The sequence below is a fragment of the Aythya marila genome, assembly GCF_965140915.1.
Source record: "Aythya marila genome assembly, chromosome: 5".
Lineage (NCBI taxonomy): Eukaryota > Metazoa > Chordata > Aves > Anseriformes > Anatidae > Aythya > Aythya marila.
Window position 1 is genome coordinate 2,504,201 of NC_139046.1, and position 122,523 is coordinate 2,626,723.

The window sequence follows — 122,523 nt, forward strand, 5'->3', positions numbered from 1 at the left end:
CAGCCCCAACACTTTTAACATTCTACCCTCACCAATCATTACGTATGAACCTTAAGTAAGGGATAATAAGTTTTTAAGCACAATCAGTAGTATTTGCATGACTAAAGTTCAGCACTCCACCTCCAAATTAGCTAGACAGGGGAAATGTTAGGATTCATATTACATGTAAGAGGACAAACGTACCAGCCCAGACCAGTGGTGCACTACCTAAAAAGCCCATAGATTTAGGAGTAAAATGGCAGAGGGAGTCACTAAGCAGCTAAGAGCAGGCAGGCTGCTGCCTCAGGGCTCAGAGGCAGGAGCATCAGCACTCTTGAGACCGCATGGCTTTGTGGGGGTAAAGTCGGGACACCAGCGCAGGTTCATACAGGCCTGTCCCCATTACAGTACCCACTCCTCCAGAAGAGACCCGGTAACAGAACACGAGGCATAAGAACTGTCACAAAAAGCAGCTACACACACATCAGATTGGCGGGGAAACCATTTATTGAGCAAAGCCACGCTGAGATGCTGCAGGTGGATCAGGGAGGCCCGGGTAAGGCCGCAGGAGCATCCGTCGACAGCCTCATCCTCCCAGCGCTCAATCCAGCTGCGAGAGGACGAGAAAGACGTGAGGCATAAGCAAAAAAAAAAAAAGAAAAAACACATTCCCCTGTCCACCCAGCCCCAGCGCTCACCTTGATGAAGCCGATGTCCTTGGCGTACTGTCGGAAGCACTGCCGGCACATGTTCAGCCCGTACTTACGGATCAGGCCGTGGCGGTTGGAGCACACGCGGCTGTGAGGAGAAAACAGAGAGGGGGGGGAAGCGGTCAGGGCGCGTAATGGCGGCGGAGAGGGGGGGTATAAAGGGATGAAGGGGGGCGGATAGATGAGCCTGAAGCCCCCAACCCCCCATGGAAGCGCTCTAACCAGGACCGCGAGCCCTGCCCGAACTTCCTGGGGTGGCTCCAGTAGAGCTGCTGGTGCCCCATGCTGCCCGCCGCGCCGCCGCCTGACCGAGAGGAAGATGGCGGCGGGCGCCTGCCTTAATCAACCCCGCGCCGCCTCCCGGCGTGCACCTCTCCCCTCCCCTCCCCTCAGCTCCCGCCCTCACGAAATGGCGGCGGCCGTGACGTCAGCGGCAGGAGGAGTGGAGTAGCGCTGGCGCGGGGCAGCGGTGGCCGGGCGCGGTGGCGCACGCCTGTAGTCCCAGCTGCTTGGGAGGCTGAGCCCGTCGAATCGCTTGAGCCCAGGAGTTCTGGGCTGCAGTGCGCTATGCCGAGCGGGCGTCCGCGCTAAGGCCGGCATCAATATGGTGAGCCCCGGGGAGCCGGGGCACACCAGGTTGCCTAAGGAGGGGTGAACCGGCCCAGGTCGGAAACGGAGCAGGTCAAAACTCCCGTGCCGGTCAGTAGCGGGATCGCGCCTGTGAATAGCCACTGCAGCGTAGCCTGGGCAACACAGAGAGACGCGGGCTCCTTTTGCTGCCTCCCCCTAGCACTATTTTGCCCCAGGAGCCCCCAAAAAGCTGCCGGGAGCCCCCCGAGCCGCGGTGCCCACACCGCCTCCTGCTGGCGGGGCGCGGATGTGGCAGCGCCGCCGCCCGCTCCGCAGCGCCTCCTGCGGGTGCCGGGTTGTGGAAATCTGAGGGAAAAAAATTCTTCATCGCGAGTCTCCTGTTGTTTAGGGAGCCGGAGCCGCCACCAGAGTGAAGGTGGCAGGCGGTTGAGTGATTTTTGTGGGCACACGAGTCCCTCCGCACACCCCCAGACCCTAGTTTGGGGGAGGAAGCCCGGAGGTAGTTATCTGTCCCTTCGCTTTGTCACTGGGTGATGTCTCTGCTGTCACTGCAGGGCAGAAATCTATGGGGCATGGCACCCACACCCATGTCCTCAGCTCCTTAATGTCCCCTCGCACCTAATGTCCCCATCTGCCCTTACACCCAGCATGTCCTCAGTTCCCTCCATGTCCCCTCACACCATGCCCCCAGCTCCCTCTGTGTCCCCTCACACTTGCCATGTCCCCAGCCCCATCAAAGTCCCCTCACACCCGCTATGAACCCACCTCATACTTGTCCCCTCACACCTGCCATGTCCCCTGTTCCATCCGTGTCCCTTCACACACACTATGAACCCAGCTCCCCCACATCCCCTGACATCCCCAGTTCCCACCATGTCCCCTGCACCACCCAAGTCCCCTCACACCCTCCATGCCCCCAGCTCACCCGTGTCCTCTCACACCGCCCAGCTCCCCCATGTGCCCTCACACCTGCCATGTTTAGTCCCCTGTATCCCTTCACACCTGCTATGTCCCCTGCTCTATCCACGTCCCATCACACTCACCATGCCCCCAGCTCACCCCTGTCCCCTCACACCCGTTTGCTCCATGTCCCCTCAATGTCCCCTCACACCTACCATGTCCCCAGCTCCCCCCACACCCCCTCACACCCACCATGTCCTCTGTTCCCATCTCCCCTCACATGTCCCAGGTCCCCAGTTCCCTCCATGTCCCCTCACACCCCCTGTGTCCCTGCCCCTCTGCATCCCCTCACACCTGCCATGTCCTCAGTTCCCCATCTCCCCTTACACCCACCACATCCCCTGCTCCATCCACGTCCCACCACAGTCACTGTGAACCCAGCTCCCCCATGTCCCCTCACACCCCTCAGTTCTCTCCATGTCCCCTCACACTCACCATGCCCCCAGCTCCCCCCTACCTCTTCATACCCCTCAGCTCCCTGTGTCCCCTCACACCCACCACGTCCCCAGCTCCGTCCAAGTCCCCTCACACCCTCTATGCACCCAGCTCCCCCATGTCCCCTCACACCCCCTGTCCCCTCAACTCCTCCACACCTCCTCATACCTGCCATATTCTCAGTCCCGTCTCCCCTCACACCCACCTCATCCCCTGCTCCATCCATGACCCCTCACACCCCCAATTCCTCCCATGTCCCCTCACACCCTCCATACCCCCAGCTCCCCCATATCCCCTCACACCCTCAATTCCCCCCATATCCCCTCACACCCCCAATTCCCCCCATATCCCCTCACACCCCCACATCCCCTCACACCCCCAACTCACCCCACATCCCCTCACCCCCCTCCATCTCCCCCCTCTCCCCCCTGCCTCTCCGGCCGCCACCCGCAGGCGGCGCCCGCTCCCGCCGCCTCCATCACCTCCCTCCCTCCCTCCCCCGTCCCTCCTCGTCCCTCCCTTTCCTCCCTTTTCCCTTCCCGCCCTCGAGCCCTTTCCGCCCGCCGTGCCGGGGCTGGGCAGCGATGCGGCTGCAGTGCGATGTGGAGGTGCTCAGCCGCCTCCTGCCCTCCTGCGGGCTGCGGGGCCGGGGCCGTGCCACCAGGGCGCTGCTGTCGCTGGGTCGCCCGCCCGGCGGGGCTGGGGGCGGCTCCGTTTACCTCATGGTGTGCACGGCCAGGGACCGGGCCGGCGCTCGCTACAAGGTGCGGGGCTCGGGGACGGCTCCCCTCGGTCCCTTTCCCTTCCCTCGATCCCCTCGCCCTTCAGATTTTCTAATTTTCGTCCTCCCCCCTGCAGGTGCAGGAGAACGTCGAGCGGTGCTTCACCCGCTTCGTGGAGGAGGGCAAAGCCACCCTGCGGCTCCGGGAGCCTGCTGTGGATATCTGCCTCAGCAAGGTGGGTGCGGGACGGGCACGGACCCTGCTGGGGAAAAAGGGGCAGCACCGGGTCCCCAGCCCCGAGAAGCTGTGCCCTGAGCCTCCTTCCTTCTGCCCCTGTGGGAGAAATGCCCCCTCTCCCTGTCAGGTCTCGTCCCTTTACTCTGAGAGAAGCCTTTCACCTGCCTCATCCCACTTCTTGGGCTGTAGGTCCTATGAAGCAGGGCATTGCCAAACTCTTTCTGATTAAAAACTGATTAAAACTGATTAAAAAACGTGCTCATGTTGGGGGCACACAGTGTGCCCGCTGCTGTCCCCAAGCTGGGACACATTCGGCAGGTCACCGCCAGGCCTCAGTGCCAAGCTGAAACCAGAACTCAGGGATGTGTCCAGGGCCAGTTCAAGGGGCACCTGGAAGATGTAAACATGTTTTTATTGATGCTGAACCCACCCTCCAAAAACACCACGTTAGCATTTAGTATCTGTGCTGTTATTTTTTTTATGTGGCTGTTCCTCTAATCTTTGGTACCCTCATAGAAAAGGAAAGCGGGACAGATCTTCAAAACCTTGGAGTTAGGCTGTGTAAATAAAAGCAAAACGTATTGATTTATTACTTGGAAAATCATTCTTTCTGTTTCAGCTGTGGTCTTTTGACCTGAAGGAGATCAGTCAATAACTTCATGGTGTTGTACTGAGCAGCAATAATCATCACTGGTTAAGCTTCTTTCTCCCAAGTAGAATATTTTCTCAGAGAGGCTGAGGTGAGAGGCATGGGGTCTGTCCAAACTGCAGCTCCAGCAGGCACGGCCCCCAATCTTACCAGAGTTGAGCAGAGCTCAGGGCAGGCTGCAGGGTCTGCCTGAGAAGCCAGGTAAATGAGTCCACACTTGGGACTGTGGCTTCCTGGAAAGAAAAAGCACTTGTTTTACTGCGATTGTGACCAACGAGTGAATATAAGTCTGAGTATAGTTGTGGTAGCCTGAGATTTTTCAGCAAGAGGCATGGTGGTACAATGATCTGGAAATACTTTGTGTGGGAGTGAAGGCCATGGTGGTACAGAAAGCAGCCTCAGTCTGATAAGGAGAGTGGTTCACATTGCAGGGTCAAATATAAGCAGTACTTACCTAAATTCAATAATATTAAGTTTTCTTTGTCGAAAGCAAATGTGTGCAGCAAAAAAAGTCATGCACGTTGCATTAGATCTAAAACATTCTTGTTTTACATCCTCTGAGCATTTCTACTGCAGTGTGAAAAGTCGGAAAGTTTCTCAGAACGAAGGTACAACAGCAGGCCTGGTGGAAGATCTACTAGTGGTATAAAACCAGCAAGGAGAAGTCCAGTGTCTTAGTGCTGCAAGACCTAATTTAGAGCATTTATAGGGCCTGTAAGAAAACTGCATGCCAGTGCAGGGAATAATTTCACTAAGAACTAAATCTGTTGTTTTCTTTATGATAATGATGTTGTTTGGCTGAAAAGAATGTCTCCACAGAATCTAATGAAGCAGGAGTTGGAATTTTGACCTTGTACAAAGCTGATCACAGTTGCTCCAAGGAAGTTAGATCCTTGCTTCTCGTGTTGTACACAAGGCTCACCTTCATACTGTCAAGCTCCAGGAAAAAATACACTAAATTCTTCCAAAGCCAGTGATTCTGTATGTCCCTCCTTAAATGCGCTGAATCTGGAAACCCAGTTTAAGATGATTGGTTATTTTTCTGTTTCTATTCTTTTCTATTTCTGTTAGTCATTTATAATTTTATTACAGAAAGGCTTCTGAACTCTCACGACAGACAAAAGCTTTGTAGAACAAGAAATTTCCAGGTACGACTGTGCTGACTGCATACAACTACAGCGTAACCCGCACTCTTTGTGCTCTGCCAGGTGCTGTGATTTGCTGTGTTCAGCCCCAGCAAAAACTAAGTTGAGAAACATCAGTCTGGAGCATTTAACCCGGGAGCAAAAGCACTAAAGTCACTGTGCTTTGTTGGTTTGTTTGTTTGTTTATTTTTCCCTTCAGCAGGCCTGTGCCTGCTGCTCTGCATGCAAGGTCTGAAATCTGTGTAATCTCAGATTGCCTCGTCATCTTTCGTTTAACTCTGGACCTTTAAGGCAGAGCAAATTAATTTAGTTTTCCAACGTCTTTTCTGTGGTCAAGAGTTCAGACTTGTGGCAGAAAATTGCTTCCTGAGCGCTTCCAGCTAATTCTTCGCTTTTTTTCCACGTTTGTCTTAGAATTTTTCTCAACATATTCTTACAGGTTTACAGATACATTGCTTTTATGTAGGTATTAGAGTGGAAATGCATTTTAAGGATCCGGAACACAAAGTACTCTTATTTTCAAGTCACATTAATGGTGTAAACTTATCCTAGACATCCTAGAGAATTTGGCTACAAAAATCAGGTATCTGTCGTGTCTCACACTTCAAGAGCAAAGAGTTACTGCCTGCAACTTCATTCTAAGATGTAATTATAATTTAACTTGGGTCTCTAAGAAGAAGTCCTCCAGACCCAGACTTTTGAATGTATTTAGCTACTTGGAAATGTGACAAATGCCCCTGTAATTAGGGGGAGTCACACAGCTAAATGTTTTAGATTGGCTAAAGAGATAACGGGTGTGGGCAGTCCTGGATAACAAAGGCTTTTGCTGTGCAATTTCCCCATCTCTGGAGGATTTCACACCGGGAGTTAAGAGAACAGATGTGCATGGGATAATTAAGAAGACCAATAATTAGGTTAGCAATGCAGTCAAATGCGTTTGACCTTTTTTGCCTTTATTTGTATCACGTGAACATCCAGAAGTCTCTGGGATCATCATTCTGTTGTGCTGCACGGGAGACTTCAGGTGCACAAGTGGGGTCTCAAGGCACGAGCAGGTTGCAGCTGGGATGTTTCTAAGACATTTTCCAAGAACAAACTCACACGTTTGTTCTTTCCTGCAGTGAATGAGATGAATCGGGGCTGTACACGTGCATCATTTTTTAACTTTAGAATTTCCTGGGTAGCTTATTTGCAAAAAGGGCTGCGAATAATTATCCTCTCGTTTGATGCTGGCACAGCCAAGCAGTGCTGCCTGTGGCCAGAAGCACTCACTTAACCTGCCGTGAAGCTTTCCACCTTGCTTTACATCAAATTCAACCTCAGCTTCCACCCTTAGCAGCTTTCAGAAGTAAATGCTTCAGCCTTTAGGTCTCTGCTTTGCCTCTTTGTGTTTTCATTGACTGCCCTTTTGTCATGTTGCAGGTTAGGAACATCCCGGCGCGTCGGGCTCTTTTTCTGTACGTTGCATTCAGCTGTGAGGCCTGTGCTTTGTTCCTTTTCTGAGTAACACCACGGTTTGTTCGATCTGGATTGTTCAGGGAGGTCGTAACTGCTCGTTCAGACTGCCTGCCGTTTGTTCTTAAACCCTGCAAACAGCACATGAACCAAACAAGCCTGAATTGTTTCCCTTCCCAGTTCTACTCCCTGCTGAGTTAGTGTCTCCTGATACGTGCACAAAATAGTTCAGAAAGTTGTGGCACAGATAAGTGCAAGAATAATAAACTTGTGATTCCACGCTTGTGTTTTTCTGCAGGCAAATGCCAGCAATTTAAAGAATTTCCTTTCAGCCGTGAGACTGGCTCACCAAGGGACCAACATCAGCGCTCTCCCGCTCTCAGCTCTGGTACCAGCGAAGACTTCAGAAGTGGAGAAGCCTAAAACAAAAATGATCATAACTTCCAAAAGGGACTACCCGCTCACCAAGAACTTCCCTTATTCCCTCGAGCATCTCCAGGCCTCGTACTGCAAACTCGCTCGGATCGACACGCGCGTGCTCTGCTTGAAGAAGCTCCGAAAACTCGACCTGAGCCATAACCACATTAAGCAGCTGCCGGCCACCATCGGTGACCTGGTCTTCCTTCAGGAGCTCAACCTGCACGACAATCACCTGGAGACCTTCAGCAGTGCCCTGTGCACCTCCACCCTTCAGAAGTCTCTCCAGTGCTTGGACCTCAGCCAAAACAAAATTAAAGCACTGCCCATTCAGTTCTGCCAGCTGCGAGAACTTGTTAATTTGAAGCTGGATGACAACGAGCTGATTAGGTTGCCATTCAAGATCGGCCAGTTAGATCATCTGCGCTTTCTGTCGGCAGCTCGAAACAAACTTCCTTTCTTGCCCAGTGATTTTAGGAAACTCTGTCTTGAGAGCCTGGATCTCTTTGGGAACCCTTTTGAGCAGCCTAACCCTCTTGTTCCCAACATACAGCTGAAAATACCATTGACTTTATTAGAGTGTGCCGCGAGAGCTACCGTAAATTACAGGTAAGAGCAGCACGGTGGGCACGCAGTTCGCCTACTCTGTCTCAAAGCTGTCAAGCCTAAATTTCCCTGATTTGTTTTTTCCTGTTAGTGGCAGCTGCTCTTCACGAAGTTGGAGCTGCTTTGAATCCCACTTGCAGTTTAATCCCGTTATTATACAGGGTAACGCAGGTCCCTGTAGCAAAGCGGTGACTGGGAAGCATTTGGGGAAAGCTGTAGATGAAATGTTTTTTATCCACAAAGTGGGGGCACCGTAAGGGAATATTCTTGCCCAACCACGGGGAAGGAGAATCAGCCCTGTAGGCCTGGACCAGCTCTTTAGAGTTAGGAGCTTACAGCACAGTGGGTTTTGTGCCACAGATCATGTTTTGTGTTGGGCTCTGGCTTGGAAAGTGCTCTCAAACAGTTACCCTTCACCTTGTGCTGACACCGAAGTGCATTGGAGCCCTGTGGGAGGTCCGTGAGCCCTTGTGAGATCAGTGCTGGCAAGAGCTGCCCTCCACACACACCATGGAGCTACAGAGGTGGATCAGACTGCTTCAAACAGCACCCAGCACGAGCCGAGAGGTGTTAGCAAGGTGCTGCAGGACGGCTGGGCCCCATTAGGCAGAGAAGCCCAGTTCAGGGGTAGCTTTAAAACCATTTAACACCAGGTCAACGTCACCCTCGTCAGGCTGCTGCTGGTGACAGGGTTTGCTCCTCTCCGCTCGCCCACGTGCCTCTGCCTGTGATTTTTCCGGTGCCATCTGGTGCTGCTCCCACCTCGTTTTTCTGGGTGGAAAAAGGAGCAAGAAGATGGAAGAGAGTCACGGGTACGGGAAGGGGGTGAGAGACAGCCGGGAAGGCCTCGTAATTGCGTTCCTTGCCAATTCCTGCCTTGGGGACGGGGAGTGCCCCACAGTCCCGGGTTAATTGCTCACAGGTCAGTGCTAAAGGTGTCCACAGGCATGCAGGGCACGCCCTGGAAATGAGCTGAGCAACCGAGCGCTCAGGTGCAAATCGCAGGCACTCCTGACCTTGGAGATGTTAACAGGGTGCAAACTCCACGCTTCCTTACATAAACTGCCGGGGTTCTGCAATTTCTGCTTTCTGCTCCGGGAGTCTGGGTAAGATGAGGGGCTCCCCTCACCCACACACACACAAATGCCCCAGACCTTGTCTGCCATTAACACAGAGCAAGAAATGGGAGCGATGATAAGCTGTAAAAACCTTGTGAAGGGAGGAAAACGGAGAGAAGGCACAAAAGCAAACGCTTGGAAATCAATCCTCACGGTGGCATTCTCAGCAAGCACCAGAGCTGGGATTGTGAGCGCCCTGATCAGAGCAAAGGAAGTCCTGAAATTGAGACGGTGACAAAAACAGAACCACAGGAGCCTCAGCTATGTGAGTGATGGCAGGGAGAAGGCACGGGGGGTGTGTAGGTGTAGCCTGGCTGTGAGTCACTCCTGTGCTGCGGGTCTCCAGTGACAGCAGGGCACGGTGCTGTCCGCAGCTGGCAGGTAACAAAGCACTGCGGGGAAATTCCTCGTGCTCTACCCCAAACACTGCCGCTCGGCTGCGGATTTAAGCAGCAGCAGTTCTTGTTCTCGTCATCGAATGTCAGTGATGCGATGGAGGAAAAGAGCAGCAGCACACTCACCCGTTTCCTCCCGAATCCTCTTTTTAATTCTCTCTCTGTCCAGTTCCCTGGCACTGCCACGCAGGCTGCTGTGACCTCTGGGAATTCCCTGCTCTTCTTGGAGCATTTTCCGGAGGTCAGATCCGTGGTACTCAGGGACGTGGTTGCACATTTTAGATCTGGGAAGGGTGTTTCTGTTGGAGGTGGCTGATGGATCGTGCACTGAACTCGCGCTCGCTCCTCTCGCCCCACAGACTCCCTTACGGTTGCCACCTCCTCCCCTCTCACCTCTGCGAAGACCTGGAGGTGGCCAAGACGTGCCAGTGCGGCGGCGCCTGCCTGAGCAGCTTCATCCAGATCACGGTGACCATGAACCTGCACCACGTCGCTCACACCGTGGTCCTGGTGGACAACATGGGAGGCACCGAAGCGCCCATCGTCTGCTACTTCTGCTCTCTGGACTGCTACTCCGAGTTCCTGGACGACACCTACCTGCAGGGCAGCTGCGACTACTGACGGGGCAGGGGCTCACCCGGGGGGCTCCGTCCCGTGCCGGGGCGCTCGCTGCTCACCTCCCACCCGGTTCCGAGCTCGCCTCCCGCCCGCTTGGGTGCCGCAGGGGTCAGCCTGGCGGGGAGGGAGCAGCTGCGGCTGCACCCCGGGATTTCTGTGCTGGGAATAAAAAGGTGCTGAGCATCAACCCTCAGGGTGGCCGTGTGCTTGTGCTGGAGCCAGGGCTCCCTGGAGGAACTTTGGGGTGTCCAGGACCAGGGTATCCCGGGTCCAGGGTGACCGGGACCAGGGGTGACCGGGATGGGGGTGTCCCGGGTCCGGGGTGTCCAGGACCAGGGTGTCCGGGACCAGGGGTGGCTGGGATGGGGGTGACCTGGACCGGGGTGTCTCAGGTCTGGGATGTCCGAGATTGGGGTGACCGGGATGGGGGTGTCCCAGGACTGGGATGTCCAGGACCAGGGTGTCTGGTACCGGGGTGACTGGGATGGGGGTGTCCAGGACCGGGGGTGTCTTAGGTCCGGGGTGTCCTGGGACTGGGGGTGTCCAGGACCAGAGGTGTCCCGGGTCCAGGGTGACTGGGATGGGGGTGACCGGGACCGCAGGTGTCCCGGGTTTGGGGTGTCCAGGTCCGGGATGTCCAGGACCAGGGTGTCCGGGACCAGGGGTGTCCCGGGTCCGGGGTGACCGGGGTGGGGGTGTCCAGGACCGGAGGTGTCCCGAGTCTGGGATGTCCAGGACCGGGGTGACCGGGACGGGGCTGTCCAGTACCGGGGACTGCCCCGTGGCTGCTCCTCACCCCCCCCCAACCCCAACCCCAACCCCAACCCCAACCCCAACCCCAAGCTCCCCACGGGGCTCCGGGCACCGCGTCCCCCTCTCCCCGCGCGCTCTGTGCCCTCCGCTCCCGGTGCCGCTCCCGGTGCCTCCCCCCGGCGGAAGCGGCTCAGCAAATGGCGCCGGCGGCGGCCAATGAGGAGGCTCCGGCGGCGGGCCCGGCCGGGCGCCCTATGGCGGGCGGCGACGTGGGCGCGGGGGGCGGCGGCGGCGGCGCGCGCGGCCGGCGGGAGCAGCGGCGGCGGCGGCGGCGGCGGCCGCCGGCGGCGGGAGGCGTTGGAGGATGAGGCTGCGGATCTACAAGCGCAAGGTGCTGCTGCTGGCGCTGGCGCTGGCGGCCTGCGCGCTGGTGCTGTGGAGCGGAGGGCGGCGGAGGCAGCAGCGGGGCGGCACCGGGGAACCGCCGCGGGCGAGCGAGCAGCCGCCGCCGCCGCCTCCCCCGCCGCCGCCTCGCCGCCCCGCCGCCAACGCCTCGGCCTCGGCCGCTCCCCAGCTCGTCCCGGTGCTGGCCGAGAACGGGACGCGGAGCTACCGCTCGCTCGTTTACCGGCTGAACTTCGACCAGCCGCTGAGCAACGCGGGGCGCTTCCCCGTGCGGGCTCCCGGTGGTGCCGGTGCCGGTGTCGGTGCCGCCGACGTGGTGCTGGTGGTGCAGGTGCACGATCGCGCCGAGCACCTGCGGCTGCTGCTGGAGTCGCTGCGGAGGGCGGCGGGCGTGGAGAACGTGCTGCTGGTGCTGAGCCACGACCTGTGGGCCGAGGAGCTGAACCGGCTGGCGGCCGGCGTGGACTTCTGCCCGGTGCTGCAGGTCTTCTTCCCCTTCAGCATCCAGCTCTACCCCCGCGAGTTCCCCGGCCACGACCCCCGCGACTGCCCCCGCGACGTGGGCAAGGCGGCGGCCCTGCGGCTGGGCTGCATCAACGCCGAGTACCCCGACTCCTTCGGGCACTACCGCGAGGCCCGCTTCTCGCAGACCAAGCACCACTGGTGGTGGAAGCTGCACTTCGTCTGGGAGCGGGTGCGGGCGCTGCGCGAGCACGCCGGGCCCGTGGTCTTCCTGGAGGAGGACCACTACCTGGCGCCCGACTTCTACCACGTCCTCAAGAAGCTGTGGGCGCTGCGCGAGAGGGAGTGCCCCGAGTGCCAGATCGTCTCGCTGGGCACCTACAGCCCCGTGCGCGGCAGCTTCGCCGGGCGCGCCGACAAGGTGGAGATGAAGACGTGGAAGTCCACCGAGCACAACATGGGCATGGCCTTCGGCAGAGACACCTACCAGAAGCTCATCGAGTGCACGGACGCCTTCTGCACCTACGACGACTACAACTGGGACTGGACCCTGCAGCACTTGACTGTCTCCTGTCTTCCAAAGTTCTGGAAAGTGCTGGTCCCCGAAATCCCCAGGATTTTCCACACGGGGGACTGTGGCATGCACCACAAGAAATCCTGCAGACCGTCCACCCAGAGTGCCAAAATCGACTCTCTCTTGAACAGCAACCGACAGTACCTGTTCCCCGAAGCCATGAGTATCAGTAAAAGGTACTCCATGGCACCCCTGTCCCCCCACGTGAAAAACGGAGGCTGGGGGGACATCCGGGACCACGAACTCTGTAAGAGTTACCGCAGACTTCAGTGAGGATCGCGCTCGCAGCCTTTTTTCTTTCTGAGTTGCTCCATACTGTCTTTTACAGGCACACACATGTATAAAAGCATTTATGGGTTGGTTTCTGCTTTAATATGAATAAACGTTCTTGTCAAAGGCGTCCCACGATGGTCATCTTTCATGTCCGGCCACCAGCCTTTGGAGACGGGCGGCGTGCTGCCGCTGGGCCGCTCGGAGCAGCCTCGACACCCGTGCGCAGGAGGCGGCCGTCGCCGTCTTACCGGGAGGAGGAGGAGAAAACTCGTATTTAAGTGCATCTCTCCGGGTGCTCACAGCGTGTGGTTTTCGTTCCTTTTCCCTCCGACGTGCCCTCGGTGCAGCGTGGAAGGGGCAGCGCGTGGTGAGGAGCGAGCGGACTGAGCCTCCCCGCGGCCCTCGGTACCTGCGTCCCGGTTGGTTTGCGATGTGTTGATGAATATATGAAGGAAAAACAAGGAAAAAAAATCATTGTTTTTACTACAATGTAGATAAATATATACGATTTTTTTAGTTCTGCCAAAATAAAATTCAGTTGTTTTGTAATACCTGAGAAGTTCTTGATTATCCCAAACTGATCACGTCACCTTGCGTTGCTAGAAAGCCAGGACTGGGGCGGGTGGGTGCAGGAGGGTGGGCGTCTGTAGTCTGGAGAGCTGAACAGATGCCATCAGCCATTCCAGGAGGGTGCATTTAACTTTATTAAATTTTTAATGATGCTTACTAATTGAGTTAGACGAGAGAAACAAGCGTGTGATACCCGCACACTCTTGTTTGGAACAAAAAAAAAGGTGCGCTCCCAGATTAGCGAGCCAGGTAAGGTGACCGGTGACAATTCTGCTGCGTGCTGGAAACGCACCAAAGTGGGGCTGGCAGCCACGGGCAACAGAGATCAGCGCCGTTCCTCAACACCGAGCACTTATTAGCCTGCTCTAAGTGTAACGGTACAGCTGCTCTGATGGCACCTCACTGTAAGGCACAACTGGCAGCAGCAGCAGCACAGAAGGAGCTTTTTGTGGAACAGGAGGGTGTCAGCAAAAGCAACCGTTCAGCTGAGGTGACAGAGAAACAGGTAGATTTTATGCTGAGAGATTTGGAGGGAGGAAGAAAAAACAAAAAACTTCCTTTTTTAATTAGCTAACAGGGGTTGGCGTCCTTATGACTCCAGCAATCACAGTTACTGATTGAATGGAAGGACTTGCAGCAAGGCTTCCCTTTTACCAGCATTTGTCACCTACTTTATGGGTTGTGAATGTATCAGTTAAATGTTCGTTTGGGAGAGCGCCAGGGTTTGTGAAATACTTTAAATAGCATGCAGATGTTTATGTTGAATGTGCCATGATAAAACATTTTTTGATGATTTTTTTTTTTTTTTCAGCGGTAATTTTACTGCCAAGATTTTGTACGAGCTTTGGTAACTGCCACATTTTCAGAGTTTCACAAAGTCAGGGCTGATGCCGAAAAGAGCCGTGCCAGTTGTGTCAGCCCCTTGGTACCTCCCACGAGGAGTTGCACAACTGGGTGACAGAATTGATCTGGGTTAAACTTAACCCAGCGAAACACCCACCCTCGCTCAGCCGGAGCCGTGCTGCGCTGGCACAAATGCTTTTGGCTTCCACTGAACTCGTAGAAGTATCGCATACGCTGCATACCCCCGTCCCTGCCAGCACTTGCCTGTAACAGAGCAATGTAGGAGAGATTCCAGAGCAGCTGTGAAACAAGTCAAAAAAATTTATTCCAAGGTACATTTTTGTCTCGTACAACTCAAAACAAAAAACCAGAAGTTATGTCAGAAGGAGTGAGAAAGGGAACCGAAAGTTTATTATAGATCTGTTCTTTTTGGTTATCGCACTTCAGAGACACGAACTAGTAAACAGTGCGCTGAAGCTGACAGAGAGCTGAAAAGTGAATCTAATCTGGATGAAATTAATCCATTTTACAAATTGTAAATACGTAGTAGCAGATGCAACAAGACAGGGTGTTTCTATTGTACAATCGAATTTGTTCGCTGACAGACTGGGGTATGTTTGGATGCTGCATAACTGAAGTAATATACCAGGGTGGAATACATAGTATAAATGATGATTATTTCTAGGAGACTAATTAGAACTTCTCCGTGTAATTAGAAATTTCATTTGATTGCTAAAAATCAGTGGCAGTCTAATCCTCCGATTATCACAAAATGAAGGGTTTGGAAAAAAAAATGATGAACACCGCTCATTTCTAGGTGGACTAAATACAGCAGTTCCTGTGGGAGCCGTTAGAAGGAGGATATGTACAAATAACCTGCGTAATTTAGTAAGAGATTAAGAAAGTTAAATAAGTAATGAGGATGCATTGTCTTCCAGGAGCTTAAGATTCACCTTCAGCTGCATCATTCTTGTCAGTAAAACTATTTCAGCTCATACATATAATTAAAGAGAACTCAGACCTACTAACTTGAAAAATTATTAACAGCTCAAGTATTCTAAGTTGAGGTGTAAGCAGAACGGTTTCAGTAGGAGCCTGCTTTCTGCTTTCAGCCCTGGAGCCCTCAAGCAGCGCATGGAAGTCCCAGTAAGCAACAAACAACAGGAGGAAATCCTGGAACAATCACACTAGTCCAGTTCATACAGCAAAGCATTCTGAAACGTGATGGCGCAGCGCGTGGTGTGATCCCTGGTGATCTGCACGCTCCCGTCCTGCGTGCTCACCTCTCGGAGGAGCGGGGAGGCCGCTCTGCTGCCCGAGCTGCACGGCGCCCCGCGGGCTGGCTCTGCGTCCGCAGCTGCTTCCTCCCCTTCCATTTTCGCCTGCCCTCCCAGCAGAAGGCCCCCCTGTTTGTCAGATGCTGAGGACGCAGCCGTTTCGCCGACTGCGAGAGCAGAGTCTAAATCTGGTTCGTTGCTCCCAGATTTGCCAGGAACTGCTGAACCGGTGTCAGAGGGTTCATGCTGCAAACAATGGTGTGAACTACAGTCTGCTTTTCCTATTGTTTCAGCTGGTACAGAAGATGTAGAAGTTGTGTTGGCTTCTGCAGCACGTTCTTCCACTGTGCCAGCTGCAGGACAGTTTGTCTCTGTCTTGGTTTGGAAGGGGTCTTCGTTCGTCTTTTCAGCGGGATCTCCTTCTGAGCTGTTTGCTGTTTGTTCCTTTTCACCACGTTCACTACGGGCTGCTTCCTGCGGCTGTTGAGGAAATAAATTGTTTTAAATTCAAAACCAACCATGCACACAAAACTGCTGTAACAACAGGCCGGGACACTTGTTCCTCCAACGCCTGCCACCACAAAGCAGCCGGTACGGTGCCGAGGGTTTCCTGATCCTGTAAATGCGCGTGGGAACGAGTGGCAGGGAGCCTGCTCGCCTCCCAGAGGTTTCCTCTGCAGTAGGAAATGCTGCGGGGCAGCTGCCACTGTCCCAGCATGTATCGCAAAGAACCGGGGGCAGGGGTGAAAAAGGCCACTCACCACACCCAGGCCCTTGTTTTCTGGAACTCAGGGGATAAAAATCGGTCAAAGGCTCTAAACCTTCACTGCAAGAAGCGTGTGTTAACCTTACAGGTAAGGAAATTGCTGTCCTGTTGTATGAGACAGCAGTATCTGGTGCGCGAGCTGTCCCTCTCAGTCGGGCTAAGTGAGTTAATCGAGGAATTGTTCCTGTTTGCCTCAGGAGAGCACGAATTGTGAGACCTGCTGCTGCCTAGGTAGCAGTTACCCAATTCCACTGCTGGAGCAGTCGCTAGCTAACAAAACGTGGCAGGTAGGCCGCACAGCCCCAGCAGGAGCAGCTGAATTCAGGGATTCGCAGCCCTGCGTTGCTCTCCCTTCCCCAGCCCCTCCTGACCCCAAAGCCACTGCAGGAACGTACCAGGAAGCCCTCAGCGCTGCGTGGTTCTCCCACAGGGAAGCGGGAATCATTTGAGCTATCTCACTTTCCCCTCCTTAGGTACCAAAATATCCTCCTTAGCCCTCCAACAATCCCAATTTTGAATTTTTATGCAGTCCACACTAACTCCAAAAGTCAAGTCCGCCAAGTACTGCTGGAGACAGCATTTTCTAATACTGGTGCAAATTTTCCAAACGATTTTTGGCAAGTTCTTTAAGCTTCACCTTTCAGTTTCCTACCTCGGGGAGGTCACTTCAATCCTGGGACAGACCTCAGAAACAGACCCCCCTGTATCCTTTACACACAGAGGTGACTGAGGAAGAAGGGCAGCCTGAGTGATGCCTTAAACATTACAAGCTGTGATTTTGAGACCAGAGTTTAAGAAGAATAGTCGCGTGTTTAACTATCTACACAACAGGAAACCACCAAGTATTCAAACACTTGGACTGCACAGAGATAATGAGACCCCATTCTTCACAGACAAAATCCTCAAGGTTTTCTCTATCTTTGTGATAAGGCAGAGACGGTGAAACACTGGCAACAACTGAGCACCCTCTGTCCATCTTCATGAGCCCCTTCTGTCTCCTGCTGTGCAAGCAGCTTCTTGGCCTCTCCTTCCTGCCCCTGCCCATGGCAGGGGGGTGGAATTAGAGGATCTTTAAGGTCCCTTCCAACCCAAACCTTTCTGCTCTATGATTCCATGACTCCAGGCCCCTGCAGGTACGCTCAGCTCTAGTCACCAGGCTCTACCCTAAAGGTGTCTGTGCAAAAGGTGGCGTGCTTTAACCATGGGCTCCGGTACCTGGACCCAAATTTTTGTATGCATGAAGGACATGGGGTATTCACTCATTTAGTTCCATTTTAAGAAAATTCTGGTTCTGTTCTAACGATATGTGCCATGATTTGTTTGCAGTGCGTTGTCATCAGCTCTGACCTGGGAGAACTTACTGTCCCTTTGCATGAGGGACACTATAACTAACCACTTGGTCATTTTTTTCTTTCAATACCAGTGAGAGATTTAGTGTGTGGATGCCACTGTATACTTCTGCCAGGAGAAAGCACTGTTTTCAAAGATTTTGTCATGGCTTTCTGTCTTTCCAATGAAATACTGGACATTTTGATCCCTCGGTCACATTAAATGGCAGAAGCATGAACCCGTTTCTACAAGCTGGCGTTTATACTTACAGATACACCGTACTCTCTGGTTTTCCCTGCTATATCAAGACAAAACAGGAACAAAGCTGCTCCAGTCAGATCTGGTATTATCTGGCTGAAGGACACACATCCATCAGTGATGCATACGACTGCCAGCGATCCTTACCTTCAGCCTGATTTGACTTCTGTCCTCTGAAACTTCAAGCACTTCAATTAATGGTTGACTTCCCAGTTCTGCCTCTGTGCAAACAGAAGGGCATAGAACAGTGTCTAGGAACCCATTGATGTTTTCTTCGCTGACAAACAATCTCTCCTAAAGAAAAGAAAGAAGAGGTTATGTTCTTGTTGTACTACACTTGAGTGCCACTGGAGCAAGAAACCCTCTCAGAGCAACGCGAGGACCCCGATTCACGAAGCGGTTTTCACAGCACGCTCACTTCTAGATAGACCCAACGTTGGACACTGAGAAGTGATGAGGTGAAACGAATTTGGACAGCAGTGCTTAGCTCCTTTTGATTACAAGTACGGATCCTCGTTATACACAGAGATAAAAAACTTTTATTTTCTCTCTTTGATACATGATTAATATATAGATCTAGGTTCCCTTTGAGGAACGATTTGCACCAGCACTGTTCTGCTGTCCTCACCCACCTTAACACCAGGAAGGCCTCAAGCATTTATGGATTTGTTTCAGTGCCTTCCTTTAGGAAAATGTAAACACTTCAGACGTTCCTCAGGCTTCAAGATCAGACCTTCTAAAGCAAAAGCTATGAAACATGCATGACAATATCTGTTTCACATTCATCTGAGAAGGTTTCTCAGATCTCCACTTAGGCAAGAGTAAACACCGGTAGGAGAAAGCAGAGAGGCAGCACAATTACAGACAGTCTGGGGCACGGTTTGAGGCCCTTAATGTGCCGTACAGAAGCAGGGCGAGACATGTCGCTACAGGTTTTAAGATTTAAATCAGTTACGGGTAATTAATGGTCCTAAAATATATCCTGGAGGAGCGTTTCATAAGAATGACAGCGCTCGCCCTGTCCTTATATTCTCCTGAAAACATCTGCTCTAGGCTGTGGGTACGGACGGACTTCAGCACAGTAAAAATCCTCTGACTTGGGACTATTCTTATGCTCTGAGAATTACCTTTCCCATTTAACAATTGTTTCATTGGAAACAGTAGGAAAAAAGTTGCAAGCCATCTATTTTAAGTCGTATCTTTAAATTTCTCCTTCCAGTTCTACCCTCTTGTCAACCCAACTCAGGTTTAATTCAATTACCGCTGCCATCTTGCAGGCTGAGAAGCAAAAAGGCAATTCTGCACATTTTTGGCCCCCTACGGATGCAGCCTTATGCACAGTCAGATGCTGCACAGTTCCTGCGGTACAAAACCTAACTGTCATCTTTAGAAAAAAAATCTGCATGGGAAAAATAAAACAGCTTCCTTTTTTTTCCCACTATTTAAATTAGAAATCACAGTATGGGAAGTCCTAACGTATCTAGTGCTGGTTTTCAAAAGAAAATAAAATACATTTTCTATCCAGAAAGATTCAGTCCAGGCAAACATCCAGCAGTGGGTGCAGGCAGCCTGTGAGCAGGCTGAACTATGGCCCTGTTCCCTGACAGAAAACCCTCCTGTCACCGAGATGCATCTCACGTTGTTATGTATGGAGCCTGAAGTATTTATTCCCTCCAGTTCCTTCCTTCCTCGCCTGCCAGAGCGGGACCCTGCTGGCGCGTTAGGGTCACAGCAGCACTCTGCAGGGTTCAGAAGGTGGCAGGGTAAAGGATCGAGGCGTGCAGCACCACGGCTGCGATCCTCTGCTTCTCCCCAGCCTGCTGTGACTGTGCACAAGTCTGTTTGCCTTTGTTTTTCTGTATAAAATGGGGAAAACGTGTTTGTTTGGTTTGTGTGTTTTTTTTTTTTCTCCCTCTGAACCTGTATTTGTTTTGTCTAGCGAGAGCATCAGCCTTTTATAAAAGGATTCTTCCTGCGCATTTGTGCTCCTAACAGCGGCGGTACCGATCCTGCTGATGTCTGTAAGCCAGGCAGCAACAAAACCAAATCCCAGGTGCAGGAATGCAGAGAGGAGAAGCTTTAAATGACAACAGTTCTGCTATGTCTGAACACACCAAACCACGTCCTCAGGTCGCGTTGCCTGAGCTGACTTCCACCGGCCGGTCCCTCGCGGGAGCTGTGGAGCCACTGCCCAGTACAGCCCAGTACAGCCCAGTACAGCACAGGGGGCTGAAACAGCATCACGGGGGCACTGGGGAAAGGGCAGGAGATGCGAGCAGACCCAAAAGGACCCCTCTGAGTGGCCGTGAGGGTCGGGAAGCTGCAGCTGGAGCCGCCTCTGCTTCAGGGGCCAGGAGTGCCAACAGCAGAGAGAGCACCAGGCACAGCGTCGCCCCTGGGCCACAAGACCTACCATTTATTTCTTCTGATTCAAAGCAAAATAGCAGTGTTTCCTGTGAAGAAAACCAGTTGACACCACAGAACGGAAGGCCTGCTGATTGTTACTCTAGACAAGGACAGCAGGGAGCTGCCTGAGCTGATGCCCGCACCCCTTTAACGACCACGAGCCCGTTCCTGCAGGTTCAGTCCCAGCTCGGCGATGTATTCCCCGAGCCACATGCTCACATTTCAAGGAAGCATTTAAAATTTTGCCACCAGTGGCCTGTCATCAATCAAAGCACCGTGTGCTGGACACGCAAGCAGTGCCGTTTGTTACCAATGACTGTCGTTAGCATGTTCAGACAACCAGCAACTCGAACTCCAACTTTGCATTCACACCGAGCATACGCCGAGGCATTTATTAGCACTGCAGATGTTATCGAAGCACAGAGTTTGGCAAAAAGTGATTCGGGGATTTATTTAAAGCCTGTTTGCTCTGGCTTGCAGGAGCAGCAGAGGACAGGCCTCCGCAGCTGATTTCAGTGACCCTGTGAAATAATGATTTGGTTTCAGTTTGCTCTGTGATATTTATGACAGGCCGGTAGCAACTTCGAATCACACATGGCTTTCCCCAAACACAGTCTTCTGTCGTGTGCAACAGCTCAAAAGATGCTTTCATGAGCTTAATCAATAGGTTAATAGCCCTTCCTGACACAACTGTTCTGTGTAAGGACATCGTTCCCATAACGTGCCTACCAATTAAAGGCTAGAAATTAGAAATTCAGAAATTAGATTGTTTTATAGCAGAAGAAAACTATGATTTTTAAGTTAGAGAGGTTACATTGGAAAAAAAAATCGAATAAGCCTGTTCTGTTCTCCTTTTCCAACCTCCTCTGGCCTCCCAAAAAACTTGCCAAGAGTCCTGAAACACTGAGCGCACAATTAAATGAACCAAAAATAAACTTCTGTCAGATTAGGCAGAACAGTCTCGGTTTCTAGCATCACCTTCTAAGAAGTGACCCCTAACCGAAGGATATTAACTCCTCACGGGCGTTCAGAAACTGAAAACTGTAGCACGGATTGAAGAACTGAAAGGAAGCACGGAACAGCTCAGAATGGCTTGGAAACGAGGGCAAAAGCAGAGCGAGCAGGAGCACACCTGATCTCGCAGCCAGCTGGGGTCCAGCACCTCTGCCAGGATCTCCAAGTGCCCTTCAGGGCAGCATCTGCGCTGTTCTCCAGTACAGATTTCTTCCTGAAGGTCAGGGGCTTAAAATGGAGAGGTATCTTACACTTCCCAGCACAACTCCATAGGCTGCATGCTCGGTTGCCTCTGGAACCAAGACGGTTCCTCCACAAGAGCCTCAACCCCGGGACCACCGGGCTCGAGGAGGGCCCCAGCACGGGTCCAGGGGGGCACCCACGGGGGCACCCCCAGCCCACGCTGCCAGCAGCGAGCTCTGGAGGCCGCCCCTCACCTTTTCTCCCACGTCTAATGAGCTAACAAGAGGGATTAGTTAGAAAGAGTTCAGACTTGGGTCCCTCGGTTACAAAGACAGCTACAAAAAAATCCTCTTCTGGTGTTTTTTTCTTGCACAGGGTCCCAGCAGGTGTTTGCCGTGGAGGAGCTGCCCCACAGCATTGCTGCTGTCGAAGCAGGAGACCCGAGTCCAGGGGTCAGACACGTGGCACTGGGCGTGCAGCTCGCTTACCTGGGGTTACAGCACTTCTACAGTACTTACCAGCTCCTTTCAAAAGGGAAAAGGGTATCTGTGTTCAGTAATCCCCACAAACAGCACTGCTCGTGCTTATAGCTCAAACCATGAGCTAATTGGGAATGTTTCGGATAACGTTTCTCATTCCGTACCCATTAAAAATAAATAAATCTCAGTCAGAAGGAACAAGGCTCCCCCCTGTTCTCTGGAGCCCTGCCGGGGTTTGCTTCCTCAGCAGTCACCTCACCACGACTTCAATCTTAATATTCTCCATCACGTTATGTGGGATTTTATTACAAGAGGTTCGTTGGTTTGGGTTCACGTGAAAACGGGCACACGTGACTCTTTTGGGGTCATGCGCAATTAATTATCTACCAAACATGTTCCACGTGCCAAGAACGGAGACTCCAAGCCTCAGAAGCTGCGATGCACCCACCAGAAACTGGCTTTTATTCCTGTTCAGGATGAAGCGTTTAGCCCCAGGAGACCAAACACAAGATGATGCTTCTCGAAGGCACAATTTCAGCTATTTCCCAACTCCAGCTCCGCCGTAAACCAGGACGTTCTGGGACACGCTGTTCTCAGAAACCTTGCCTGGCAGGCTCACAGGTTTTATTAATGGTTATTTAATTCTCAGCCATTCTTTTTCACAACATATTCCTCAGGCTCTGTTTCTTAAAATGAAGGGGAATTCTCTGATGCAGGAGTTTCCTTGGCCTGAGCTCCCAGGATTTAAAGAAGCGGAAGCAAAAGGTGTGGAAAAAGTGCAAAGAAAAAGTCCAAAGTTATGAAATTTCTACCTTTATAGGATTTCTGCTCACCGTGAAGAGCATGAAGAGACAGCACGGCCTGGCCAAGGGGCAAAACTACTCAGAAAGAAAAAGCAGCAAAGGCTGCAAGCGCTGACTACAAAGTTACGGCGCGGAGTCGGCAGAGCGCCGTGCGTTGTACGGGGAAGTGGTAAAAGCCAGAGGACATTAACAGCTACCAAACGAAGGCAGGCTGGCAATGACACACTTAAGGTCTGGGGGGTGGAGGGCTGCTGCACTGTAAAGATTAGCTGAAAATAAGCACTTGCTTTAGCTGGGGTGAGGATCCAGGCTGCTCAGCATCTATGGAAACTGCGCTCTAAATATATCGTCTTTCAGCACAGGGATTCAAACGCATCTGACTTCACAAAAGGAAAGCCAGTCCTTGAAATTGCGTTTCAAGAACGTTGTCCTAAGCACAAGCCCGACTCGTTCTCCTACCATTATCTGTATCAGTCCAATTTCTGAGGAGAAAAGAGGGCAGCGCGATAACAGGACCCTGATGATCGCACAAGGCAGGGCCGTGCAATTAGCGGCCCCGTTATCACTCACGTTGATCTGGCAGAGGCACACAGGCAATAAAAGCAAGCAACAGAGGCTGCACAACATCAGAGTCCAGGGACAGGGCTCCAAGGAGACGCATCCTGCTCATGCAGAGAACAATTATCCTATCCTGGTCATTTGGCACGTTAACAGGAGACACGGGGCAGCCACACGGGGTTTGCAGCAGCCCCTGTGGCAGGTTTCTGCCACAACCAGCAAGGAGCCCGCTCCTTGCAGCCTGGAAAACAGAAATTCTTGGTCTCCAATACGAAGCAGCTTCCCAGGAGACAGCAGAACAGGCATTTCCTACCCATAAAAATCGCTGGTCTCTTCAGGAGCTATCCTCTGGCCACGCTGCTGCGGGGAAGCGACTACAAAGAGGCAGGCAGAAGCACAACTGGGAGGTAAAGGACAAAATTCCTGCTCACCTAGGCCACCAAAAGCTGCCTAAAGCGATTAAACAGGGCGCTGCTGCTGGGCATGTACCAGAAATACTCTCTTCTGTGACTGATGCAACTCCTCGCGGATCTCAATGCAGAGAACGTAGCTCTGATTTATAGGAATAGGTTCAAAGGAAGAAACACCAGCGATCACGGCAGACAAATTGGAGAAATCAACGTAAGTAGAAGAGAAACGACCACAAGCAAATTGTTAATGGACAGAAGACGGCAAATAATAGCAGCTCTAATTAAATATTAATTTTTCTCACTTCACGCTGACTGGATGCGGCTATCTGTGCTGGCACAGGCACTTCTGGGAAACAGCACGGTTAAAAAAAAAAAAAAAGCAAACAGAACAAATGACTTCAGATTATTTCAACTGCTTCCATTTGCAGGCTTGTATCCAAAAGGACTGCACCCCAGAAGCAATCAATCTTTTTTACTCTGCTGCATGAATGAATGGCTGGGAGGCCTATGACTAATTCCAAGTCTCCTCCTCCTACTCCATCCAAAACATTTGGCAATATATAATAAATTCAGGCCACTGAAAGATTATTTTTTTTTTTGTCACAAAGAGGTAATATTGCCTAAAATCCCATTACTGGCTAGCCTTATAACACCTTTCAATAGCACGATGTTCCCCCAGTCATAATAATGAATACACACACCAAGCAGTGTAACAATTAGACTGAGATCAAAGCGTGCAAACATGCCAATCAACCACGGCACTACAGACACACTTCAAGCAGAATCTCCTGTTCCCAAACTGAGTTTTCAGCAATAACTTCACAGTGGCATAAAGCTGCTTTTTCACTAAAATAAGTAGATCTTTGCTACAACCATTTAAAATGACAACTGCTAACAAAAGAGAGTATCACAGCAGCGTGTCCAAGCCTCTGTAAGCTCACCGCCTTCCTGGTTCTGCCAAACTCCCTGAAAAACTAAGCAGGCTGTGAGATGCTCCGGTGGCAGACTGCATTTAGGCCTGTTTGCCATAAAACAATGAGCAAGCAGACTGACGTGCACCATGGCACACGATGAAAGAGATGGAAATCCAGACAACGTGAAAAAGCAGGTAAAATGCCTGTAGTGCCCATCCCTCCCTTCTACACCTATACAGGGCCAGCAGTCTGCAGGACGGCTTGCCTGATGCAATTTGACATTGTGTCAGCACCCAGCACCTGGTCACAACGATTAACGTGAGTGCCAAATGTTTTGTGGTCCCACCTGCACAGACTTGCAAGCTCCTGCCTTGGTAAAAGTCAAGGCCACGCACTGCAAACAGTTCCGTGTGGGTGGCTCTCGATAAATCCATCATCTTTGATACGCACCCGAACCGACGAGCTCCTTCAGAGGAGCTCACAGAAAAGGTGTGCAGCCTGCTAAATGGGAAATAAATTATGAAGATTCAGCTGTAGGTATGCTAGCTGGACAATTACATCTCCTCCAGAATCATGCAGTATTTTCTAATTGTAGGGACAGAGCAATTAAGACACCCCAAGCCATCATCCCACTGGATATACTTTGTCTGCTAGTTTTGTGGAGTTGTGAACCAAGCTGCACAGGGTTTTGTTGTTCTAAAACAAAGATCAACTGACAATCACTGGGCCAAAAAGTTGCATAAGAATTACGCAGCCTTAATCCCTGTGCATGATACATTCTTTGAAGCACTCAGCTTCCAGAATAACGCAGCTCTCCACAAAACTTGTGTCAGTGCTTCTTCACAGCAGGAGTGCCACAACGTGAGCATCTTTTTGGGGAGATTGCCAGCTCTTTTAGCACTGTCAGCCAGATGCAGCAGACACGGCACACTCCCCCCATCACACGGAGCATCCTCTGCCTAACAACCCATAAAACAATAAGACACCTAAACCAGAATCATATTGGGATTTGTAAGGAGAGGGGATGAGGAACTAGGCCAGCAAAATGGCAATCAGCAGCTGCCTGTTCACAGCTGCTGGTTGCAGCATCGCCCTGGTTGAACCAGCAGGTGTTCCTGCTGTGTAAATAGAAATTCTGCCCTGAAAGGCAAATAGGTATACGCACACACCTGCATTTCAAGAAATAGTATGCATGTACCTCTGATGTGTTATAAACACCTCCTCTCTTCATGCACACAGGTGGGCATGAACCAGATGGTCGCTTACACGGCCTTAAAGACTAAAGCTAAGGACACAGCACAGGCTGTTTTTACTCATTATCAGTGTTTCCCTTGGAAAAAAAAAAAAAACACCAGCTCAGGAGGCAAAAGCCATTTCAAGCTCCAAGGACACAGTTATCAGCTCCGGGACGTGACCGCTGCTAACCGTGTCGTTGCACTGACGCCTGGTCACAGCTCTCGGAGGGCAGATAACCTAACAGCTCCCGGAGATAGCATTTATAAACAGCTCCAAAAGCAGGAGCTGCACGCTGCAGAGCGAGGCTGTGACGTGGCTGGGACCAGGCTGAGCAACCTGCCCGGAGGGCTGTTACCTGCAGAGCGGAGGCGTCGAGGCCGAAGCTGAACTTCTCCCAGTGCCCGTCGCTCCCGGGGGCTTTGGCCAGCCCGATGGCAGCGTTGTGGGGGCTCACGCTCACGCTGGTCTCGGGGGCTGCCAGCCTGTTTGCTGGGGGAAACCTCAGGAAGAGGGAGTAGGAGGTGGTGGCACTGGAGAAGCGGAGGCTGTAGTGGTTGGTGCCCACATCCCCCTGCAAGCTGTGGGGCTGGATGCAGGGCACGGGCAGCAGCAGGGTGAGGGAGGCCTCGTCCTGGCGGCAGCGGAAGGGAGGGCACAGGGCAAGGGGAAGGCTGGGGGCCATGGCAGCCGGGTTGGCCTCAGCCTCAGCCTCCAGCGGGGCTGGGCACGGGGGGGAGCCCTCAGGGAGGCCGCTGTGCTCGGGGGAAGCAGCCCCGGAGCGGGGGGGATCTTTGGGGGGAGTGTGGGGGTCCCCGGTGCTGCTCCACGTGCTGTAGGAGGAAGGAGGAGGGGAAGAAGGAGGAGAAAGAGGAGGAGAAGGAGGAGGAGGAGAAGGAGGAGGGGAGGAAGGAGGAGGAGCAGCCCCGCTGCCTCCCCCCTCATCCACCGGCTCCCCGCCGGGGCCGGGCTCCTCCAGCCGCCCCCCGTCGTCCCCCTGCGGCTGCTGGGGAGCGGGAGGGGGGTCGTGCAGGACGGGCAGGGTGACGAGCAGCCTCCTCTCGGCCTTGTGGAAGGCGGCCCGGCCTCGGCTCTCGTCCACGGCGTAGGGCAGGCGGAGGCGGAGGCGGTAGGCGGGTCGCCGAGAGTCGAGGCGCAGCTCCCGGGGCAGGACCTGGAGCACGGCCCCGGCGGCGGAGCGGAGCAGAGGCAGCTCCACCGTCACCACCAGCTCCCGGGGCACCGGGCTGGGCACGGAGTCCCGGCAGCAGCGGTAGTCCTGCAGCTCCACGTAGGAGCGCTGCAGGAGGCTCCAGCGAGGCGTGGTGGGGCCGGGGGGGGGATCAGGAGGAGCGGGGACGGGGACAGAGGGGATGGGGGGCGCAGCAGGGGCAGGGGGGACGGGGAAAGGTGGCAAAGGGCTGGCGGAGGCGGAGGGGGGCGGCGTGGGGCCGCCGGGCAGCGGGGTGCGGATGACGGGAGCCTGCGGGACGCCCTTGTAGGCGGCCCCGCGGAGGACGGCGGCGTTGGTGCGGTCGAGGCGCAGGGCGAAGCGGCGCTCCACCGCCTCCATGGCCGTGTCGCTGAGCAGGCGGCGAAAGCGGGAGCTGCGGGCGGCCAGGCTGAGGGCTGAGGGATGGAAAACCACGTCGTACACCAGGCAGCGGCGGTGGCCGCCCCGCATCAGCTCCTCGCGGCCCGGCGCCAGGCTGTAAGGCAGAGCCCAGCGGTGGCCGCCGGGCTCCCGGCGAGCCTGCGGGCGGTCGATGTGCGGGTTGCTGCAGATGTTGAGGTAGCAGCGGCGGGAGCCGGCCTGGCTGGTGCGCAGCACGTAGCCGGGGGTCGGGTGGATGAAGCGCACTTCCACGCCGCGCTCCCGCTCCAGCGCCGTCACCTCCTCCTCGTACAGCCGCCGCTGCTCGGGGTCGGCCAGCTCGGCCGCGTACTCGGCGAACAGCTCGCGGAAACGGGGGTCGCGGAAGGCTTCCCGCAGCCGCTCCGCTTCCTCGGCGCTGAGCTCCAGCTCCTCCGGGCGCCCCGCGGCCGCCATCGCCTCGGGGTCCGGCTCGGGTCGCCGTGGAGACGCCAAACAAGATGGCGGCCCCCGCCCGTTGCTATGGTGATGGCAAACAAGATGGCGGCAGGGCCCCGCGGCGGGTCGCTGTGAGGGCGCCAAGGTGGTTGGTGGCTCCGTGCATTCCCTTCGTGGTTTTCCTCAGTGCCCCGGCCGCCCGGGGTGGAAAAGGTGGCAGCTCTCCGTTGTAAGGCAAACCGTGTGGATATATGTAATATATATGTAGATATTGATAAGATATATAGAGATGTAAGCACTGCCTGGCCCTCAGTTCTCCGCCTTTCTGATTGCTCCTGCGGTGGGATTTCCAAAAAGCACCCACCAGCCTCCCCAGAAATGTCAAAGGACCATGTCCTTGTTCCCCTTACACCCCTCCTCACCATAGCTGCCTATGTTATTCACTAATTATATTGCCCACAGTAATCAGTGCCTCAACTTTTCCGTAGACCTTTCCTGTCCAAAGAAAAATCCCAGCCTGTATTTCCTGTATTTGCTGCAAATAACTAGCTATCAGTTAAGAACAGCACGGCAAAAACCAAAGTTCTCCTTATCTTCAACTTCCTTTTTAAAAGATGCCTATTTTCTATCTGTTATACATGTGTTGCTTCCTCCAGTTGCCTTCATTTATTACATTGTGGCAATCTTCATTGTGACTACGTTTTATCTATGCCAACACCAGAATATTTTTCTGTAAAAATTTATTGACGTACAAAATAAGCCATTTTTGGCTTTGACATTCATTATGAACAGTCTGTAAATACATTATAAAATCAGTCCATCTAAAATGAGTGCTACAGTCGACTTTACAAAGACTCCATCCCTTTTTTGCCATCTTGTAGGAAATCACAGCCCCTGAAGCTTGCTGAAAATACCAAACAAAAACAATATTTAGTTAAAAAATTCACCATAACTGACATATTATTCTATTTCTTGATCTGTGAAAAATTTCATAATGTTTTAAACTATTTAAAGACCTGAAGCATCTCATGATATTTTCTATATTCAAATAAAGGCTATATGAGGTTTATCTTAGCAATTCCCTTACGTGGAGAATTATACGATTCTATTTGAGAAAAAGCTTCTGCAACAAGATGTGAAATTGAATCAGAGAGACAGACAAGGCAAATTTCAAGTTCCCGTTGGGTTATTTCAAACATGCACATTTTCCTTGCTGCTGTAAGCCCTTTGATACTTTTTCGGTGTTGAAGTTGGCCTTTTTTCCAGTTGTTGCAAGATCACAATTGGAATGAATAAGCACAGACGTAAAATACATGAAATCAAAGCATGAGAAGTGGCTTCTGAGTTTGATTATGATCATAAAATGAACGAAGAATTGTTCCTAAGTGCAATTAACCTATGCAATAAGCATCATCTCCAGAAACAGATTAAATCTGTTTCCCAACTGGGTCTCAGTTATTAAAAATGATATAGTACAATCCATCTTTCTATTCTGGATCATGCTTCTCATCACTGTTACTTGACTGTAATTTCTGAATTTATTATTTTAGTTCTAGGCATTCTTACACTAAGTACAAAGCACAAGTCTACGTTAACTGCTAGAACATTCACTGTTTTTACAGTTGATTTTCTGTATTCTTCCTGATAATTGGAAAGTCAGCAAATAAAGAGATGCTTTCTGTTAAATGAGAAACTGAATATATTTACCTGTCTTCAACTGTCTTGTTGGAGGGGTAGAATACCTTGAATGAAAACCCACTTCTTGGAAATGAACCCTGTAAAGAAAAATACACCATGCTTGTGTAAGTATACCACTGTACAGATGGTAAGAGACACACTTAAACGTAACTGCATCCCCTTTGGCAGCTGACCAGTCATTTTCATGGTATTTAAATTCATCCATTCAGTAAATTAAAGGTTGTTTATACAGGTCCAGTACATTCTTATTTTGGTAAAGCATAAGGAAGTCTTACAGGATTTATACAAAGACAGTCGGTGTTGGTGACAGTGAATGGGTCGTATTTATCCGCAATGACAAGCATGTCTGGCAGAGGATACACCCTTAGGGAGTAGTCGTAGGCCCAGTACACGGGGCTAACGTACAGCGGAAGCGGTGTCAGGTGTCCTTGTGATAATATAGTCTTTACAAACTGCAAGACAAGCAGACAGATAGTTTGAACCATTTTCTACAAGTCAAATGTATTTCTGCAGATGCTGATGCTCTGTTAATAAAAAGGTTTTTAACACAGAAATATTTTTTATGCATCTCACTCCCTCTCATTATTATGATTTCTATAGTAAAGCAGTGACTCCACTACAGCAACTAGCTCAAAAGATCTCAAGATCAAGATCTCAAAACTATTACATCAATCAGACTCTCCAAAACAAAACAAAACAAAAAACGCACAATCTGCTTACTTGTTTCTCCAGCCCAAGAAATACCAGCACTGCCATAATTTTGGGGTACAATTTTTTCATTCCTCCAGACTTTCCTTGCAATTCCAGTTAACCAGAAGACCCACACTTAAACAGTCTTTACTGTGAACTCATGCCTTTGATTCCCAAATAGTATCTTTTCCCTTGACCATTCTTATGGTAGTTGCCCTGCTCTAGACACCACTTGACTAGCTGCCTCCTTTGTAGTTCCCATTTTCATCTGGCAGAATTTGGCCAGGGCATTTGGGTTCCTGAAGCCCTCCACTCAAGCCCCTTGAAAGCTTTTATTATGTTTCCTCAACCATGTAGCTGCAGCTAGGATCTGTTTTCCCCAAAGGCCTAAAATCACTACAGCAACTAGGTGAGAGGGGCTGCTGTTAAAAGAAAATGACGTACACAGCAGAGGCCCAGCTATTCCAGTGGTACTGTATGAGGCCTAAAGACACTGCTAATTCAATCTGATTTTAGTTACACAATTTCCCACTCATTCACGGATGGCATAATTAAGATATTAATGACAGGCAGAAAAGGCAGAGAAGAAACAAAGGATGCAAATGCAAACCAATACTCCTATTTGCAGAAGTTATTACAAGACATAAATTGATGTTTCCTTCATGACTCCTCTACCAAGCAGAAGAAAGCCCTGTATGAGTGCAGGGAAGTGAAGGTGCACAGCGTACACAAACATATGCAAAAAAGCACACAAAAAACAGGTGCATCAGTGTCCACAGTGGGATTCTTTGTGCTTACAAAGAATCTGAGCACTGTTCTGATGGAGAGAAGGAAGAATTAACAGGAAGTTTCCAAGTCAAACAAGAAAAAAAAAAAAAAAGTAAAATAAATAGAAGCAAACTCCATCCATCACTGCAATGAGCCAGTATTGTCTGGATCATTCTCATTCAATTATATCAGTAAGTCCCATCAACTCCTGCTGTGCATTCATTAACTAGAATCATAACTCAGAGCGCTGTGTCGATGTATCAAAAGGAGGATTAAGACTTCAAGTAAAAAGGCAGGGGAAGCAGGTGACCTTTCGGAAAAAGTGACATGCTGCTTTCCTGCAAATGTCACTGGTTAATTGATCAAATCTTAAAAAGGTAATTTGTATTAAGCTTTGCATTTAGGAATCAATGTTTTGTGGTACAACATTCGTGGCTGGTGCATAAGCACCAACAGTCAGCTGCAAGGAAGTTCTGAGTTCAAGGGCACCTGCAAAGGGAGAGCCAGAATGACTCAGTGTCATCAGTCAGTATCCTGGTTTCGGTTATTTTGCTGTCAAGATGTAAATGAAATTACTAATAATAAGTGTATAGATCCCTCTTCACAATGCTTTTAGCAAACTTAGTTACTCTTTCAAAACATCAGGAGTATGCAGATCAGAGTACACTAACTGCAAATCTGCTGATCAAAAGATAAAGAGTAAAGCTCTTAGCAGAAAGTGTTGAACAAAACTCACTCACGTGGTTGGGAATATCCATGTTGCTGTTAGGGAAGCGGACACAGTTTCTGCACATCTTGTTTACCAAATCTTCACGAAAGATAATTATTTCTTGGGTGCAATATTGAATCCTAAATGGAAAACATTAACGAAATTAAATTATGACGAAACACCAAAAGATGGAAAGTTGTATTATGAAGTCAATCTTACTCTGATACAGCAAAATTAAAAAGTACATTTCAATTAAAATAATAACTTCCCATCTTCCCTTCATTACACCTCCAGATTCAGAAAAAAAACATGATGCTTTTGAGCAGGTCATTACACTCTGTCATTAAACTTCTGGCAGTACGTCAAAACCATCTTGTTCAGGATGGTTTTAGAAGTAATTTATTTATTCATCATTGTATGTAAAACTAGTTACAATTAATGCAAGTAAGGAATTCTCGTAATCTAAAAATGTTAAGGCCATTACATCTGCACATGAACTAGTCATTCAGTATAAATAAATAAATAAACAAATAAATAAAACAGCAGCAAGTTAGACTGTTACCTGCAAGGATTTGTGGTGAAAACTGAAAATGGCACTAGCTGCCTGAATTCCTCAGTAATATTTTCAGCCAGAGGAGGTCTAAAATAAACAGCAACAGGTGTTATCAGCCAAGATTCTGACCGTCCCTAACTATTCAATTCAAAGTTTCAAAAACTGAAAAACAAGCAAACTGACCGTGGCAAAATAGAACCAGGACCAGGATCTTCAGGGCCAGGAATAAACACAAATCGACTACTGCAAAAAGATCAGCATAGTGCTTTTATATAAAATAACCCCACGTGTATCTAAACATTGGTTCCATGCTTCTATACGTGCACTACTTCACAGATACATGCAAATAACCTATTCTGGGACAGACTTGACAGTTCCCCCTGTTGAAGACTTCCTCTCGTTCCTTATAAAGAACATAAATCACCGCAGAGACAGAAGATGCATATCCACCCCTCCCTAGTGGAACAACTCTTAAAAAATGCTCACCATTACAGAAAGGACAAGCCCGGCTGCCTCCCTGTTTAATTTCTTTCATGTGTTCTAATCTCTGTAGAAAGAGTTAGTTCTCCCAGGCCTGGAATGCAGCTTCCACTGAGCAGGCACACAAGAAGAGATAAAAAAAGGATCTCGTTCCAGGCCTGTGTTTCAGTTAGCTCTCAAACTAGCAGCCACGGAGAACCGTGTAGGCAAGAACAGGAAAGCAAAAAGCAGATACTGCTGGTAGCAGCACTGAGACCTAAACAGCAGTTTATAAAACAGCACTGCATGGGCAGAACCCTGCTCATTTCAAGGGAATTCCAGAGGAAAAGAGGCTTGCCCACGCAGTGCTTTTCAGGAACCGTGGGCCTTGCTTAATGATGTGGAAAATGTTCCAGAGAGAGGCAGTTTCACCTTTGCTCATTCAACAGCAGATTCCACGACCAAGCTATTCTAGATAGAATCAGAGCTTTACGCTGCTCCCAAAACAACCTGACAGGCCTGTTACCTGATCGCAGCAGGCTCACAGTAACTGGAGAACAGGTTATCTGTCAGTTTCTTAAAGTAATTAAAGCAAAGCTCTTCACAAAATAAGCACATTTCCCTTTTTCATAGCACTTTGCTGGGTACCTTTTATGAATGCTGGGATATTCACAAATTATATCTGCAAGAGCCTTCAAAGAACCTAGAGTCAGAAGAAAAATATCTATGATACAGCACCTGGTTAGGCAACAAACACACAGTATATGAATCACCTGCACACTTCCGTGCACCAAAAATGTGTCACTTAGAAAATATGTGATTCTTTTCCGCTCCCCTGAATTGTTTTGCCATCATAATTTTAATTTAACACACACGTCTGACTGCAAAGAATTCCTTACCTTTCAGAGACTGAATTTGATTTTTTCCATATGGTGCAGATGAAAAATTTCCACAAAAGAAAAAGCAGGTTGGAGGTGCAGAGGAATAACCTGGGAAAACAGAGCATCTGTGAGTCTAACATCCACCCCCTCCACTACCTTTCATCAGTCAGCCTGCAGAGCGTTTCATGAAAGGCAGAAACCAAAGCAATATTTGAAGCTCTGCTGCTATTAATACCCCAAACTATTTTCTCAACACAGGCTTTCATTATTTACAGACCCAGTTCCAACAACATTGGTTGTGTGTATGCAACTAACTGCTGACCCAGCCATATAATTACGCAAAGTACAACTGTAATAAATAATACAGTTTAAGAACACACTCTTCCCTTCAAGAGAAAAATAGCATGTAAGTAAGTAGCAATGGATTACCATTAACCTCCATGCGCCATTCCAATTCAAGGGCTCTGCTAATATTTAATTCCCTCTTTAGCATTACGAAGCAACAGTGACTGCAATTGCCTGAGCGTTTTAAGAACCTAATGAATTCTCACCGGATCACGAATCACACAGAAACACAGGCTTTACAGCAAAGGCTATGATTCTATGACTGAAAAAAAATAATAAAAAAAGCCTTTTGCAAACTCTGTAACAAAAATAAAACCTCTACTCAGGCATTTGCCTCATGTTCCAGGTTACACTCCAGCTCCCTGGCCTTCAGAACCAGACTTGCCTTTCCCTCGCTGCTTTACAACCCAGCAGATAAATACAACGGAATTCCTTATACCAGAGAAATGGCTCATCACGATTTTTTCCTTGCTATTCCTCTCAGCTATTATTTTTAGTTCGTAATTATGAAGCTCACTACTTGTCTATTACCAAAAAAAAATCTGAAAATAGTAAATGCAATACACACATCTTTGCCAGTTTGATTTATTAAACTGACCAAAATCCCTTTGTTACTTCAGCATCTGAAGCCTTAGATCAGGTTCAATTTGGTTCAAGGATTTTGCCAACTTTCATCCAGATACAGAACTGATTTCCTAACTTCAAAGTTAACTTCCTACCTTCCCACTAGATATTGTGATAACGTGTCCAATTTTCTTTAAGTGACTAGCAGCGTGCCACCCTTCATTTTACATTGCTTGTTTTTTAAAGCAGACAGCCTCTCACATTTCCATTCTACCTAAGGCAGACAGGACAAGCTGTTCCACAAGTGTTCTGGATTACAAAGAAGCAATTCACAGATCTCACAGATGCTCGCTATCCAAATGTTGTCATCATTACCAATGTAATGATGCGTGCAAGAAACAGTTCATATTTTGAGACTAACAGACATTTTCTCCTTGGTAAAAAACAGAAAGCATTCAAGTGAGAGTGCTGATCTCTGATGAAGGAAAATGTTTTCCTTAAACTAAGGCTCGAAGAGTTCTCATGAACACTCTGGTCACAGCACATAAAATGGCTACTGCCCAAAACAATATTGGTCCTGAGTGATTTATGAAAAGGGAGTGACAGCTTGCAAAAATACAATACAATCCAATTTTTAAATCTGTTAGAAAAAGATCCAAAAGAAACAGAATAGTAACCATGAAATGCAAACAGCTATCACTAAAATTGCAGGGAGACTTCACTGGCTTTAGGCTTGGGTTCAAAAGAGAATGAATGAAAAAAGAAAAAAAAATAGTTGGGCTTATTCTGGCTTTCTCAGAAATTAAGTTCCCCAAAACCACACGACATGGTAGTAACAGAAAATTGTTACTCAACTTTGAAAATCGTTGCTCAACTTTTTCCTTTAAAAGAATCCTTTTGACCAAAGGTACCAAACCCACTGTTTCACAGAAGAGCACCTTTAGATCACAGTTTGTCAGTAAAGCTGGCCTAACACTTGGCAGCTCCTACCCAGAGCAGCCTTTCTGTCAGTAACAGCCTGTCCAGCTTCCCCTGCATGGGCTTCACACCCAGCAATGCTGCTCAGCTCTAAGGGAAATGGTAAAAACGCTCTAAAACCAGGCTCTGAACCAAAGCAGCCACCACCTACCTGAAAACATCATATGCAGCTTTTCTAGTACTTCTGCTTGGTCCAGCCACACATCGGACAGAAATACAAACATGGCATCTTCGTTTTCATCCTCCAGCTGCTTTAGTTTCGCAGAGGCCTTTACTGAAGTTGAGGAAGGCCCTCCAAAGAAGTTTATATTTCCATAGAAGGCTCTACAATGTTAAAATACTCAAGTCAATTCTGTTTTCTTCCCAAGTCATTACTAGTTTTGAATATGGCTCACTTGAGCCATCTTAATTATTATTATTATGAGAGGTAGCTCAGATGGTATCAACGATCATTTTGTTTTTCAGAAAGAAACCAAGGAAGAGAAATGGCAGTCACCTAAATCTAAAGCACGGGTGCTGCCCTGCCATATTATACAGATCATCTCCAGGTAATATTTATCCTGGCTTCTCTCCCACAATCATTCCTTGAGTAATAAGGAGTTTCTTATTCGCGTGTATTAGTTATCTCCTTTGCAATTGAGAAGGGTTTAGATCTCAATTGTTATCCACATGAAGAATCCCACGGCCTTTGGAGGGGTTTTCCTGCTCACATGATAGGCTTTAGAACCAGCCCAAGTAGACCTGCAAGGCCCAGAATTGCCTCCTTATTTATTTGGGAACATTTGGGGAGGGGAAATAATAGCACACTTCACCAGCATAGCATGCTTATAACAGAAGTTATACAACAATAACGTGCTCACTTGGCAACCCACAACACAACACAGTCAGAGTGAGGCTGCCGAAAGTCAGCTTCCTACCTAGTGGTAGCAGACGGCTCAGTAGGCGGAAATCCAAAAGCGTTCACGTGGAAAACCTCATCTTCATACCAACCTAAAACATTTTTCAACAACAAAATAACCTTTAGTTTTTTCTAACAACATCGTGTCCTAGACATGAGTCAGACGGTTGGCAGCTGTGCTGCACAGCCCGTCCCAGGCTCTGTCAATCCCTCCTGTGACAGCACCGGTCCCTGCGCTGTGCAGCGGTGGTGAACCAGAGCAGGGAAATACCCGGCTGAAAAAACAGGCTGAGCAAGAAGCCAACTCCTTTTTACCCCGTCATTTCTCTGAATGGATTTGCTGCCCAGCCACACAAATGACCTGCTCAACCCAAATGAGTAAGAACAAGAATGTAGGGAAACAGGAATCATTTTTAGTGGCCTGGCCCCTGAACTACATGAAACTGCACCCTTTCTTGAGAGCTGTCATATCATAAAAGAGCAGAAGTAACAGGGTGCTTCTTGTCCCCCCTTGCTATTGACTTCTACTCAGTTTATAAACTGTAAGCAGAAATGCATTAACAGAAAATAAACTGGGGTTATGTGCATCTCACAAAGTAATATCCTACAAATGGCAACGTCCATCGTTGCCCTGAAACATGTTTCAGGCTGCAGAACTGCAAGCACTTACACTGGCTTTGTGAGAAGCCTCTGAAGGACTGAGGCTTTGCCAACAGCAAGCAGCATTTCCATATTGTTAACTCACTGCTCGGTTATTTTAGTCCGTCTTCCTAATCTAGTCATATCTTTTCCAAGCATGTTGTAGCCATGTTAACTAGGGCCAATCCTCAGCACTGCTTCAGATGCTCTCATCCCACTGATGTGACTGAAAACCACAGAATTTCACAGAGCTCTGCCTCCAGAGCCCACAAGATAGCAGGAAAGGCTTAGGGCCAAAATCCTCAGTCATAAACTTAGCTCATGGTCAAGACTCACCATCACGAGACTTATCTTTTCAGCCAGATCTAGCAAATACCTAACTGCAGCAACAGCCACATGCAGAATAATTTATTCCAAGTGTAAAAAATAAATAAAAAAAAACAAGTCTACTTTACCTTCTGCCAAAACAAAGCATGACTCAGTATATAAACCACTGTGGAACTGGTGCAGGGAGGTTAAGAAACATATTTTTCTTAGATCAGGACTCATAGGCTAGCTCATTAGCCAAAGTTTGCTTTCCAGCTGGTGTTAATACATTTGGACCCTACTGGGAGTTCAGGGGCTGCCTGCAGAGCCTGGTGATCACCTGGTAGCTGAACAGGTAAGCCCATAAGCAGAACAGAAACCTTCCACTAGGAGGAATACTAACCTTGTCCTAAAAGTCTTCGAAAGGGCACTGAGCTGCAGCAACCATGTAATTTGCAAAAGAAAGAGAGCAACAGAGCTGCAACTCTCTATACATAATTTTTAATGGTCAATATTGGTTTGTTATTCTAATTGAAATTCTCCAGATCGACGGGAAGTTTATTCAACTCTTACATCACAGATAAAGGATATTGCTTTACTAAGGTCTAGCTGGACGACTCCTGTAGGATCTTCTAGGAAATACTTTCCCTAAAAAAGAGGATTCGTTAATGAAGCAAAGCATATCCAAACACATAAATGCTCCAAGCAGAAGCACCTACAAGCCAGTATTTAGAAGCAGTTTAGCAAAGTGTTTAATATCTTAAGCTTAGAGCATGGGGCAGAACTAAAAACAATGTAGTTTCCAGTAAGGGTATCATAGCAGCTCCCCTTAGATATCCTACAGTTTTGATTGCTGGGGCGCCCTTCCCCTATAATTACAGGCCAATGCAACGACAAACCCACACTGAGGGATTTGAGGCTCCAGCTTTTCAATAAGGAGCACGCTCAGAAAATATAAGCCTCTTTTTGGGGAACGAATCTTGTACCACTGACTTACACAGCAGGATAAAGCAGTAAGACATTTAAGCCTTCCCATTTTCTAAAATATTACAACGCTGAATGGCTGCTGACCCAGATATTCCGCAGTGAACAGCAACCTACCTCCTTGAGCTGAGTTATCATCCCGAGGACAATCACTTCCCCCACCTTCGATGTATTGCCCAACAGAGTTTCTATTGTTTTAAGCTGGAACCAAAGGCAAAGAATTATGTAAGAATTAAATCTAACTCTCCATGCAGCTATTCTAAAGCGAGCAAGACAGAGCGCCAGGCAGCACGTATTCCCACACAAATACACGAACAAGCTGGGACAGAATTCAGGCTCGTTAGAAAATCAGGGACACGTTTCTGATGGTCAAATGTGGCAGAGTTTAGGGAAATATTTCCAATTATGGCTGCTAGCATAAAAAACGTGCTTAGCAAGTAAATATTTGTTGTGGTTATTTTGCTTACAAATGGCTTAAAACTGAAAAGAACAAGTGACAATTTCTGCTCTGGCAAATGAATGTCAACTGCAGTAATCGGATCTTCAGCGGGATCCAAACTGAACCCCAGGGCCAGCTTGTGCCCACACAGCACCGCTAATTCCTTTCATTGAGGAACCTCAGAGGGATGACAGAATATCCCAAAGTAACACCGGTGATACTGCGTACACACTGTCTGTGGGTTCTGGACAAGCTTATTTTGGTCTGTGAAGCTGCAGTTTAGAGAGACAATCCTCCTGTAACATCAGCACAATGAACTTTCCACCACTGGCATGGAGGACAGAAAGGTGTCAAGAGCAAAAGATGCCTACACAGCCTGGATGGAGACACGGGCGTGCCTCAGCTAAGGGCGGTTGTGATTTTCTACATGATCGTACACTGAACAAGGAGAAACAGGCAAGCTGGTCAAAGAAAAAGCTTCTATTTGGTGCCCAGAGACACACGTGATTTTTTTTTAAATATATAATAATTATATAATATGGGGAGAGCATTTCATATGAGAAAACTGAAATGGGAACAGAACAGCATGAAGTCGTGACCTTACTCAACTGTAGGCTGGTGACTTTAGTGCTGACAAAAGAAAAAAGCAAGAAAAATGTTCCCAGCACAGAGAAGCAAAGTGCTGTAAGCTGAACAGGGAATGGATTTCCACCTCGGGAAGCCGTGTCTCCCCTGCATTTCATAGCTGCTTTTGAGTAGCTTAGTCATCATGCTGATCTAAGCCAAATAACTGCGTTTTTGACACACAGGCTAAAAATGTTAGGGAAAAAAAACTCATTTTCATTGATTACCCATACTGGATGTAAAAATAAGGTGTCACTGGAGAAGTATGACTGCATTGAAGTGTAACACCAAGTGCAGCTCCCTTCGCAAGAAAAGAAAACAGATTTTTTACCTGGAATTTGCTCCTACTGTCATCAGGATGAACAACAACTGCTGCGGGTGTAAACAACTCATGTCTGTGAATCCTCTGCAGAAAGCAAAATGGAAATAATCCATATTTAAAAAAAAATGTGCATAGTCAAAAAGCCAGTTCACTACAACCACCATACAAAACACTTTCTAAAGTTATCTTACTCTGCTTTACCCAGCAACATTTGAGTTGTTGAGCACAACCAGTTCTTTCGACAAAAATTTGCTTCTAAGAAATAGATTATCAGTAACAGGAGACAATAAAACTAAGCTCAAAAAGCAACAGTGCATCTCTAATGCTTTTAACAATTATTCCTGACCATCTGGAGGAAAGGGGTGAGAGAGCAAAGAAGGTTAACTCTATGAAATGCTAGCTATGTGGAAAAGAGCAGGTTCTATCTTCAGAGCAGGGCCTATTAAAAGTAGACTTTTTTTTTTTTTTAACTAACAGGAGCAAACTACAGTGAAAAATAAACTGCAGAGGGCATGAAGAAAATGCATTGTAGAAATTTTCACGACTTTCCATGTTTTTCACGCAGTCTAAATACCTCCCATTGGAACAAGCCCATCGCTACCAGCCCATGTCACACGTGCAGCAGTTACTACCCGCAGCCTTCTCCCCCCGTGACCCAAACCCTCACTTTCCTGGAGGTCAGAAAGGAGTAAATATGACAACAGAACACAGAGCCTACGTGAAAAACTAGCAGGCAAAGAGGTGCAACAGCACAATAGGAAACAAACAGGCTTCAGGACACCCATCCCCACTTGACACCTCCAGCTGCTGTTCACAGAACCCAACCTGAGCGTGCCAGCACCAGCAGGCGTCCCCAGCCCTGAGCACTGCTTGGAGGAACTGAACCTTTAGCTAATGGTTAACCAACCACCCAGGGCAGAGGTTCCCAAATTGCAGTACGAACACTCACAGCAGCAGCAAACCTCCTGGGGACAGAGAGTTGCTGGTATTTTGGTGTTTGGGACGCTGTGCATGCACCTGCCCACGGTCTGAAGGACGAGCGGGTCATGCAGGCTGCCTTTGGGGTGGCACCAGCAAGAAGCCAGCTCGCTGCCTGCCTGCGTCCCAGCGCTGTGCTTACCCCTGGAGTCAGAGCCAGGCAGCTCTCTGTGCACAGCTCCTGCAGCACGGAGCGTGATCTGTGCAGGGGAGCAGCTAAAGCAGGCACCCGATAAGCAATTAAGCCAGAAGCAAACTTCAGTGCTTCAAGGAGAGGCTGAACGTGAGCTTCACAGGGTTTGGGTTTATATTATCTCAACAAGTGCTCCGTACGATGACACGCTAATCAAACCCTGCACAGAGCCAGCCTACACGACACAAGAGCAAGGCACAATCTACTTTAGGGACACCCAATCCACTCTTATGATGCTAAAATGCAGAAACACAAGCATTGGTCACGCTGTATGGTATCAGCTGAATAGCCTGATCAAATTTAGTACAGATCTTGTTCTTATTCAGATTTTATTGAAACTGGAGCTCACAGCAGCACCTCCGGACAAAGCACTGCTATATACACAGGTATGAACCCAAACAACTGCATTTTGTTCATGTGTTCTGTTGAACAAAGCAAAACTGTTTCTCACCTGCTGTAAGATGGAGTAGCGCTCACGGAACAACTCTGCTTTATCTCTGGCAGATCCAAATAAATTTGGTGCAGGCAAGTTGGTCATTGACAGACTGCAAGAAGTTTAACAAAATCGAGATTAAAAAACATACCCTCCGCACACAGAAATGACTTATTGATCTCAAAAGGTGTGGGAGGCTGCAGAAGTTACAACACTACTGCATAATATATTTAGCCAATGCCTAAGATCTCTGCTAGGGACCCTGTGTTTCTGCATTCTGAAGGCTACCTCGGTTTAATTTCCTTCCTACTCACAGTCCTTGAGGCCTGTCTTTCAATCTGAACGGGACTCTGCAGAAATCAGTTCTTTAAAGGCAGTTAAGTTTCCTAAGTGGCCATGAACAAGCATATCTTCTTGTTGGTTGGCAGATTGTCTTCATGGGGTTCTCTGCTTCCAACAGCCTGGAGAGCTAGGAAGTGGCACTGGAGCTAACCTCCTCCTGCAAACACACTGAGTGGTGGTGCTGGACCAGCAGAATCACGAACCAAGACTAGAAAATGAGTTGCACTTTACGTGAATGTCGCTGTAATGCCTCACAACGAGTATCACTACCCGCTCTGCAGCTAACCACCCTTCAAGCTTTAAGAGCACAGGCTCTTTTTGGCTCAGCAGCCTGGGCTGCTTGCTGTTCAATGCAAATTCTTTAGCTAGCAGAACATTTCACAGCCAATTCCTGCAGCTACTTCTTTCTTTCTCCACTCTGGGGGATCACTCCTCTTTTTTTTTCTTTTTTAAGCTCTCTTTAGAAATCCCTCTTGAGCTTCAGATATTGCGAGCTACAGTCTAGGGAATAAATACAGGCAACAGACAGGCCACATTTATTGAAATAAAATGAAACAGACAAATACAGAAAGGAAAAAAAAAGACAAAAACACACTTCATCTAGTGATGCCCTTAGCCTCATGATCTCTTTTACTCGTTAGGTGACATTAACACGGTCTGAGAATTTTTACTGCCTGATAAACGCCCAAGCTTCAGAGGCAGTAAGATCCGTGGCAGCACAGAGCACGCTACCACAGAAGATACAGATGGCCATTTCAACTTCATCCTGCCAGGCGAGGAGAAACCCAGTGGCACATTTATTTATGAGACAGCATTTATCATTGTCTCTGAAAAGCCAGCCGGGCTCTGAGAAACAAAATTATCTCATTTTCTCACACAAGCTTGAGATGAGTGAACCCCAGAGGGGAAGATTAGAAAATAGACTTTCAAAGACAGCAAACAAGACCTCTTTCTTAAAACAAGAAGCAGTTGGAACTTAAAATATGCAACACTTACGGTAGAAACCTCTTTCTTTCCAAATTGTAAACATAGCGTGGAATATCAAAGGCTCCGATAATGTTGAAAACGTTTTCTCTGAAATGAGAATCCATTTATAGCGTTATCTTAGGTGGAACTAACAGACACTACGGAAAGAAACCAACTGAACAAAACTATATTCATTTTGTTCTCCATCACCCTGCGTTAGCACCACTTCTCCCACTCCACTCTACCTGTTGGCTACCACAGCATCTTTGGATTCAAAAAAAGGGAACTCTTCAGACGTTTATTTAGAAATGTCAGAGGGATAAATCACCTCGCATTGTCATCCTCTGGTATCTTTCTGGACAGCAGAAGAGCCTTGGCATGGTTAAAATTAATAGTTTTAAACGTGCACAATCTTCAAACTATTAATTGTGCTGATACATCCCGTTATATGCACTGGAGCAGCTCTCTGACACCTCCCATTTTGCTGTAAGTGCATCAGACTCAGCAGAATAGATAACAAACAGCCCATGAACTTTTGCTAAGGCTTACAAGCACAGGACAACCACCACTGCCTAGCAGGCAATGGTATCTTAGGCTTCAGATTGAATTTCTTACAAAACTCTGCCCTGAGGCTCTCTGCATCGTAATTCAAGAGAGTTTTACAGGCTGGTCCTGTGGTCTGTGAACTATTCCCTCCAGGACTCTGCACTAAGAATCTGTGCAGACGGGAGTGAAAAATGCATTTAGGTATGGAAAGCGACGAGTGAAAAATGCATTTAAGTATGGAAAGTGACATAAGAAAAAGTCCCACTCAAGCTGTCTGCGTTGCAAAGGTGCCAATGCCTAGGAGAAAAGTCAAAAATAAATTTGCTTCATACTGAGGCACCGCGGGATCACGGTATCTGACATGCCCAATAAACTATTTATTTTCATGATTTGCATTTCAATGCCAGCACGCAAAGTAAACACTAAAGAAAACACATTCATCACAATCACAAACAAAATTCTCAGAAGCACAAGTAATTGCTCTCTGCTTTGTTATCACCCAGTGAAAATCAAGCAAAACAGCCCTGCTATACAAAAACAAAAAGCAACAAAAAGCAGCACCCTGGAGGAAGGTGTTCCAAGTGCTTTCAGAAACGAGGCGTCTTAAAAAAGCCGCAAAAATAACCTCATTTAATTTTCATCTACAGAAAAGAAAATAAAGAAATGAACAGAGAGGTAACAAGTTCTCTCTAAATCCTAATTATTCGTTTATTTTATTGGTTAATATTCAGCCTGTGTCAGATTTAACACATAACCGTATAATTTTAATTCCAGAATCTCAGCATTATATTTAGAATCCCCTAGAGGCCTATCCATGAGAACGAATTTTCTAAGAAGGAACATTACTAACCTTCAAAGGCAGCATCAGGAAAAGCACAAAGCAATTACTGCACGTGTAGCACTGCAGAAAATGCCTGACATTTATTTCCCAGCAAGAAATAAGGGAACACGTACCGACTCCCATAAACATCACATTAAAAAATGTCACCGTACATTGTTTCGTCTAATGCCTGGCTACATTCCTGGACAGCTGCTTCCACCGTGGATAGTTCAATCATATTAGTTGACACTGAAAAGAAAAATTCAAAGCATTAAAACCACAGCCTATGGAAAATGGTAAGGAAGTAAGCAGGTCTCAAATATTTTACTAAAAGGGCGCAGTATTCTTAGAGGAATAAGCTCCACAAATAAGCATATTTTCAATAATGTAACAACACTGCTTTCTTTCTGCAAATGGATCTCTTAATATTCTTACCAGAAGGACACATCTCTGGCTAAAAAATAACCCCCACACATATTGTGCCCGCCATTAATTCGCTAAACATGGAGAACAAGACAATTATAGTTTATGCAAAGCTGCCAAATATACTACAAATGTGTTAGATGAGAGCTTTCACATTCTGGAGGTTAATTTTGTTCCAGAACATTATCACACAGATTGCTGTCATAAATAAGTATTCAAACAGCCTAACACAATCTTGGAGACAGGCACATTGTTGTCTTCGTGGACGTTAAACTGCTAATTGAAATTCAAAAACATTTCTAAACACCAATGTTTTCCTGAACTTGCAAGGGAATCCAACGCGTGGATTCACAGAAGGGCTTGGTCAGCACTGCCAAGCCTCACTGCTGAGCTCTGGGAGAAGAAATCAATCAGCGCACAAAGAGCAGCCCTTGAGTTCCCTTCTCAGGGCACACAACATCAAATCACAGCTCCTGGAAGGCTGTGCTCAACAGCACAGCACAAGTGAGCTGGCAGGAGCTGCAGGGGATAGATAGCAGCCTGTCTGTACTGTAATCTCAAGCAACTCTTGGCCAGCAGCTGGACAACACTGGAATTTATTGCACACAACAGCAGCTTGCACAAAGAGCATCGCTAGCAAGTACACCAACCGCATGTGCTACGTTGGCTCTGGAGTTTCTTGCACTGATTGAAATTTGTTCAAAAACGTGGATGCGTTCATTTGTACCAGCAGGCTTCACGCTAGATGGGGAGCAGCTCTCCAAAGTGGTTTTGCTCCCCGTTTGATCGGCTCTGATGTATTTTCCCAAGGCTAGTGTGAGAACACAAAGCGTAACTTCTGTCGTGGGTGCTCCAGTTAAACTGCATGTAAAGCAAGCAAATGCTTGCCCTCGATTTAACTTGGTTAACAGAAGCTGGGAAAGTTTCCTGAATTCATGTAAAGCCTAATACTCATTTTAGATCACATTTATATGGATTTGAACATCCTCACTCAAAAACTGGAAGTGAGCTCAAGTTTCCTGGTGTTCATGAGCTCAGATCAGTAAATGCACACAGATTTTAGGCACCTCTTTCAGCCATGTTCTTTAACTAAAGATGCTACAACTCCCACTTTGGTGGTCCAGGATCAGGGAAGCTGGATCTGTGTGCCTGAGGACAGAGTGTCCCAATTAAGTAGGGGGCAGTACCCAAACGAGATGCTGCTGCCAAGATGATGGAGTTTCAGGCGTGCTCAGAGAACGATCAGGTGCTGGTTAAACTCCTTCCACAGTTGGTTTAAGTTACTATGCTGGACTATTGCACAGTTGCACTTGCACTGCCACCCCATCTGCATCAACCTCTGAATGAAGGGAGGTGACCGGTCCCTTCCTGCGGTCACAGCAAGGCTGTGAAGGTTACAGCTGTCAACACCTCTAACCCTTCTCTGGACTTGGACTACCAAAAACAAGTCAATTATAATTTTATGCTACATATTTAATATTTAAAATGACAGTTTCACATGCAAGGATGTCCATGGTGTCCAGCTCGATGGTCTCAGTAGCTAGTATTGAAAAATTTTGCTACTTTTGGAAAAATCAGGAGGTACTAAGCTGCCAACTTTTTGAATGGCAAAATTATGCTATCCTTTGCTGACATTAAAACTTCAGTATTTAACAAAACAAAATGACAACAAATATGTTTACCTTGATCCACACGGTGTGACCAGAATGACACTGTAGTGCATAAGCTGGCAGTAACTCTCTGTCTAAATAACATCACAATTGCAAGATAAACTTAGCAAGATTAAGAAAAATAAGATACTTACAAGGCTGCTTTTCAACAGCATCGATGACCTTTTCAATTACATCTTCAAGTTCTACTTCACTGAGGGACTGAAGAGCTTCGGTAAGGTACTTTATAGCTTCCCTAATTTCAATGAAGAAAATTAGCTCCAAAAGCAATTAATACTAAATAAAGTTCATACAAACGCTGCCAATTTTGGCAGATGTGCTCATAAGCACTAAATGCCTTGTGATTAAAAACGTAGAAATAATCAGTACTGCGTAATACATTCAGACAAAAAATTCACCAGGACTGAAAACACTGAGCACAGGAAGCAGGTACAGAGATAGAGAGAACTTTGTTTTCATGGATGGAGATGTTACAGTTTCAGTGTCTCAGTGTTTAACTACTCTGATTGTGAACATTTTTTTTTTCACGGGATTCACTGGGATTTGATTCCCCTGAGCCCTCTCAACCTGAGGCTGAACAAACCCAAATCTCTCACCTTTCTTCCACAGGTCAGGTTCTCCAACCCTCTCATCATCTTGGTCGTCCTCCACTAGACCCTCTCCAACTTTTTAATCTCTCTCTTGAATCGAGTGAACTAAAACTGGACAAGTGGGATTTATTTTGTTGTATGCTGTGCTTGCTGCCTCTCTTCCTTTCCCTGTGCACTGACCCCTTTTTCTCCCCAAGCCCCCTTTGGGCAGCTGAACATCGCCACCTCAGAATCACAGAATCATTAGGTTGGAAGAGAGCTTAAAGATCACCTCATCCAACCTCTTACCTAACACTAACAAGCCCTCTGCTAAACCATATCACAAAGCTCTACATATATCACTGAGCTCCTCCGGCTTCCCCACACACCTCGAGCCCCTGCACCTCAGCACCCCAACCATCTTCACTCCACCAGTCCCCCAATATCGGAGTTGTTTTCATTCGAAACAACACGAGAATTAAAAAACCACTTCTTCCCTCATCCTTCGACTACACTCTGGCCGTTACAGATAACGATTTTCTTATTAACATCACCCGTCATCCCATCAAAGGTGGCATTTGGTTGACGGCCTCACCTTCCTGACATCTCTGCTCATTTAATGGTGCAAAGCAGGGGCTCTGAACTTCTCTCCCCTCACTAATGCATTCGCCAGGACCTTGTCCCATGATGCCAGGAATAAAACAGAACTCATATTTAGCATAATTGTGACAGGAGAAATAAAGGCAGTGGAGCCCCAGGCATCGCTCTGCCACCTTCCCCTGCAAGCAGCACGCTGTCTCCCCTCACTGCAGCCCAGCCACGTTACCACAGCCCTCTGGGCATTCAGAAATATCACTTCAGGAGACCCAAACCCGTAACTGCGGCTCCGGGGGCTGCCAGAGGCGAACAAGAGCCCCAGCCCCAGCACCAGCAGGGCGGGCACCGAGGCCTGGCCCCGCCGAGCCCCGGGCGGCGCCGCGCGGGCAGCCCGAGGAGCTCCCGAGGCGTCCCCGGGCCGTGCCTCGGGTCCCTGCCGGCCTCCCCCCGCCGCCTCCCCGCTACTCACGCCCGCAGCAGGAGCCCCCGCACCCGGAACGCGGTGCCCAGGCGGCGCCTCAGCCGCTCCGGCTCCATGGCGGCCGCGCAGCCCCAGCCCCGCCACGGTCCCGTCATGGCCCCGCCGCGGGGGGCGCTGCCGCCACATGGCCGCCCCTCAGCGCCATGGTCGGGCTGGAGGGAGCCCTGTGGGCCCCTCACGGGACAGGACGGAGTGGGTTTTCCCCGATTTGCACCGTTCTGCATTTCTTTTCGACCTGCCCAGGTTTTAGCAGGTCTGGATGGTGGCCCTCAGCACTGCCCGGTGGGTGTAGGGCTCCTCTGATATGGCTGCCTCACCTTTACCTGCACCTCTGTCTGCAGGGAGGGTACCCTGCAATCCTGGTCCCTACTGTGCTGTAGCTGCCTCACCTGAATGTCAAGTTTACTAGGACAAATGTCAGCTCCCTCAAGGTTTAGGACATGGTAAACTCTTAGTTCTTTGGTCCATCACCCCACAATGCAGACTGCCCATGGCCCAGCACGGTTAGACGGAGATCCCCTCCAGCTGGCTCCATCGTGGGCAACAAGCATACGGCTGTCCCCACGGCTAACTTTACATTTTACACATCTAACTTTACATTTAACCAGGGAATTAGCCCTACACGCAATTTTTCCTTTGGGAAAAGCAGTTGAAGTCTGTTGCAGCATACCAAATCCTGGTACAGAGCACAATAAATGCGCCGCACCTCTTACAGTTCCAGTCTCGTGGGGCAGCTGCCTTCTCTCCAGCCAAAAAAATGGTTGGAATATTGGAAATTGAAATATTGAAATTGAAATATTCTCAGCCCCATCCGTCAAAGTACAGCTTTGTTCCACAGAATGCTCAAAAAGTAACTGAAAGTTCCTTGATCGGAAGACTGTAGGGATATAAAACCAGATAAAAAATATCAGCCTATTTTATATAGTCCATTCTTGACTGCGTCATTTATAACCAGTCCTCATCTGGAGGAAGCTCATGGGTGAAGCTGAATCTATCTACTCCCTTTAGACATAAAACTACCATCTGACAGGTTTCAGCTATTTTGGCAGGAAATACGATTCATTTTTTCATTCTAGGCATGCAGTTAGGTGTGAATTATGAACCCTTATGTAAGTTCTTCTATTTGCTAAGATTACTGCTTTTTCTCCTTTAAAAAAATAAAATTTGTCAATCCGCTCATGTCTCACCTAGAGAAGGAGGGTAGCCCTCTTCTAACAAAAGCAATTCTTTTAAGATACATGACCAAAAACAAGAATATAAAGCATACTCCTGTGGCACCGTGCGGTACTTGGGGTTCTGCTAGGTTGCCTGGAGCCTCCCACCAGAGATATAAAAGTATTCCAGCATGAGCTGTAGACTTCTGTTCCACTGAGCCATCTGTCCTGTGCTCTGGAAGCCATGCCCAGCTCTTCATCCCCGCTGCTTTTCATGTCCTTTATCTGCAATGACTTTCTTGGACATCAGCACTACGATGTCAGCACACGTGGCTTGAGAGCAGAGAGCTGGCTGAGACAGGGTAATGGTTTAAGATCAGACAGCACATCCCCCTCGTGCCAAAGGTGAATTGATGGAATTGTTTTGTTACACCAAGCACGGTAGATAGCTCATCGTTCATGTCTGTCACTGCTCTGCTGGCAAAAGCCACGGGCTGCTGACTTTGCACTGCTCCTGAGTTTCTGAGAGATCACGTTGCAGCTCTACTTGACCTATAGATTATAGATACAACTTGGAAAAAAAATAAATCTTAACTCTTTCAAATGTTTATTCCTATGTTTTATACATCATCCCAACGTGTCATCATTACATTTCATTTTGATATTAGCAGTCACTGACAGGAATAGTTAACGTCTTCCCTTCTAGATCAGAGGAAGCGTGTCTCACTTTCACATCCTTTTACAGATGTTAGAAGTGCTCAGTTCTCAGAAGCTCTATTCTTCCTGAAGAGCTGTACCTGCTTTATTTTGAATTCCACTCATTCCAAATTGATCCATACTTCAGCTGGAACTCATGGGGTTGTCAGTCTAACAGCATAAGAGCTAGAATAGGAGTGTAAGAGGCTATTGCCTTTCCCAGTCTGCTGCATAATGCTAGGCAAATATTTAGGAAAAAAATTATATAGTTGGGGACAGCAGGGAATGAAGAGCTCTTAAATAGAGACAAATGTGTGGTTTGACATGATAGATGCGCTGCTGGGATCCCAACATCACCTTTATTCTGTCAGTTACCTGTAGCTCAGCACCAGCCCCAAAACACAGGCCCTGAGTGGCAGCTCTGGGATCCGCCACACCGGTTTGTAGTCTCGCTTCATCTGCTCCAGGTCAGATGGCATTCACAGGATAAATTCTTCCTGAGGTCAAGAGTTTGAACTCCTACACAGTTGTTTTAATTAATATCAGCCGCTGTTTCGCAGGTGCCGTTTCTGGAAGGGACACATCACATCTAACCAGCAGGCAGTGGCGTGGCTGTCCTAACCCACCTGCCGTGTGGAGTTGTGTTTGCAGACCCCCCTCTGCCTTCCCCTCTTGCCCTGGATCTGTGTTCAGGTGCCCTATTTCCAGCGCTTTCCCCCTTCTCTCCTAGCCCTTCTCGATAGGCTCCTACACGCTTTATCAAGCCCCCAACCTCCCGCTTTGTTTCCCCCGTGCCTCAGCGGACAAGCACGGAGCCCTGTGCCCCCCAGCAGCCTCCTCAGAGCCTCGTTCCCCCCCCCGGGACCCCTCCCAGCACCGACCAACCCCTCAGGGCACCCTGAGGCGCCCACCCCACCCCGGGGCAGGGGGCGGCGGCGCGGGCAGCCCGGTGCCGCCCCACATTTTGGACCCTCCTCGCTTCCCGTCCGCCTGCGGGCAGCGAGCGGCGGCGGCGAGCCGCAGCCTCTCCCGGAGGAGGCGGTGAGGCAGCGAGGCAGGCAGGCGGCTCCCTCCTCCTCCTTCATCCTCCTCCTCCCCGTCCTCCCCCTAAGATGGCGGCAGACCCCGCGGAGCGCTTCTGCGTGGCCGAGGAGCGGAGCGGCCACTGCGCCGTGGTGGACGGCAACTTTCTCTACGTCTGGGGGGGATACGTGGTAAGGAGGGCGAGCGGGGCAGGGCGGAGGGAAGCGGCAGGAGGGGACGCGAGAAGCGGGGTGCAGCCGGCGGCGAGCCCCCACACAGGGGCTGAGGGGGCGCCGAGCCGCCCCCCCCCCGCCATGCCTGTTCCCCCCCCCCCCATGCAGCGCTGTTTACCTCAGCGCGGCCGCTGATTGGCCGGCGGCGTGGCGCGCGCGCCGCGGGGGCGGGCGTTTCAAATGGCCCCCAACGGCCGCGCTGAGGGGATGGCTGGGGGTCCCCTCACGGACCCCCCTCCCGCGGTCGTGGGGCTCGGGCAATGGTCTGGGCTGAATGTTTTTTTTTATTTATTTTTTTTAAGGGTGACAGCTGTAATTGGCGGCTGTGCCTCACCCTTACGTAATCCCGGCGTTTTTGGGGCGTTAGTAGTTGTCTGACGGAAAGGTGTCTGCTGCCTGTCATCAAAGGATCGCCGCCGCTAAATGCTTCTGACTCCTAGTTCTCAATTATTTCAGTCTTAAACTACAAATGATGCTACACTATGTACAACCAGTTCATTTAATCTACAGTGTCTGCGCACTGGGCATAAAATGTGAAAGTCACTGTGCTTAGTCTTACTCCAGTTTAAATCATGTTTCTGTTACATTTTCAGTTTTTATCTCTCTTTTTTTTTTTTTTTTTTTTTTTTTTTTGGGTTAAAGTAAGCTTTTAAATGTGAAAAACCTCTCCTGTGCTCAAGCAGAGTTCCAGTTGGAGCATCCTGGGTTTAAACTTTAAAACATGGCAGGTGCTGAATGTAGGCAATAGCAGGGGAAGGACGCTCTTAGGGTCCTCAGGTACCACTGCCCAATAGTCTCTGGTCTCTTCCTGAAGTGCATTAGGGTTTGGTTTCTGGAAATCAGAATGTCCTTTTCTTGGAACTAAAATGTTGGGCTTAAAAGATAGGTAAGAGCTGAGCAGCGTGTGCAATTCGAAGAGTTTTTCTGCTCCTGAGCTGGATTCATTTGACCTGAAAGGAGCTGTGCTGCTGGTGGCTGCTGCGAGGCTGAAAATACAGCCCCCGTGTACTGAAATAAGAGCCCTGAGCTGTGCTGGGAAGCCAGGCAGCAGCTTTGACTGCTAGGTATTACAAGGTCTGGCTGGGATGTTAACTTACCCTGGCACAGCCCTTCTTGCCCAATACCAAAACTGAAATTGAGGAACCTGTAAAGTATCCTGTAAGCTATTTCTACAGCTTTCCTTCACTTGGGGACTTTGCTAGGGGGTGTTTCCTGAATACCTTACGGTGTCAGGAAGTTAACCACCTCCAGAATAAGCATATATAAATAAATGTGAATGATCTGTAATGTACAGGAAGTTCTAAAGTTGTTCTCTGGCCCTAAATTCAATAATAGTCTATAGCTATGCAACGCCTAAACCACTGGAAATATTCAGTACTTCTCTGTGCTGTAGCCTTAAAGATTGGGTTGACTACTGCAGTATTTCCAAAGGCTTTCTGATGAAAGATTATAGGTTCTTGGCACAGACAAAATACCATGTGTGTTGAGTTTTGCAGATAAAACTACTAAATGCATACACAAAGTGTATTTACCTGTGTACTGTGAAAATCAGTAAATTAATGTTTAAGCAGCGCTTTACAAAGCCAAATCACTTTACGTTTTTACGTGTTGTATGCTGAATGGTAGACTGCCACCCAGCTAACTTACTCTTGGTATCAGTGTTTTTACTCCAGGCTGGTTCTCTAGCAACTACTTGGCCTCTTACCACTGTTGGGTTTAAATTAAATGTAGTGGACTTTTGCACTTTCTGAAGTGTGCAAGCTGCGTGTAGTGGCATAGCCTTCCTTAGGAAAGGTGCCTGGCAAGATAAACTAGAGCAAATGAATTCCTTGCTTGCCTAATTGGCACCTCTCAAATTGAGAAGGTAATAATAAAGGCAAGTAATCAATATCAGTAATAAATAATTAAGCTTCAGTTTTGTTTATAACTTCTTTTCCTCACATTGATTTCGCTTTTATCTCTGCTTTTCTTTTCTTTATTTGGTTACCGTCTCTGGCTGCTTATTCCCTTAAAGTGTTTAATTTCTTCCTAAGGCTAAGAGAATAACAACATAATTGTCACCCAGCTGGAGTTCTGCAGTTGCATTCCTTCAGACTTCCTTTTCCTTTTTGTTATTCTTCCTCAACATTATTTCCCAGATTATTTTTATATAGCCTCTTTCATAGCTCTGTTTTTCACACAGGAATTAGGCTCCTCCTGATGTCCCTAACCACCTGCAGGAGGGTGCCGAGAGGACAGAGCCAGGCCCAGAGACCCCTCCTAATTTAAAGTATCTCCCAAAACAAAAGATAATGCTTTCTGAATATCGAAATGCTTATCTCCCTACCTCTAATTTACTAATAGACCAAATTTAATTTCCTTTTAGGGCACTGTGATTATAAAAAGTAGTGATTAAATCTACTATTCACAATCAGCAAAACTCAATGACACGAGGACACACCTAGCACAGCATTTTTAATAGCTTCGAAAAGTAGAAACATCTATTTTGAACTTCCAGTATAAATTGTAATATATTTAAATTATTGAGCTGCCTGCTCATAAAGGTAATGATCAGAGCAAGAGTGCTGGAGTATGACTTATGCTCTGGTAAGATTATCTCCTTAAGAGTATTCGGAGTTGCTAAGTAACATGATTTGGTATTCATTTAAAAATGTATGGTGTATAATGCATAATTGATTTAACATTTGTGATTTTTTTTTTCCATTTTAGTCGATTGAAGAAAATGAAGTGTATTTGCCTAATGATGAGCTCTGGATCTATGAAATGGATAGTGGGTTATGGTAAGTTAAATTATTTATATTTGATTGATAAACAAAATTGATATTTGCAGAGGTTACAATTAGCTGCTGTGTAAAGGTTTCCTTCAGTTACATGAGCTATTGGTCATGTTCCTTGGCATTTATGTAGCAAATATTTAATATGAAGACTGAAAGAGAAGCATACGTACTTGGAAATTACTCTAGGAAACGTTAATTTCGTAAGTATAATTGTGTGTTTTTTTTTTCCTGCCAGATGTTTGAAATGGCCATCTCAGGGCTCTCTTGTTAGAATAAGTGCATTTTACTTGTGCTTAATTCTCCATATATCAAATACTCCTTTTAACATTAAACATCAGGTAGTTGTATTGTTGATCTATTTACAATTATATATATTTGTGCTATTATTTAATTGTGTATTTCTACAAGTAATTGATAGCTATACAAATCCTGCACATCGCTAGCAATTTAATCTTTGTTTATATTTATTGTGTTTACCATTGTATGGGGGGAGAGATTAACAATGCTTCTGTTTTAAGTTTTCCAATGGTTTTTATTACACTAATTGTCTTCAGCCTAGTAGAGCAGTATTCATTTAGGTTCATATGTGCTTTCTGCCAGCTGTCTAATCTCCCAACTGTTTATGTGTTCTTTGCATATCCATAGTCAAGAGATTTCTTTTGAACCCATATTAAAAGCAACATTTTGAAATTGAGGAAAAAGGGGAGGAGGACTAGATCAGGAAGGTGTCTTACGTATGAAATTCCTAATCTGTTCAGTCAAGTCACCGACTTTGAAAACAACATTTTGCCTACAGCTAGCTGTGCGGTTCTAGCAAGACTTCATTAGTGTTTTGTTGTTATTTTTGGTGGTTTGGGTTTTTAAGAGTGTAACCTCACTGTCTTTTGATGTCTGTTTCTTCTGGTGAAATGGTTGGCTAAAGCAACCTCATAGCCTTTCGTGTTCTTAACCCCCTGATGTCCCTGTATCAGTTGTCCTGGTACAGCTCTTTATATGGTCACGTAGGAAATTGGATCGGGAAAGTGATCTGAGTTAAATATAACCTTTCTTTTTTCAGAGCTATTTTTAACATGGATCAGTTCTTGAACTCATTCACTTACAGCACAAAAGTTGTAAGCATACAGCAGAACACACAGCCTGACACAGGAATGAGCAGGAGCAGAGAAGGGGAAGGTGGTTTTGCCTGTGGCAGTGCTGATGCCAGAACAAAGGTATTTGGAAGCAGAGCCATGACCTGCTGTTTGTTAGCACAGCTTTCAGTAAGGACAGGTTACACATGCATCATTCGCATCTGGTGATTAAGGACATAAACAGCTTTTCCTTTTAAAGGCTGCTTCCAGTTCTTTTAGGTTGGGATAAGGTCAAGAGTCAGAACTGAACGCTGTAACAATCCTTCTACATGGTCACCAGTGCCAGAAGCTGAAGGCATCGGGTCTAAGTGCAGGTGCATCAATGAAGGGAGTGAATGGAAGTGACTGCTTCAGAAATCTGGTGACGTTACACCTAGCAGAGAGAAGAAAATCTGGAGCTAGGCTTTGAAGGTGGGAGACTGGGCTAGAGACCCAGGTGGAGAGCTGAGAAGTAACGGGAATGACAAGGGAGGGGAACTTTGATCAGAAACTGTGGGGTGAAAGCAGTTGAGACTTCGGCAGCAAATCTGGAGAACAGAGTTGGAGTGTCAGCACTGGGAGGCTGGGATCTGGCTGGTGTATCTCCAGAAAATAAAGGTGTGGAGACAAGGTGTAAATGCTAAGAAAATCCCATGTCCTCTGGCTGTGTACGTGTGAGAGAGGGAGGGGTAGGTCCCCGTCTTCTGCAGAAATTTGAGCTTCTAGCAAAGCTGCTTTCAAAGTGGAGTAACGATGCTAAGCACAGGCTTGGCCTGGTGCTCAGCCTTGGGAGTTTGGCAGAAAGTGACTTTGGTCAGCCAGTTGCATGGCGCTTCCGACCGCGTGGCATTAGGATTTGCACCATGGAAATCACGGCCTTGTACGTGCAGCGAGCAAGAAGGTTGGGACTGCTGATGGTGGCTGAAGAACAGAGCGCTCACTGCTGTAACTGGCATTGTTGGAGCTTTTTTATGGTGCTAAATGCAGTGCAAAAGGCAGTTTTAGAAGTGACGTGTGACATAGTACCAAAACCAGTGAGTACTTGTGACCTTTATTTCTACTTCAGTTATTTCTAACGTAACAGCATTGCTGTATTCTCATTTCAGGAGTTTTTGGAGTTATTGCTAATAACACGTCCAGTTTTTGAGTAACTACACTTTTAGCCCTAATAAAGCTCTTTTACTATGAGATACTTCATAAATGTATACGCAGTGTTCAAGCGAAAATACTCTTCTACCACAGGAGCCCAACTTAATAAATCAGCTATAGTTTCTCCTCCTAGTTATGGCCAAAATATTGCAAGTGTATTTTTAGCTTTAAGTGCAAAAATTATTTATACCTCTATTTATACCTCTATACTGTGCTTGGAAACAGCATTATAACACCTAACGTATGTGCTAAATTGCAGGACAATGCACCTAATGGAAGGAGAGCTCCCTACCTCCATGTCAGGAAGCTGTGGAGCAAGCATTAATGGGAAGCTGTACATTTTTGGTGGATTTGATGATAAAGGATACAGTAATCGGGTATTGTGTTCTTTTGTTTTCTTTCACAAAGGATTGTATTTGAATGAATAGTAATGCTGGCCCTATTTTCTGAAATAGAGAAATTTAAGGAAAATCTTTTAGTTTTGTAGACAAAACATACTTTAAACTGACAAAATAAAAAGTTTAATTTCTGTTTTAATGTTCAACTCCATTTATTTTTCTGGGAATTTTTGTTGAATCATAGCTTCAGAACCAGGCACAGAATGTGAAACTTTTTATTTCTAAGAATTGCCAGCGTTTTCCTAATTAATTAAAAAAAAAAAAATGTATTGTCAGCCTTAATTGAAATTGATCTCCTATATCCCTTTGGTGATTACCTTTCTTATATGGCCAAGCAGTAATTAAAGTTAAAATATAGCTACAGGATTTCGTAGTAACCAAAGACTGAAGTAGCAAAGTCACAAGTACGCTATCATCTAGTGTCAGCGATGTCAGGCTTCAGACTAGAAAATAACTGAGCTGGAGCTTGCAGTCACATCTGTTCAGCACTCCATTCACAAACACTGCTGATTTCTGCGTGGGCGTTCTCTTCAGGTTAGACAGAGCTACTGCTGGTTGGAGAATTGAAGGAGCAGGGTAGTATTATACAGGTCTGACAGAGGGAAAGCAAGGAAACTGCTAATTCTCACGTTTTAACTGTTCTCATGGTGAATCGGACTCTTCCCATATGCTGCTATGTATCGTAAATTTCACTGACAGTTCCTTTTTTTTAAAGGAAGTAAGTAGCATATTCTGGGGGAGGTGGGTTGTTCTCTTTGCTGCTCAATTGTGCCAGATTCTTCAATACCATTTATACTGAGAATGTTGTATTTTTTCTTTTCAGCTGTATTATGTTAATTTGCGAACAAAAAATGGAACCTATAGGTGGAAAAAAATCACAAATTTTAAAGGCCAACCTCCTACACCACGTGACAAGCTTTCCTGCTGGGTGTATAAGGACAGGTAACACATTAAGAATATTTAATATGTGTTGATTGCAGAGAGGCCATTATATCAAGTGAGGAGAACACAGGTTTGTGATTCACAAAACTTTAATTCTTAGCTTGACTTCCTATGGGATTCTGTGCAACTTTCTTAACTTTGTACCAGAGTTTTTTCACATGTAAGCTGAATTAATAGTAAATATAAGGCGGCTTTGGGAGAAAGTTAGGAAATTCAGTGGAAGTTTCTGGAATGCTTTGAGACTTGAGGTGAAACTTGTTATGCACATATTACCTATGTTTTTAATTTTAACGCACAACAAAAAAAATCAGTATAGAAATGACATTGAATTTCTGTTGTGTTATGGACCCATTAATTATTTCATGCAATAAAATATATTTTAGCATTTGTATGCCTTGAAAAATACACTAACAATTACAAGAACATTTCAGTGAGTATTTTTACATTATAAGAACCACGTCAGGCTAGATACGTGTTGTAAAAGTTAGTCAACATATTTAGAAAAAAAGCTTAATCAAACCTATTTTAGGTGGCAGAGGAAAAGCATAACCTTTTCATTTAACAAAGGTATTTGGAGACAAGCTATGCACCTTTGTAGAAGTATACCTTAAAAATTCACAAGGTGTGAATTTGCAGATCAGGATGTCTTGGTGTGTTGCACGATGCTTTCAGTAACTCTGTTTCCCCAGGAATGTGTCTGGAATGACCTGCACCATGCCATCAGTTCCTAAATTGCCTTCTCCCGAGATCACTAACAGCTATATCAGATATCCTCAAATGTTGAAGTTAAACAAAACTTTAGGAACCATTACTTGTGGATGGCCATTTCATGGGTGGAATATTAGGCTGGGAGGTGTGTAACGCTACTTGCAATGCAATATGTTCGGTAGCACTTAGCTGAAAGAATCTCTTCATAAGCTTACAGAAAGCAAGAGGAAGATGTTGTGAGTCATAGCCAGTGAGCTGACCTTTGGGAACATTTGTTGAAAAAAGCTTAATACAGAAGGCTAACAAATATTGTAGAAGCATAGGGATGTTACTGTTGTGTGTAGTGCATCATTTTGACTCATGTCTGAAAATGACTGTGATGAGCTTGGGGATGGAGGAATGCAGAACAAGGGCTTTGAGGTACCTTGAAGCTTCCTCCTTACTTAAAAGGATTTCTGTCAGGCACATTGAGGAGTGTAACAATACCACCTTCATGTTGGTAAGGTTTTCTGTATGATTAGATGCAGTATGAAATATTTTAATCTGTTTGTATTATAGTACAGTAGGTAAAGCAATATTTGAGGCTAATTATTACAGTTTATTAATTTGAATTCTATTCTAAAAACAGCTAACAACTTTTTTTTTCTTGGTGTTTTAGGCTAATATATTTTGGTGGCTATGGCTGTAGGAAGCATAATGAGCTGAGTGATTGTTTTGATGTCCACGATGCGTTTTGGGTAAGAGATTTGCTACAATTCAGTGTTTTGTCCTTTCTTGTCAAAGCATGATCTCTTGTACTATGCTCAGTAGGTACGAAGAATCATGAGAGCTGTAAACTTGACTATTCTGCTTTGATTTGGAATTTCAGGTGTTGCCTGTTGCTGGGAGGTGTTGGGTGTTCAGTGTATTCGAAGTGCTAGACTTTGAATGCAATGAAACAAAATGCTGTCAGAGAGAAAACAAAGGCAGTATTTTAAATCTGAAGACCCTTTTTTAAACATGGAGCTCCCAGAAGATTTTAGAATTGCTTTTCTTGAAGTAACAGAAGAGAATTTATAGTTTCACAACTCCAACGGACAAGCACTCTCAGTTAATTTCCTTAATTTGTTAACCAAAGTAAATGCCATATGTTTTAAGATGCCTGGATTAGCTAGTTTCCTATAATGAATTCTTACTAGAAAGAAGGAGGCTGATTAGAGTCTTTTCACACGAATTAATAGATATGTATTCACGGAGTCCTGACCCTTAACATCGAATGTTAAATATTGACTTACAAGAAATGGATTACCTTGTACAATCTAAGTGTTTAATTCTTAGTATGTTGTGGCATGATGTAGGCTTTGCCTACCACAGTGACTTATTTTGGAGCCCAAAGCCCATTTTCGAGTGTCATTATCCCTCATCCTACCTCCAACTAGACCTGAGTTGCTCTATCACTTTGAAAATGTTAGTGTATTTCTTTAAATAAAGTTCTGTATTTTAGTTTATTTTCTGTTTTGATAGATCACTTGTAGGTTTGTACCCTTTAACAAGCACAAAGATTTTAAAATAATGCTTTTAATTTTTTAACTTCTCTTTCAGGAAGGACAGATATTCTGGGGATGGCACAATGATGTTCATGTTTTTGATACAAACACACAAACTTGGTCTCAACCAGCAATTCGAGTGAGTGTTCTTTAAGTCTTATCTTTGGAGACAATTGTGACCTTCCTGCATTTTGAATAGTTACTGAGCTCTCGAAATTCATGTTGGGACAAGTAATTTGAATATGCTTCATTTTCATTGTCTTCTAACATAGCACAGGAGGACACTCAATGAATCAGAAAAGTGGAGAATTCAAGATTGATGTCATGACTTTTTTTCTCTGCAGGATGTAGACTGGTGTTTGTTCTATAATGTGGTTCTGAGCCAAAACATAAAGTAAGCTTCAGAGAGGTATTTGACATCTGGATAGATTAGGAGGTGATGCGGTATCCTGTACCTAGGAGGTCAGGCTTTGTATTTAGGTTTTAAAGTACATGTTGGGAATATGAAATTCCCGTCAGCTCTCTCTGTTGCTGGGAAGCCACGGCACTGGCATGCTCCATGAAACCATTCAGCGTGACTCCCAGAGTGGTGCTGAGGAGCCCGAGGTGTTTCAGCAGCTCCTCACAAAGCCCCCGTGGGCCCTGCCAAACGCATTCTGGAGGCTGGTTGGGAATCCCTGTGGGGTTTGCCAGTGTCTTGGGTTGGGAAGAGTTTCTTGGCTGGAGCAAAGCTGTTGACCCACGGCGCATCTCACCAAGCAAAGGCTTCCTGGAGCAAAGCGAAGGTCTGTGGGCAGTGTGCAGCGCAAACATATGTGTGGTTTTAATCATGCCAAGCTGAATTTAACCAGTGTCCTCCACCTATTTTGATACATAGCTATTTGGTCGACTGCAGCTGTGTATGTGAACCTCTAACACTGATAAGCTATCACAGGTAACTGGGAGTTGACCATATACATGTGGATTTCTTCCTCCCTTCCCACCTCTCCTTCAGAAAGCTGATAGGTCAGTGTGAATGATAGCTGAAAGAGCAACAGTGGTCTTGAACCCTAGTCTCTCTTGGTTCACCATTCAGCTCTCATGGAATTAGAGAAAAAAAAAAAGCAAAGAGAAAAAAAACTTTCTGTATCGTTAGTTTAGGCCTTCAGTCTTTATTTGTGAAGTAAAGATGTGTGTTTGGTATGATGTATGTTTAATACGCTCATTATTTGTTTGTTGTGTACATGCAGTTGCTGTTTTCCCTTCAAGGGCTAATGTTGAAAAATCTTTTAAACAAGTATCTAGTAGTCATGCGATCTTGTTAGAATAAACAGACCAGATATTATTCAGCAATACATTACTTTAATAGTCTTCCAAAGGAGCATGTGTACTCAGTTTCCCAGTGAAATAGCAGTGCACACGTCTTTATGTACTGACATTAAACGTGATAGTGTAGTGGAGAGCTTCATAAAATCCTGGGGAGCTTACAACTCAGTCGAGCTGTATTGCAGTGAGGTCTGACACTGTTTTATGCTGTTTATAGGCTGTACTAAAACTCCTCCAAAATTAAATGCAAAAAAAGAAATTACCATTGAAAAGTAAAAGGCAGTTTTGCTAGCTTTATTTCTGATTTACCCAGGGAAGACTTTTTAGCCTGTGGCTGTTGCATGTTGCATCACAACTTAAGATCTGATTTCTAGAGATTTTTAGTACCAGCTCCTGACAGTTTGTGCTTTGGAAAAATAAAGCGGCACAGGACACGCCAACAATAACTGATGTGTTATTTTAATTTTATGCTTAGGAATTAAAGATAAATTAATTGAATTTCACTTGAAAGAAGCCTCAATGTCTTAGACCAAGAGGGAATACATTACACGTTAGCAACTGAGGAAACTCAATTAAAGATTGCTTAGCAATTATGTGCATCTTCTAATGTCTGTGGAATTTTGGACGTGACTATAAATTATTTAATTTGAAATATGAAAAATATAAATGTCATTTATTGGTTCTTTCAGGGTGGAGATCCGCCTCAGCCTCGAGCAGCTCATACGTGTGCAGTGCTGGGAAATAAAGGTTACATCTTCGGAGGACGAGTGCTGGTTAGTGTTTAATTAAAACATTTTATAGGTAGTAGTTTAGTAGGAGTTATTTTTGTTTGGTTTTGTTTCGCTTTTCTAATAGCAAATTATTGTTGCAGTAGAAGAAAATCCCAAGTGTTTTTGGCCTAACTGGTATGTTTAGTGGTGGTGAATTCAGGATACTTTCTTTCATTCCTCTGTACCTTAGAAAAAGAAGTCTTTCTGTCTCTAGTATTTACGATGAAGCATACTTTGTCCCCAAAAGGAGAAAACAGACAAGGAGTAAATTTACGTGTTTATAAATCAACAAAAATGGTTGGCCTCTGTGTAAGATCTGTAGGAGATGCTTCTTTCAGAGTGGGGGAAAAGCAAGCCCGATGATAGATCAGGTTTTTGTAAATGGTGAGATGCTAGCATCCTGTGCTTAGTACAGCTCTGCAGGTTTATAGATCCCTTAATGAAATGGTAGCAAGAAATAAATACAAATAGGATTTTAGCTTGTGATTTTTTTTTTTCTTAAAGAAAGGGGAAATGTGTAAGAACAGTCATTTCTCACATACACGCCTCTCACCTCCTGATTTTTACCTTCTGGGAAAGTAAAGTTTAGAATAGCAGGTTTGATATGGTATTTTAGATTTATAATTGCAACGTGTGGTCCCAAAAGGTAGAAAACAGCAGATTTCAGTTGGCTTTATAATTTAAACCTTTTTTTTTTTTTTTTTTTTTTTTTTTGCATAGAAGTATTTGAAATACACTCATGTGGACAAGCAGCGTGTGATTATAATGTTTGTATGCAAAGCCAGCGTCTCTGTACGTTGAGGCTGGCACAGGGAGCTGCAGCACGTTACCTGATAGCACAGGGTGCTGCAGCCACCCGTCACTTAAGCCTCTCCGCTGCTCTCTGAATGCCAGTTCTGCAGTCTCAGTCTTTACCTTCAGCATGTTCCGTGACCTTGATAAAGGAAATGTAGAGATTGCTGTTGGCAGCTCTTTTCTGTGCATCCCATAAGGCTCTTGACCACAAGAGTAAGGCTTGTGTGTACTTCCTTGATAACTGATCCGAAGCTGTACCCTTTAGTACATTATTGGAGGATCTTAAATCTGTTGCCCTGTAGGTAATTGAAGGCATAAGATCTGCATCATATATAATCAGTGCATATATAAAGCAAGAATAGATTCTTGCTACGTAATCTTAACTCTTTATTTTTACTAGCTTTTTTTAACTTAAAAAGGAAAAAAATCATAGGTATCATCCTATGGTTGTCTGTACCTAACAAACCTGAAGTCATCACTGGAAACTTGGGAGATACCAAAACCTCAACATTCAATTTTTGTAGCATTGATTAGGGGAAGTTTTCTTTGTTCTGTGCTAAAGCATTAAATAAATGTGAGAATTTAAACCTGAGGCAGCAATTCAATATAAAATTAAAAAAAAAAAAGTACCTACTTGTGTCTTAAAATAAGACTGGTAGATAGTAGGTAAAGTAGGTAATCTTAACTAGAGCAGGCTCCACCCATGAGCTGTAATTTTTTTTTGCCAGTGTAGTTTTGTTATGGAGTGGAAAACTTACTAACTCTTTTTAGAACTGTTGCAAAAGCATAGGTAAGATAATATTCTTGTATGACTTCGTATGAGCTGGAATTTATGAGGAATGCGAGAAGCAGAGTTTGTAAGGCAAGTAAAAAAATAATCTAATGTAAGTTACTGTGTACTCAACCATAGTTTTAAAAATTGTTATGGTTTTAGCCTTTTTTTTTTTTTTTTTTTTTTTTTTTTTTTTTTTTTACCTACAACTGATTTGTAGCCTTTAATCATATTCAGCTAGCCGATGAGACTTTGATTTCTACTGCCATGAAAGTAACAGCGAAGGTGCTTTTGAAAGCACTCAGTGCTCTATTTCTGTAGTTTTCCTATATGAAAAAGGAGTTAACTGTTGGTTGGAAATGTCCTACAACAAACATACACCAACTTCCTCTTAGAATCTGCCATAACCTAAACCTTGTATTCTTAAGGTATGAACCTTTTTTCTGAAGCCAAGTTCCCCGTTTTTTTAAGCTCTATTACAAAAGCTCTACAGTGGTGCAACCTTCTTCTCAGGGAAAGTCTACAGTTCTGTTACAAAACGGCTTACTCCTGCTTGCTCAGACAGAAACCAGATCCAGACCGAGGCAGGTTGAGAATGCGCGCGCCAGCAAATACCCAGCCAGTTACTCAGTTTGAATTGCCTCCCACAGCTGCAGGAAAAGTTTTTACCTAAGTAAAGTTTTACCTTTTCAGAGCGTTCAGAGAAGAAAGCCACCGAATTTGCTCCTGTTTATCCTAACTGGTCATGTTGCCCTTGGTACAGGCTCACAACCTCAGGATTGTTGCTAAAGCCCCACTTCGGGCTGTGACAATTGCACACGGTAGCTTCCAGAGCTGTAGGTTTGGTCAAACATATTTGCAAACAACCAAGGAAATAAATGGATAGTGGAAAAGACTGACAAAGTATCTGGTTTTGATCAAACCCTGTGTGTCAGGGTGAGCCATGCTGGGCTAAGTGAGCTCCGTGCTCCTGCTATAGACGTGCAGTTTGATGTCTGCTGTGTGAATGAACTCTTGCTAACCACAGCTGACCCGAATCCTGCCTCTCATTTAGCAAGCCCACAGATGTGAGAGGGAGAGAAAGCAAACGTGAAGAACTAAATGTGCAGCTCAGGACCTCCTGGCCTACCATTTATTTCTGAACGCTTCCTCAGCCTTCAAAGCCTCGCTCCCGCTGGCTTGCTGTGAGCGAGGGCTGTCTGTGTGGTGCAGACGTCTTCACACCACAACAGAACAGCACTGCACGTTGTGCCCAGCCGGCCAGGGTTGCTGCACTGTGCCTGTTGCAATTGAACTGCTTTATAACCCAAGCCACAATTCCCATGCAGCCTCTGCTACCTGCACGAGAAATTATTAGTAAAACTGGAGCTCACCTGTGATCCCTCTGCTGTGCTGTTGCATGGTTTGATGTGCCCTAAGAGGATGTGCCCTCTGGCTTCTCGTTAACCATGTCTATTTGACAGCAGGGTTCAGAAATACAAGAAGGCTCTGAGCTGAAAAGGTTTTTCTCTTCCTCGGGTAGCATCTGCTTCCTTAATAACCACTTGCTAAATTTCAGTGAAACCACTTGGGAACAATGTGAGAGAAGAGTGAAATTTTGGAAAGCTGTATTTAGCTTTGTAGGAGAGCAGCAAGTGTAGTTTTCACCTTAGTGATACCCAGTTATTGATTCACTTTCTATCCTAGGAAAAAAAAAAAGGACAGAAAGTTACAGAGGTTAGGGAGCATTCAGTGGGGCCTGAGGAGTTAATGTAAGTCGTGAAGCAGGAAGGAAAGCTAAAGACATCAGAAAAGGCTTGCGTTTCCTGACAACAAGAGTAATTCCTCCCCAGAGGATGAAGTCTTGCTTTTCTCCGCAAATTAAGGAGCAAATACGGGGTTGCTCTGCTCCTCCTTCTCCTTCTAGTTCACCATAATACAAATCTTCCCAGGGAAAAGGCTCTACAAGGAACCAGAAAGGGCCAGGAAGTGTCATGAGGCTTCTCCTATTCATCTTTCTGGGAGGAAAGGGCACCTTTTTCCAAAGTTGGAGCTAGAGCTGGTAAAAGAAGATGATGATGATGATGGTGATCAAAATCAATTGTACCAGGAATCATTTGAAAACAGGCTCAGAAGTGTTATGTGGACTCTGTTCCTCCAGGTAAGCCCCTGACAAACAGAAATGGGAGAAAGTGGGAAGGAAGGAAAGTTAGTCCAAAAGTTGATGCAAGTCTCATGTTTAAGTGGAAAGTTTTCATGTAAAGAATGAAGTAATAACACACAGTCTTTTCAGCAGCTCTTCACGCATCCGATGCCTTAATGTATGCATGTTTATATTTCTTTTTATCCTTCCTGTCACTGAAGATAAGAAGATAGATTGAACTGCAGTCCTTCTACAAAGATCTGCGTTGTAATAGCTGTTTGATTGTAAATCTGAGACTGGAGAGCTGCACAGAGCAGTGATCTGTAAACATGTCACCCGTAATGCCTTTCATCATGCCAGAAAGCTGGTCCCGAGACAAAGCAGATCCTGGTTAATATTTACTGGGCTGCAAATAAATGAACGTGCCAGAGATAAGAAAGATGTCTTCGGAGTCCTTGTGGCTCAGACGGAAATGCAAACGCTCTTACAAGGCTCAGTGCTTTCAAGCCAGCTAAGAATCAATCTAGGATCATCAGCTAAATTATTGAATGTAGTAGGTAGCGTTTATGGCTACAGGAGGAACTGCGAGCAAATTGTGCATGTGGCAAGTGATGATAGCCTGACCGGGCCTTACAGCTGCCCAAATAAGGGCTGGGGAGAAAGGCATTTCCATTTGTTATTTGTTAGAGGACCGAATCTTAGGCAGAAATGTCTGACTGATGCCGAGTTGTGAATTCCAAACGAGGTGGGTGTCATTTCTCATCTGTCAGTCTGTTGAAATATTAGCATGTAAAGATGATAACGCATTGATTTCCCAGGGACCAAGGAACTGAAAACTACTCCATCTTCCGCCTCATGCCTAGCTTTGTAAAGAGAGGAAAGTCAGCTAGGAGGTCTTGAACAGCATCTTCTCGAAACCTTAATTTCCAGCGTAACAGCAACTCGCTCTCCTCCCTGTCTTTAATCAATGTCCTCTGTATTGAGCTGTGTGACTCCGAGATGATGAAATGTTTGCAGTTCTGGGGGCCAGGATGCTGTTTATTTTCTCCCACCCTATCCCCAAGTGTCTGGCTGTGTACAGGTGCAGCAGAAGATACTCAGTAACCGCCTTTTGCTTTCTGCATGTATGATTTGTTCCTCGTTTCCTTCGAAGCAACCTGAGGGAGCAGGAAACTGGATAGACTTGTCATGGAAGGCAGATCAATCCGCTAGCTGTCAGTTGGACCATATTTTATTGTTACATTCACCCTCTTACGGGAGTAAAGTTTCTCAGGCAATGCACAAAAGCACTCACGTTCTGCTTTCCTTTAGCCCGCTGCCGGCTCTGAAGGCATTTTTCAAAATGCCAGTTAACAGCATCTTCCCTAGGACAGAAACGGGCTAGCACTTATGTGATCAGAGGAGGCCACAGCTATCCCGAAATCCTTGCGGTTCCCTGAAATACACTGAGAGACCTTCCACAGCTCAGTTTTGGAAGTCTCTCAAACTCACTAACTGGCTGAGTTCTCAGGGACAAAGCTACTCCTATTCTGACTTAAATGACAAGTCTAGTTTCTGCCTCAGAGGATCTGCAAGCTGGAGAAAGGCTTATTCTAATAGATCTATGGACTACCCTAGGAGAAAAGAAATTGTAAGGTAAGGCAAGCTATATTTCCCTACTTCTCAGATACTGTTTAGTAGTACCTAGAGGAATCACAGCTATCAGCCAAGCATATTGCAAGCCGCTGAAAGTATTGCTACCATCTAAAGCAAATAAATTTTCATATATTCTCTCCCCCCTGCCATGTTTCCAAGGCAATTATTTTCTTCACCTCAAAACACAGGCACATATGCAAGTGTATCGATTTCCCATTCTTCTTACTGATATGTTTTATTATTTCTATGGCAAATGCTAAAGGGTCACGGAACCTTAATGTTGCTAGTATTAACTTGCTGAAAGGGCTTGCCATTCAGAAAAGATGGATGTAATGAACTGCTTGAGGCCTGTCATGTACTGAGTATGCTGTTTATTAACATATTCCAAGAAACCAGTGAGCAGGCAGCCAGGAGGATGCAGAGTCAGGATCAGAATGCAAATAAAAATAATGAGAGAAACTGCGGGTAGAGTATTGAGATGAGCAGTTCTGCAATTACCCACTGCAGGTTTTGTGGATCGAGATTCAGTGCGTTTCCAGGAACTGAGTATCACAGTTCTTCACTATTAAGCTACTATTAAAGAGTAAAACTGGCCCCGTAGTGCCATTGCATTACTAGAAATGTTCTTGACAGGTTATTTTCAGTTGCCTGTTTTCTTTGTCGCTTTTTTTAAGAAAAAATGTTTTTTCATGTGCTCCGTAGTACAGAGTTGTTTTAAGGCATATGGGTACAGTTTTCTTTAAATTACTTTTACTTAAATGCTCTGTCCTATGAAGGCCTCACTGAAATACTTTGCTCTTTGTTTGCTTAATATAACACAACTGGGATTTTATTTTTTATTTGTAGCAAACGAGAATGAACGATTTGCACTGCCTGAATTTAGACACGTGGACTTGGTCTGGAAGGTAGGTTGCCCTCTCTAATGCTTAAAATTGAATGTAGCAGATTGAAACATGCTGTTAAATAGTTCCAATTTTAATTCTGTATTTTTTTCCAAGAGGAGAATGGGAGTTTGGGGACTTCAACAGCTGTTACACTGTAATTTCGACTGAATTTAATTTGATAGGGGTTACCACGCTTTTTCTGTTCTGCACCACAGCATTGTTAATGCTATTTTAAGCACAGCATGTAGTGATTTAACATGCTCATTTCCAAGACTGGTACATTCATCCATATGGAATTTTAGGTTTGATGTCTTCTTGAATACTCTTTTTTACTATATCCATATATTGCTCACTGTGGACCAGATTGAGGAAAGATCTTTTTTTCTCCTCTCAAGCATCTTTTATTTATTTAGGTAAAACAAATCACCGAAATATTTCAATTTTAAACTAAATCAGGTGTTAGTGTTCTTGTTCAGGTTTGCTTGCATACATTTGTGGTAGTGCTCACTACACTTATAGCCAGTGGCTGTATTGTTTGCTGGCAGACAAAGCAGAAGACGAGCAGAAACCAGTTGGTGATGACCACTGTTCTGGTCCTGTCCTCAAGTTAACCTAGTAGTAATTTCACAAAAGACCCCGAAATACAACTTCCATGAATACTGATCCTGCTCCAGAGCTTTATGTGCTGTGTGCACCTGTGTTGGGCGCCTTTCCCACGTGTGACTTGCTGATCAGTCATGCGCTGAGCGAGTTTCTCTACCCTCTGAACCAAATGCAGAAGGAGGGAGCAGGCAATCCTCCACCTATTCCTTCCCACTGCTCATGGCAGCAGGACGAGGAAGTCTCACAAGTGGCCCTTCAGAAAAACTTCTCTTTGGAGGTTTCTTTAACAAGCACTTAGGATTAAGTAATCAGTTGAATTTCCCTTTTTCTTTGCTGGTTGTTTTTAAATGAATAACATGCTGCCTACATGATAGCACTGTCCCACTTAGACTGCAGACTTTGCCTCTGAGTGGATTGATTATTCCAGTTACTGGATGCAACTGCTTCCTTTTTTTTTTTTTGGTTGTTGCACGAGCCGTTGCTGTTTGACTTGCTTTATATTGCTTTAAAAAAGGAAAGCCATGACAGCTGAGTGACAAGTCAACAAGAGGAACTTCAGGCCTTGAAGGAGATGTGTCAGTGTTGAAGTTCTAAGTCCTAGTCAGCCATGTGAAAGTTTGTATCTGTCATATTGCTATCTGTTCACGTTTTTGCTCCAGTTTATAGACTGCCTTTGCACAGATTGCTTGGGAAATGAATTCTGGCCACGTGCTTCCTTTCATAGAGTCAATAGTGGTGGCTGTGTTAGAAATGGAGCTTTTGTGGGGATCATCTCCAATACAAAGAACTGGGTCCCAAAAGTCTGTCGATTCCACACAGTGCAGAATAAGGCAGTGTAGATAAACAGGCTGAACTTTTTTCTCTCCTTTTATTATTATTATTTTTTTGTTTCCTAAGAATTCTACTTTGTAGATTGGCTTGGATGAAACTTCCATAGCAAAGAAATACTGGCTGAGACCAGTGAAGTTAGGTATTAAGATCTTGAAATAAACCAAATCACTTCATATCCTCTGAGCTTCAGGAATGGATTTGAATAGTTCTCATCAGACAGTCTATTTCCAGCTAAAAGCTGCCTCTTAAGAGCCCAGCATTGCACAAGTGGGGAAATTCCTCCAGAGTTTTTTGTTATTAGTGTGAATATTTTCTGCTGTAGGTGCTTCTTGCAACAGCCTTTGCCTTTCTTACGCTATAGCTTCAAGCTCCTCTGATGTGATGACTAATGAGAACTTGGGCAAGTTGCAAGGTATTTGATCTTGATAACAGAATTACCTCAGCCATTCTGCAGCTGCTGTTTTGGACTGCCCGTGTGAATTACCACCAGATGAGGGTCAAGCATTTTATATAGATTTACAAGTTTGGCTTTCTGAATGCTGCCAGTGTTTGAGATTCTGTTGTAAAGTCCAGATTTCCCAGCAAGGAGGCGCTGGTTTGCACAGCACAACAAGTTCACTTGTTGAATATCCTCTCCTAAAAACAGAAATACCAAATGTACTGATGATTTTATTTAAAGCCCCCTGGCTTTTCATTAACTGGTGTGCTGTAATGATCCATCACACACCCATTTCACCAGGCTGTTTTCCCAACCAGCCGTATCAAGTTTTTTTCTTCTTCATCTCTGTGTTGATTTCTCAAGGAATTGCATCACATTAACGTATAAATCCAGGAATACCTTCCAGCATGGGGCTGCAATATTGTCTTTTCAAGCTCCATATATGAACTGTTAAGCTTCTTTCCAAATACTCTTGCATTACATAGATACAGCTTTCACTCACCGATTTACCAACCAGCACAGCAAGCAGGCTGTAAGCTGGGGGCCAAACCTCTCCTAGAGATAATTATCATTGCAAAAGAATTGGAGGAGAGGAGCCCACCTTGCAGTCACCTCTCAGGTTTGTCCTCAAACCTCCCTGTTACTATTTTCAAAATCTTAACCAAATATACCCAGTGTTCATGCTGCCAGGTGCTTTCACAAATGCAGCATCTGCGAAATGTGTTGAGTCCCACCCAGGAGGGTACAGCCCATGTCTGTTTTGCTTTGCTAGCTGTCTGGCATCAAGTCAGGTGCTGGGGAAAGTTGGCAGCACATTGCTTTGTCCTTCCTCCGCCTTTTTAAGTGCTGATGTACTGCTGCTATGTAGGGAAGGGGTCTCAGGCACGAGCCGTCCCACAGTGAGCGATCTCCTGTAGCTAGAAGGGGAGGAGAAGGACAGGGTCCCAGATGATGAATACCCCAACCATGGGCTGCCAAAGTGAGGTAGAGGTGGAGGAGAAGATTTCTGCCACCGCCCAGAATTTACATCATCTCCCCTGAGCTCCACCAGCCTGTTAACTGAAACGTTCAATATTATGGTATTTCTGTTACTGTGATCATTTGTGGTATCAATTGCGTGAAAGATTCAAATGCTCTCACCCATCAGTTTCTGGTAGATGTTTTTCTAAACATCAAAGTGTGTTGTATCTTGGCAGTCTGCCTCTTTTGCCAATTTCAGAAGTCTCTTATACAAGAGTTGTGCAAAGCAGGCATTTAAACACTGTCGACTTGGCTCCAACTTTCACGCCAAATTTAGTAGGACAGTTTTGCAATCAGTGTTTAATTAGCTGTGATTCTTCAGTCTCTGCTTCCAGATGGAGAACTGCTTAACAGTCACCAGTAGTGAAATTCCTCTAACAGCTGCAGCTGCCTGTATTATTCACCCCAGGCTCCCTCTGTGCTCAGTTAAGAGAAATAGGCACTTCTCGGGCGTGAGGTAACTGCTGCTAAGGTAGACAGATGAAAAAAAAATCACAAGGAAATCACAAGAGCACAAGTTGTGCTCTTCAAGGACCTGTTTTTCTTCATTGATTGTAAAGGAGACACAGATTGCAGTCTCTGCTGTCTCTCTGCCACGTTCACATTATAGATTGAGCACACGTTACATCAACCCCTCTTCAGCAAAGCAGGGGAAAAAAAAAGTATCTGGAGATACAATCTGTGTGAACTGCAGAAAAGTCCTTTCTACACCACTCAGGGACAGTCTCCGACTAAGAGTCTGACCCCACAAGAGACCTGATTGGTGTTCACAGCTGCTCTTTTCCTTATCTTTCCAAAATCAGGACATACCGAGTGTGTGCTGGCCTAGATTCTGTGTGTCTGAGTTTAGGTACTTTTACAAAAGAAGTTGCCTCTTCGGTTAGATCGAGATATTACGTGGTCTGATGCCCTCTGGAGGTCCTTAGTTTTCTCTGCTAACTCTTGGGATCCATCTGGGACAGCTGTACACTGAAGTGCCTGAACTAAATGGTGTGAATTCAGGCCACCCTGTATCCACCCCTAATGTCCAGGTTCTCTATTGTTCAGATTCCCATCTTCAGCATACAGAACTGTGTGACTAAAATGAAATTCACAGATAAAGTCTGGAAGAACTAAATTTTTGTAATGTGACCAGAATTTAAGAATGGTGAACCCTCCTCTGTTTTGTGCTTAGGTATTGCCCTTTTTACTAACATTTTTCTCAAGGTTTGGATGGCCTCACTCCTTGAGGGTAAATTCAGATTGCTTGAATGCAGCTTTTCCACTGGGAAAATAAGCTTGTTCAAAGACAAACTAAATTAACTACTACGTTTTCTGGCAGGTTCATTTTCATCATTCTTTGAAATTTTGTTTTTGCTTATTTCTTTCACCAAGAATTAATATCAGTGGAGAGAAACCAAAAGATCGATCATGGCACACATTGACTCCGATAGGAGATGACAGACTCTTTCTTTTTGGTGGACTGAGTTCTGATAATGTTCCTTTAAGTAAGTAACTTTAAAATTGTGATTCTATTATATGCTTTGATAGTAACTTAATATTGTGCGTATTTGTTGTCTTTCTGAAAACTGTTTACATGTAGACTATTTTTTTTTTTACAGAATTTTCATGACGCTTGAGTATTTCTTGATCCATTTTACCTTTTAAAGAAATGTAGGAGCACATTGTGCAGTACGATGATAACATTTAATGATCAAACTAATCATCCTTTCAAATCAAGGACAGTTTGATTAAAGATCAAGGCAAGAGTCTCTCACATTCGGATATGTGCAGAGGATAAATTTTGATCTTGCTACGAATTACAGTTAGAAGATTCAAATAATAATGTTGACATAATGTACATTTTTGGATGAATCATGTCCACAAAATATTAGATGGGAAGTAAGGTGGTCTTATTACACTGTGTTCCCTTTCTAGAAAAGGCAATCTTCTCATGACAAAATATGAAAATAGCTTTGAGTGTCACAGATGCATTCCATTGGGAGGGGACAGTTTTCAAAGGGACATTGACCTGCTTTCTAAGGGACATCGACCTCCTTTCTCAATATACCAAAAAGAAAAAAAAAAAAAAGTCTGTGTGTTTAAATTCCAGATCTCAATGCAGCAAGCTTTTTGTAACTGAATGGTTAAGTTTAAATTGCAAAGGTTGAAAAGATTGTCTGATGTTTTTGTTACCTTTATATAATGTCCTCTTAGAACAGAAAGCTTTTGTATAAATAAAAAGAGAAGGTAATGCTTTGTCCAAGGAAGAAGTCCTAATATATGTTCTTATTTACAGGTGATGGCTGGATTCACAGTATTACAACAAATGGATGGAAACAACTTACCCATTTGCCTAAGAGTAGGCCGAGGTACACAAAAATAACACTGAAATTTAGACATTTCAAGTTAAGGAATTCTAAATTAAAAAACAGTGTTTTAAAACTACATTATAGAAATACTTTACAAAGCGAATATGGCACGATTGAATAGTTTGCACTGTTCCCTCATGTGCCTCCGTACCAGCTGAGGCATTATTACTTTGTGTTTGTTACAGCTGATTCTTACTTTCTTTATGGTGATTATTTGCAGTAAGAGATTCTGATGAAGGATCTGGGTGTCCAGTTAACCTGGTGGTATATAACCAAATGATTTTTGTGTAAGAAAATGTATATTGCTTAACTTTTGAGGAATTTAATAACCAAGGAGAATGACTAAAGTTAATTAACATTAATACATTTTTAGAAACATGAAGAAGACAGCAGTGAAAAAGCTGATGCACCTTTTGGGAATTAGAAATAGCTGCTGTGTTTGTTTTTTTTTTCTCTGATCAGAAGCAACAAATTATGATTACAGTTTTTCAAACCTGAATTTACTACTAAAGTACAGCAGCTAGATTTAAGCAGCACAGTAAATGGAGTTTTTTTTATTTCGGGAACTTAACTGCCAATCAAAAAGACCTAGCTCTAGGATGTGTATGGCTGTACTGTCTCTTCCAGACCATAATCCCCTTTTCTTTCCAGTTTAAGAGCACAGAAAAAGATTATTTCTGTCTTTAAAAAAAAAAATAAGTTGCATGTTCTAAACCTGGGCATTATTTGAAAGCTGCCATTAAAAACATATTTGAAAGCTGCCATTAAAAACAGATGCCTACTCTATCAGAGTACAGCTTTTATTTTTATCCCAGTCTTCGCAGCATTCTCTGTATTATAATGTGAATACTGTGGAAATGAATGGTTGTATATATTAAATATTCAGTTTTTCATGGAGTTCACTCAATATATTCATCCAGGTATTCTCAGCACAATTTCTTGTCATTCTTTTAGTGTATGATTCTAGTCTGACATTTGTATGCTTCCTGCCTTATGTTCTGTTTTCTATTACTGAAATATCCTTACGTCATTGAATTTTCTTCTCATTTTATTCTGTTCTAGGGCGTTCTTAAATATAGCAGCCACTGTTAGACCAAGATTTCTGCTTTCGTATATTTCAAACTATTTCAAGACTAAATAAACTCATACCTTAGGTTCACAAAGTATTTTCTTTTTATGATTAGTGAACTGACAAGTGAAGACTGACTGCCTTAAAAAACAAAGCACATCATTAGCAGTCACAACTCATACCTGTCTTCCTGTTCAGTTCTTTATACAGATGGCTTCCTAAAAGTTGACTGCTGAAGTGGACTGCCTCCCCTCAGGTTTTTAAGTTTTATCGGTGCCCCATGAAAAAGGACTGGGAAGGGACAGGATGTGCTCTCCTACAGGCAGCAGGCCAGGGACCTGCAGCTCAGCCTTTACTCTGTAATTACACAGGGATAATTCGTGCCTCAGGTGGTGGTGGCAGCTGCCTCGTGAGCCCCACATGGCTTACAGGCAGTTTGAGGGCAGATCCCATGCTGGGCTACAAAGAATAACCTCCGTTTGGCTGTGCTGGCAGGAGACTGCTGTGCAAGCCCCTGCCTTGCTGCTGCAGAAGCACAAACAGGGGTCCCCAGACTGATGCTGATACCTCGGCTGGGGACTCAACCGCACACACAGCCCCGACCCTCCTGGAGAACAGAGCTGTTGGGTTCTGTGCTGATGCCAGTCGGCTCCCTCAGTCCTGCATCTCGTTCTCTGCCATCTCTAGCTCTTGGTGTGTGCTTTGGTAGGCTGAGGTCAGGTGCCTTGCATTGAGCTAAGCCTTTAAGGCAGTAGATGCCCCCCCCGCCACTGCCTTCCTTTTTAAAGGAAGATAATAAAATTTTTTCAGGAAGTTTTGGAAGTAAGGGCAAAAGGAGCCATACCAAAAGTCTGCCTATATACTGAATTAGTTTGAACGAGTATGAAGTACTTGTACCATAATTATGGCCCTACACTTGCACAGGATTACTGCAGGGTCTCTGCAGACAAAAAAAGGTTTAAATCAGTTCTATTGCTCACATGCTTTTAACAGTAGGACTTAATATGTAATGACAACAATACTTAGATATGTACTTACTTAAATATATTTCTATTATAAAAATACACTATGTATCATATATGCATTAGTATATTTTCCCAATGGTTCTGCAAAATTGATTCTCTCCTTATTTATTCTCCTTATATAAAGAACAATTCCTTTAATTTCTTTCAGCCTCCCTTTTTAGGAATTTCTAATAAATTGTCCTCCAGGTTATAGACCTGTAATTCTGGTGGAAAATATTTGGTTCTTCTGTCCATACGTCATACTTCAGAAAGTATTTTGCATACCAGCTTGATATACAGAACAAAATGTGTGTTTAATGTACAAATTCTTAGTGTTTTCATTACAATGTAATTCTCTTAATCTATATTCTAGTTAGAAGAGCTGTATAAGAAGGTTACATTGATTCAGCTTCTGTATAATTTAAATAACGTGCTTTATTAGAATGTTTAGGTGATAAGTTAGAGCAGCTGTGAGAGGACATAAACTCTGTCAGTCTGTAGAAAAAAGCATCAGGTTGCAAGCTAGGATGTCAACAAAATCAAGGCAGGAAAGGCTCCCCAGTGTTCTTCGGTGACGAAGTCCAGGCCAGAGTTTTCCTAATGCAGATAAGGCAGAGACAGATCTATCTCCAGGTATGAGGAAGAGAAAAGGGTGGGATACAGTTTAGCTTAAGGAGAAGAGTGAATAATAACTGAAATGAATGGAGTAAGAAAGTGAGAGCGTTTACTTCTGCATGAAAGTTCTAGCTGTGTGCATTTTTTCATTTAAGTAAACGTAAAGGGCCAGAGCTTTGGTGATAATCATCTTGTGATACTTACTTCAGTGGTGATACACCAGTAGAAAAGGAACAGACTTTGATCTGCTGGCAATAAATCAAGCAAGGTGTAGCTACTGAAGCAGAATCATTGTTCTGGCAAGATTATATAAATCGGGGTTTTGGGTTTTAATATTTCTTGTACAATCTGCTTTTGTATGTACGAATTACTTGTGGGCATGATGTAAGTAATTGGTGCACAGAAAATGATCCCCGTGAGTCTTCGGGCTTAGAATGAAACTGCCACGAGGTAATTGGTGTTGTGAAGCTCTCATCCTGGTGTTCAGGGGCAACAGTCACTACTAAAAATCCTGCAGTCTGAAAGCCAATAGAATTATAGTTATGAATTACAGAAACAGTGGATTTTTTTAAAGGCTGTTTTTGGCAAAAGCATGTTTTCTTAACTTTTCCACTGTAACATTTTTTTGAGCTACTGATAAATAAGACAAGGTGTATATATAGGCATAATACAGATAGGTCAAACAGTGACAAAAAGATACTGGTCTGTATGGAATGTAACCATTCACCAAAACTGTCATGAGATGGATAGTCACATTACTTTTGTCCTTTTATATTGTTAAAGGATTGAATAATAACATTCTAATGCATTATTTTCAGATTTGAAAACCTTTGAAATAATGTCTTGGTTTTCTAAAAAGTAGGGGTTCCATTAGAGTACTCTGTGCATGTACATCTCTCTTTCCCATGCACATTTAGAATCAATCAACCTATCTCAGTAATATTGGACAAATTAGAAACCTCAGAGATGCTTCACAACATAATCTTTGCAAAGAAATGATCAAACAGAAAAGAGAGACTCTCATAATCACTTCAGTCCTTTAAGGCTTAGTGCTTACTAGCAAAGACTGGGAGGTGTTCCTTGAGATACAAATTGTTAAAAAACAGCCTGTATTGTTTCTGCACCTCAAGAGCAACTTGTAAAACAAATTATTTAAAATTGTGAAATTCTTCTGGGTAAATAGTGTGAGATAATAAGACTTCAAGTCTCTGTGCTTAAGTAGTGGAATCACAGGATTTAGGAAATGTGACCTTTCCGTTTTAATTAAAAGGATCATATATCCTCATAACAAAAGTTGTTTGAAAAGAAACTTGAATATGAGGAATGTAGAAAAGTCTGTGTGAGGTAATTAATACATGAATAAACTTCCTGCTCCCCTGAAGCCCCTTAAAATATATAGTTCTTAGAATTGTTTTGCTGATAACACACAGCTGCTTCTTGTTATTCAGTCACTAACCCTGTTTACAATTTTGTTGCTAGATTGTGGCATACAGCCTGCCTTGGAAAAGAGGGAGAAGTGATGGTGTTTGGTGGAAGCAAAGATGACTTGCATTTCATGGACACGGTCAGTAAACTGAGTAATGAAATCCTAGCTCTAAATAATTAGAGCTGAAATTAAGTTAATACAGTTGTTGATATTATTGGATTCATTCATATCATGCTATTGTGAAGATGTGACTTCAAGTGTTCCTGAGATGTAATTTAGGAGGGGGTTTTCATGCCTCTTTTAGGGTCATAAAAATAACTTGATGGTCACATTCTTTAAAAATAATTATTTAAATATCCACCGCTTTAAATTATGTATGTGGTAATAAATGTTACATTAATCCAGAAAGTAGCAGTATTTCTGAGATAAGCTGTTTATCATTTTAATGTTTGTTTTCCTCCCTCTTTATCAGGGTCATTGCAGTGACTTGTTGATATTTCAGACTCAACCTTACTCGCTTCTCAGGTGAGTTGAAGCTATCAGTACAGGCAGTCTAAGAGTAAATTGTTGTAGCACTATGCTTTTTTCATGCACAGGTTTTAACTATTTAATCCCAAGTAGGCAGGTAAATATAAAATCACCTTCTCAGTAAATATTTGAAACATGCAGTGTATGACTATCTGTAGCAGTTTAAATGTTGGTATTGTATAATACTCTTCTTGCACATGCATGCACAACACGTGTAGTGACTGTTCATAGAACTGTGACATCACAAGCAGCTTTTATTCAATAATATTTTTTGTCTTTAGGTTATAGGCCACTTACTTAAATCTCCTTTTTTTTTCTCTCCCTCTTCCTCAGGTTGTGTCTTGACTGCATTGGTAAAAACGCAGCCCTCTTAAAAAATCAAATACCTTGCTTGCCATCCAAACTTCTGCAGCAGGTGCTGAAAAAAATAACCTTCTGGGCTGCAGTTAACCACCGGCAAGAGAAGAAAGCTGAAACTGAACGACAATGTCAACTAAACACCACATGAACAATGGCAACGAAACTGTTGAACACTGGTTTATTTACACTGTACAGCAAAGTCTTTTGTTAGTGAACTTTACTAATGCTACAGAGCAACAGTATGTTAAGCTGAGTTTCTAAGTGAAGTTTGAGAACAAAGAAATCCTTTTTATGGAAGTCTTTTGTTTTCTGCGTTATAGGAAACTGAGAAAACTTGATTTGTATATATTGTTAACTTCTGCTGTTGTGGTCTTAATGAGACAGTCCATACAACTTGTTCTTTTTGAAGGTGACATGCCATAAAAATGTTTTCAGTTGACCAAAATGTGGCTTAAGTCTAAAAACTTAACTAGAGCCTTATCACATCAGCCTTTTTGGGAAAAAAATAAGTTTAACACCATCTTTGGAAGACTCAGACTTGTCCATCCTGAAGAAGGTAACTGGAAGGTAATACCACCAGATCTTATTATTTGATTCCACTAGACTCTGTCATATGAATACGTAGTCAAGTGACGGAGCTGAGCATCGTACCCACCCCATGAAGGGCGATAGCTGAGCGGGGGACTTGAAGAGCACTGTAAGGAGCAGCATTACAGCTCGCATAGGAAAGCTCACATGCTGCTCATAATGTGGTTTTGCTATGTTTCTGTAATCAACGAGTCCTTTTTGAAATAGGTTGTATATTGTATTTTGGATGTGTAAAGTTTATATTTAATTCTTGTTTAAAAAAAAATGCTTATTTATTGTTTAAAGAAGAGCATATGTAGTACTTGCTATTTTTCTGTTTCGAATACCCAGTTAACAGGAGCACAGTCATTAAAATTTTATAGAGTTGGAGACCACTTTTGACTGGTTTTGACATTTTTACGATCCGCAAAACCCCTTTGATTGGGGGGGGGGGGAGGAGTCTTTCGGGCTTATTTATATCAGAAAAGGGAAGTTTCGTGACGGGGTGTTGGAAGAGAGACGGCATTTTGCATGTGCTGAAACTGACGACTATTTACTGTTAGTTCGGGTGTTTGGGGGTCTGTAAAACCCCGGTATTTCGGCCGAGAAGGGCTTTGTCGTGCTATAAAAACACCTTAAAATTGTTTTTTTTTTTTATGGCGGGGGCCGGCGGGGCAGGGCCCTGAGGGCGGCGGGGCCTGTGGCGGGCGGGCGGAGCGGAGCCTGCGCGGCGCTGACGGAAGCGGCCCCGGCGGATGCTGGCGCTGCGCGGCCCAGCTGAGGCCGAGGGGGCCGGGGGGCAGCGCCGGGAGGGCTCGGCCCTGAGGTAACGGGGCCGGGGGGGAGTTGAGGGGGGCTGAGGGGACCGGGAGGGGACTGAGGGGGTCGGGGGGGAGCTGAGGGGGTCGGGGGAGGCCTCGTTTGGAGCCGCTGGGGGGTGCGGAGGGGGCGCTGCCTGAGGGGGCTTCGGTGTAAAGGCGGAGCTCTGAGGTGCGTGCCTCGCGGGGTCTGCTTCTGGCTGTCTTTAGATAATCTTTAAAAAAAAAATAAGATGGAGATTTTGGTATAAATAGGCAGCTGAAAACCTCGTAAATTTTTCAGCAATCCGCACCCGCAGCGCTGCTGGCTGAGGGGACAGCTTGCACCCAGAGCTCCCTGTGAGAGGCACCACAGCGCGGCCTCTCGTCTTCCCCTCCCCTGCTTTTCCCCGCTTGTTTTCGAAGCCCCTCACCGTGTCGTTCTGCGCACCTAGCACCCTGTCGACATGGCTGATGACAACGAGGACCTGCAGGCCGACGAGGAGCTCCCGGCACCGGCTGAGGACAGCTTCGAGCAGCTGGAGAACGACAGCCCCGCGGAGCGCAGCGGGCATGTGGCCGTCACCGACGGGCGCTGCATGTACGTCTGGGGAGGCTACAAGGTAGGTGGCCATCACCCACAGGCACTGCACGTACGTCTGGGGAGGCTACAAGGTAGGTGGCCATCACCTACAGGCACTGCATTTATGTCTAGGGGGCTACAAGGTATGTGGCTGTCACCCACGGGTGCTGCCTGTACATCTGGGGGGCTACAAGGTACACCCCTGCTGCCTGTGGTGCTGATAATTGGCTCCCGTTAGTTTGGAAATCAATCTGTAAAATTATCCCTCCTCTGGAGAAAAAAAAAAACAAAGTTATTTAACAAATTAGAATATGGCATTTAAGAGGTTCGAGTTACTGAAATAATCATGAGCATTAAATACAGATCTCGGCACACAGATAACTTCTGTGGGATGCCAAGTGTCGTTTGGCTTCCTTAACTCGTGCCCCTGTTGGAAGAGGAGGAAATGCTGTCTGATTTGAAGTGTGCACCATGCAAAATGGTGCTTTTATGTCCACCATTATCAGCACAGCTGTGTGGTGCACGTTAACGAGCACGAGTTGGTTGTTTAGCATAAGAGGGGGGTGTAGAGCAAGTAGCACCAAGCTGTCCTACGGTTTTGACAGCAATGAAAATTATTTGACAGCGATTTCAGTAGATAAACTAGCTCAAGATAAAGCTTTTGGTGAGTTCTGCATTTTGTGGAAGGGATGGGGGATGTAAAAAGAAGACTTCGGCTCATTCGTGCACCCTGTCCTCTTTGGGATACAAACGGGAGGATTAGCTTCTATTTGTATCAGTGTCTGGCTCTGCTGGGAGTTTGTGTGGTCCCCAGCAGAAGCTAAAATGATTTAATACCTGCTCTTTGGGGCTGCTCTGCAGGTGAGGGGTACAGGACTACAGCAGGCATTGTTCCTGCAGATTAGACATCTGAGGGGTTTTAAACGTTCGCAGGAGTCTAATTCAAGCATCCTTCTTTTGCTTTTTCTTTCCTGAACTGTTCTGCAGAATGCCCAAGTTAGGGGATTTTATGACTTCTATCTGCCTAGAGATGAAATCTGGATCTACAACATGGAAACTGGAAGATGGTACAGTAAATAATTAACTTAATAATTTTTGCGTTGTGGGAAGAAAGAGAGAAGTTCTTAAATTGGTACAGAAACCATGCTGAGGGTCTGTGAACAGAGTGAATTTTCTGATCTCTTTATTCCCACATATCAAACTGTTACATAAATGTGTGCAGTGCTTCCAGGGTTGTTAGTTTTTGTTTGTTTCTTTTGTTTTGTTTTGTTTTTCTATGTGGAAAACAATTATGCTTTCACAGGGGTGAGATAGGTGAGGTGGGAGAGACAGCTCAGGCAGCCCATACAGGAAAATGTCATCAACAGCACAAAGTTTTTTTGGGATATCTGGTATAGGACATAACACCTGGAAATTGTACTTGTACCATTCACTGGGGAAGAGTGCATTGAGGGTACCGTATGTTTTTGTTTCTTGTTGGAGTTGTTTTTAAATATTGATGCTGCCAAAGAAGCTACTGTGTCTTCTTAGACCAGTAGGAACCTGGAAGTTGTGTGAAACCTGCGTGCCTGATGGTACAAGAGAAGGCAAAAGGGTGCTCCAATTCTGTTCCTAGCTGGGGCCTTGCTCTGTGAGACCTGGCCCCCTCAGTGCTTTGCAGAAAATGCAGCTTCAGCACTGCTTGCAGTCACCAGAGTGGTTGAGAAAAGCCTTGAGCAGGGGGTGGAAGCTTTTCTTTGTGTTCACAAGCATTTAAAAAAAAAAAAAGGTAGCAAAACAGAAAGCCTCAGTTTAGACAGGTGCAGCCTCTTTGCCTGGGGATCTTTCTGGGATATTGAACAAGAAAATCACTCCAAACTCCTGAACTGGGCAGACGGGATTCCTCCCCCAGAAAACACGTGTTAATTAAGGTGGCCTTTCCCCACGCCACCCCTTCATCAGACCTGCCTCGTGCTGTGAATTGTTAAAGTGCACGGGGCTGCAAAACTCCTAACTGAAGGGTCCGCAGGGACGTGTCGTAATGAGAAACGTACTGGTAGTGTTATAAAGTTCCACTGCAGAGAAAATTGTTGTTGTTTGGTTTGATCAGATGTAATATTTTAATTGTGCTTCTAGGAAGAAGAGTAAAACAGAAGGAGATGTTCCCCCTTCCATGTCTGGAAGTTGTGCGGTGTGTGTAGACAGAGTGGTGTACCTGTTCGGAGGACATCACGCGCGGGGCAACACCAACAAGGTCAGTGGTTTCATAAACTCTTCCTCACAGAGAAGTTTCTGGTCGTTAGCTTTGGTCCCATTTCGTAGGAGAGAGAGGTGGACTTCTCAGTTAATTAATTCCCATCCAAAACAAGGAATGGATCATAACAAATCACAAAAGCATTTTCTTCTGAATCACTGGACAGGTTGAATCCTGTTTCAGAGCTTAAATGTCAGTAACCAGAGATGCTGAACATGCATCTAATCACCGTGCCCTCCATGGCTTCTGCAGGATAATATTTTCACCTCCTGGAAGCAGATAACCAGCTTTCTCATGCTGTCAGCAGCTTCCTCAGATGCGAGCTAATTGAAGCCATGTTCCTTTTGTGCTTGCCAGAGAGATTTTGACTAACAAAATACGGTGCTTAGCACTTGAATTATTTTTTTTTTCCGTGCAAGTGATCGGCTGGCACGCTTTTATCAGCCTAGTTTTTAGTTTCGCTGCAACAGGTCAGCTAACCTGAAGTTTGGAAAACAAGTTAGCCTTCAGCTCTGCATCATTTCACATGGTGGTTGCACCCCTGTTGCTTTCCACCACCAAAGGAGCACCGTGACCTGTTTGGGTGGCGGTTGCTCTAGAGCAGCTCACCCCATAAATTGTATTGCAGTGGTGCTTGTGAGTTTGTTTCCTCTGAAACCTGGGAATTTCCAGAGGTCACTGAAACAGTATCAGCAGGTGATTTGTAAATGCTTTGAAATGTTACTCACTCTTCTCTGGAGTACCTGAAAATATTTTGATGTTCCGAAAGTGGGGTTTAAAGTAAATGGTTTCGGTCTCACTCTTAAATATAAACTGAAAGTAACCTGAAAGTAACCTGCTGCAATACTTGTAAACAGGCTGAACCAAACTAAATTTATGAAGTGTGAGTTGCTTCCTTCCTGCTGGGGGTATTCTGACACTTCAGGCAGTGTTTATGTGTGCACCATGTAAAATCACACAACACACAGAGAAGGGATGAGGCCATAAAAACATTTATTTTTGATTTATTTTTTTAAATTCTGAGACAATTGCTATATTATGCACACCTTCATTTTATCCTGGTTCAGCTTCTGGATGGTGCCACTCAATGTTAATGGTCCTGTGACTTTTGTAAAAGAAAGTTTGGGGCTTAAGTCTGTAAAAAGACAAGGATCCATAAAAAGATCCTTATTTTGTTCCAAACGTTGTCAGTACTCTGTGCAGCTAGGAATAGAACTTTTGTAGTGTTTCTGTACCAATACATGCTAATTAAAAGTAATTATTTTAACATCAGTCAGACTTAAGCTTTAAGCTAACCGTGTGGGTAAAAAACAATCTTTTTATTTTCTACAGTTCTACATGTTAAATTCCAGATCCACGGACAAAGTGCTGCAGTGGGTCAGAGTAGAGTGTCAGGGGGTCCCCCCTTCATCAAAGGACAAACTTGGCGTTTGGGTTTACAAAAACAAGTAAGGCTCCAGCAACGAAGTCAGCGCAGCTGTCCTTGCGTGTGTGTGTGCTTTAATCACTCTTAGCCTTGTCATTGTTGTGTCTTTTTGTTTAAACAAGGGCTGCAGAAAGATTTCTTGCCTGCAGCACATACGTGCTCCAGGAAGATGCTGGATTTGTTCCCCAGCCAGCCTTTTAAAGCTGCTCTGTCCTTTAACTGTTGATAAATGGAAAACCTCACTCCCAGTTTGGCTATGTGTAAGCTGCAAAGTATCTGGGTGAGTCACGATCCGAACTGTGGGCTCCTGACAGGCAAATCTTCCACGGTGCATTCTCAGTACATCCCTGCTTCCTCGTAGCAGCGTTGTTCCCCTTGGCAATTGCATCTGGGTTTATTCTCCCAGAAGCCTGCTGTAGGATTCCTGTTACATACAGAAGGCAAACTTTTGGCCATGTCTTGTGGGGCAGCTTGTTCCTGATAGTCCAGGAGCAAGAAGCCGTGTTAATCAAAAGCCACATGTGACTCTCAGCGCCGCACAAGCTCCATGCTGCGTGTTTTGTGCTGGTTGCGCAAAACCAGAATGCATGGGATGATCTGCTGGCGATGTTATCCGACCTAATGTGCTGGAGTGGTGTCCCTGAGATGCCTTTTGGCATCGCAAACTTTGGAAAAGATGAGGAGGACAAGGAGGAGGTGTCGGAGCCAGATGAGCTGACACGCAGAGCGTTGCCTTGCAGCCTCCCCCTGCTCAGTGCCGTGCTAGTCCCTGCAGGGAGCTGCGGGATGAGATTGCTGCGGCCTCCTGGCGCTGGGGGGCAGGCTGAGGAATGCCCCTGCTGTGGTGGCTTCCCCCTTCCACCAGTGCCCTGCACCCGGTGCTCAGCAGGCTGGGGGCAGAAAGGGTTTGTCTGGGGGCAGGCAGGAGCTTTTGGCTCTCTCCTTGGGCTCAGGGCTGGCTTCTCGGGGGCTTTCCAGCTTCCGGAGAGCAGGACCCAAAAATGAGCAGGTGACAGCTCACATGGCCAGACCCGTGCCCTGCAGGAGGGCTGGAAGGGCTGCTCCCCACGGGGCAGGGCTCTGCAGGCTGTGAGCAGGCTCGTGGTGCTGCTGGGGCTGAGCTCTGCTGCGAGCAGGCAGTGGTTGGGGCTTCTACTTCTTGTTTTCAGCTGGCAGGGCTCGGAGGCTCAGCATCACGTCGTGCCGGGGCTCTGCAGGCTTTTACTTGCAACCTTTGCAGACCCAAACGTAACGTAAATCACACTTAGAAGATGACAGGAAAGGAAGAGCAGCTGCAGGGGTGCTCCCAGGAGCTACTCTTCGGGCTTTGAAACAAAACAGGAGTGCAACGAGCAGTGTCTTGTCCCAGGAACCCGAAACCCTCGCAGGCAGCTCCAGTGGCTGTGGGTGCATTGTGCCTCGCGTGGCCGCCCTGCCCTGCCCAGCCCAGCACATGCAGGCAGCACAATCCCATCCCCGTGCTTCTTCCAGGAGTGTCTGTGAGCATTTTGGGGCCAGGGAGAGTGAGCTGCAGGCTTGGGAAGGGTGGGGGCAGGACCCTTCAGGAGCAGACCCCGTAGCTGCCCCGTGGGAGCCCCGGTAACAAAGGCTGGAGCACAGTGAGCAGGCAGCGGGCCTGGCAGCTTCACAGTTGGAACCAGAGCCAAATTTGGAAGCCTGGAGCCTGGAAAACACCTACAGAGGGATTTACCGGGGGTGGTAGGGCCGATGAGGCAAGAAACAGGGCCCACACCTGGAAAACTTGCACTGTTGACATATTGGAAGCAATGAAGTCAAAGGGGCTTCCCTGGTTTCCCTGCCTTCTGTTTGAGCCCAGCCTTTACAGGGCTTTACTTGCTAGCACCAAATGGGGTAATATTTCTAACAGACCTTGTGGCTTGTTTTCTTTCAGGCTAATATTTTTTGGAGGCTATGGCTATTTTCCTGAAGGGAAGCAACGAGGAACTTTTGAATTTGATGAAACCTCTTTTTGGGTAAGTTAACTTCTCCCACCTTTGTGCAATTCCCGTTTAACCTCTAGTATTTCATTAGTGCTTATTAAATCTCGCTTCTTATTAAATATTATTCATTATTTTTAAAGAATTCAGGTCTTCCAAGAGGGTGGAATGACCACGTGCATGTTCTGGACACTGAAACTTTTACCTGGAGCCAGCCTATAACGACGGTAATTACTCTTACACCGCTTGTTTTAAGTTACAGCTCTGTGTGCCATTTCTCTTCTCGTTTCCCCTGAAAATACACATGGCTCTGCTGGGCCAGGGTTCACTGATTTAACTTGGTTTAATTAGAAGAGGTTGCTGATAAAAGCGGCCTCGCTGCGGGGCGTTAGCAGAAGCTGTCCCAGCCCTGGTGGCTGTGTGCTGCAGATGTCCCAGTGCCTGCTGTGTGCTCAGCTAACCCACAGGACAAAGCAAGCTTACCCGGTCGTATCCTGCCCGCTGCGGGGTCCCACCTCCAGCTGCCACCTCCCAGGCATTATTTTAGAAGATGTGGTTAACTGTACCCAAGCGAGAAGCATGTAAATTCACCCAATTTTTTTTTTTTTAATTTTATTTTTTCACTTTCCTGCTGCGCCCTGCAGCCTGGTTTATAGGTCGCCAGCCTTTAACTGCCAAGCGAGCAGTCCTCTGGTGCTCCGTGATCCTGCCTCCTTCAGGGTATATAAACCAGTCCCCGAGTGTCAGGAGTTCAAGAGTTCCTTCTTTGTGGAAGGGCTCCCTGAAATGCCTGGTGCTGGCTGGCGGGAGGACACGAGAGGCGCCTCGCGGGGTCACGAGATGGGGCGCTGGAACAAGGGGACTGTGTGGAGCTGATCTGCTCGCTCTGCTGCTGTGAAGTTTGTTTTCACCTTGGATGATTCCTGATCTGCTGCCTGGGAGCCGCTGTGTAGCTGTGGCTGGTGCTCTGCCTCCCCTCCTGAGACAGGCGGCCTGCCTGATCCAGCCCTGGGAGGAAACCAGGAGCTAAAGCTTAGGGCTCTGTGACCTGGGCTCTGCTCCCTTCTCACGCTTCCCGAGCAAGCTGTCTTAATCCCCCGCACCTTGCTTATTTGCCAGCAAAGTGTGGCTGTTAACTTCTCTCCTCTGCATGGGTTCTGGGCGGTGTCAGCTGTGTTTGCAGCCTTCCTACAAGCTGTTTGTGGGAAAGGACTGCTAAGAGAAGGGTTTAAAACACTGTCAGTAGGACTTTCTTGGAAACATCCACGAAAAATAAAAGCTCCCTGCTTGCCTGCTCAGTGGCATTCCTGAGACCACTTAAACCAAATTTAAGTAATTTGTTTCACAGAATCACAGAATGGGTCAGTTTGGAAAAGGCCTTCATGGATCACCAAATCCAATGATCAACCTGACCTCCCGAGTCCCACCACTAAGCCCTGTCCCTCAGCATCTCTTAAATACCTCCGGGGTGGGGACCCAGACTGGGCAGCCCGTTCTCTTCATGCTTGGTGAAGAAATTCTGCCTCAAGTCCAGTCCAAACCTTCACTAGCCCAACTTGGCACAGTTACTGAATGCTTGTTTACATTATTTACCTGATCCTCTCCTCTCCAAAAACAAGAAACTTGCCTTTTGTTTTGCTTTTTCTTTAATTATTATTTTTTTTTTTGCTCTTCATTATTTTTCCCGTTGGGTTGCTTTCTTTCATGCTTCAGTAGCGCTGTTCTCCTGGGGAGCTGAGGAAAACAAAATGTCTGCTTCCCTGTCATCCTCGCCGCAGTGTGACAGTTCGGTGCGTTCCGCTTGGGTGCTGGATCACGGGCAAAGCAAAACACGGTTATTGCAAACAGACCCCGTGTGAAGTGTCCCAGGAGGACTCAGGAACAGGCAGTTGGAGTGATGCTGCTACAGAATTGGAAGAAATCAAATTAGAGTTAAATAACTCCTTGCTCACATTACTGAAGAATTGCCTTGTCTTAGTGCAGAAGGATCTCAATTATGTCAGAAGAATAATTTACCCAAAAAAACTGATTCATTGTATCCCTGATTCATTGTATCACTGCCTTGTTTAGAGTCTGAGGTCCTCTGTGACTGTCTGAGCCCTCTTCTAAAAGTAAAATTTGTACTTTGAGGCATAAAAAGAAAAAAATATTTTTTTAATGAGTATTCTGATCTTCCAGCCAGCAAAAAAAGCAAGTTTCTAAATGCAAAATGACCTGCTGGATGTTTTTTCACTCCCTGTTCCTTGTTGACCTTAAGTCTGACTGTAGTTCAGCCTCTCACCTCCTTGGGTGGCTGACGTGTGGGAAACTCTCTGTCTGTGTGTGAGCTCCTCCCTTCCCTTGACCCGCTGCAGGTTTCTATTGCGATGACATCGCCTTTCTTTTGTTACTGTACCAAATGTAACCTCCTTCTTTCACTTTTTCTGCCCCCAGGGGAAAACTCCGTCCCCACGAGCAGCCCATGCCTGTGCTACAGTTGGAAACAGAGGCTTCGTGTTCGGTGGCAGATACAGAGTAAGTCCCAGCACGATTTACCAGTGCGCTGCTGCAGCACAGATGGAGAATTTCAACCTCGGTCTGCTTTATTGTAGGAGTCCCGAATGAACGACCTTTACTACCTGAACTTGGATACGTGGGAGTGGAATGAAATGTAGGTACTAAAGCTCGAGTTCTTTTATAAAGCAATATGAAGACGTCATTTTTATCTCCTTCTAATCAATCCAATGAAACTTAGCGAACGCCACTGTGGGTAAACTCAAGTGGAGCTGAGCCTCCTGACTTTGCTGTCAGCAGTTTCCAAGTACTGATAGGAGCAAAACTCTTTTACCGTGTCTAAAGCAATAAACTCGCTGGTGGGTCATGAACTGTGCACAGTATGAAGTTGCATAGCTCAAATACCTGAAAAACAATGAACAGGAAAGAAGAGCAGCCTTTTATCGTAGCCCTTCTGTAATTTATGGTGCTTTTATTGCAATACAGAATCACGCAAGGCATTTGCCCGGTCGGCCGATCCTGGCATTCTTTAACACCAATTTCCTCAGATCATCTCTTTCTCTTTGGAGGATTCACCACAGACAAGCAGCCATTAAGTAAGTCATTCCAGAAGGATTTTGTGTTGTCTTTGTGTTCTTGAATAGTTATGCACAGGCCTGAGTTATTGCCTAGTCACCGTAAATTCTTTTCACATTCCTTCCACGTACTTGTGATCCGGCTCCTTATGGTCACCAGCTCAACTGGCAGAGTAGGAGTCGCTGCGTGTGTTGAGACTCTGCTATTTGTGGCACTTCGGCTGCTCTAAAAATGTGTCTAATGCAAATTGCAATTAGTAAGAGCTTTACAGTTCTCCATCTTTCCCTCCTGACTTCACTCCTATAAACCACTGTTAAACTCCTGTTTTCAGATAGCCAACCCAAAATTTTGCAGGGTTTTACCTGAAAAACTTAATTTAAGAACAAAAATAGACTGTGTTATACCAAAGCACATGTTTACTGCAGCAAACGTGAGAGACCTGATATAATACTGCTTGTATTTGGGGTTCTGCTTGTTTCCAGGTGATGCTTGGATTTATTGTATCAGCAAGAATGAGTGGGTGCAGTTTGAGCATAACTATTCTGAAAAACCAAGGTACGATACACACTTTCTTGGGAACGAACACAAAAAAAAAGTGAGGAAGCTTTTCACTTGGGCTGTGAGAGAGAGGATTCACATCCCTCCTCACAGCACTCGGCTGTCTTAACCATACAACACCTCGTAGCAGCAGTTCCTGCCCCAGGAACGCTGATGTGCTGAATCTGTGCACACAATGGGAGATTAACACCACTGTACGAGTGGTGCGGGAGGCAGCGTGTAGCTCAGAGCCCTGTGAAACAGCCAGAAACATGGGGATTTGGGGCTTGGTGTGCTCTGGCTGAGCTCTGAGCACCAGCACAAGAGCTGAGCAGCACCCGTGTGCTCCTGCTGGGCCACCAAGCACGCGCTGCTTTGCGCGTCCTCGCTGTGGCTGGCCCTGTGCACACCCAGAATGTTTTTGTCTTCCGTAAAGACCTGCTGGGCAAATTAGAGGTGATGACCAGCAATTTAAAAGCATCAAAGCTACCGTGATGCATGCGTGTGGCATCAAAACCACCCGTGTCAAGTTAATGTGCTCCCTCTTGTCTGGGGAAATACTTTGGTTTGAGGTTAAATGACCTGGAGCAGTGGCACTTCCCGCTCAGCCCCACTGAGCATAAACTGAGCTGCTCGGCTCTGCAGCGCGGTGGCGGAAAGGCAGCCTGGCAGCTGCTACCTCCACGTACAAACCCCAAACAGTACAAATCCCAAACACGGGCTTTGGGGTGGGGCTGGGTTTTTGTGTAACGCAGCGCTGTCTTGTTGGCAGGTTGTGGCACACCGCCTGTGCGAGCGAGGAGGGAGAGGTGATCGTCTTTGGGGGCTGTGCCAACAACCTACTTGCCCATTCGAAAGCCGTAAGTTTATGTCGAGCTTTTTCCCTTCCTGTGCAGCCCGGCCCTTCCTGCAGGAGCTGTGATTTCTCAGCGCTCCCGCAGGTTTGAAATGCTCACAGGCAGCAGTGCAAAGTACCGAGGCCTGGCAGAGGTGCATAAACAAAGCTCTGAGGGGAAATGTTTTGCTGCTTTTCTAGAAAACATCGTTATTCAAACAAACCATGACTGGCTGTCCCTCAGGCTTGTGTTTCACTTGGAGCCTGTTCTTATCCCCTGGCTGTTTCTTCAGCTTTGCCCTGTGCCTCTCACCAGGATGTTTTCAGGGAGGGCTGCTGAGAACGGGCTGGACATTGAGGGGCTCTCCAGCTGGAACAGGGGAGCGCTGGGGGCTGTAAAATCCCCCCTGGCTGGAAGGGGCACAGCAGCACCTTCTGGTGGCAGGAGCCGTGGGCAGCAGGTGGCAAACAGGAGCGGTGCAATTCGTGGTGCTCCGTGCCACGGGGTGCAGGCAGGATGGGAGCAGACGTGGAATCATTTAACAACATGCCCCCGTTCCCCTTCAGCTCTTCGTATAAAATGGCCCTTGGGCTGGTTTTTAACCCAGCTGTAGTTCCCTGAGTGCTGATAACCACAGGCGCTGTAGGATTTGGTGAGCAAGTTCATCATCAGCTTGTCTGCTGCCTCTGTGGCTTACATGAACTCTTGCTGTTTGCCGGGGCTCCTTTGTGCACGAGCCTTGGCTTTTTTGGCTCCTGCTGTAATAATGTGAATCCACATCGTCAAACTGCTCCTCTCTCCCTCCAGGCTCACAGTAATGAAATTCTCGTGTTTTCGCTACAGCCAAGATCTCTTGTAAGGTAAGAAGGCAAGGCTTAAATGTTAAACGGTTCTGTCCCCTTCTAAACAAACAGTGCAGGCCTAGTGCCAGAGCTGGTTCTTAGGGTGCTAAAATACTTGAAAACATTTCTTCATCTAAAGATGAAACCACAGCAGGCAAGTATGAGGCTAGAGTGAGATTCAGGTGTATGCATTTGGTGCTGAAGATGAGAACAAGCCCTAACTCACTAGCTGTAAATAATTAGCTTAGTTTGCAGGCCTTGTTCAAATCCACGTTAACAACAGCTGCCTATTCCTTCTCCCCAAGGCTGTGCCTCGAAGCAGTCATTTGCTTTAAGGAGATGTTGGCCAGCTCCTGGAATTGCCTCCCCAAGCACTTGCTGCACAGCGTCAATCAGCGGTTTGGAAGCAACAACACCTCAGGCTCCTAAGCCCTCTGCACTGGCAGTGCGTGGATGAGCAATCCTGAGCTGTAGTAACTGTACCGAGTGTGGCAAGCGTTAACCCTGTATAGATGACGTAGCTGTCCTGTAGGTAGCTGCTTCCCGCCTTTAAGTTGCATGTGAATGGCCTAGAGAGAACCTATTTTTGTGTAAAGATGTTTGCAATAAATGTATTTAATGCAAGTGGAGGTGTATCCTGTGCTTAAGCTTCAGCTAGTTCTGGGTTTGGCCACCTTGAAGTGTTTGTGAGGGCCAGCCCCAAGCAGGGAGAGGAGGTGTGCATGCGTAGGGATAGTTTTGGGGCTGTGCAGGCAGTGCAGAGGCACACCACGGCCGTGGAAGGGGAGCGTGGCTTTAGTCTAGGCTGAGGAGTGCCGTGATGGGCGAGGCCCGTTTTAGTCTACAGCATTAGGAAAGTGCTTAACATACTTTTTGCCACAACCAGTCAAGGTCAGAGCAACAGGATTTGAGAATTGTACGTTATCGGAGTTGGTAAACTGTTGTAAACCTTCAGATGTTAAAGCACCACTACTCTGCTTGTTCCTAGTTTGTTTTTTGAAACTCTTTTATGTCGTGGAACTTCAATTGTGAACCTTAGGTAGCAGATATTCTGCCCTGAGAAGTGTAACTAAAAAGTGCTTGAGCCTGTTGTCAGCTGTGTCAGTAACCCGTGGAGCTCACCTGCAGCCGGCCCAGCCCGAGCCCCCACAGACTGCAGCAGGGTGCAGGGCCGCTGCGAGCAGCTGTGCGAGCTCAGTGCCTGCCGCTGGCAGCTCGGCAGCCCCAGCAGGGGACAGCTGGGCCAAGGAGCAGGCTGTGCTGCTGTGGGGAAGGGGTTAAATCATGTTTAAGCTGTCCTCAAAAAAAAATATATAAATCAATAAACAACTGACTTCTAGAACAAACAATTCCTGTACTGGAGTTCTGTGCTGATTTCTTGTGTAAGCTTTAGCTGCAGCTTCAGGAAGCGCTGAGGGCGGTGCAGACAAGCACCAAGATGCACTTTGAGAGCTTTGGGGGCTGCTGATACAGCAAACGCAGCGTTGTTTTGACCCAGGCTTCAGCTCTTCCCTGTGTGCTGCTCTCCTACGGGGGTGAGAATTACACAGCAGGGAGCAGGGAAATGGCTACAGCTGGAACTGGGCTTCTTATCTCCTGGCAGCTGAGGGTATGTTAGGCAAAAAAATCTGCTTCTGTCTTTCCTCAAGTAAAGCGCTCTGCCCTGAACCTCTCCTGCTCCCACTAGGACCCCAGTCCAGATTAGGAAGAAAGAGAAGAGCAATGCTGTAAATTAGGAGTAAATTAAGGGCTGCCTTTGCCCACAGCTATAGGGAAAGAACACCGAGCTCCCAAATTCAAAGCACAAGAGAAGAGACACCTCGGCAGCACGGCACTGACCCAACGCCAGCAATTTACTCGCACATTTCTCTGCTGTTTATCTCGGTGAGCTGTCAGAGTCCATCCAACCCCCAGTGGAGGAACTGGTCCACGTCTCACTGCCACGGAAGCTGATTTCAGTCAGGGTCACAGCGCTCAGCCCGGGGCTGGCTCTTCCCAGGCTGCAGGTGCAGCTCCTGCCTGCACAGCACCAGTTGGGGGGCAACACCTCCAGCCCCAGGTCACTTCTTCTTCCTGTTCAGCAGGTTGGGTGCGGATACCTTCACTTTACCAGGAATATTTCTTGACAAGTCAGTGTCCTACACAACAAAGATGAGGAATTGAGCGTAACAGTGCTTTTACAAATACCTTCCTCACCCCTGCGAGCATTTCTGAGGCAGGTGCCACGGACCGATGTGCCCGTTTCTGCTGCCCTTCCCCTCAGAATACAGGGCTGACATCAGGCTTCTGGTCTCTGCCCCCAGTTTATTAACGGGAAACTTTTAATGGGTTTCCACGCAGCTTCCACCCCTCGGCTCCATTAGGATGTGGGGGCTGAGTCAGCAAGTCCCTGGACACTGCCTCAAGATCATTACCCATTAGTTGTGGTTTTTCTAGCAGGGTTCCACGACCAGGCAGCGTTAGGGCTGCTGCTTTTCAGTATTTCCTGTCACAGAACAGCCCTGGCTGCCCAGCAACCTGCAGGCATGGACATGAGCTGAGAAATCTGCCCCTGGGGACTGAGAGCCAGGAGGGGCAGCGGCTGGCAGAGCCTCCCCCCCCAAAAAAAAAAAAAGCAATAACTTTTTTTGAAGCATTTACCCCCAAATTGGCACCAGTGGACGTTTTTCTGCTGCTCTTAGACTCATAAAAGGTAAAGTATGTAAAGAAAGTCACCTTGACGCTGCGGAACAGATCCTTTTCTCTTGCAGTAGCTTCTTTGGACTGCATAAAATTATGCAGGGCGATCTTTGCGGCTGTAAAACCACGGGAAAGACTTAAAAACTCTACAAACGTTCTGGTTTCGACAGGTAACGCACCGAGAAGGATGGAATTGCTTAAAATCATTACCTTTTCCTTTCTTTTGGGTGCCTGGCGTGAGCTTGACTTTGTACCTTTGAAAAGAAGAGGGCTCTGTGAGTCAGACAGCAGGCGCCCCTCTGCTGGGCCTTTCCCCCAGGAGGCGCCGCCACTCACTTGTAGTTTGTCATCGCCGTGTAGGGAGCGCAGATGGGCACGGCGAAGAGCAGGATGTCCTCGGGGTGCGGCTGCCCGGTCAGGGAGTCCAGCAAAGCCACGGCCTCCTGCAGGGGCAAAGAACTTCTGGGGAAGCGGGGCAGGAGCAGCACTGGCGCCCGAACCCACCTCTGTCACTGGTGTGGCTGCAGCATCGCCCCTTCCAGCTCAGCTACCAGCTGGAATTGCCCCATCACAGCTCTGGGGCTGCCAGGACGTACTGAATTTAGGTTTCTCACCTTCACTGGTAATTAATTACCAAGCCATGGCTCATTACTGACCAGCTTTGATTGCTAATATCACATCTCAGTGATCTTAGCTTTAAATGGCCCAAAGGGGGCCCCCAAATGCAGTTACATCTTCACGAGGTCACCAAAAGCTTCCCCCTACTGCCAACCGTTACCCTCCTCAGTTAAAAGATTTAAAGAAATGAACTTATTTCCAGCCTTGGGCAACACCCCCAGCCGGTAATTACAGCGCCCTCTGAAACAATTTTACACTTAAACAACCTCCTAACCCTGACATCACGCTGTGTCCTGCAGCCCAGAGCCACCCTGCTGGGGGTGCAAAAGGTCAGAGGCGAAGACGGGGGCGAGCTCCAGTTCCTCCAGTCCCTAATTTCACAGGGGATGTGTGCGATGAGCAGTGTGAGAAATAAAAAGACAGAAGCAAGCTGGGTTCCAGCAGCTTTGGGCACGAAGGGGACTTAAATCAGCAGAACCAAACCCTTCCGAGGGGCTCAGGGTGGGAGCCTCGGTGCCAGCAGCAGCCTGCAGGGCTCCAGGCGTGTCCCTAGAGCGGGGCCCTCCAGCTTCCAGCAGGACCAAGCCCCCTCAGCACGTACAGGAGGTTCAGACGAGAGCATTTACCTCAACTCCTGGCTGATCCTGCTCCTGGTCATCCTGTATACACAGAAAAGGAGACATCAGAGCTGAAACGAGCACACAACTGCTTTTTTCTCCCCAAGTCCCTGGAGAAAATAAATTCTTTTAGCAGCGGGACACAGAAAGCCAAATTTCCACCGCAAAGACAGCTCAACTCATTTGAAAGTGAAGGTAGAAAGAGCGGTTTCGTGTAGGTGGGGGAGGACGATTTCCTTCAAAACTCTCATTAGCTTGGCACATGCCAAACTGGGAGGAGAAATCTGGGCTGTGATTCAGATCCTGACTCACAGCAACAGATCGGGAGAGCTCAGGGACACTTCTGCTGCACCGAGTGGGAGGATCGATTTCTCTGGATCCTCGGCAGCCTGGCGAGCTGCTCCCCAGGCCTCGTTTCGGCTGTGCTGGGAACCCAGCACGCACACACACAGACTGCTGCAGGGCTTTGTGCTGCTGCCTGAAACCGACGGGCTCCCAGAGCGGTGGCATCGGGCACGCTGTTCGCCATCGGTGCCCCAAAAGCAGCGAGAGCTGCACTACGCAGCACCAGGAGGGTCACAAGAGTGGGTGAGAAGGAGCAGCCACACGAGGAGAGGCCAGCACACCGCTCACCTTCTCGTCCTGCTGCTCCTCCAGGGCTGGGTCCTGGGACTCATGCAGCAGGACTCCTCCTGGGAGCACCTCCTTGCCACCGCCAGCACCGCGATGTCCAGACTTGGGTTTCTGCTGTTGCTTTTTCACTGTACTTTCTTTCGTCTTCCCCTTTTTCCCTTTTTTCCCCTTCTCCTCCTTGTTTGAGCCTGCAGACTGCGGTTGCACACGAGAGGTGGTTGGAGCCGGCGCCCTGAGCGCACCAAGGGGGGGGCAGAGCTCCCCTCACTCACCCCCAGCAGCTTCATGATGAGCTCCCGGTCCTCCTCGTCCTGGTCCTTGTACTTCTCCTTCATCTTCTTCATTTTACTCTGGAGAAGAAAACGCAACAATTTTAGGAACGACAGCTTTTGCAGGGCTTTGTAGCCACCCAGAACCAGATGCTGACCCCAGAAGCGTGCTCCTTCCAGGTCTCCCAAAGGTCTTTCAGAGCAATCCCCAGCCACCGAGCTTCACCAAGAGTCTGCAGCTCTCAGGCAGGCAGGGACCACACAGAGAAACCCAGAACTTCTCCCTGTGCGGGAGACGAGCCCACACTTCACGTGGCAACAGCTCAGCTCGGGGGCAGTGCTGCTCCCTGCCTACCTTCTGGCCCCGCTTGATGGGCTGAGGGGCTGGCACACCCTTGGTGGCGTTGGGAGCAGGGGGACGCTGCGGCTCCGGCTCCTTCTGCTTCTCCTCAGGGGGCTCCACGTTCTCGGAGTCATTCTGCTGCTTTTTCTTCTTCATTTCTCTAAGGAGAACAAGGACAGGAGCACCCCGGGGTGACGGCGCCTCGCTGATGAGCCCCCTTCCTCCTCCCAGCTCCCGCTCTCCCACCAGTGCTGGTGAGTCAGCCGGAGCAGGCTGCTCTCCACGGGGGGAACCCACACTTGGAGAAGAACATTTCACAGCCTCCTCCTCAGAGACAGCAGCAACACCAAGCTGAAAAGCTTCCCTCTTGTTCAGGCTCTCCGTAGGGAGGCTTTAGCTGCTGGAGCAGGACCCCCACACGCAAACAATCATCTCCAAAGCTTCCCACCCCCCCCTCAGCTGCTGGCTGACCACTGACAGCTCTGACAGCTGCGGGTTTCCAGGTTTCCTGGTGACGAAGAGCAGGCTGACCCCACAGCCCACTCACAGGGAGGAGGAAACGAGGAGGCGGCGTTCACCTCACCCCAAACACTGAGGCTCTCACCTCCTCTCCTTGGCAGAGAGATGCCTTCGCCCCTGGGACTTGCTGTCACTCTAAGAAGGGAAACACAGTTAGAGCCTACCACGTCCAGCAGCAGCTGCTGCTTTTGCCACATGCCTGGACTGGGGCCTTACCAAGCTGGGTTCTTCCTCCTTGGGGACAATTTTCTGCAGGGATCTGTGGGGAGATCAAAACGGAGCTGGTCAGTGGATGAGGAGCAGCTCAACCCTGCAGGCACCACCACCGGCCAGCCTGGGCACCTTGCTTTCAGCTTTCTAGATCTTAAAATTTCCAGAAAAAGGGCAGTGATGCCGGGATGCAGCTGACAAACAAGCCCTCAGATCCCTGCCAGCTTGCCTCGAAGCACACACGCGGCACAGGCAAAGAGCTCCCTGTGTGCACAGCCCAGATGGGCCACGGCATTCCCTGGGAGAGCTGCCCGCTTCCACCCACCCCATCGTTTTGCCTTCCATCCTCTGAGGAGTTCCATTTCCAGAGGCACGGGGAGATGAGCTCATCTCACGGCCACACGCAGAGCACTAATTCAGCACCAGCTCTGCACAGCAGCCCGTGACTCAGTTTCTTGGGGCTGAATGGCAATTCAGAGGAAAAAAAAAAAAACACAAAAAACAGGGGCAGCCATCTCCCGAGGAGCAAAATCACTGCGTGGGCAGTCACGGGATGCTGAGGCCAGAACGGGGACTAACAAACAGCGGCCAAGGAGCCAGACACCCCCAGCAGGGAGCAGGGAGCTGTGTGTGTGCTTCAGGAAGGGGGGTGCAGAGCAAGCAGCCCACAAAGAAGCGCCTTTTAGCAGGAAATGGCAGGCAGCACGGCAGGATTAGCACGGTACAGGGTTACTGCCCTGCACCCTGACAGCCTGCACCAAAAGAATTGATGGCATCTCATCACAGCCCTGCCCTCGGCAGCATTTTAACAGCGTGGAGATTCCACAGAGGGCCCACGCTGCTGAGAAACGCAGCTGCTTCTTCACTTACCTTTGAGACTGAAGGTGCGACAGGTCGATGGTTGTGTCTGGGTAATCTACCTCTTCTGCCTTCGCTTCACTCTTTGGCTCTGGATGTTCCACTTCATCCTCAGATTCACCATCCTCCTCTTCGGACTCCCCCTCCGGCGCAGGAGGGGTGTTTGCTCTGCCCTGGTCGAGGTCAGCAACGTCCTCATCCCGATTATTCTCAGGCACGGCTTCCACATCTTCCGGTGCTTCCTCACACTCTGCTTTGTCTTCTTCACTGCTGCTGTCCCCTCCTTCTATGGTGCACAGGTGAGGAAAACACAGCTGATGTTAGGAGTGCCTGAGGCAGCCAGGTCTGCTTGTCCTGAGCCCACGTCACACCCACCGTACCGAGCAGCTCCACTTCTTCCGACACCAGCTCACTGGCGCTGCTGGAAACCGTTTCGAGATCCTCATCCTGTACTTTGACCTTCCTCTCCTCTCGGTGCCTCCAAACGCAGCTTTCGTCCACCTACCAACAGGGGCACCTCACGTTAGGCCAGCACCAGCCCCGATAAGGCTCGCCAGCCCACGCAGAGCACACCTGACTCAGCTTCATGCTCTCCCTTGGAACGCTTCCTGCGGTTCCAAGGGCAGAAAACTAAACCAGCACCTTCAGACCTGAGTCTGACAACCTGGAAAGCACAGCTAGCGAGGAGGCAGCTGCACAAGCAGCAGACTCTCCCTAAACACACACATCTCAAACAGCTGATATAAAAATTCAGCAGACAGTAAGGTTTGCTAGTTCGTAACAGGGTCTGTTTGCTTTAAATCAAGACAGGGAAAATGGAAATATGAGGAGAGTAACCTTCAGCAAGACACATTTTATGGGATTTGTCCCAGTGAGGAAAAAAGACTAGAAATTAAGTCTCCCACAGCTCAAAACAAATTGCAAAAGCCAGCAGGATGTGCACAGAGGAAGCAGTACCTTAAACAAGAAGCTAAAGCCCATCATCAGATATGAAGGTGGAAGAAAATTCTTCTTCCCTGAAAAACAAAGGCAGATTCTCATGAAGAGGTTTAACAGCAGCGTTAAACGACGCCTTTTCAAAAATCATCTTTATTAGAGGCTTTAGGCTGCCAGAAATTACACCAAGGCTTGTTCTAGCTCTTGGATGACAACAGGGGAAACACTCAGCTTGCGATCTGCTGTCCAGGGCCCTGGCTAGCAGACGCTGCTGCAGCACCTGGTGCTCCTTACGAACTGCTCGGGACACACTTTGAGAAGATCGGGATCTGCCGGCTGCCACAGAGAGGGGGGCAGCTCAGCTGAATTCCTGCCACTGCGGGACAGCACGGCATCTTCAGACAAAAGGGGTGCCCCAGCACTGGGGGTGCCCAAGGCCAGGCTGGATGGGGCTGGGGGCAGCCTGGGCTGGGGGCAGGGGGCCCTGCCCATGGCAGGGGGCTGGAATTAGATGGATTTTAAGTCTCTGCCAGCCCAAACCAGCCTGTGATTCTGTGAAAATGCCTAATGTCACACGGTTCCTTTGCGTCTCACCTCGGATCATGAAGCTTCCAGTGGTCAGGTATTCTCCTGTAGGTGCAGTTTTAGAAACCTAAAAAGCACGATATGGATTTTATAAAGTGTCTGTAAGAGGAGACCAGCACTGTGCAATAACAGCACTAACAGCAACGTCCAAGCAAGCCACATTTTTAACTTATGGGAACAGCTCTGTAGGAGGACTCTGTACCCAAGGGTTTCCTTCTGCCCTTAGTAGGATATTTTCCTAAGAGATGTTTCAGTTCAATCACACAATGATTTTACAAGTCCTGGGTGAGGACCTGGGCTAGTGAGGCAGTAAGAACACAGAAAGCACCTCGACCTTCAGTTTAACGTGATCTCTCTGCCCTTAGAGTGGAGTTGCTTGGAAGCAGACTGAGACCACAGCTAATGCACAACCTAGAAGCCCAACTGAAAAAAAATAAAAAAGGAAATTCCTCTTTCATTAAAGTTCTTCCTCTCTGGTATCAAGAAGCCAAGCTTGCAATATTTCTTGTCACGGTCACATCAGCTCAGAGGTGACTCCTCCAACCCTGCCCTAAGCGCAGCAGAGCCAGGGAGAACTCAAGGACTGGTATCAGGGAACAGGAATTTCATCCCCATCCATCAGTTCCGCCCCAGAGACGCTCCATCTGCAGCCCCACACCACTTCCTTCGGATGTTCCACCTGCAAGGATCACACACAGGTGTCCTTACCTGGTTGTGGGAGACCCACCAAGCACTGGTGACAACCCGGGCATCCCAGGCAGCGCTGTAACACAAGGCCATCGTGCCTGCCTCCGTCAGGGTCCGCGGCGGAATGGGTTCCCCTGCAACAGTCACAGCCAACACACCAATTAACACAACCACAAACACAACAGATGAGGCTCCCCAGTTTCCACACGCCCCCTGATCCAGCACGTGTGCTTCCCAGGGGCTTTAAACTAAAAGAGGGGAGGTTTAGATGAGATATGAGGAGGAAATTCTTTACTCTGAGGGTGGTGAGGCACTGGAACAGGCTGCCTGGAGAAGCTGGGGATGCCCCATCCCTGGAGGTGTTGAAGGCCAGGCTGGATGGGGCTGGGGGCAGCCTGATTTAGTGGGAGGTGTCCCTGCCAAGGCGGGGGGGTGGAACTAGGGGATCTTTCAGGTCCATTCCAACCCAAACCGTTCTATGATGAGCAGCATCACCAGCTGGTCTTCAGAGCTCCCCAGCAGGAGCTGAAGCCCTGCCACTGCTCCTTTCTCAGCTCTGCAAGGGAGCAGGAGCTGCGCTGCTCACAGCTCAAGGCCAATTTTTGCCACCTCCCAGGACTGGGGCACAGGCAGGTTTGCACAGCTGGTCCCCCGTCAAGTCGGTAACAACTTGATTTTGGAGGCAGCGATGCCCCTCACATCCTAACTGAGCCCTCTGCTGGAGCTGGGTGCCACAGCACGGGGGGAAGGCAGCTCGCAGGGCTGGACGCAGCCACGCAGTGAGGACACCACCAGCCTGCAGGGCCCTGACATCCCTCCAAGCCCCACAACGTACCTGTCGGGTTCTTGATCACACAGCTCGTGGCTCCGTGGAGGTCGGCGTGCACGTATATGTCCCCTGGAAAAGAAGTGACTCGAATCAGTCACGTACGGGGTAATTCCACGGGTTACTAGAGCTAAAGTAAGAAAGGCTCCCAGCTTCAGTGGGAAACAGCCCTTTTGTCTGCAAGGAGCAGGATGGGAAGAGGACCTGGAAGTCTTTTAATCCTCCCCAGCTGCCCCAAGAAGGATCAGCTCTTTTGCTCCTTGACAGACACTTGTCCTGCAGCGCTGGAGGGTCCACTCACCCCCAGCCCTCCAGTGACAACACACACGCAGCCTCCAGGCCTCACCACCACCAAAGCCCCTTTATCTGAGGCTCGAGCTAAGGACAAACCAGGCAGACCTTGCCGTGGTGTTCTCAGACAACTGGAAAACGAGACAGAAAGCTGCTACGCCCCGCTCAGTCATGCTCACCTGGCTTAAGATAGCGCTTCACAATTATCTCGTTCTGCTGCTGATCTCTCCCAGCAATGACAAGGTAATTCTCCGAGCTGATGAACCACAGGAACTTCTCAAACCTGCCAAATTACATCAATCCATGGGGGGAAAAACACATGGGGCTAGCAGAATGTTCCAGAGGTACTTTTTGTGTCAAAGTCTGAGAATACGCAACTTGGTATCTGTTGCTTATAAAAGACACTGCAAATAGTGTCATTACCATTGGCATGCCTGTGGCACGGAAACAAGACATGGTACAAATATAACATCGCTGCCAACGGTATTTTGAGATGAAATAAATACTGTCACCACCAAGTCCAGCTGCCTCCTATTTATTTTAACAATTTACTTATTAGACTATAAAAAGCTTCGTTGAAACATTTTTGATCTACTGTTACTATTTCACAGATGCTGAGCTGCCAGAAAGTAACAGCCAAGTTCCCCAGTTTTACTAAACCCATCTTCCCAGCTTTGTTAAAAGCCAGAAACTCAGCTAAATTTTAAGTCCAGCTCCACTGAAAGGAACTTTTCCAGACAAAGGATCTAACGGGATCAAGCCAACAACTTAAAGCAGCAGCTGTAAAGAGACTCGATACGAGGTGCAGAGTTTAGCTCCACTTCTCAGCCAGGGAAGTCAGCCTGACGCAGCTGTTTTAAATTGATGCACGCTCACAACATGTTAGACAACAACAAAACTGTACTTGCCAATAGACCTTCCTTGCTTTCTGAATGGTGGTAACTGTCTGAACTTCCTTCAGCGTCTGCTTCGTCTTCTTCTCAGCTGATTTAAACGCCTGTTTAGACAGAAAGCATGACCCTGATCAGTCAGCACAGGAATCATAAAATTGCTAACCAAACAGCAGGAAAGATGGGAGAAGTTTCTCTATTATTATTTTTTTTTTCCCCAGAGTGCAGGCTCCACATACAGCTGTTCAGCAGCCCGCATTCCCTTCAGGCACAAAAGCACATCTAAAATCTTCATAAACCTCTGCCCCACATAAGTGGCCCCTGAGAAGATGATCAGCTATCTGATCATACGGATTTCCACTGATTTTCCACCCCTGCCTCTGCAATTACTGGTTTGTCAGTACCTTCACCGGGCACTTGTCTGAAGTGTTCATAATGCTAACAAAATAATACAGCAGAGGGCTTCAATCCTATATTTAGTCACCTTAAGTGCTTAAAAATGAAACAAATTTGCTTGTTTTTTTTTTCCCTACCTTTCACGTCTCATTAGGACTACCTCGACTACATCACGATTTTCCACCTATCAGTGACAGAGACTTTGCTTTTAATTATCATCTAAAAATGAGGAAAAAAAAATACCTTTTCTGCAGCTTCTACTGTCTTCTGCGTTTTCTTAGCTGCATGTCTCTTGTGATCATAGTACCTGCAAAAGAGAAGCTTGTTTATGATTTAACATGCTGGGATTTCTAATATTTTTAGGACGTATTTCTCAGGGTTCTTTACATTTGTAAAGAAGTTCGGTTCTGACAAAGTATTTCTAGCTCAGATCTTTCGTTTGGCCTTTCCCTGAGAAAAGCAACCAAATGGTGAAACTTCCCTTCTGAGAGTGAAGGAACGCGGTGTTTGCACTGCTGTGTGACAAGAAGCAGCCACTCTGTGTCACTGTGCAGAACCGTACTCAAAATTAAAGCGCTGCAATAGCTGGAGAGCAGCCACAACACTGAGATAACAGTTTTGGACCAGGAAAATGCGCATCCTAGACTCAGGGCACCTACCCACTTCCATTGTTATTTTTACAAAGCTATGCACAGAGCCTTTCCTATGATGTTATCACCACCAACTGAAGGCACGCAGAAAATTTCTACTAGCAAAGCACAGTTTGCTGTAAGCCTTACTTTTTGGCATTGGCATACGCAGACAAACTGAGATCAACATCGACCAGTGACGGTTTGTTTTTCTGAGGCTTCTTCAACTGCTTGTTTTTATTTTTCTTCTTTTTCCCCTTTGGCTCTTCTGTTTCTTCTTTCACTAAATCAGCCTCCTCCTCCTCTTCTTCCTCTTCAGATAACACGTACGGGTTCCTAAAAAAACACGACATCATGTGATTGAGATAAGAGAAACAGTTGGTTTTCAACCATAGTGCAATGCATTTTTACTTCTAGTCTCTCATGAGGACTGGAAATGGCCTAAAGAACCCTTTTCACTACAAAAACATTTTCACCATGCAGCCACAGGAAGGCTCCAGGATGCAACGCACGCAGGTTTGTATCTTAGAGTAAACCAGACTTTGGAGAAAAAAGGAAACAAAAGCACAAAATAAAGAGCTCGCATTTCCCAATCCAAGGAAGTGACATTTTCCAAGGCAGCTTTTTCTATCAAAAGACACACATCCACGCTACCAATCTAACGAAAAGGCCAAACTTAAAGAACAAGTCTGAAGATCTACTTGCATGAAGTAAAGAAACGCACAACATTATGCCTGATCACATGAAAAGAGAGCAGTTGTGCTGTCACAGTGACTCAGGGAACGGCACAGCAGTGCACTGGTTTAAAACCTTTAAAAAAAAAAAAAAATCAGAATTGCAGAATCCCAGCATGGCTGAGGTTGAAAGGGACTCTGGAGGTCACCTGGGCCAACCTCCCCACTCAGGCAGGGCCCAAAATATCCATGCCATTGTTTTTAAGCAGTTACGCTGAGCACACATCAGATGGATTTGTATTTGCTTCTCACTAGTACATTAAATCCTGCTCTACCTGGCTATACTAAGTCTGCGTAGCAAAAGGCAGTGGAGGAGCATAAAATAATGTGCTTCATAAAGGGAAAGACATCTCCACAGTCTCCTGTACTGCGGAAGCATGATTCAACAACTGGGGGACTGACTGAGCTGGCCGATCAGCGCAGTGATCGTTACTGCTCATGAGACAGACAGAGATCACAGCTGCAAACAGAGACCTCGCTCCTGAAAGTGAGTTTACTTCACATAGCAACATTTTTGAAAATGAGGTAATTAAAAATTCGTAAATTAACTTTGCAGCTTTATAGCTGTCATACCTGAAGTTCTAGCTACAAAAAATAAATTCTAACTTTTTTTTTTTTTTAATCTCTGGAATCATGACACAGCGTCAAATCTGTTTTCTAAAAACACTCCAGATACCATCTCACTGCCTGCTCTCTCGTCAGGACTTCCACAGAGATGAGCATCAAAACTTGCAGCTCACAACAGCTGCAGCCTCGAGCTGTCATCCTTTCAGTGGACTGCCTCCGCCATCGAAAGGGGCAGGATCTCACATGAATTTTAGGTGGAAGCAGAATAAAACGTACACAGTTAACTGCTGAGCAATACAACTGTTGGGACCTATACTGCTGCTTTTAGGACATCTTCCAATATTTTAGGATATAGTCAGCCAGACTAAAAATACCACAACAAAAGCTATTACAGTAACCAAATTATTATTTTTGAAAGCAAAAAAGAAAGCCCACTGAAATGTGTTCTCTTCACAATGTTGTCAAGAAAATGCCAGTAACAATTCAGTAAAGAAAAGTTTTATTCAGTAAAGAAAACTTCAGTAACAATTCCTAAGCTAAAGAGATGGTGGGAGTGCAACCCCCAGCACGCAGTCAGTCCTACTCACACTTGGTACACGTGCTCTGCAATGTACTCACCTCAGCAGCATCGTGATGTGATTTGTCTGAAGCTTTAATTCCTTGATTGCACTTGCAACAGGGTCCCCCTGTGCCTGAGCTTCCTTAACGATCGTTCCAATCTCTGTCCAGTCTATCTGGTTGGCCAACGCGCTACGGACCACCTGGATGGCTCGGTCAACGATCTCCAAGTTCATCTCTATAAGCTCTCCTTTGATCTTATCAACTTCCTTAAGGTAAGAAAGAAATTTACACCCATTGAAGCTAAACACCTACTAGGCAATATTTTAAAAAAGTAATAGTAGTAATTAATATTGAGACAGAATTCAAAAATGGCAGAGAACTGATCACATGAGGCAATAGCCAACTTTTGTCTTGCAAGCAGAGCTGCACAAGCAAACTTTGGCAAGAGAGGTACAGAGCATTTGTAGGGGAGCAGAGACCCACTGGGTCTCTTTCTTAAAAAAACATCATGCATCTTTGTTAAAAAAAATCCCAGTCTTACCTGAGCTTGCTGAAGAGCTTCTAGCCTGTTCTCGTGATCCCTGCGGACATTTTCAAGTTTCTTCAGTGCTTGTTTTTCCTTTCAAAGACAAGTAAAATGGAAAAATATTATATCTATACATATGTGACATCATCTCATCATCTAATCCCTGTGAGACACCCAGTACAGCATTCCAACAAAGAAAAACACAACGGCATGAGACACAAAGTTTCCAAAATACTGTTGTTACTTCAACTTTGCATACAGGCAATTGCTGCATTACGCAGTTTGAAATCTGTACCACATCATCTCCGTACCACAAATAAGTAACCACCACCTTCCACACCCCAAGCTACAGAGACCAAGGGCCCTAAAGAAGCATTTGAAGCTCAGAGAGACACCTCAGCTGTTCCACCCCGGGTGAGAGCATACCTGCTGCAAGGCTTTCAGGTCAATTTTCTGTCCCTCTAGCTTGGAGTAGAATTCATCTGCTGCCTACAAGAGAAAAGCAGTTTTAAAAATCTCCAAGTTGCACTGACTGATGCCAGCAACAAGCAGGCAGAGGAGGTTTTCCTCAAGAGCTGACTGCAAAGCACTAAGAAGAGACATGCTAAAACGGGGTTCAAAAACTTCCTCCATTTCACCTTTGCCTGAGATGAGTTCAGCAAGGCACTCTAGGTTATGTCTCACTACAAACAGTGGGCCACACACACAACAGAAAACAGCTGGCCAACCTGGACACTCATTTTTTTGTTAAGAAATTATTAAAAGGAACCTGCTGTTTCATACAGTGTGCAGTCATTTAATCTGCAGAGCAATTCTAGACCTGTGTGCCCTGAATCTCTGCTGCTTCAATAGGTCAGTTCAAAAAAAACAATACAGAAATCCTAGAAACTAAGCCTAAGAACCGTCCCTGATGGGATGCTCCTGTTGCCAAACACTGATTAAAACAAAAGGAGAGGAAGGTTTTAAGGCTGCTTAGACCGTCAGTGCTGTGAAGGAGATGACAGAAATTCAGCCAGGAAGCAGGGCAGGAAAGTAACACGGGAACTCTGAAGATCAAGGTTAGGAACACGCAGTTAATGATTCCAGATAATGTTAACAAGGACCAGGAAGGACAACACTCAAGGAAACACTAAACCAGATGCCTCGGGCTTTCAAAGGGGTCGCTGCGGTGAAAGCTCATCTCCGGTGAGAGCTCAGCATCTGAACTCTCCACTAACAAAACGTTTGGCTGTCACCAGTCCTGGTCAACAGCTTGGTGTGTTCCATGCACACCCAAATTCAGTGCCACGTGCCATCATTTCAGCTGCAGGACCTACTAACCAAGCCAGCAAAGACAGCACCACTCAACAGCAGCCTAAAGGCCCTGTTTTACTCGGCCTTCTATGTGTAAAACTTCTACCCATAAAATTAATCACCTCTTCCAAGCTCTGTGTTTTCACTATCAACTTTTGCACCGCTTTTTAATTACTCTTTTTAGCATCAGTCAATTAAAGCACTTAAGTACAGCATCAGCAAAAGCACTGTACCTTATTGAATGAGTCAAATTCCAAGTACGGACATTTTGAATGTTGAGAAAACAAGAAAGGATGAAATTCCTCATATCTGTAAAATACACATTTGATATTATCACCTGAAAACTAATTTAGGTTATGCAGACTAGTAAAAAAGGAAATAAACACTTCAGATATTTACGTGTAGATATCTTCTGCGGGTTTATCTGGTTCCAGGCTCGGCTTTTTCTCCTTTTTCTGGATAATATAACCCTAAAGGAATGGATAAATATGACATCAGCATTTGTCTTTGAAAAGGATCCCATTTTATCTTGGCAAAGCAGCCAGTTTCAGGTGCTGACCTACTGATCAGCACGAGACAGTACTTCACTCTAGCTGGGAGACTTTATGGTAGAAGCAATGTGACAACGTGACATCTTATTCCCCCAAAAAAGGTGAACTTAGGAACCTCAGAACTGCCCAAGTTGAGCGGTGCAGTCGATAGACCAGAAGGAAGGGAAGCCATCCAAAGGGATCTGGACAAGCTTGAGAAGTGAGCCCACATGAACCCAGTGAGGTTCACCAAGTCCAAGTTCAAGGTGCTGCACCTGGGTCAGGGCAATGGTTTTAAACTAAGAGGGGAGATTTAGATTCGACGTTAGGAAGAAATCTTTCACTCGGAGGGTGGTGAGGCCCTGGCACAGGCTGCCCAGAGAAGCTGTGGCTGCCCCATCCCTGGAGGTGTCCACAACCAGGTTGGAAGAGGCCCTGGGCAACCTGATGTAGCGGGAGGTGTCCCTGCCCATGGCAGAGGGGCTGGAACTAGGTGGTCTTTAAGGCCCCTTCCAACCCCAGACATTTTGTGAATCCACCCTACAAATTAGCACACAAATGCAGGGCTGACAGGCAGAAAAGCGTTACCTACCATCAGAGCACAAGTGCAGTTTTCCTAGGACCTACATCACCTGCTCATAAATCATTTAATTGCTGTACATTCTGTGCAAGGAGGTCGTTTGTATTACCCAACACCACCAGGAGCACAAGCTCCCAGAACAAAACCTGAAGCTGATAACCCCAGAACGGGCACGTTGTGAACAATAACTGCCCACTAGTTTAATTCTGCAGTTCCTGCGTGACTGCTAACCAAGTTGCCCAGCTGAGACCCACCTTTCCGCTGAAGTCATCCGTTAGTGCCATATATTCTTCAGCTTTTTCCAAAGCAGTGAGTATTTTTTCAATATTTTCTAAAGAGAGAGGGGGGAGGAGAGGAATATTTTAAGACACCTAGAACAGAAAGATATTGTTACATAAACCTAGCACAACAGCAAATCAAAAGACCCAGGCATCAGCTCTTCTAAGTGCCTGGAGCAGCCTGTCCGACCTAACCATGTCCATGACAAGCTCCAGCTGTGGCCCCGTCAGACAGTCTAAGAGTAGGATCCCAGTATGGCTCAAAAATAAAACTGCAGATATCCTGCACCCTGTTTTTAGTAATTGTTTCAGTAATTGCTTCAGCAATTACTATTCATTCTAAACAGGAGCCTCAGTACACATTTTATGTTTGGAAGGCGTTCTTTTTTTAAATATATATATATGCACTTTAAAGACATATTTCAAGTTCCATGAAGGAAGACCATACGAATGCTAGCAGTTTATAAAATAAAACTGCAGAGAAAAGCATAAACCAGTTCCTGCAAGCTGTTTGCTATAAAGTCGATTTGTTACAGCACCATAAAGCAGTACAAAGTAAAAAATCTCTTTGATTTATGGCAAATATAAAGGACATTAGATTTTTCTGTAGTCTTATTTTTCTTTTCTGACTTTGAAATTTTGCAATAAATGTAAAGCCCCTGCTTTATCAAATCCCCACCATGTCTGTTATAGCCAAAGGAAGACTTTGATGCCAACTCCTCCCTATGGAATTCTTGTAAAATATCCCTTTACCTAGCCAGAGTTCACCTGATGTTTAAGGCAGTGCCTCATAAAACCACTGAGACTATAGGAGGAGTCTTACATTCTATTTCAAGAGTTTTAATATGAAGTAGATTGGTCCCAACCTAAGAACATTACAGCATATAACCGTGTGGTCAGAAGTACAGGTTTAAGGATTACTCATCTCTTTGAAAAGAATACTACCCAGACATGACAATGACCAAATATGTACAGCCTCTAAAACATTATTTTCTACGTACCTTTATTTTCCAGATTTTGATCTATTTTGACAGAACCAGAAAACCCAGCTTCTATAAGGCAATGCTCAATGAGGGTGGCTCCATACGCTACAAGAAAAAAAAATTTAAAAAACTCTTTTATCGAGGTGATTCTCCATGAAAACTGTGTTCACAATAAAATCATAAGAAGTGTTTCAACAATCTACAGCCAGGAAACTACAGTCACAATCCTTAGAGAGACCAGGGAGAGCAAAGGCATCGTGGTCCTGAATTCAGAAGGCAGGATCCATGGCAAGCAGGTTATCAGGACTCTCGCAGTGGCTCTCAGAAATGCTCACTGGTGGGCAGAGCTGACAGGTCTCAGCTTATGGTGTGAGCTTTTACAAACTCAGGGATGCTTAGGTTCATCTGGAAGTGGGAAAGGTCGAGGACTGAATGAGGATATTCAGGAGGGCTGGGCTTCACGTTGGCCTAAACAAAATAAAGCCTTTAAAAATTTAAAAGGAGGTAGGAAAAGAACTGAGGAGTGTAGGAAACCCGGTAAGGGTGGAAAACCACCTGGTCTGGGACAAGGGAGCACAAAGGGTGAAGTCATACAGGCTGTGCAGCTTCAAGGAAAGAAGTGGGAAAAAGCTGTCAAAGCTAACGGTGAAACTTGAGTGGCAGCGGAAACAGATGGAGCCCCGTTTGAACAGGGTGCAGAGAAGCAGCAAATGAAAACAGATACAAGATCCTCCTCTAAGATGTTTTAAGACAAAGAAACAAGCTGGGCCCTTGGAAAAGCACCTTTAACTGAGGACTGGCAAAAAAGAAATGAGGAAAGATGACGATCACTGAGACAAGGCAGCACCAAGCTTAGGATGATGCACGTGGCCTCACAGAAGGTGACCCCAACAGGCAGTGGGACAGCCAAGAGCCCATGAAGGCAGGGCACAGAACGGCTAAATCAGATTTCAGCCACCCAGTCTGCCCAGCTGGATGCCACACCAGGCTACAAGGTCGACAAGAACATTATAGACATCGTTACCAACTGTTTAATGGCATAGGTAGTCAGAGAGCTTCTCTCGTTAACCCACAGAATCTGAATGAAATACCACTGTTAAAGAGCTACACGGTAAGAGACAAAACACACTTGAATTCAACATCCACACCAGCACAAACTGGTCTTAAAACTTTTCTATTCTCAACTCTTTTTAGCCTAAAGCCTAGAACTAGCAGAGCTTTGTACTAGATACAGAAGAGGGAGCGCAGTTCTGCATTTTGCCTAATAAATTTACCAGACTGTTAAAAAGACACAAAGACACAGGAGGTCAAACAGATCCAGTCTATTCAGATCTCCAGAAAACATTTAGCAAAGCTCATCCCAAACCTCTCAGAGATGACGAGATGCCATCAAGTAACAGACCAGCCCCTTCCTGGCTGGAAGTCAGGAACCAGAGAGGAGGCCCAGGCTGTCAGCTCCCTCCAGGAGGGAAGCAGAGTTCTGCAGGGAGCTACGCTAGGGCCCGCGCTGCTCCGTGTGCCCCTGAACAAAGCCCAGTGACAAAGCAAATTCTGCCTAAGCAAGAAAGACCACAGTAAGCCGTGAAGAACTGGAGGAGACAAACACTGGTGATTAAAGAACTGAGAGAGAAACTCACTGTAAAACAACACAAATTGATGTACGTGAGGAAAGACAGTCCTGCTTTTCCATGTGCAGCACCAGAATCCAACCAACATTTCTGCTTGGGAGCAAGAACAACAGATGGCTCTGCAACAAACTCCACTGTCAGTGAACATAAAAACATCAAGCTGTGTGTTGGGAACTTTTGGGAAAGGAACAGCAAGTGGAACGAGGGAAACCATGCCACAGCACGAACCTGTGGAGCTCTGCCACTTTGAATGTTAGGTACGCTTTTATCTACCCTGTTTTAAAACAGGTAGAGCTAGAAAAAGTGAAGAGAAGGACAAGTATCAGAGGCTTGGAACAGATTCTGTACAAGACTCAGAAGGCTAAACAGTAAGAGCTGGTCAGCCTAGAAACAACCAGGACATAAAATGAGTGGTGCAGAATTCGTAAATAGCAGCTGTTCACCTTCTCCTCAAATGCAATAGTAGAGCATCAAGTTAAATTGAAGAGATCAGCTTAAAAAAAAAAGGAGATGACTTTTCATGTGGTATGAAAGCAAGTGCAAGTCCGCACCACAGGACACTGCAGAAGTTCATACAGGCTCAAAAAGAGATTGGGTAAACGTATGGAAGACAAATCCAACCCAAGCTATTAAATGCAAGGATGCCTGCTGGTCAGTGCTGCCTAGAAGTCTCTAAAACATAAAAGTACTGGGACTGAGAGGCTGTTCTGGGGAAATAGCAGTGTTTCTTTTAGGGCTACAGGCTAAGGACCAGGCTGCTGACCAAGCCCCAGCCCGAGTTTAAGCTGACTGAGTAAGATGTGAGGAACTGCAGAACACAACATCAGAAACCCCTGGACACAAGAGCTCCCAGCATGGGAAGCACAGTAAGTTGCACTGAAACCCAGAGGGATGGTCGGGTTTCACAGGTGGTTAAGGAAGAGGTGTGAGAAAAGGCCAAGCTCACAGGAGGGAAGAATCACAGCCCTTTTAGAGAGCAGAACCTCACCAGGCCACCAGTGCCTGAGCAACCAGATCAGTGACGCTGTAAGGCCGAGGCTACCTAGATCACAGCACCAGATTTGGGTAAAGATATCACAAAACTGGGACCAGTGGGAGGAAGCAGTTGGCAGCAGGTTGTTTATTTAGGAGAAGGCCACAGTAGAAAAGGAAAAGAACAACGGTGGTTAAAAAGGGGAATCAAGAAATGGGAAAGCAATACTTCGGTCTGCAAATCAGAGCATTTAAGCTGCTCAGGGGTGTCTGCCAGGCACCCTGCATCAACAGAATCAGCAGAATAAAACAAACTTGTTCTCACCACGTCACACCAGTCACATCTATTCTGTGCTCAGGAGAACTGGGGCACAGGGTGCTCTGCCTGCCCACCAGAGAACACCCAGACAGACAGATTAATCGTGCTGGTTTTACCACAGCAGTACTGGTTGTGGGACTGGCATCCCCCAGCCACTTCCTAGCATCCCTGCCCCGCCTGTACATGTACCACCTCCTGGTCAGTACCACCACCGACAGGATGCTGGGCAAAATGCACCACATCAAAGCTCCAAGAGAGCTGTTCTCAGGCCTTCATCCCTGCAGGATCACAGCAAGGCTCATTGTGCAGCTTGCTTTGAATCAAAAACAACAACAAAAAAATCTGTTTTCAAAGGCTTCATTTTTTGTTGTTTTTCAAACACACATAAAAGCAGGCTGTCACCAACAACCTCAAAAAATGAAGACAGCTTGAAGTTACTCAAATATTCAGTATCATCAAAACAGGACAGATATTGCCCCCATTTCATTTCCAAGTGAAACAGAATTACTTACGAAGATGCGGGTTAAGAACCCTCTTCAACTGCTCCCCCTTGGGTGCATTTGATATTATTTCAGTTAACCTGCGAAAGATAAAAAAGAGTTGCAAGAACAACGGGTTTTAAGATCACGCTGTATTGCTTAGAAGCAACAAAACATTTTCAGTATTAGAAGAAATGCAAAATGTCTGCGGTACGTGAAAAGAATACCCACAGATAGAGTACTTTTTGCACAGTAATTGGGGTTTATTCCAACACATAACGCCACCTAAAAGCAGCTACCTTTCCACGGTTGGCAGAGGTGCAGGTGCTTTTGCGCTGTCCACCGGGTATCGCTCCCGAACCGCAAACCTGACATCATCTGCTTCGTCCGTGCGAAATCTCAGGATGTTCAAGATGAGGTATTCGTGGTCTGTCAGGACGATGTTGCCCTGCAAGAACACCCCAGGGGACCATCAGCCAAGGCCGTGCTCGAGCGCTCGCTTGCAGGGGACGCGCGTGGAGCCTCGCACTCACCCTGTCGTACAGCTCGATGATGAGGTGATAAGCAGCCTCGTTGCTCCCAAACTGGAAGTCCACGATTCTGTCTATACCCAGCTGCTTCACGCTGACCAGCCTTCTGGTTTTCAAATGCTTACGGCACTGCCAAGAGCAGAGAGCATCTGTCAGACGATGCAAAGGGCCCTGCTTGTGATGTTTTACGCTGAAATATGTTGGTTTTCTAAGCTATTGATCCCTGCTACAACACCGACCGCTTCTTTCTGAATACAAATACTGGAAAGACAAAAATCCCAATCCCAATGATACAAAAGTAAGGCAGCTCTTAGGAAAAATAATATCACCTTGATATTTATAGATAATACAATTGTTCCAGGTTCTTACATTAAGTGATTTTTGCCATTAAAACTGCTGTTTTTTCAGCCATTATTCAAAGTAAAGTCATCTATGTCACCTCAACAAGCGAGCAGTTAGTTAAAGTCCAAAGACTTTGTATTACAAAGAGATTCAGGATTAACCCTGCATCAACAAAGGACATGGAAAGCCTCCCAAGAGCATCTTTGGGGAGCCATTTCAGTGAGGCCACATCCAGAGGTGGCAAGCTACACAGACCTGACCTGTGAGACAGCCCTTGGGCTGCGTTCCCACAGACCTACCTAGAGGAATGCAGCCCAACAGCTTGCCCCAAGATCTGAACCCCCAGAGTCTGGCAGAGCGAACAGAAGGACTCTATTAACGCAGCGTGCTGTGCCCAGGACCTACACGTTTGGACACTCCAACTGGAATGACAAGGACTTCACTGCAGCAAATTCTGAAAGGTCTGGGTGGCACCAAAACTGTTCTGCAGGTTAACACCAGTCTTCATAAACGTACACACTCGTTGTTTTGGGTGCTGAGAATCAACAACGTGATCCTACAGCCACATGTGCTGCTTCTTCACCTTCAGCCACCTGCCTGATCAGGATCCACCAGGCAAAACCTTTCAGTATTTTCTTGTCTCTGAGGACAGCACATTAATGCTGCTTTCTTTAACCACTTTCTTTTTAAAACGAAACCGCAGGTTGGTTTACCTTCATTGCAAAGCTGGATGGCATCATGTTTTTTGGCCATTCGAATTCCGTCGTGTGAATCCGTATCCCAGACTCAACCAGCAGCGTGGCCTTGCAGTCGGGTCTGTTACCAAAACACAGATTTACCACTTGGTACCTGAACAGCCACCTCGTGCTACACACCAGGCTGCACTGGGATGAGACCAAAGCACCACAGGCAGGAGCGCATCACCTGCAAAAAACACTCACCAAAACCACTGGAATCCATCAAACAGTGCCGCAGCCACGCTGACAGCAAAAGGATGCCCACGTGTTAAGTTTACAGACAAAGGGCCAAGAAAAATGGTTTTGGAGTCAGAAATTCCCCAGTGCAACTGGAGGCAAGGAGGTGATGCTGGGCCCAGGTGAGACACGATGCAGCGGACAGGCTGGGGACAGCAGCGTGCCATCCCCACCACCTGGCCTGGGCATTGCTATCACCGCAGAACTGAGGCTCTGCCCTCCTGAACGCCTCTCCTACTTCCCCACAGAAAGAAATGGGGATGGCTGCGTGCTTTTAGGACAACTCCTGGGGCCTTCTCTACCTTTGCTGCAGCATTTTGCTTGTTTCACAACCCTATGTATGCTACCCCCGGGGCCTTCCAGAGTAAGAGTTACCGAGTTTTAGCAGAAAATGACAGGATTCCGCTGAAAACTGGTCAGAAAAGCGAAACACCTGCCAGCAGCAACGCCGTATGTACAAAGAGCACAATTTCCATACATACAGCGACCGGGTGAGGGGAGTTACAGCGATTCTTACTTCTGCAGCCGGATGAGATAGGTCTTGTTGTCCACATCGTAAACATTGCTCACTCTCATTCCCAGCAGGCTGCCAAAAAAAAAACAAAAAAACAAAAAAACAACAAACACGGCCGCGTTACGAGCACAACCCCACACAGCCCCACACAGCCCCACACGGAACCATGCCGGCGCCTCAGGCAGCGGCGGGGCTGGGGGGGCACGGGCTGCCCGGGCAGGGTCTGGGGGCCCCACGCAGCCCTCCCGGGGGCCCCACGCAGCCCTCCCGGTGCCCCCCCGGAGCCCTCCCGGTGCCGTGTGTCCCCCCCCGGTGCCGTACCTGCGGCGGAGCTCGGCGAGCAGCGCACGGATGTCGATGGTGCCGAAGCGGCCCTTCATGGCGCCGCCGGCCCGGCCCGGCCCGGCCCGGCCCGCTGCGCATGCGCCGCCGCCTCACGGAGCTCCAGGGGGCGGGCGAGCCCCGGGGGAAAAACGGTGCGGGCGGGCCCGGCAAAGAAACACAGAAAAATAAACACAGAAGCATCACAGAATCACAGAATTTCTAGGTTGGAAGAGACCTCGAGATGATCGAGTCCAACCTCTGACCTAACACTAACAGTCCTCCACTAAACCATATCGCTAAGCTCTACATCTAAACGTCTTTTAAAGACCTCCAGGGATGGTGACTCCATCACTTCCCTGGGCAGCAAAAGGAGCCCGCGTCTCTCTGTGTTGCCCAGGCTACGCTGCAGTGGCTATTCACAGGCGCGATCCCGCTACTGACCGGCACGGGAGTTTTGACCTGCTCCGTTTCCGACCTGGGCCGGTTCACCCCTCCTTAGGCAACCTGGTGTGCCCCGGCTCCCCGGGGCTCACCATATTGATGCCGGCCTTAGCGCGGACGCCCGCTCGGCATAGCGCACTGCAGCCCAGAACTCCTGGGCTCAAGCGATCCGACGGGCTCAGCCTCCCGAGCAGCTGGGACTACAGGCGTGCGCCACCGCGCCCGGCCACCGCTGCCCCACGTTCCCCTCAGCCTCGAAGGGAAAATGGTGCCCCCAGCCCCTCAGGATGTCCGCAGCAGGGCGTCCTCTCCCTCACAGAGCCGCTTGTTAATCCATGTGTTGTCTCCCAGAAGTTCAGCCGTTAGCCAAATAGAATCATGGAATCATTAAAGTTGGAAAAGCCCTCCAAAATCACCTGCTCCAACCACCCCTTACCACCACTGTCACCACTAACCCACATCCCCAAGCACCACGTCCCCAAGCACCACATCCAACCTCTCCTCAAACACCCCCAGGGACAGTGACTCCACCACCTCCCTGGGCAACCCGTCCCAATGCCTGCCTGCTCTTGCTGAGGAGAAATTTCTCCTCATTTCCAACATGAACCTGCCCTGGTGCAACTTGAAGCCATTCCCTCTGGTGCAATAACTAGTTATATGTGAGAAGAGGCCAACCCCCAGCTCCCCACACCTTCCTTTCAGGTAGTGAAAACTGGAAGGACCCCAAACTCTCACAGGGGAAATGCAAACAACCCTAACAAAGTAAAATAAAATAGAATAAAATAAAATAATAGAACAGAATAAAATAAAATAAAATAAAATAAAATAAAATAAAATAAAATAAAATAAAATAAAATAAAATAAAATAAAATAAAATAAAATAAAATAAAAATAAAATGTTTGGAGTGATAGCTATAAAAACAGAAAAACCAGCGATACACCATTTTCCAGTCTGCCCCCCCAGCAACAAGCTGGCTGCACTCCTAGAGCTCTGCCCCACTGAGCCCTGAGGAAGGCACTCCATGGGCCAGCCGGGCACTGCCCAGGGCTGGAGGGGCTCTGAGCTGCCCCAAAGGAAGTAAATCCTATCTGTACACCCTCTGCCTCCTTGGCACAGGCCTGGGTTCATTGCCTCTCGCACAACCATTTGGGGTCATGCTGCCAGTGCTTCGCTGCAGGATCTAGCTGGGGGCTAGCGGAGGATCAGCAGCATCTCCTTCATCAGCAAATTTCTTTAAAATCCTTCTAAGTCCTCCTAAAATCCTTCTCCTCCCCCTTTTAGAGATGCCTGTTTTTCCCCCTCTGTTCCTCTCTTCCCTTTCAGAAAGCCCCCTGTGTGACATACCCCGCTCCCCTCTCCTGGTTGGGACTCCCCAGTGTGTCAGTGCGGCTCATGCCGCAGCGTTCCCAAATCAAATCCCAATCCCTTGCTGCCCATTCAGGCATCCTGAGGGCACAAAAGGAGGCTGGGTCCCGCTGTCTTGCCCAGGCTGCACTGCAGGGTCTGTTCACAGGCGCGATCCCGCTACTGATCAGCACAGGAGCTTTGACCTGCTCCGTTTCCGACCTGGGCCGGTTCACCCCTCCTTAGGCGACCTGGTGCCCCCCAGCTCCCCGGAGGACACCATATCGATGCCGACCTTAGCGCGGACGCCCGCTCGGCACAGCGCCCTGCAGCCCAGAACCCCCGGGCTCAAGCCGTCCGCCAGCCTCAGCCTCCCCGGCGCTTGGATTACAGGCACAAGCCACCGTGCCCGGCTGGTTTCCAGCCTTTTGCAGATTCCTCCACATCCATCCTGTACGGGCTCTGCTTGGCCACACAGTGGCAGTGGGGAACTGAGAGACAGGCCTTGTGCTGCTTGTATTCTATGATTGAAAATGGATGGAGGGATTTTTAATCATAAAGTACACAGGACAGACATTTCTGAGCCCAAGTAGGTTTAAGCAGCTGAGAAAGCCCAGAGTTCTCATTTTGAGCCAGAAGAGGCACGTCGTGATGCTCTGCTTTCATTTTAAGCCAAAATAAGCACGTTGGGGAGCTCTGTCTCCAGGACAGCTCAATATGCTTCATTTACTAACAGAGGGAGAGGGGATAAGAGTTGTCCCACTCCCCGCTTTCTCTTACAGAGAAAGGCTTCTCGATTCATTTCCTGAGAGTGAGAAGCTCAGAGCCGAGGACACAAATGAGCTGTGACAGCAAATACCCAAGGGAGGAGGCTAATGAGACGCTCCTGGGAGCCTGGAATCAGCGTGGAGCAGGCTGCCTAACCTGACTGTGCTCAAGGGACATTTGCTGACTTGCAGGTCTGCAGGGTCTCTGAGATGGAAACATGATGGGAAATTCTACTGCCTGGGATTTCCCACGTTTATAGTCAAATTTATTTGGATCCAAAGGTTTGGCTGAGTCCTGAACTGTGACCCTTCACTGCTGCAGGAAACCACTACGCACATAACCAAAACGTGAGCACACATGAATGAGCGAGGTTAAACATCTGCAGAAGATGCTTGTCCCACACCAGTATTGCTTGACCCTTTTGTGCTTGCTCCCCAGGATGGACAGTCCCAGAGCTGCCAAGCGCAGAGTCAGGCGGGGGAAAGGTGCCAAAAGAGGCTGGGTCCCGCTGTCTTGCCCAGGCTGCGCTGCAGGGTCTGTTCACAGGCGCGATCCCGCTACTGACCGGCACGGGAGTTTTGACCTGCTCCGTTTCCGACCTGGGCCGGTTCACCCCTCCTTAGGCGACCTGGTGCCCCCCAGCTCCCCAGAGGACACCATATCGATGCCGACCTTAGCGCGGACACCCGCTCAGCACAGCGCCCTGCAGCCCAGAACCCCCGGGCTCAAGCCATCCTCCAGCCTCAGCCTCCCCGGCGCTTGGATTACAGGCACAAGCCACCGTGCCCGGCTGGCCGCAGCTCCTGCTGCCTCTGCTCTCCATCACACAGGGACCAGCACCTCTGGGCTCTCCGTGGCAGCAGGATGCGTTAAAGCTTCCACAGCACCCAGGAGAGGAGGAGCACAGACTGCGGGAAGCAAAACTTAGCTCTTTTGCATGAAGATTCAATGAAATAATTTGCTTTAGAATGGACACATTAAGCTTTGTAGGAAAAAAAAAAAAAAGTAAACACAAACAAACAAACAAAAAACATTTTAAAAAAGTGCATAGTCCTGTTCTAGGATGTGTCGAGGGAGAGCTCAGAATTCCCTGTGACGAGGAACTGGAGAGAGACTAAGAGGCAACCTACTTGCTGCAGTGAATGCTTGGGGCTGCAATGAAGTATTCTGATTCCCAGAGGATGTAAAAATAACAGAGATGTAATGCAAAGAATAAAATGCAGGAGCTTCTTGTCTTTATCTGTTCACTACTGCAATAGACAACCATCTAAAAGTACCTTCACAGGGCATCTGAGACCTCCCCTGTGTATTTTGCATGCCAGAGGACTGTCCAAGAGAGCTCCCCCAGACATCCCATGAATTTATATATATATATACTTCTATAAATATATTTTTTTTATATAAAGCACCTATCACCATATTGATAAACAGTCTTTGGAACTGCTCTGATGCCAGGGGTAAGACCAGGAGTTGGCCTGTTAGTACCTCAGCACTTCTGTTTCCAAGCTGGGCTGGCTGAGGGACGCTGCAGACACCTCTCACTGGCACCCACAGAGACCAAATCTTGGAGCCAGTGGGCTCAGATAGCGAAGGCAGCCTTTGGTCTAATCCAGACGTGTAAACTGTGCCGCACCTTGCCTAACATATAGCTAAGGGTGATCCCAACCCATGCACTGCCGTTGCCAAAATGGCCTACTTTTTTTTCTACATCCTTCCCAAGGTACAGCCATGCCTCCTACCCAAGACCAGACCCACCAGCACCCGCTCAGAATGTATAAGAGCACTTCTTCCAGCCTGCCTGACCCATGTCAGCAGAGCAAAGCCCAGCATCCCCACCTCAGAGCAGGCAGAAGTGAGATTTTCCCCAGACCGTACAAGCCTGGCGTCACCAAGTGTGTTAATGCTGGGTGGCAGAGACACCTCGTTCCATGCTCCCCTTATCGACTTAAGGAAGAGCTGTCAGCAGCGACAGCTGGAGTGGTGGCTAATGACATTAGTTAATGACTGTAGGGTAATGGGCCTGAGGAGATGTAGGCTCGATATCCACAAAGAGGGGCAGAAGCAAGGCAGAGGCAGCCCCCAGCACCTGCCCGCTCCCCAGCGGGGCCTGGTGTCCCCTCCTCCTGCCAGTAACTCTGTGCCATGCTGTCCGGCCACAAACACACACTTTTTACCACAAATGCACACTCTTCATCACATTAAAAAAAAATAAAATAAAATAGCAGGAGTGGATCAAGATAGCAGGGGAGTGAAGGAAATTTTGCCTGAGGAAATCTGTCAGGAACGAGCTTGGCAGACCGAGGAGGGATGGGGCACGGCCGGGATGCAGAAGCAGAGTCCTGCAGCAGTACCAGCTGCTAGCAGGGGTGCACCCTGGCATGTCTTGGCCTCCAAACAGCTCCTGAAATGATGAACGAGGCCACTCAGAGCTGGGAAACCTCAGCTGCCCCTCAGTAGAGCCTGAAGCCACTTGCAGCACCTCGCCAGCTGCTCTGGGCTCCCTTAGCACAGAGCCGCTGCTCCAAAGCTCCTCTCCTCACAAGGAGGCAAAGCTCACGCTGCCTTTTCACCAGAGACCCTTTGAAGGAGGGCTGAAACAATCCTAGTTCAGCCTCTGCAAAGCCACACCTGGACAAGTGACCTGGGCAGCAGCGATGCCCTGGTTCAAGATCCCAAAACCCCAGGGCACGGGTCTCCATGGGGCAAGCCACCATGACCAGCCCAGTCCTGGAGGTCACTGCTGCACCTCCTGCTCTGTTGCTGCTGCTAAATACAGGGTGTGAAAACACACACACACGAAAAAACAGGGAGTGAAGGAAAGGCCTCACAAGTTATTTTTATATTTTTTTGTGAAGGCTTCGTGATTTTTCAGGCTGACATTGTCACGGCGGTAATTCGGGATTATGGAAATTCGGTCACACAGCAATTCCCACCTACATTTCCTCTGTCTGCTCCCAGAAATAACCTGTGCGAGGAGGAGCCTGCTCGTTTGCCAGCAGAAACTGCAAAGGCATGGCAAACGGACTTCTGGTACAAAACAAACCCAAACAGCCCGGAGGCCAAATTATTTCTCCTTGCAAGGAGGTCACTTCCCAAGGGCTCTTCCCCACTTCTACTGAGGCTGGAGGACATCCAGGGAGACCAGGAGGGCTTTCTCCTGATGAGAAGTGCAGGATTTCTGGGGGTTCTCCAGGTCCTCACTACACCATCCCAGCATGTAGAGGGGCTCACAGAGACCTCCTACACCTGCAGCCCTCGACAACACTTTACTCCTGCCCTCACAGGGTAATGTTAACCTCGTGGGAAGGGGCTGAGGATCTGTTTAGTGCTGATTTACTGACAAAGCTTGTGCTGCAGGCTGAAGCTTCAGCTTCCTGGCCCAGCCTGGCTGCGGTTGCACAAACACAGACATCGCAGAATCGCAGGAAATACGGCTGAGGCGCCCCAGGGGACCGTCACCGCCACTCCCTGCCTGCAGACCGGGGTGACCACAGCCCGTCACTCGTGGAAAGTGCTGCTCCGAGTCGTCTCCCCCCCAAAAAAAGGTGGCACTTGGCCCTCCGTATCAAATCTCAGTGATAAGAAAACCACCGTTGGCATGCGCCCGTCCTGCCAAGGATGTCATTTGTTTTCACAACAGAAGAATTTAGCCAACACAGATGCCAAAACCAAAGCATTGTTGCATTGCCCCAGCCTTCCCTGGGAGGCCACAAGGATGTTTGAAGGAGATCTGTGCAGGTCTTTTCCCATCTCACTCTGCCAAAAGAGGAGAAGAAAGTAAGCAAGATGAAAGGAAGCGTGTGAAAATAGGGTTGGCCTGGTAACCCAAACTGACTGGGAAGGGAAATTATATTTAAGGGATAAAAATAAAGGGGGGAGGGGGTTGATCCAATTCCTTGAGGGTTGCTTATCTGCCATGAGGGCTGTTACATAAAGCACATCGCTGTCTTCCCCCACGTTCTTGCGATAGCACTTAGGTCACCGGTGGAGGACAGGGCACGCAAACACAGCCTTACGAAATGGGGAAAGATGCAAAAATAGCTGCAAAGCTCGGGAGCTGCCATGCCGGGGAAAAACAGGCTATGAACAGCCTGCAGCCAGGCCCAGACGGAGCGACCAGAAGGCCCTCGGGATATCTCCAGGTCTCTTTTTCCCCAGGCCCTGACCTCCGCTCACCTCATAACCCTAATTGCTGTGTGCTCCCCAGGCTGAGGATGCTCGCTGGCACACAGCAGGTGCTCAGCCAGGGCTGGCTTTTAAAAATATTGAACTTCCCCGGGCTGCCCCGTAACGCTGCGCGCAGCCACAGACCTAGGGGAGATTTTAATACTTGAGTGGGTCCACAAAGAGGTCCTTGAACCCAGGGTGTGTTTGGGGACTGCAAACTGTGCTTGGAGACCCGATCATGGAAATCAATAATTAATGAGCAATGCTCAATAATAATTAATGAGCAATGCTTATAATAATTAATGAGCAATACCCAATAACAATTAATGAGCAATGCCCAATAATAATTAATGAGCAATGCTTATAATAATTAATGAGCAATACCCAATAACAATTAATGAGCAATGCCCAATAATAATTAATAAGCAATGCCCGATAACAATAAGCAATGCTCAATAATAACTAATGAGCAATGCCCAATAATGAGCAATGCCCAATATTAATGAGCAATGCCCAGTAACAATGAGCAATACCCAATAATAATTAATGAGCAATGCCCAATAATTAATGAGCAATGCCCAATATTAATGAGCAATGCCCAGTAACAATGAGCAATGCCCAATAATAATTAATAAGCAATGCCCAATAATTAATGAGCAATGCCCAATAACAATTAAGGAGCAATGCCCAATGACAATCAATGAGCAGTGCCCTGTGCTGCAGTGAGGCTGTGTATTGGTGTGTGACCGAGCTCCCCTCCTGCTGGGGGGCTGCAGGGTGCAGCTCTGCCCCCCTCTCCCAGCCGAGCCCCCCCCCCTGAGGCCGCGCCCGGCACTTTTGGGACCCCCTTGTTCCCGGTGTGTCCCCACCGTCCCGCCCCGCGCACGCCCCTTTAAGACTCCCCCTGGCCCTTGCCCCTTTAAGACGCGCCCTACGCGCCCCCCACCGCCTCCCGCTGACGTGTGATCGCGTGGCGCCTCTCCCCACCCAAACCCCGCCCCCTCCTCTCCCGCATGCGCACTACCACCTCCGCCCGAGGTGTGCCCCTCCCTTCCGGAAGCAGCACCCCCCCCACTTCCCCTTCACCCAATCAGCGCCAGTCATGGGCGGGGCCAAGGCGGGTTGGGGGCGTGGCG

The 122,523-nt window shown here is 47.0% G+C and overlaps 8 protein-coding genes across 9 annotated transcripts; 4 read left to right on the top strand and 4 right to left on the bottom strand.

Annotated features, from left to right (window-relative positions):
- Positions 1-463: 463 nt before the first annotated feature.
- Positions 464-1,071, bottom strand: RPS29 (ribosomal protein S29). Its single transcript, XM_082762199.1, has 3 exons — positions 912-1,071; positions 678-777; positions 464-589 (listed from the first exon to the last, which is right to left on the bottom strand). The coding sequence occupies exons 1-3, from the start codon at positions 971-973 to the stop codon at positions 581-583; spliced, it is 171 nt and encodes a 56-aa protein (XP_082618325.1). The 5' UTR covers positions 974-1,071; the 3' UTR covers positions 464-580.
- Positions 1,072-3,230: 2,159 nt separating this feature from the next.
- LRR1 (leucine rich repeat protein 1) lies at positions 3,231-10,218 on the top strand. Its single transcript, XM_082762477.1, has 4 exons — positions 3,231-3,439; positions 3,534-3,632; positions 7,182-7,909; positions 9,779-10,218. The coding sequence occupies exons 1-4, from the start codon at positions 3,260-3,262 to the stop codon at positions 10,038-10,040; spliced, it is 1,269 nt and encodes a 422-aa protein (XP_082618603.1). The 5' UTR covers positions 3,231-3,259; the 3' UTR covers positions 10,041-10,218.
- An 876-nt stretch (positions 10,219-11,094) lies between these two features.
- MGAT2 (alpha-1,6-mannosyl-glycoprotein 2-beta-N-acetylglucosaminyltransferase) lies at positions 11,095-13,047 on the top strand. The gene has a single exon (XM_082762710.1). It carries the CDS (start codon positions 11,155-11,157, stop codon positions 12,502-12,504), a length of 1,350 nt encoding a protein of 449 aa, XP_082618836.1. The 5' UTR covers positions 11,095-11,154; the 3' UTR covers positions 12,505-13,047.
- A 1,184-nt stretch (positions 13,048-14,231) lies between these two features.
- Positions 14,232-28,154, bottom strand: DNAAF2 (dynein axonemal assembly factor 2). The gene is made up of 3 exons (XM_082762513.1): positions 25,906-28,154; positions 17,695-17,841; positions 14,232-15,674 (listed from the first exon to the last, which is right to left on the bottom strand). The coding sequence occupies exons 1-3, from the start codon at positions 27,595-27,597 to the stop codon at positions 15,105-15,107; spliced, it is 2,409 nt and encodes an 802-aa protein (XP_082618639.1). The 5' UTR covers positions 27,598-28,154; the 3' UTR covers positions 14,232-15,104.
- Positions 28,155-28,304: 150 nt separating this feature from the next.
- POLE2 (DNA polymerase epsilon 2, accessory subunit) lies at positions 28,305-47,554 on the bottom strand. 2 transcript variants are annotated; one of them, XM_082762515.1, is made up of 19 exons: positions 47,443-47,554; positions 45,942-46,042; positions 43,888-43,963; positions 42,379-42,456; positions 41,059-41,152; positions 39,446-39,520; positions 38,169-38,252; positions 37,659-37,715; positions 37,217-37,265; positions 36,142-36,214; positions 35,376-35,548; positions 33,356-33,445; positions 33,105-33,159; positions 32,181-32,237; positions 32,007-32,084; positions 31,476-31,584; positions 29,553-29,729; positions 29,287-29,354; positions 28,305-28,483 (listed from the first exon to the last, which is right to left on the bottom strand). In XM_082762515.1, the coding sequence occupies exons 1-19, from the start codon at positions 47,547-47,549 to the stop codon at positions 28,465-28,467; spliced, it is 1,620 nt and encodes a 539-aa protein (XP_082618641.1). In that variant the 5' UTR covers positions 47,550-47,554; the 3' UTR covers positions 28,305-28,464. The 2 variants fall into 2 exon arrangements, with proteins under 2 accessions (XP_082618641.1, XP_082618640.1); XM_082762514.1 differs by having other exon boundaries at positions 32,181-32,240.
- A 2,762-nt stretch (positions 47,555-50,316) lies between these two features.
- Positions 50,317-78,654, top strand: KLHDC1 (kelch domain containing 1). The gene is made up of 13 exons (XM_082760956.1): positions 50,317-50,518; positions 53,270-53,340; positions 55,855-55,972; positions 56,817-56,935; positions 58,302-58,380; positions 59,225-59,308; positions 61,164-61,247; positions 67,415-67,473; positions 71,720-71,832; positions 72,624-72,696; positions 76,864-76,948; positions 77,283-77,335; positions 77,672-78,654. The coding sequence occupies exons 1-13, from the start codon at positions 50,417-50,419 to the stop codon at positions 77,844-77,846; spliced, it is 1,215 nt and encodes a 404-aa protein (XP_082617082.1). The 5' UTR covers positions 50,317-50,416; the 3' UTR covers positions 77,847-78,654.
- Positions 78,655-78,991: 337 nt separating this feature from the next.
- Positions 78,992-91,970, top strand: KLHDC2 (kelch domain containing 2). Its single transcript, XM_082760431.1, has 14 exons — positions 78,992-79,091; positions 79,518-79,685; positions 80,633-80,712; positions 81,761-81,878; positions 83,211-83,326; positions 85,217-85,298; positions 85,406-85,489; positions 87,696-87,776; positions 87,854-87,912; positions 88,242-88,351; positions 88,814-88,886; positions 89,641-89,728; positions 90,512-90,564; positions 90,852-91,970. Exons 2-14 carry the CDS (start codon positions 79,530-79,532, stop codon positions 90,973-90,975), a joined length of 1,224 nt encoding a protein of 407 aa, XP_082616557.1. The 5' UTR covers positions 78,992-79,091; positions 79,518-79,529; the 3' UTR covers positions 90,976-91,970.
- A 396-nt stretch (positions 91,971-92,366) lies between these two features.
- NEMF (nuclear export mediator factor) lies at positions 92,367-114,795 on the bottom strand. The gene is made up of 33 exons (XM_082760430.1): positions 114,664-114,795; positions 114,346-114,414; positions 113,568-113,670; positions 112,516-112,641; positions 112,282-112,430; positions 112,016-112,083; positions 108,603-108,689; positions 107,578-107,654; positions 106,613-106,683; positions 106,447-106,522; positions 105,347-105,409; positions 104,936-105,013; positions 104,452-104,660; positions 102,683-102,868; positions 102,147-102,210; positions 101,526-101,614; positions 100,797-100,900; positions 100,336-100,398; positions 99,522-99,634; positions 98,823-98,880; positions 98,250-98,308; positions 97,673-97,793; positions 97,305-97,578; positions 96,441-96,483; positions 96,310-96,359; positions 95,718-95,865; positions 95,366-95,443; positions 95,094-95,288; positions 94,470-94,502; positions 93,562-93,668; positions 93,436-93,479; positions 93,262-93,341; positions 92,367-92,684 (listed from the first exon to the last, which is right to left on the bottom strand). Exons 1-33 carry the CDS (start codon positions 114,720-114,722, stop codon positions 92,607-92,609), a joined length of 3,222 nt encoding a protein of 1,073 aa, XP_082616556.1. The 5' UTR covers positions 114,723-114,795; the 3' UTR covers positions 92,367-92,606.
- Between the last annotated feature and the right edge of the window lie 7,728 nt (positions 114,796-122,523).

Coding starts and splice junctions, on each gene's coding strand:
- RPS29 (XM_082762199.1), bottom strand. CDS start 973: ATGGGGCACCAGCAGCTCTACTGGAGCCACCCCAGGAAGTTCGGGCAG. Junction 778..911: donor GGGCAGGGCTCGCGGTCCTG/GTTAGAGCGCTT, acceptor TTCTCCTCACAG/CCGCGTGTGCTCCAACCGCC.
- LRR1 (XM_082762477.1), top strand. CDS start 3,260: ATGCGGCTGCAGTGCGATGTGGAGGTGCTCAGCCGCCTCCTGCCCTCC. Junction 3,440..3,533: donor GGGCCGGCGCTCGCTACAAG/GTGCGGGGCTCG, acceptor TCCCCCCTGCAG/GTGCAGGAGAACGTCGAGCG. Junction 3,633..7,181: donor TGGATATCTGCCTCAGCAAG/GTGGGTGCGGGA, acceptor GTTTTTCTGCAG/GCAAATGCCAGCAATTTAAA.
- MGAT2 (XM_082762710.1), top strand. CDS start 11,155: ATGAGGCTGCGGATCTACAAGCGCAAGGTGCTGCTGCTGGCGCTGGCG.
- DNAAF2 (XM_082762513.1), bottom strand. CDS start 27,597: ATGGCGGCCGCGGGGCGCCCGGAGGAGCTGGAGCTCAGCGCCGAGGAA. Junction 17,842..25,905: donor TCGACGCCTCCGCTCTGCAG/GTAACAGCCCTC, acceptor TCTTTTCTTTAG/GAGAGATTGTTTGTCAGCGA. Junction 15,675..17,694: donor GAAGTCAAATCAGGCTGAAG/GTAAGGATCGCT, acceptor TTTCCTCAACAG/CCGCAGGAAGCAGCCCGTAG.
- POLE2 (XM_082762514.1), bottom strand. CDS start 47,549: ATGACGGGACCGTGGCGGGGCTGGGGCTGCGCGGCCGCCATGGAGCCG. Junction 36,215..37,216: donor ATGCTTTGTTTTGGCAGAAG/GTAAAGTAGACT, acceptor AAAATGTTTTAG/GTTGGTATGAAGATGAGGTT. Junction 32,241..33,104: donor TATCCCAGCATTCATAAAAG/GTACCCAGCAAA, acceptor ATCTTTTTGCAG/TAGTCGATTTGTGTTTATTC.
- KLHDC1 (XM_082760956.1), top strand. CDS start 50,417: ATGGCGGCAGACCCCGCGGAGCGCTTCTGCGTGGCCGAGGAGCGGAGC. Junction 53,341..55,854: donor GAAATGGATAGTGGGTTATG/GTAAGTTAAATT, acceptor GCTAAATTGCAG/GACAATGCACCTAATGGAAG. Junction 56,936..58,301: donor TGCTGGGTGTATAAGGACAG/GTAACACATTAA, acceptor TTGGTGTTTTAG/GCTAATATATTTTGGTGGCT.
- KLHDC2 (XM_082760431.1), top strand. CDS start 79,530: ATGGCTGATGACAACGAGGACCTGCAGGCCGACGAGGAGCTCCCGGCA. Junction 79,686..80,632: donor ACGTCTGGGGAGGCTACAAG/GTAGGTGGCCAT, acceptor ACTGTTCTGCAG/AATGCCCAAGTTAGGGGATT. Junction 88,352..88,813: donor CACAGACAAGCAGCCATTAA/GTAAGTCATTCC, acceptor GCTTGTTTCCAG/GTGATGCTTGGATTTATTGT.
- NEMF (XM_082760430.1), bottom strand. CDS start 114,722: ATGAAGGGCCGCTTCGGCACCATCGACATCCGTGCGCTGCTCGCCGAG. Junction 102,211..102,682: donor GCGTATGCCAATGCCAAAAA/GTAAGGCTTACA, acceptor TCTCTTTTGCAG/GTACTATGATCACAAGAGAC. Junction 95,866..96,309: donor CTCTCTGCCAAGGAGAGGAG/GTGAGAGCCTCA, acceptor TGTTCTCCTTAG/AGAAATGAAGAAGAAAAAGC.